General features: G+C 47.5%; 7 protein-coding genes and 1 pseudogene across 9 annotated transcripts; 5 read left to right on the forward strand and 3 right to left on the reverse strand.

Annotated features, from left to right (window-relative positions):
• Window positions 1–1,892: 1,892 nt before the first annotated feature.
• Window positions 1,893–95,883, reverse strand: TOMM22 (translocase of outer mitochondrial membrane 22). The gene is made up of 5 exons (XM_061364646.1): window positions 95,879–95,883; window positions 3,412–3,543; window positions 3,190–3,308; window positions 2,857–2,974; window positions 1,893–2,422 (listed from the first exon to the last, which is right to left on the reverse strand). Exons 2-5 carry the CDS (start codon window positions 3,517–3,519, stop codon window positions 2,348–2,350), a joined length of 420 nt encoding a protein of 139 aa, XP_061220630.1. The 5' UTR covers window positions 3,520–3,543; window positions 95,879–95,883; the 3' UTR covers window positions 1,893–2,347.
• CBY1 (chibby 1, beta catenin antagonist) lies at window positions 3,694–6,431 on the reverse strand. Its single transcript, XM_061364679.1, has 4 exons — window positions 6,136–6,431; window positions 5,558–5,663; window positions 4,902–5,017; window positions 3,694–4,145 (listed from the first exon to the last, which is right to left on the reverse strand). Exons 1-4 carry the CDS (start codon window positions 6,211–6,213, stop codon window positions 4,065–4,067), a joined length of 381 nt encoding a protein of 126 aa, XP_061220663.1. The 5' UTR covers window positions 6,214–6,431; the 3' UTR covers window positions 3,694–4,064.
• On the forward strand, window positions 26,402–41,525 carry DMC1 (DNA meiotic recombinase 1). 3 transcript variants are annotated; one of them, XM_061364487.1, is made up of 15 exons: window positions 26,402–26,492; window positions 27,289–27,396; window positions 29,096–29,186; window positions 29,824–29,868; window positions 33,495–33,641; window positions 33,940–34,022; window positions 34,605–34,657; window positions 35,666–35,707; window positions 36,938–37,010; window positions 37,628–37,719; window positions 38,837–38,910; window positions 39,008–39,122; window positions 39,968–40,028; window positions 40,550–40,666; window positions 41,362–41,525. In XM_061364487.1, the coding sequence occupies exons 3-15, from the start codon at window positions 29,127–29,129 to the stop codon at window positions 41,429–41,431; spliced, it is 1,032 nt and encodes a 343-aa protein (XP_061220471.1). In that variant the 5' UTR covers window positions 26,402–26,492; window positions 27,289–27,396; window positions 29,096–29,126; the 3' UTR covers window positions 41,432–41,525. The 3 variants fall into 3 exon arrangements, with proteins under 3 accessions (XP_061220471.1, XP_061220454.1, XP_061220462.1); XM_061364470.1 differs by lacking the exon at window positions 36,938–37,010 and having other exon boundaries at window positions 37,549–37,719; XM_061364478.1 differs by lacking the exon at window positions 36,938–37,010 and having other exon boundaries at window positions 29,099–29,186; window positions 37,549–37,719.
• Window positions 43,839–64,204, forward strand: DDX17 (DEAD-box helicase 17). Its single transcript, XM_061363551.1, has 13 exons — window positions 43,839–44,305; window positions 48,366–48,516; window positions 50,562–50,661; window positions 50,796–50,929; window positions 51,624–51,689; window positions 52,350–52,491; window positions 53,727–53,887; window positions 53,984–54,156; window positions 54,679–54,789; window positions 55,284–55,345; window positions 55,726–55,785; window positions 59,916–60,152; window positions 61,014–64,204. Exons 1-13 carry the CDS (start codon window positions 44,262–44,264, stop codon window positions 61,535–61,537), a joined length of 1,965 nt encoding a protein of 654 aa, XP_061219535.1. The 5' UTR covers window positions 43,839–44,261; the 3' UTR covers window positions 61,538–64,204.
• KDELR3 (KDEL endoplasmic reticulum protein retention receptor 3) lies at window positions 64,205–71,528 on the reverse strand. Its single transcript, XM_061363564.1, has 5 exons — window positions 70,790–71,528; window positions 69,791–69,891; window positions 68,622–68,780; window positions 68,040–68,292; window positions 64,205–65,032 (listed from the first exon to the last, which is right to left on the reverse strand). The coding sequence occupies exons 1-5, from the start codon at window positions 70,878–70,880 to the stop codon at window positions 64,992–64,994; spliced, it is 645 nt and encodes a 214-aa protein (XP_061219548.1). The 5' UTR covers window positions 70,881–71,528; the 3' UTR covers window positions 64,205–64,991.
• KCNJ4 (potassium inwardly rectifying channel subfamily J member 4) lies at window positions 75,795–91,728 on the forward strand. Its single transcript, XM_061363590.1, has 3 exons — window positions 75,795–76,498; window positions 87,996–88,168; window positions 89,387–91,728. Exons 2-3 carry the CDS (start codon window positions 88,131–88,133, stop codon window positions 90,714–90,716), a joined length of 1,368 nt encoding a protein of 455 aa, XP_061219574.1. The 5' UTR covers window positions 75,795–76,498; window positions 87,996–88,130; the 3' UTR covers window positions 90,717–91,728.
• Window positions 81,316–85,540, forward strand: LOC133217799 (endosome-associated-trafficking regulator 1-like; annotated as a pseudogene).
• An 11,359-nt stretch (window positions 95,884–107,242) lies between the features above and the next one.
• Window positions 107,243–131,154, forward strand: CSNK1E (casein kinase 1 epsilon). The gene is made up of 11 exons (XM_061363600.1): window positions 107,243–107,530; window positions 111,642–111,729; window positions 117,676–117,786; window positions 117,940–118,088; window positions 118,782–119,010; window positions 125,220–125,390; window positions 127,486–127,634; window positions 128,147–128,339; window positions 128,432–128,571; window positions 128,951–129,016; window positions 129,569–131,154. Exons 2-10 carry the CDS (start codon window positions 111,654–111,656, stop codon window positions 128,981–128,983), a joined length of 1,251 nt encoding a protein of 416 aa, XP_061219584.1. The 5' UTR covers window positions 107,243–107,530; window positions 111,642–111,653; the 3' UTR covers window positions 128,984–129,016; window positions 129,569–131,154.
• The last annotated feature ends 7,997 nt before the right edge of the window (window positions 131,155–139,151 follow it).

The raw sequence follows: 139,151 nt of genomic DNA on the forward strand, positions 1-139,151 counted from the left end.
ATTTTTTTTAACATCTGTTTTGCTTTTCTGCATGGTCACCCAGCAGTTTAGGGGCTGCTCGGAGAGAGGAAGAAAACTAACTGAAAAGGTTTTGAGAGGAACTGATTCCCTTTTATTTTCCTCTTTCCAGAAGTCTAACCTGCAGTCATGGAGATGTTCTGAGAATGTCCTAGAAAGATGTGAAGTTAAAGCTCAGCTGAGGAGGTGAGCTTTCATAGTAGCCAGGTTGTGCCTCTGTTATAGTTACTAGCCAATAATGTGGGGGATGCAGAGGGCCCACCAGAACCTGCGGGCAGTTGAGAGACCCTGACCCAATGTTGAACCAACCTCTCCTTCAGTGTTGGCCAACAAACATTCCGGTAACGGACAAACAGCTTTTTCCTTCCCCCATTTCCACGGGGAAGAGTGACCAGGCATGGAGACAGCAAGAGGATCCCCACAGGCTGTTCCCCATCGTTTTGGGTGAGCTGCAGCTCAGTCATGCCTTCCACAGCAAGAGGAGGAAACACCAAAATTGGAAGACTGTTGCATTCAGTGCTTCCTAGTTCAGCTGTTGTTCGCTTCCCTCCTTGACACATGGGATAACAGCAAATGCTGGGACACAACACAGCTCCAAGGAAGCCATTCCATCCTGCAGGAAAGTCTCATTTCTCCTGCTGGAGTTTGCAGGAGGGGTTGTAACTACCTTGTCTAAGTTCTTTTTCTCCCGAGCTCTGCAAACGCAGGAGCAGGTGCTCAAAGCTGAGAGACCACCAAAACCTGCACCTTCCTAATTCAGAACAGAGGCCACATAGTGAGGGGATGCCACTGTTCGGGACGTCTGGAAGCAGCGTTTTGCAGTCACAGCCTCCCACAGCTGAGAGCAAAACACCTCTCGCACGTTTTAAAGACCCGACGTTTCTATGAGAAGTCCTATTTCGTAACACATTCCAATGACCAATACCAGCTGGCAGAGGTTTTTAAACACTTTCCTACTGGCAGGATGTGCAGCCTGCAACATTCTGCTCGTGACTTGAAGCCATTTCTTCAAGAGGGGGGAAAACATAAACTAAACATACCTAGACAGCAATGTTTTCTATGCTAGTCGCACTTTGGAGAAACCCCATTTGCATGGAAGCTGCGAGCCAATGGCTCAGTGCACAATATGCAAAGATGTTTTCAACTACTTTGGGGCTAATTTCCTTTCCTTGTTTAGTCCCTTCCTTTCCCATGAAGGGGAATGGGTTAGATCCAGCTACTCAGGTAAAGGGAAGGTGGGATCACACACCCCACAGGAGGGGAGGGAGCTGTGCAGGCCCGAGGGGCTATCACTTCTGTATGTTCAATTGAATTGTTCTGTAAAGGATGTAAAGGCAAAATAAATTTTTTTGTTCTTTGGTTATAAAACTGCGCCCTTTCTACACAAACCTTTCTGTGAGTAGAATTATAGCATGGTTTGAGTTGGAAAGGACCTTAAGATCATCCAGTTCCAACCCTCTGCCATGGGCAGGGACCCTTACAGTAAAGAACTTCCTTATATCTAACCTGAACTTCCCCTGTTTAAACCCATTCTCCCTTGTCCTATTGCTCCCCTATGGGAACTCCCTTAAGCGACGCAAAGCTTGTTGCTCTGTCACCTTCGGGTACCAATGCAGTGTCCATCCCTTCCCATGGCTCCAGAAGAACTGAACCTCCCTAAAGGACATTTATTAAAACCACACTGCTCGGGTTGGATTTATTTAATACTCAATACAAAAAAATACGCAGCTGATTGCTAAAGTTCTACTGATGAGACAGAGGATCAGCATGATGGTCTTGAGCCTGCCACTCCCTCAGTTCTCACATACATACACATATGAAGCCGCCGTGACAGTATTTCTGCAGGTGCATCTTCCTGGAGAGAGTTTTCCACCTTCCTTTTGCTTTGCCTGCTGTGGAAGTTATTTCTCTTCCTCCTTCTCTCACCAGTGTCCTTCAACTCCACGTCAGCCAGCAAAGGATTCAGGACTCATTTTGCTTGACTTCTGAAGCCCAGCCTGAGCCCTGGGGTGGTTTTATGGGAGTACGAGGGGCCTGGAAGAGGAACTGAATTCCCCCAGTTCAAGTCTGACTGGTTATGGTGCATTGATTGAATAAAAGGAAAAACGACTTCTGTACAGGGGGAGGATGCAGCCAGGAGCTGTCAGCCGGTCCAGAGGGGGACAGGCTTCCCCCCTCTTTGTGAACAGGTCAGTGTCCCAAAGGAGAACCAAAAATAAAAACAAAGGGGAAAAGCAAAAAAATGCCCTGACCCAACAACTCAACAGTTCAATAGATCATAATCTCAAGGTCTTCCCACATGATACAAATCCAACGCAGCTTCCACAAATTAGATCTTCCCAGACAATGGTGGCAGGGCCCCCGGCATCCCCCCTGAGAGCCCCGTGTTGGGTCCCAGGAGGATCTGGAAGGAAAAGGGTCAGTTGAGGGGCTGCAAGAACACAGGACAGGGGCTGCGTGCTGCCTTCCCTCCCACAGCCTCCCAGTCGGGCACTGAGGCTGTGGCACCAGCTCCTCCCCTGCCATGAGAGCCCAGCCACACTGAATGCAAGTGGGGTGGATCTGGACATCGCTGCCTTCAGCCCATGTGCAGCCCTCACTGACTATTTTGGCCTGGTGAAAGCTAGGTTGTGTTTGCTGGAGTTTGCCATCAACTTGTTACTAGGAATCGGCAGGATCATCCCATTGGGAGCATCCAACCAAGGCACCCGGTGGGATGCAAACCGTACCACAAACCGCTCCCTAAGCTCCTTCAACAGGAGGTACCTGGGAGGAGGTGCAATGCCCTGAGCCAAACCTGCAGGGCCAGGGGAGAGGGCTGGGGTGCTCTTGCCTCACCTGTCGCTGCTGCAGCTGCTGCTGCTGCTCCATCTGCAGCTTTTCAGTTTCAAACACAACAGGAAGAACCAGAATCATGAAGGAAGTGGTCCCAATCCACAGAGCTGCCCTGGAGAATCTATGGAAGAGAAAGCACATTAGGAATAAGAACCGGTTCTTTCCCTGCTTCCCACAGGCCCCAGGCTTCCCCCTTGTACCTCCCTTTCCCCCCGTCTGTGCCTCACACAAAAGCCACCCGTGGTTCTGCCCCGAGGTGCCCCCTTTGCCCAATGCCGCCTAGAAACAACGGCCGCGGCCCCGCCACTCCACGCACCGCAGGACCCGCTCCCTCACCTGTACATCTTCTGCGCTACCGACAGCGACAGGTCGAACGTGGCTCCTGCCGCCGAGCGGACGCACTCGGGGAACATCTCCGTGAGCCCCCACAGCCGCTCCGCCAGCGTCTCGTCCAGCTGCGGGCGGCAACAACAGCGTCAGGCCCGATCCGGCCCTGCGCGACCGACGGGGTCACAGCTGCCCCGGCCCGCCCCGCCGCGCCGCCCGCTGCCCCGCTACCTCCTCGTCGTCGTCCTCCTCCTCCAGCTCGTCCTCCAGCTCTTCGGCCCTGCTCGAGCCGCCCTTGGGCAGCAGCTCCTCCGGGGACAGGGACGCCGCGGCAGCCATCACCACCAGGCACGGACGGAGGGGGCGGCGAGACAGCGGAAGCGGAAGGGCGGTCCTCCCGCGGCCCGGCCGTGAGGGAGGCAGCGGCACCTGGCGGACGGGAGGAGCCCACCCCTGTTCCCCCCCTCCCCGATTCTCCCCATCTCGTAGCTCATAGCAAACACCCGCAGACTCTGGGTTTAAATGTGTTTATGTAAACGATGCATGAGCCTCAACAGCAAGCACCCTGCAGGCTCCCAGAGGGGGCAGGTTTTGGGGAGGTCAGGGGGTGTCCTGCGTTTTTTAAGGTACCCGGAGATGGTTCTTCTTGAGGAAACGTAGTGAGGTAAAGTGCGCTGAGAAAATCTGTGTTAGCTGACAGCATCACGGTGTGACTTGTGGGGGTGCCACTCAGCTGTTATGTGGCACCCATGGCACCAGAGGCACCTCGTTACTTGCAGTCCCATGGAATGAAGCACCTACACACACAGTACCAAGGTACTGAGGAGGCACTGAAGGTCAGAGCTGGCCTCTTTGCTCCCCTGCCTATGGCAATCTCCTCTTCTTCACTTCCTCCTCTGGCTGTGGCTCTTTAGTTCCTCCAGCTCCTTCTCCATCAGGTGGGACTCGGCTGTGGTCTCGGAGAGCTGCAATGACAAGGGTGAGCTACTCCTCCGCCCTGCACCCTGCGCTACAACCAGAAGCTTTTCCCCATTCCATGGCACCACCTTCCCCCGAGGCATTACCAAGAGTAACGGTCCTGAGGCAGCACCTGAGTTTGCTCCCATTTGGGCAAGAGGGAAGAGAAAGGAAATTTCACACTTCATTGCCATTGCTGGGGAAAGCTGGAGAGCAGCTTGGGCTTCAGCTCAGCACCCCAGCCACAGAAGCTGCTTGCCAGTTTTAAAACACAGGAAGAGTGCAAGAGAGGAATGGGATGAGGAGGTATATGCTCAGAGTGACATAAAGGGTAAATCGCTTAGTGGTCTAAGCACAGGCATTCCATTTCACTGAAAGCATCTCCAGATTTTGAGCATTATCGCTAGGTAAGGTTGAATTTTGGTTTATTTAGGGCTTGCGGATTCTTTCGCCCCATGGTTTGCACACAGAAATGATGTCACGCCACTCGTCATAGCAGCTGGAAGCTTTAACCTTAACCACCAGAGAAGGTGGCTATTGCTTTGTTTCACTGTTAGGGCACAGGGCAAGAGTAACAAGAAAAATGCCGTAACACTGTGCAGGAAGGGACAACGGAGCCATGGCACTTGTAGGGGCTCCTCTTGTATCAGCCATGGTGCTCACAGCAGGGGCCAGACTTTGCTCCTGCCCTCACTTCACCATCACAGCTGTCCTGTGTAGCAGGCAAAAGCCAGAAGAGAAGGGCACAGACCCCAGTGCCTCACCATATCCAGTAGAATGTCCACTTTCAGCCGAAGAAGGTTGTTTTCTTCCTCCAGCTGCTGGTTTCGCTTGCGCAAGCGCTGCATTTCTCTGCGATCCCCTGTGAAGCTTCCTGATTCTGGAAGGAAGGAAAGAAGGAGGTTAAAATGCAGATTAAAATCATAGAATCCCAGACTGGTTTGGGTTGGAAGGGACCTTAAAGCTCATCCAGTTCCAACTCCCTGCCACGGGCAAGGACACCTTCCACTAGAGCAGGTTGCTCTAAGCCCTGTCCAGCCTGGCCTTGAACACTGCCAGGGATGGGGCAGCCACAGCTCCTCTAGACAGCCTGTGCCAGGGCCTCACCACCCTCATAGTAAAGAATTTCTTCCTTATATCTAATCTAAATTTACCCTCTTTCAGTTCAAATCCATTCCCCCTAGTCCTGTCACTCCAGGCCCTTGTAAAAAGCCCCTCTCCAGATTTCTTGTAGGCCCCTTTTAGGTATTGGAAGGCTGTTATAAGGTTTCCCTGTAGCCTGCTCTTCTCCAGGCTGAACAAACCCAGCTCTCTCAGCCTGTCCTCACAGGAGATGAGCTCCAGCTCTCTGAGCATCAAAACGCGGGGTGTCAGCCAGCCATGGCTACTCCAGATCAGAACCAGCAGAGCAGCATTCTACCTGCCACCCACTGGCCATTCTCAAACTTGAGGCTCTGGCCGGCGAGGTTCATGGTGGGCATGCTGTACTCCAGCCCCAGCTCGATCTCACGGGTCGATCTGTCCAGCTGCAAGGAGAAGATCACACTCAGCATTTTATGGAACTCCAAAGCCACCCCCTGCTCTGCCCCAGAATTTCTCAGCGGCCGGCATTCCAACAGAACCTGATGGTGCTGAAGCATGAAATCCTACTTTGCTCGTGTTCTGCCGCAGCACAGGACCAAGGCAGTCCTCTCCCTGCACATCTGCACGTTCTCCCACTCAAACACACACACACACCTCCCTGCGCTTAGAGACCATTGGTGAGAAGTTTTAGGTGAAACAGTTCTGCACTCGGATGATGATCATCTTTGCCTGCTCTAGTCATAGAACCACAGAATGGTTTGGGTTTGAAGGGATCTTAAAACTCATCCAATCCCAACCCCCTGCCATGACAGGGACACTGTGCCATTTCTACCTTCACATACTATCACCAGTGACCATAAGTGGTGCCAGGAAAGAGGCACAGCCAGGAGGTTATGGTGGCTGGGGGGCACTCACCAGATTCAGGTTGGAGAGAGAGGCAAATTTCCTTGGGGGGGTCTTCTTTGGGCTGAAGGTGTTCCCGAAGAGAGGCATCCCAGCACGGCTCCCCGAGCGGGGTGGACGTCAACAGCGCCCTGAAGACGGAGGCTGCGAGCGTCGATGTGATGAGACGGCGGTGTTGCGGTTCCCGCTGGTGGCCCCTTTCCCAGCACCTCCAACAACGTTGCCTGGTGCTCACCTACAATCAGACCCCGCACCCGTGGTCCTCACGCTGTGCGCCAGCCCTCCGAAGGGGTTAAATGGAGGCGGGGGGGGGTGGGAACCGCAGAGCGTTGAGGATGGTCCCGCTCTGTTTCCCCTCCCGGCATCTCACTGTTGAGAACAGCGGGATGAGGGAGCGCAGATGAGGAACACCCGATCACACCCCCCCCCCCCCCCCTCGCCCCGCAGTGGTAGGGTCAGCCTCGCGGTGCAGGGGCGACCGGGCCGGGCTGGGCTGTTCCATCAACCTTCGCCCGAGGGGGGGGGGGGGGGGAGGGGGGGGGGGGGGGGGGGGAAAGCACCTCTCCGCCGCGTGCTCCCGGCGCCCCGCGTCCGCGCCGCCGCGCTCAGCCGCCGTTGCTGCCGCGTGCCTCAGGAACGGTTTGCGGCCGTTACGTTGCCATGGCGACGGCGGGGTGCTCCGCCGCTCCTCCCCACGGTGCGGGGCCCGCAGGAGGAGGAAAATGGCGGCCGTGGGGGGTTCCTCACTCCGGGCCCTGAGACCCGCCTCGGAACCGCCGGGTTGCTGCTGTGGAGATGGGGCCTTCAGTGCCGTGGGTTAGCGGCGGACGTGGCAGCGCTGGGGTAACGGTTGGACTTGATGATCTTAAAGGTCTCTTCCAGCCTGGTTGATCCTATGATTCTGTATGACCGATATTTTTTATGTTGCAGAGGCAAAATCCCACTTCTTTTCTAAATTTTAAAGTCATTCCCTGTTAGAATTCAGCGGACTCAAATGACTTGCTTCATTGTTAGAAAAGCTTCTGTTAAGAAGCTTAATTTTAATGACATATTAATGTGTTGACTTTAGTTAAAAGGGGACAATAAAGGAGTGGGGGAAAGGATGGGGGGGAGAGCAAGAAGTGCCAGGAAAGGAAGGAGGAAAAAAAGGGGAGTTGCCACCTTTTTAATTTCCCTTCTACATATACTGATACTCCACAGAAAAGTTACTTAACATTTTTTCATTCGCGGTAGGGTGCTTAACTGGCACCCTTCCTGAAGTGAGCCAGAGAACTGCTCACTTGGAATGAGAACTGGAAAGATACCAGAGTGCCAACCTGGTGACTATTGACAAGAGAACAATCTGGTGCTGCAGTATCTTCTCATAGTTCAGTTAAACGATGACCTGGCAGTGTGTGTTTGCAGCCCAGAAAGCCAGCCATATGCTGGGCTGCATCAAAAGGAGCTTGGCCAGCAGACTGAGGGAGGTGAACTTCCCCTCTACTCCCATCAGACTCCACCTGCAGAACTGCGTCCAGCTCTGGGGCCACCAACACAAGAGGGACATAGACTCACTTGTGTGAGTCCAGAGAAGGCCAAGAAGGTGCTCAGAGGGGTGGAGCACCTCTCCTGTGGAGACAGGCAGAGAGAGTTGGGACTGTTCAGCCTGGAGAAGAGAAGGCTCCAGGGAGACCTCATAGCACCCTTCCAGCACCTAAAGGGGCCTACGGGAAATTTGGAGAGGGACATTTTACAAGTGCCTGTAGTGACAGGACAAGGGGGAATGGCTTTAAACTGAAAGAGGGGAGATTTAGAATAGATACAAGGAAGAGATTCTTCCCTGTGAGGGTGGTGAGGCACTGGCACAGGTTGCCCAGAGGAGCTGTGGCTGCCCCATCCCTGGCAGTGTTCAAGGCCAGGTTGGACGGGGCTTGGAGCAACCTGCTCTAGTGGAAGGTGTCCCTACCTGTGGCAGGGGGTTGGAACTGGTTGAGCTTTAGGATCCTCTCCAACCCAAACCATTTGGTGATTCTGTGATTTTATGCAAAAGCAAAGAGCTGGAAGTGAAGTGAAGGCAAGAACCTTGGAAGAAAAGCTGGGAGAATGCAGAATTACAATTTTGAGCTGAAAAAGCCTGTAGCTAAGTCAAAGACCATACTGCCCAATCAGGATAGTGAGGGACTGAACTGTTAACACTCGCATTTTTATTGCTGAATGCACTGGAAAATTCTGAGTTTCCAAACAAGTACTCAGACCTGCAGAGCTCCAGGTGAGAAAAGCATCTCCCTGAGCTGCTCAAAGACAAAGCCACATCCCATTCTTTTATGAACTTGGAGTTTGTTGTTGACGGGGGGAAGCTAGATATCAAGAAGTGCTGGTCAGGTGGTGCTCCACCAGTAACACAGGCGTAATAATGTTCACCTTTCTAGAATAAACCTGTCTGTTTCGGCATAGTTGTGTGCTCCAAGTGGGATGAGTATTGTGGTAACACATTATAATTATTGTAAAACTAACTAACTGCTTTTCCCAGGCTCTCACAGTGATTCTCTGACAGCCTTTCTCCAAGGTAGAGGCTCAGAAAAAGCCAGGCAGCCTGTCCCCACCACCCTGGCATGTGAGGTGACTGCTCACTTCTGTCTGCCTGGCTGCTTGTGCATGGATGCGTGTGAATAGTTTCAGAGTTGGTAGGGCTTGTGAATGAGAGTTCAGAAAGCTTCCCCCGAAGTTGTGAGAGCAAGAGGAAGACATTTCGGTGCCTGGTTTCTGGTGTGATTTGCTTCAGGAATTTTGCTTCTTTTGCATAGTTTTACTAAATTTCATTTCTTGCCAGATTCCATTTCCTCAAAAAAAGCTGTGGAATTTCCTTGCTACACCCAACCTCCCAGGCTATTCTAACAGCAGCTTCTCATCATTATTTCTCCACTTAGGTAGATACTGAGAAAAGAGCATCATCATTTCTATCTTTGCCTCTCAATACATTGCATTGTTCCCCTACCAGCAGGTAGTTTGACATATGATTTTAAGCGATTGGCCTGGTTTTCGCTGTGCCTGTCACTTGGTGGGGAGGTGAACACCTAGCACACTCTCTCTCTCCCAGTGCAATAAACTAGAAACATCACTCAAGATCTGCAAAAGCTTATTAAACAGTGAAGAACCTTGCTATTGCAGTCATCGTGTAAGGAGGCCACGTAGCTTTTTATAACAAAGTCTTTGGGAGCGCTGGTGGAAGGCTGAGAGCATGACAGGATGAAGATAGGGCTGTAGCACATGACAGTGTGGAAATTTTGGAATAGACCCAGGCTGGTTTTGGTAGCCTAATTTGGAGCTGCTTCTTCAGCTTTTTTGGATCGCAAGCAATACAGAATCTATAGCTTAGATTGTGTCAGAGCTGCTTTTAACTCAGTAGTGTTTCTCTTGCCTTGGTTTTTTTTTTTTCAGACACAGTGCAGGATTGTTATTTTTTCCTGTTATATCAATAATTATAGGGAAACCGCACTGACTGTTGAATTCAATAGACGTACTCTAGGCTTACTCTGACGTCAAAGAGAATGTTTATTGTAATTATTGCCGTTTGAAAGTTGCTACATTGACTGGTGGGCTAAAGAAGCCTGAGTTAAAAACCTGTAAAATCAGGGTTTTTTTGGTATATTGAAATTAATTCCACGCCCAGTTAATTTCTTGAGGAGTGAGAAAATTCCTGTTGCCTTAATGCTCTGCAGTTAATTTCACCTCCTCTAGCGGCACAAAATTAATGATGTTCCTTCTTTTAGTATACTAGATAGTAAATACCTCGGCTATATTTTATTGACAAAGCAGACACTTTTTTTTCTCACTGTGTTTCTTTTTTTCATTACAGCCAACTCAAGAGATGAAAGAACAGCAGCTTCACCTCTGCAAAGTTATGCTCTCCTCCTTCTTAACTGTCGCGGATTCCACCACCAGGAGGCCCTCATTAAAGTGTTTGTAGCTAGGCGAAGAGAACACAAGGACGGAGAAATGAGATGAAGAAACCCATTCCCATAGAAGTAATCTGAAACTAATACCTATCCTATAGAGATTTATTTTTTTGGAGCGTTGTGCAGGCATCAGTTCTTGCAGGAATCCTAATATCCAAACCATCGGTTGTACTGTAACTTTTTAGGATAAGGGGGTGTCACAGGTAGTATTCCTGCATTGTATCACCAAGTTATAGCCAGGGAAGTTCATGCCTTTGTCTTCTGGATAGTAAAGCTTTTAATAATGTAATGAAAATAATAAAACAGGATAAAGCGCGGTTTGAATTTCTAGTCACTCACGACTGCCCTCTATCTTTCACCCACCGAATATGCCCTCATCTGATTCGTCTCTGCATTCTCTCTCCTAGCTATTTCCATATTCCCCAATTTTTAATTTCCTTTCACTTTTCACTGCAGGTTTTTATTGTCTCCTTAAAATTATAAATATCTGTACTGACAGCCTGATTGCTCTGGTTTGCTACCATCACCTGCTTTAAAGAAAGGGGGAAAGAGAAATGTTTCCATTCTTTTTATTGCCAAGTTGTCCACTTATTTCCTCAGTTACTGTCTCTTCAAAGCTGCAGTCATTGCTTTGTCTGAAATACGTTCAAAAGAACAGTGTGTCTATGATCTCTCAACTAAAAAGTATGAAGGTGTCATTTTTCTCTCCTTAAACCCCATTTTTTTCACTACTGAGTCAAGCCTCCTGTTTACACTTCTGGTTTCCCAAGATCACATTTCAGTACTGATGAGTCCAAGACACAGCTTTGCAATGTAATTTCAGAAAGGATGATAGGTGAGAGTAATATTTTGCCTGTCAGGAAATGTGGCTCATGCAAACTGTCAGCTGCAAATTGAGTTATCCTTTGTCTTTCAAACTCAATTTCTGCCCTTCTTCCTTAAATTCACATATATACATTCTACATGTTTACATTTGTTTACTTGGGCCTTTCTTATGTGTACTAATATGCAAAACATGTATCCTCTGCTCTAAGAAGCAGAAAAGGTGTGTATGAATCCATGGTGGTGTATCCAAAGTTCCCAGGCCTCTGAAGAGGTTTTCCAATCACTGTTCACCTTAGAGTTTAAACAAATATGCAGGTAATTCAGCTGCTCACAGGCTCTGGATAGCATCCATCACTTCCTGACAGAGTTTGCCATGAAGCTGTCCTTGGTGGCCAAGAGACCAAGGGTTCAGAGGATATGTGTAGCCCACGCAACAGTAAAAGTTTGTGTTAAGCTCTACTGCATCCTAAGGTTCCTATTGTCTGGGATCTACTTTGCTGGTGAATAGCTCTGTGGAAAGGGACCTGGGGGTCCTGGTGAACAGCAAGCTCAATAGGAGTGGACAGTGTGCAGCTACAGAAAAGAAAGACAGCAGGATGCTGGGTTACGTCAACAAGGGCATCACCATTATCCCACTCTGCTCCTTGCTTGTGAGGCCACACCTGTAATATTGTGTTCAGTTTTGGTCTCCGCTAAGCAAAAAAGATGTGCTCAGGCTGAAGAGGGTCCAGAGAAGGGCCACAAAGATAATCAAAGGACTAGGAAGCAGTATGAGAAAAGGCTGAGAGAGCTGGGGTTGTTCACCCTTGGGAAAAGAAGGCCTGGGGGAGACCTTATTGCCATGTTCTGGTATTAAAAGGGTGGCTACAAAGAAGATGGAGACTCCCTTTTTACAAGGAGTCACAAAGAAAAGATGTGGGGTAATGGATAGAGGTTACTCCTGGGGAGATTCCAGCTGGATGCAAGAGGAAATTTTTTTGCGATAAGAATAATCAGCCATTGGAATAATCTCTCCAGGGAAGTGGTGGATTCTGCAACACTGAACACTTCTAAGGTTCAGCTGGAGAGGGTGCTGGGCCATCTAGTCCTGGTCATGCTTGCCTAGAAAGGTTGGAACAGCTGATCCTTGAGGTCTGTTCCAATCTGGTATTCTATGATACCTGGCTACTTGTTGCTTGCTTCCATGCCTGTCTTCTCTTTGTTTCTTACTTTCACATTCATCTGTTTCTGTGGATCGCTTAAGATGTCCTTTTCAGGAAATGATGAAACATTAAACCCCCAGTCTGTAGATTCCTGATTAGCAGATGGAGGGAAAGGGAATACCAGGGACAGAATCTCTCAGTATGGGTCAGTTTCTTATACTCTATTGTAACCTTCCACAGCTGGCAGCTGTTGGAGACAAGATGTTAGGCCTTTGGCCCAAGCTGCCATATTGTTTATAAGGGAGAGCAAGCAGGGTCTGCATTCTAAATCCCCTTCTAAGGTTATTGTATCTCATGCTTTAGATAAACATAAGCTGTGCTTTGTTCATACAAACAAGTGAACCACACCATGGGATACTGTGAAGCTCAGTGTGTATAGCACACAATAAAGATGGGAGGAAAGTGCCAAGTATTCTTTTCCTTTTCTTTCCCTGTCCCTTCTTTCTCTCCACTGAGGCATGCTACCAACACAAAGAAGCTACCCTAACTGGGACTATGGTCAGTTGGAACCAGAAATATTCAAGATGAACAATCTGCTGGCCCCAAAGGATGAGGAGAGTTGTAAGAACAATGATGTAAGCAGTTCTCCCTACTCCTTGCTCACCCAAATAGGAGTTTCGTATTCAAACCAGGTAGTGATTTTTCTCCCCCAGATGCCTTGAGCTATAGTTCTCTTACTCTGTACTGATTCTTTGTGCTCAAAAGGTATGCCTACGGGTGGCTTTTATCAAAGGCCAAAACTGGAAGTAAATCAAAGGCCAAAACTGGAAGTAACATGGGCTTTAGATGATGTGGTGTCTGCAGCCACATGAGAATGGGCTGTATGGCCCAGAAAGTCCTCTCCAATCTTGGTTGTCTGCTGCAAGCAAGATGAGTTAGCTTGTCAGGCTTTCGTGGAATGCAGGTGACTGCTCACCATATCCTGAACTAGCCTGCGGTAAAAGTTACTCAGGGACACCAGGATATTTATAACCCCTTCCTATGAGACCTGCAAAGGCCAGGTGTAGTACTTAGTATTTACAGCAGTTTTGGTTTTTTGGATTCTTTTTTGGTCTGGGTTCCTGACTTAATTCTGTGTATTTCCCTGGGGTAGCTAGGAAGGCAAATGTGAGACATACTAGGGCCAGGTGGAAGGTGGTCTTGATAGCAGAACAGTTGTCATATATAAATAGCTGGATAGCGTCAGTGTGTTCAGCAGCAGTAAAGCAGTATCTTCATTGATTCACAAGGGAAAGAAAGCCCTGAAAATAAAAAGCTGGGGTTTCATTGAAAGCCCAAGTAAAATGAGCCTTATGGAAGGTGCTCTTTCCGCATAAACTTGGTTCAAAGTCTTGGATTCTAAAATTGGAAGCTGTGTTTTTCATTCTGCCTCCTTTCCCGAGATTCCTTTGAGATGACAAGCAGTCCAAAGAAAACTGGTAAGCACTCTGTACAAGAATGTAGGGTAAAACTATGTTCACTAGCATGTGTGGCCAGCTAGTGGATGTGTCACAGAACCTAAGGCTTTCATTAGAAGTATCCATTGCTGACCTCTCCATGTTCTTGGTACTGACAAGTTTGTTGGTTTGCGTATGGTTCTTTTGATCAGTTTGTCAGATGACATGAAAAGGAGATGTTCCTTAACCATTCAGAGATAAAATCTTCAGCAGTCTTCATATTTTCTAAGTTTGGTCTTACATGAGCACCTTTTACACTTCCCTTGCTGTTTAGGGATGCTCGCTCATTGCAGGTCATCGTTCCACAGGCAGCACTCACTATCTATGTTGTACTCTCCAGACAAGACACACCACATATTTCATTTAGAAAAGAAGCAGCAAAGAATGCGTCACAGGGAGAATGATACTTTGACTTATGCACCAAGTGCTTAAATATTGGGAAGAATCTAGTATTTTTAATGTTACCAGGAAAGAAGGTGTATCATACTTAGAAACTGGTTCCCAGCTCACACATCTATGTAATCCAATTCGTTTTGGAAGTAAAAGCAGATGAAAATCTGAGTCTCTGAAGATTTAAATCTTGCCAGTCTGAAAGAAAGCTAAATTGTTTTCACGGGTCAGTAGACAGGCTGTTCTCACAATTCACTCATTCATTTACTGCTGAAGTAATGTGCTGCTTCAGTTCCAAGATTAAACAACTAGTAGTGATAACTTGTTGTCAGAGATCATGTCAGTATGTTGAGCCTTGTGTAGAACACAGGAAAGCTTGTAATCGAAATTGAGAAGGGTGAACGGTGTCCAACAGGCTGCAAGTAATGATAATCAAGCCAGTAAAAAATGGGGATTGTGGTTTCCAAAACAAATGTCTTAATTTTGTATTCAGTCACTGAGACAAATACTGACACTTTCCAAAATGCTCCAGAATAAGCATTTATTTTGCAGTAGATGGGAACTGCAGGTGCCTGGCACTTAAGCATTTGCTGTTTAATTATGAGTCTGCTTTAATTCCTGTTTGAAATCCTGGGACATGAATGACCTTGGATGATGGATGTAGGCAAGAGCATTACTACTGTACTTGGATGAAAAGTAGCAAATTACTTTGAAACGTCTAACAGAAATTGTTTTTCCTCTATGTTTTTCATTAATAGTTTAGGAGAAAGGAAAAGATGGTTATTTGTCACGCAAAGAAGGGGAAAGTTCTTAGCACAGACAGCAAAGAAAGATAAAAGAAAAAAAGATACTTGGGCAAAGTAGCATGGAAAAAAGTATAAATGTTGGAAGGAATGGTAATGGTAAATGTACACAGAGGCTGCATTGAATTGGAGGTTGGCAGTGGTGAACCTGATGGAGAAAACAGTGAGAACATTCAAAGTCAGCACTGATAAGAGTCAGTCATAGCATACTTCCAGTATCTGAAGGGGACCTATAAGGATGCTGGGAAGGGACTCTTCATTAGGGACTGTAGTGATAGGACAAGGGGTAACGGGTTAAAACTTAAACAGGGGAAGTTTAGATTGGATATAAGAAGGAAGTTCTTTAATGTAAGGGTGGTGAGGCACTGGAACAGGCTGCCCAAATAAGTGGTAAATGCTCCATCCCTGGCAGTGTTAAAGGCCAGGTTGGACAGAGCCTTGAGTGGCATGGTTTAGTGTGAGGTGTCCCTGCCCATGGCAGGGGGGTTGGAACTAGATGATCTTAAGGTCCTTTCCAACTCTAACTATTCTATGATTTTATGATTCTGTGATTTCCCTGCAAATACTTTGGGAGTAAATTGAATCATATTTCTCTCAAACTGAAGAGCAATGTCTGTATCATTGCGCACTTTGTGATTTTTCTTGTATCACACGTTGAAGAGGGGAAAAGAAATTGATCAGTCATAAGGTCTGCCCGTTCCACAAAAACTTAATGCCCAGAAGACAAGCTAGCAGGAGAGCAAGTTATTCTCCTTAAATCTGAAATCAGGTATATCAAGCATTTTATTTCATATTTACTCATATTGCAGAGGACTGCTCTCAGCATAACACACAATTTACTCAGCTTGCATCTTGCTGATTTCTACACATTTTTGTAATGAAAGTTTGTGCTGTAACATGTCTGTCAACAAGTGAAAGCAACAACTTCTGTTTCTCTTGACTGAGCTAAATTGAGTTTGGTGTATTTTTTTTCTTTTAATATATGCTATTAGAGCAATCCTGCCAGGCTCCAGATCACTTTTATTCTTTGGAATTCCTGTCCCTGCTGGCTTGTATTGGTATGGTATTTAAACACCATCGAAGTGATACTGCCATGCTGACAGCCTATCAATTTCTCTCACCATAGCCAGTGTCTTGCCATTAATGTTAGAAAGAAAAATCCCCCTTACCCGTGCTGCTTTGTCACTGTGGATCAGCAAGGGGGAAACGTATTTCACTGAGTTGAAACTGCACGTTGAAACACACAAGTATGTTGTGCTTTATTAATTTTGTTAAAGCAATTTATCAAGTCAATAAATCTTTAGGGTAGAAATCTTCCAGACTTGCTTCTGTTGGAGACAGTTGACTTGGCTGGGCAGTTTATGGAACAGTTCCCTCAGTTACTTTTTGCTAGACAAGGACATTACCCTGGAGTCACAGCTATTTTGCAAGCCTATAATTGCCTTCTGTGACCCCAAAATTTCTGCTGCCATTTCAGTAGGAAAGGATGGGTTTTTTTCCTTTTCCCACGACTGCAATGTGGTGCTGCTGGCACTAGTGGCTGCTGCTGTATTTTGCCCTAGAAACAGTTATGTCTCATTTGTGGATAGGCTAGACTTTTGAAAAAGAAAACATGAGAATTAAGGCATTAATCCTACCAACACCGTACATCGCTTAAAGTTTTTCTGCCTTTCATTTTTCTTGCAGGAACTGAGACACGGACAAGCTTGTAACAAGTACCAAGCTCATCGAAAAAGTAAAGTCTTCCAAGTCCAAACGGGTAAAATATACAACAGTGATTTTTCCAGGTATAGAATGGGGAAGAAGAGGTAAAATATTATTTTACTAAGAATTCACAGGTTTGTCATTCTGAAGGCCTTTGCTATGATGATATAATATGTGCACCCCATTGTCATGGTTTAAACCCAGACAGGAACTAAGTCCCACGCAGCTGCTCACTCATTCTCCCTCCAGGGCAAGATGGAGAACTGGAAGAAGGTAAAACCTGTGGATTGAGATAAGAACAGTTTAGTAATTGAAATAAAGTAAAATAGAATTATAATAAAAATAATATCAACAATAACAATAATTATAACAGGGAACAACAAAAACAGAGAAATGAAAGCTCAGAAAACAGAAGTGATGCAAAATACAACTGCTCACCACCCACTGCCAGATACACAGGCCAATCCTTAGCAGTGACCGGTCCCTCCTGGACAACTGCCCCGGTTTCTATGCTGAGCATGATGCTCTATGGTATGGAACACCCCTTTGTCTAGTTCAGGTCAGCTGCCCTGTCTGTACTCCTTCCCAGCTTCCTGTGCACCTCCTCACTGGCAGAGCATGAGAGTCCTTGAAAAGTCCTTGACCAGGGTAAGCAACTACTCAGCAACAACTAAAACATTGGTGTATAATCAACACTGTTCTCAGACTAAAGCAAAAACACAGCACTGTACAGCCATTAGGAAGAAAAATAACTCTATCTCAGTTGAAACCAGGACAGCCATACAAGAAGCAGGAGAGTATGTATATATATACATATACGTGTATATATTTGCCAATCCTAGGCAGCTGCAACCCATCAAAGCTTCTTATGTGTGTCTTCTCTTGTGCGTGCCTAATTAGTGCAAATGCTTTCTTAGGTATTGGATTTACTGACATGTGCTAGGTGATGGGAATCCAGACTGCTAATAGTTAACATTTTAGACCTCCACACCCAAAAGCAAAGCTTGGAAATGAGAAGAAGGGAAGTGTTTGGAAGCGGTCTTAGCATATGTTAAAACTAGAAGACTAAAAATAGCACCTCATCCTAGAGAGGTGGTGTGGTGTTTGGAGAAGGATGGGAGATGATTTGATAGCTTGAGTGAATTTTTCTCTCTCCTGCTGACAGAGATGATCTTGTTGGCATGCACATATGCCCCGCAAGACAGGAAAGATTCTTAAGGGCAGTTGCTCATGTAAAGGGAGCATGGAAAGGGGACTGCATTGTACACCTTAGTGTTGCTATTTTGTCAGTTTTTCTGTACAGATTCTGTCCCTAAGCCAGTAATGTCCCTTCCCTGTGCCCCATTCAAACTTTCTGCCTTCCCAAGAAGAATGAGTGAGAAGATTTTGCTCCTTTCTCTGGAAGCAGGTCATCTAAGAGAGTTGAAGCTTCTGTTGTGTTAAGCTATTGACAAGTACAGCCTCCAAACCATAGTGCTTTGGATATATTTTTAGTCTTGTAATGACGACAGTTCTGAAATCTGTAGCATTGTGCATTTCTCAACAGTCTTCCTTCAGCAGTTGCTTTTAAGAACATTAATATAGTGCTAGAGACAACCCTTCTACTGCATACTTGTTCTAGCTCTGTCTAGAATTTCCTGCCCTGCCTTTTTTCCCTATCAAATATACTTGAATACCTCCTGAAGCAACACCCACATGAGTCCTCCACCCAGGTAGACTCCTGAGCTAATTGGCAGATGATTTTGTTTTAGAGAGAGTTCCTTCGAGGCCATTCAGTTGTTTCTTACAAATGCCTGGGATGAAAGATCGTTGTTATTCTCATCAGTTTCTTATAGGTAGTTTGCTTTTGCTGCATTAGCACTGTGATAGCTGAGGGTGGGGAAGAGTGGCTGGATAGTTAGAAACATCTCATGGCTGCAGTTCAATGCTGAAAACTATTTTGAAATCAAAGATTTGAGCATCATGTGATTTCCTGCTTGTGTGCTACTCACTGCCATAAGACCAGAGGTCATGTGTGAAATTTGGTCTCAGAAACTCTGACCTCCTCCTCTCTCATGGCTTGCCTGGCCATTAAAGCAGGAAGAGCTGCCTCAATAGTCCAGTTGGAAAATAACAATGGGGACAGACAAAACAGACTGCAGTAGGAAGTACTAGGGTATGTTGAACTGAGTGTGAGCTGTGCACCTGCACTGAGTCTCAGAGACACCTACATGTCATTTATAATCACCAATTCAGCAAAAACATGAGGAGGAGAGATTAAAAGCTTTCTTTAGATAGGGACAAAAGAAATGTTTAAGAAATAGACATGCTTCCAGGAAGGCTGGTAAAGAAACCATGATAATCCAAGGAAAGGGCAACAAGGGATAAACCAAGAATAATCAGGCTACTGAAGCTCTGAAGTTTAAAGGTGCAAGGCTGAAAAAAATACAAATTAGCTGGACCATTACTGTAAATTTCCCCCACATGTTGCAAAATGAAGGAAATACAGTATTTTAAAGCCAACTGAAACTCCTGAGAGCTCTAAGTATTATTCTGAACTAAAAATAACTGTGTGACCATGCACTCAATGCCTATCCAAGTTTCAGGGTTTGAAAAACAAACTGCTTATGGTCTCTTCTGGCCACTAGCCTGGCAAACATATGGACTAGAAATGGAGCAAGACGGGGCTTTTTCCTGTGGTTTACATACAAACTCACTTACAGAAACAGCAGGCAAAGCCAAGGACAGAAAACTGGCCAAAATGACATGTTTAATTTTGCAGCATGGCAGGTTTAAAAGAAAAGCTATTACCAACCAAGAGCCTGAGCTAAAAAGTCTTAACATTTCCAAACTCATAACTGTGAAAAGGATTATTTTTTCCAAGCAGAGGCTCTTCAGAGTTTGCAGTGAGTTTTTATTTTAATGAAGAAATGTCTCAAATCCCAGTGCTGAACCTCTTCCAAGTGTGAATTTTAAAATGTTTTTCTTGTAAAATGCCATCTTTGATGTGACCAGTGAATTCCGCTGTGAGCTGGGAAATAAGAAATTTCTGTTCACTTTAAATACATTCTTCTTCCTGAAGCATGCCAAAGAAAATGCTGCCCTGAGCACAAAACAGAGCAGTGTGCTCAGAGTCATTATTCAGCCTACTTGACAACAGAAGCACTCAGCTTCTGGGAGCTGGAATGTATTGGAGGGGCAGAAAAGAAAAAACATTCCATGAATTATGCTTTTTTTAGCTGTAACTCTGAAAACTCTGCTCTCCTGTGTTCTGTGCATAAAGCTGCTTTGCTCTGTGTCTTTTTCAGATTAATTTTCAGGGCTGGCGTGTGAGTAAATTAGAGAAGCATTGCCTCTTTTGGCCCTAACAGTTAAGAAAATATTTGCAGTACTTCCAGCTTGTTTGTGTTAGGACTCAGAATTTCTTTGGTGTGAAGAATACACACACAGTCCTGTGTTCTGCAGCACGGCAAATGCATCCATGAGCAATTTTCTTGTTGAAACTCCCTTTCTGATGAGTTATTGTGGTTAAATTAAATTTTCTGCCTCAGCTTCCTCCTAAAGCAATTATCCCTTTGTTGCTTCACTCTTCCTGTCTCGTGCACCAACGTGTAGAGCTGCTGCCCAGCAAATTCTACCTCCTATATTTGCATTCAGTCCTAGAGGAGTCTTTTTGTCTACAGAAATGTTGAGGGTCTACCAAATGGCAAAACTGATCTAACACTTTGCTGAGACAGTCTTTCTCTGTCTCCCCTATCCCACAGCTGTCTAATCCCATCTTTTCTTTTTTACTCTTAGGATGAGCACTGGAGTGAATACAAATAAGAGGAAATGCAAAGCCACTTAGAAAAGAGAGAACATAATGCCCTGCTGGCTCAAACCAAAGCCCTGGCTACCTCTGAAAGCTGCAATAGGAGGCATTAGTTAGAGGGAGCTTGGGAGCCTGGCAGTGCTCTGGAGTTGGCTCAGCCCTAGTAGTGCCTGTCTGGCTGTATGAAGCACTTCATTCCCTTGGGTGATGGCTTCCTATTTCATCTGTGATCAGAGGAACATTTAGTAAATTCTTCTGGTTTGCTTAGTGAAATGAAGATAATTCACCCATGGACTTTAACCAGGCCTGTGACTGAGCTTTAATTCAAATACATGCTTGGCAGTGCTACTGTCACAGACTTTGAAGACTGATAACAGTTTCATAGCAAATAAATTTTACTGTTGCTTTCTTTATCTTACTTTTATCTGACCTTGGAGGTCAATTCAAATGGATAAAGATATCTGTAACTGTAGTTAATATCCTCACTTTGCCACATGTGTGGGGCAGTCTTATTTCATCAGTAGTCTGTTATTCCTGTTTATGATAAAGTTGATAAAGCTAAAGTAGAACAAGGTGCATATATTCCAAACCAAAAATCTATATACGTGGAGTTAGTCAAGAGCACTTATTCTGGAATTTGCAACAGCTATTTAGAAAGCTCTCTCAGTTTAAAAAGACCTGTGTCTCCCAAAGTATACATTTCATGATTCAGAGTAATGTATTTATCCAACTGCACTTCTTTTCGTGCAACAGAGATTTTTGTGCAGAGATTTATAAATTGTGGAAGGTCACAGCACCAGCCTCCCAAGTAGGAAGAATTATTTTGTTAAAAACTGAAAAGCTGCTTTAAACCAGATTTTATTTTTTTTTTTTAGTGCCAGCATAGGTTAGAAATGTGCTCAGTAATAGGTTTTCAAAGGACTGAATTTTAGCTGCAACCAGGATATGCACTTAATCCATGTCTATCCATTTTGCTACTGGTCTGCATGTTAGCTCAGGCAATCCTTGAGTTTATTCTAATTTATCAGCTGCCAATAAAATTAAGAAGGTAAGTCAGCCACTAGTTAGTGGCATGCTGCTACATTCAAAAGCTTGTTTATGGACAGAGGAAGTGTATAATTATTGTGTATAATTAAAGCCAAGAATGTATTGCTGGTATAATTGAAATCTTCAGAGTCTAATGATTATTGATCCAGATGTATCTTACAGAAAGATTAATAATGAAGTTAGAGTATTTCTGTAGAATGGTAACACAAACACTTCTTGGCTTCTACCCCTTTTCCTTGTATTTCACTCACCCACTGCTCCTGTGGGTCATAATGTTGGTGGTTTCATTCTGGCACGTGTGTGTGTGACATGGAGAGTTATCAGAATTTGTAGTCCTGTTGTGGGAGAATACAATCTCCATATTGATGGTTTCTCCTCCCTTGCTCTAGGATCCACTTGGGGTCATGTTTACATGTTTGCTATTGGTCTGCAGTGCCACGCTACATCTGATTTTACGGTATGTGGTGACTATTACATATATTAGTTACTATGGTTTTGTTCTCCTTGTTACCCCTAAAACTATTTTTTATTCAGCTGCAGGTCAGCATTTCTTTGTCTGATCACCAGTGAATTGCTTAAGGCCGTTAGGTCTCCAGTGCCAAGCCTGTGCCTTGCCTGTTACCTTTACGTGTCTGTACTCCTCTGCACATCTTGTGTCCCCACTTCTCAAGGCCTCTGCTATTGCACCAGGCCTGAACGTCTCCACACTGTATCCTTGTGCTAGTTGTAAATCTCTCATTCTATGTAGAATAACTGTTACTGCTATTTATACAGAATGATGGCTGTACCACACACAGATAAACTGAAGTAAAACACGTTAGCCATAAACCTGGTCAATCATGGAAACTGCTGTCACAGCTTACAAAGTAAGGTACAGAAGGACTGAGAGAAGTTCAAACAAAGCAAGCCTGACAAGTCGAGTCCTGAGGCTTTGCAAATTTGGCACAAAGCTGACAGCAAATTACCACAAATGGCAATACTGTGTTGCAGGGCTATATGGTTACTGTGTTTTAGCCCCAAAAGCCATAAGCAGATAAGAGCAAGCTGTACACACTACCAGATAACCCATCAGGTTTAAGCAATTTTTTTAGAATTGGAATTTTTTATGTTTTGAAGTAGAAAGCACAAGAATGCAAGAATTAGTCTCGGTTATCTGACCTTTTAAAACTAGAAGTTAGCTCAAAGCATATTGCCTCTTTTTATAAACAAAATTGCATTATCCAGTGAATGGTGGAAAACGAGGGTAATGGCAATGATAGTCAAGCACTGAAACTGGCTGGTTCTTTCTCAGAAACCTTTGACAAAAAACAATCCACAGCCTCCCCAGGCAAACAAACATGCACCAGTTTATCTGATTCCGCTTTGCACTAGATAATCTCATGTCCCTTTCCATCCTCTTGTTCTCTATCAGTAGGTTGCTTTTTTACCTTAAATAAAATATTCCTTGTGCATTCTCAAACAGGACCACTTTTCTTATCTCCTTTGTCTTTTTTATAGTCTCCTCATATGATATGCTGATGTGTCACCTAAAAGCCTCTGACTGGATTTGGGTTTTGCAAAGCTTAAAATGCCCTTGTTTATTGCAGTCTGTGGGGTTTTCTTGGTTTGTTGGTTTGGGTTTTATTGCTTGTTTGGTTGGTTGTTTTTTGTTTGTTTGTTCGTTTTTTTAACCATGCCATCCTTTATTATATCTAAAGAATTACTTATTTCACAATCACCTATTAAAATGATCACAAAGAAAGTGAAACTCATGTTGATGGGCCTGCTATCACTTAAAGCATTTGTATAGTTGATGTTGCGGATTCTTTGGTTTTCAATTAGAAAAAATACCCATGCCTGAATTCTCTAGGCAGTCAGAGTTTTGGTATTAATAAGGTATCTTTGGCATCTTCTCCACTCACATCCAAACTGTTGCGCATGTGAATGGAGACCTGTGACCTGGCACCTTTTTAATACCACTGATTACAGCATTCTTATCCATAGTTTCCTCTAGAGCTGCAATGCTGTACCATGGTCTGGCAAGGACATCTTGATACCCAGAAGGGAAATCTCCAATCCTGTAATGTGTTCTTAAAGATTAACTCAAGGTAAAAAAACCCCAAATCTGTCTTTTTAATGCAGGATCATTCGCAAAAGTGTAGTATTGAGTATTTTTGTCAAGGCTTTGCCTAAGGATCTCAGGACCGGGTCAGAGACATCACTCAGTCTCATAATAGTATTTCTATTCTCTCCAGTAATTCCATTTTAACAACAGAGCCCTCTTATTACTCTAATCTGATGAAGCTTGGGTGGGATGATATTTTGTCAGTCCTGTTGAGACCTGCTGTAGGCATACAGCTTTTGCAGTTCATCTTAGTTCTGATCAAAGAGAAGGAAAACATAGGCAAGGTTGTTTCCTTTATGTAAAACTTAAGACTCTACCCCAAAATACGCAGAATTCATGCCTATTCACAACATGGACACAGCATTCAAGGAAGTGTACCAGGGGCATGGTAGATAAATAAGGGATTTGGACCAGAAGCAGCAGGAAGATAAGCAAGAATTCCTTAAGTACAAAAAAATTTCTGTAGACTCATCCTACTGAGTTCTGATAACCTGAATTAGGTTGTTCTGATATTTTCTTTTGATAGAGGTATAACCCATTAGCTATCAGGGTTTTTCAGAAGAGCTTCAGAGAAAGCATGGAGAAAGAGGAGTGAGCTGTGATGTGTGCAGCGAGTTAGAATAAATTCCATAAGGTGCATTAAAGCAGCATGATCTTCCCCTGACACTGACTGAGGTGGAATCTGTTTGCCTGGCACTTCCTTGCAGAAAGGTTTTTGGCAGATTTTGTTTCAGAAGCAGTGATTGTTAATTCTGGTGTGAGTAGCTAAATTCTGAGTAGCTAAATTTTGAGGGAGTAGCTAAGCCAAGGCTATCATGATGTGTGGGTTTTGGTAATTTTGGGGATATAATAGCTAACATTCAAAGTGGTGCTGGACTTTTACTCTGTATATTCCTTTGCCATAGGAGAGATACGAAGGGTTTTACCACGTTAATACTTGTTAATGCCTTGGAAGTATTCAGTATTCTTTCTCTGTCTCTCCCCACGCCTGCCCATTCTCCCCCAAATGTATTTTTAACTTAACAGGGAAACCAAACAAATAAACAATTACTGCTGGAGAAGGGAGAGCTGAAGAATATGAAGAAACTGATGCATCTTTGCCCAGAAGCATTCTGCAGTTCTGGGGAGATTTCAGGTATGTCACAGTTTTAGTCTGGGACCAACTGCAAGTGAAATGCATTCCTGTGGAAACCAATAGGCACAGTTCTTCTAAAACAATTCAGACATAAATGTACACTCATGTACCAGGCGGAATCTTCATTGGTTATATTCTGGAAGGTCAAATATCAGATTATTCTGTCCTGGTTCAGAACAGGCAAATGGCCAACTTGAAAGTTCAGAGAAGGCATGTATATTTTACTCTAGTCCCTTTAAGACACATACATCTGAATTAAAACCAGCCAATCCCCAAAACCCCATATGATTTCCCTACTGCAACCATGGATTAAAATGATTTGTGAGGAATAAAAAATCAGTTGTATATTTAGTGTTGTTATGGCAATGGTCTGGCTTGGGTCTCGTCCGAACTGGTATAAGGTTTCAAGGGAGAGGAAGATCACAGTGGTGCATCTCATTGCCTGCACCTGGAGGTGCACTTGCCAGCAGCAGAACCTGTAAGAGGAAAGGCGCAGTCTTGGGGATGCCTTGAATCACTTGGCTGGTGGGTGATATGATATGGGTATATGGGGTGATGGCACAACACCAGCTGGAAGCCAAATAAATAATTAATGATCACAGAAAATTTTGAAGGTACAGAATGTAATTTATTGCCCAAAGTAGCATTTTGAAGTGGGAAGTGATCTTCAGTTTCTCTGCATTCACTGACCCTGCTGAGAACTATGTTACGAACTTGAAGGACGATGAAGGGTAGGTTGTTTAGAGAGGCATTAGCTAGCGCAGAGCCATTCAGCAGCACGAGGAGGATCACTCTGTGTGTGCATTCTGTTCTGGAATGAAAGCATGCTTTGTGAAGGAATTCATCTTTAAAGGGCTGTCTGCCTAAGTGCTCGTCTGGAATAACTCTTGTGGAATAATGCAGTTTGCAAAAGTAGTGCCAGCCAGTTCCTCTGGGAACAAAGACAAAGCCTGGGGCACCCAGGATTAGACTTTAGGTACGTCGATAAATGACTCAATATCTCAAATGGGGGCCCTGAGAGCACTCCTGTGGTGTGCTGATGGTGGCTAGGGGCCATGGGGTTTGTTGGTTGGTTTCCCCACTTGGCCGGCACTGATGACACCTGTGAATGCTCTTAGCCTCTCACCGGCAGAGGAGGGGAAGGTTTTCACATGCACTTTGAAAGAGGCTGGGATGCTGTTCCCATCCCTTCTGCCACGTGAAACCCTCTCACCTACCCAGGCAGTGACCCTGAGGGGCTGTCAGCAACTCCTCCTGCTCACTGGAGTCCTCTGGCACCTCCTTCACACGCAGTCCTGTACCCACTGGGGAGTGCTAAAAAGGATGCTTCCCAAACACTGCCTCCAAGAAGCCTGCAGAAGTCTCGCAGAAAAAGCAAGTCCTGCTAAAAGCACCTTTCCCATCCATCTAAAATGGCAGATTAAGTCATGTGTATGACTCAGCCTCATTTTCTTGTCCTGTGACTTCAGGCAAATCACTTCTCTTCCAGCTTTCTGACAGGTTTTGGCCATCTGATTAAAAAAAAAACCAAACAAACCAAAAAACCAAGGTCTCATGCCTTGTTTAGGAAAATGCGTGTGTGGCACCCGGGAAAAAAATAAGGCTGAGCTGCGTTGAACTGAATGCCCTCCAAAGCAACGCCACTCCGAGTTTTTCATCATGCCTGTCTTTACCAGCTGTAAAACGAGGGTGGCACAATAGTCCTTAAAGATTGCAAATACGCTAGCTGATAAATTTTAGGAGATGAAGTCATTGAAGGCAATAATTAAACTGTATTTCGGGTGGTGGGGGTGAGCAAGGACAGGAGCAGGCCGCATTCCTCTCACCCTCCCCCACGGCGGTCCCCGAGGCAAGCGGCTCGTTTTGGCGGGCGGCCCCCTCAGCCCCTATGGCCCCGCCCCTCCGCTCCGGCGGGAAAGGTGCCGGGTTTGTCCCCTCAGGAGGCGGAAGGGGGACGGGAGCCGCAGCCTGCGCCGGTCTGTGGAGCTCAGGTCCCGGGTACTGTAACCACTCGCAGCCCCGCGCTCTCCGAGGGTCCCGGGGATGAGCTGTGTGTTTATGGGCGCTGTAATTCTGGTGCCTTACCCTTTGGGAGGGACATTTATATCCCGTGAAGAGGCAGCTGGCAAGCAAAAGCCAAATAAATCTGCGTGTTGATATATGATTAATCATTTATTTTCCTCTGAGTCAATAGATGTGAAAGTCTGCCGTGGTGTGCCTCGGTGCAGGTCAGATCACCTCCTGTCCCCAGCGCAGGGGCCTGGACCCTGCTCCTGTCACATCAGCTGCCAGGTTCTGTCAGTTCAAAAGCAGCTCATCAGGCACAGCACGAGGTGCCGTGACCAGGACCCCCTCGCAACGACAGGCTGAGTCTGCTGGAAGAAGGGCAGGTCTCACATACCACAGAGTCACAGGCTGGTTTGGGTTGGAAGCGACCTTAAAGCTCATCCCAGTTCCAGCCCCCTGCCACCAGCAGGGACACCTTCCACTAGACCAGGTTGCTTCAAGCCCCATCCAACCTGGCCTTGAACACTGCCAGGGATGGGGCAGCCACAGCTTCTCTGGGCAACCTGTGCCAGTGCCTCAGCACCCTCACAGGGAAGAATTTCTTCCTTCTATCTAATCTAAATCTTCCCTAATGAACACTCATAATGTATCCTAACAAACAGCTCCCAAGGTGGTAACAGGAGGGTTAGGGCACCTGAGGTGGCACAGAAGTGTTTGTGTTTCCTCACCAAAGTGGATGGATTCACCGTTGTCTCAGACTTTCACCCTTTTATCTGCTTCATTGCAGGCGCTGGTAACTGGAATCCTCTGTGTCTTTGACGCATTAACACACCAGCAACGGGCGGCCCCTCTGCTTGACAGGCAGATTTTGTTCATACCTAAAGATTTTAGTAGGGTGCGGTATAATTCTTCCATTTTCCCTCGTAGCCTGCAGGAAGGCACAGTTCTGGGTCTGCCTCATTTTTCTGCTGTGAGATGCCAGTTGCCTGAGCATGGGGAGCAGGAGAGCGATCCCATCAACCGCTCAGCTGTGTTTGTAGTGCAGGATTATGTGCATTTCAGGAACATACTTTTAATTGAGAAGGGGATTGTAATACAGATGTAATGGCTTTTGTATTACTTCTCCCTTCAATATTTGAAGCTAAGAGGTTTTCAAAATCTCTTTAAGTACTTTTTATTTCATGTTTTACTGTAATCATTTTTCTGAATTGTATTAGGCATAATGTGAAGGCATGATTTTCTCATTCCATAATTGTCAGGGTTCTGAAATAGAAATGAAATATATCCTGACACTATCAGAAACACTGATTTCATAGGAATATTTCTATTAAATGGTAACAGAAGTGTCTCTATCATATTTTCACTTGAAACCCAAATAAGATCATTCTAAAATTACATTTTCTTTCTCACTTCTCCGAGCGTCTGAATGCACAAGATTCTTGCAAGCAAATTCATCATACCTTAAGTATCCATTTAGAAGCTGAAAAAAGCTATTTGCAGATATTTAGTATAAATTACCCTATCCTCTGTTGGATGTAGCCCATCTTGTAGTTTCATAATAAACCTGTCTTACCTTTCATAAATTTTATTAACAAGGATGAGCAAGCAAACTTACACACACATCTGATGGCGTAGTTCGCAAAGCTTTTGATCAGCCATTGCTAGAACAGTGAAAACAAACTCGTAAGTAAGACAGAAGCAACCTATCCGTTTACAAAACTACAAAAAATATAAGGCAGGTTATAAGATCACATTTCTAAGGAACTACTTTGTGTCCATTTTTCTTACATTCAGAAAATTAAAGGAAGTAATATTTTGCTTTTGATTTAATCATTGTATCAGTAACTGTCTTTACTGGTTCTTGGCCTTGCTTATAGAAGTCACATGAGAGGGCAGTGACATGGCAAGTTAACCATGAAAAAACATGAAATAAGCTCTCTGTATATGGTTTTGCACAATAAAAGCCTCATATTTTTATATCCCTGTTTTATTCTCTTCATGCAAGCATACTTCGTACAGGTGTTACTTCTATGTCTTCAATACTTATTAAGTATTCTGAACCCCAGCAAGAACTCAAAAACAAATGCAGCTTTATAGTCTATTCTGAAGACACATGGCTAAGGAGTTGTAACCTTCTCAACAGCACTGTTTTGTGGGCTTTCTGTCACATAAAGATGGAGGAGCTGAGAGGTTGCATAGCCTTTCCACTACCCATTCTGTCTGCAAGTAGGCTGACTTCTGTCATAAAAACACAAACTTAACTTTCTTACCAGAATAAATTCCACTAATGTTAAATCATTTAAAATGTTCCCACATCCAAACTCATCTCTGACCCAAGATGGGAGTAAGATTTCTTTTTCCTAACACCTGTTAAGCCTTTTCTAGTCAAACTGCTTCATCTGAGAGTAATGCAGTATACTTTATCCTTTTGGTCTGGTTGGTCAGATAACAAAGATTTGGAAGCAGAATATGAGTTTAAATCCATATATGATGAACTGAGAAGTTTCTGTGGTTCAAGGACTTCTTAAAAATCCTTTTACAGTTATTAATTCATTTATTGCCACCTCAATACTATGTTTGTTTGCATTTCCCAGTAGTGATCAGTACTTTATAGCCTGTTCTTCCATGATGAAGGCCTTCGAGGATCAAGTAGTCCAAGAAGAACCAGGATACCAGGATGATGAGGTAAATTTATGGTTGGTTGACAAATATTAGCAGCAAATGTTGTTTGAAGATATTTTGATAATGTTATGGAATCCACAGAGAGACAGGAGTTCCCCAAAGACCATCATTGAGCTCAGTGCATTTGAAAACTCCTTCAAGTCTAATACCAAGAAAAACTCAATTCTCCTGGTCCTGGTACAGCCTTGCTCTTCAAGTACCTTTAATCTTTCAAAAGCTATGCAGAGTTTTTAATAGGATTATCATTATTTCTTTATATTTTACACTTCTATATTAAATGCAAGGGGACTATCAATTAATCTTATGCTTCCAATGAATGGTCATCAGCCTGAAAAGACTGAGGAACTGTGGCAGAAAAAGATCAAGATGATGATCATAACACAAGTTCTATTAGCACAGCAGAGGACTGTTTGCCTGTGAAGATCCACTTTATTAAGAGGGCGATAGGAAATGTGTAGGCCTTCTTGGCTCACTGTGGCTTTGCATATTTGGGTAGTCCAACAAGCTCTGTATGGTAAGGGAAAATCATTGAAATGTTTACAAATTTGAAACAGTCACATAGTGAGATAGATGTAATTACAAGAAAGAGCAAAATCTGTTTTGTTTTTGTTTGTTTTTTTTTCTGCTGTTTTCTTTTTAGGAATCCTTTTTCCAGGATATTGACCTGCTACAGAAGCATGGAATTGTAAGTATTAGCAATGAATTTACATTGCCCCTGCAAAGTTATTTTAAGGTTGTTTCCAACAGTGCAAACACATCAATGCAGATGACTGAAATCCCTCCTTGCAATAAATTCTAAATCAGTCATATGGAGACAATTTTTGCCTTTGGTGATAAGACAGGTTTTCAGAAACTCTCATTCCCATCAGATTCCTAAATAAAGTGGCAAGATATTCAAAGTATTTAGCACCCAGCACTCTTGAAAAACCAACTACTTGCTAATTTATTTGAAAACTGTGTGATAGATTACTTCCTGTTCCTGCCAATCTTTGTAATTACTCCTGCATTTTTGGTGCCTGTGAAATTACACTGTGACAATTGTTGCTATACTATTTTCAGCATGCTGGTGAAGGGGGTAGAGTGGGAGTGAGGAAAATATTAGTAGCTAGAGAAAGAAATGGTTAGTTTTCTTCATTAAATATGAATTCCTAACGTCGTTATCACCATCATAATTATTATTACCACATAAATGTCACTTATTTATTTGAATTACTATTATTAGATGCTTAGCCAGGAGACTGGCTCTCAGATGGGAACCCTGTTACATTCAGTGTTACAGAAACAGAGTAAAAATTTGGGCTGGCCCAAAGTAGTATAAGATTAAACATATAAACAACTACAGGCAGATACAGATGGGGAGGCCACAGGCACAGTAAGACAGCAATAGTCAGCACTGTAATTCCGGGCTTGGCATGTCAGCAGTATAATTGTTGTCAACTTTTTTTTACTGGTAAGTCATTGACAATTTTAAAGAGAGTTCTGAATGAGCATCATGAGGATGAGAACTCAAACTATAGGGGACATAAGAAAAATACACAAATTCTTGTGTTAAAAATGTAACAAGTTGACCAAAGAGGCTGCCCTCAAGAGCTGGAAGGGAGTTGTACTAGCCTGTCAGTATTAAATGAGGCATGCTATGCAGAGAACGATACGAAGGTATGGAAGATCTTGAAAACAAAGAATAATGACTTAGGCTGTTCTTCTGCCTTAATAAGGGTTTCCTGCTCCTTTTCATTTTAATTTTTCTTCTTTCCAAATGATTATTTCCACAAGCCAGGGGAAGTTTTTTGTTCTCATCTCTGCCAGTTAAAATCTTTGTGTGAACGTATGACCCACATCACTTAAATTCATTTGCTTAAAGAAATAGTTTTTGTGAGTTTGATTTTTTTTTTTCCCCTGGAGTAGAGAGATTGACTAGATCTGAGAGTATGGCCACAAAACCAGCCAGATTAGCACCACCAAGGCTGTCATTTGATGTTCCAAAGCATTTGGTAAGGGGTTCAGGTTATGTGAGCTTTTGCTAAGCCTTTCTGCCCCTAGAAAATACCAGTTCTTCTGGCGACTCTGCTTTCGTAACCACACTGTGAACTGGATTTGTGAATCAAAAAAAAAAAAAAAATCACAACAAATAATGTCATAGAATCATAGAATAGTTTGGGTTGGAAAGGACCTTAAGATCATCAAGTTCCAACCCCCCTGCCGTGGGCAGGGACACCTCGCTCTAAACCGTATCACCCAAGGCCTTGTCCAACCTGGACGTGAACACTGCCAGGGATGGAGCATTCACAACCTCCCTGGACAACCTATTCCAGTGCCTCACCACCCTCACAGGAAAGAATTTCCTCCTTATATCCAATCTAAACTTACCCTATTCAAGTTTTAACGCATTACCCCTTGTCCTATCACTACAGTCCCTAACGAAGAGTCCATCCCCAGCATCCCTGTAGGCCCCCTTCAGACACTGGAAGGCTGCTATGAGGTCTCCACGCAGCCTTCTCTTCTCCAGGCTGAACAGCCCCAACTTTCTCAGCCTATCTTCATAGAGGAGGTGCTCCAGTCTCCTGATCATCCTCGTGGCCCTCCTCTGGACTTGCTCCAACAGTTCCATGTCCTTTTTATGTTGAGGACACCAGAACTGCACACAGTACTCCCAAGTGAGGTCTCATGAGAGCAGAGTAAAGGGGCAGGATCACCTCCTTTGACCTGCTGGTCACACTCCTTTTGATGCAGCCCAGGATACGGTTGGCTTTCTAGCCTGCAGGCGCACACTGCTGGCTCACGTTCATTTTCTCATCGACCAGCACCCCCACGTCCTTCTCCGCAGGGCTGCTCTGAATCTCTTCTCTGCCCAGCCTGTAGCTGTGCCTGGGATTGCTCCGACCCAGGTGTAGGACCTTGCACTTGTTAGGTTTTGTTATTTGTAAATCCTTGGTCTACCCTTTTCCATCTCAGAGGCCAGGACTGGCACAGGGCAGCAACATAAGGCAGAGGATCAGGACAAGCAGCTGGTGCAAGGCATATCAGTGTGTTAAAATGATTGCCCAATGCTTTGTAGCACTGAACTCTTGCCTAAGGAGGTATAGATCTTGGCTGAACCCTGGCTGGTGCACAAGCTGTTGGTGAAAAGGGTATCTGTGCAGGACTGAACAGCAACTTCTACAACCAGGTCTACCACATGGAGACTTGCAATGCAGAACAGCCTTGAGTCTGACATGACCAGAAAGACAGAGACACTGAGGAAATGCAGATGCAGAAGAACGTCTTTTAAGTTTTGGCCTTGAAAAATTATCTTTGCAGCAGTAGTCTGTTTGTCTTAATAGAAAAACACTATCCTTATTATACTGCTGATTGTCATATTCTTTTGGGTGGAAGAGTCATTTTTATTCATGACTTAGTTTAACTCAACCATCCCTATGAATGTAATAATCAAAAAACATATAACAGCATGAGAAATAAGCTTCCAAATGAACATGACTAATTTCTTGCATAACCCCCCTCTCTTCTTATGTCCTATGCACCCACACTCTCTAGATAAATAGATGATGCATCCAGTTCAAAGGGTTTTTTTTTCCAAAGAAAAATCTTGGCTGAAAATGGTAAATTGAAGTGTTATCCCACACCTTTCACATAATTTGTTTTCTTGTGAGTAATCTGTTGTTTGCGTTTAAGTTTTCAGTGATGTCAGAATCATCAAATGAGGTGAGAGGAGGCCAAATGTGTCAGTAGGGCGCTGACTGAAGTGATGCTGTACTCAATTTACAAAGAACTCTATTAGTCCATCGCAGCCCAGAGTGTCAGTCAGATGTGGAGGATATGTGTGCTTTAAACTGGATGTACTGGGAACATGTAGAAACAGCAAATCCGTTAGTGTCAGCTTCCAATAATCCTTGTGATTCAGCTCCCAGTTACCCATGATCAGATTATCTGGTTTACAGATTACCTGTGCTAAGGGACCAAGGACAGATTGAGTGTTACTGAGTTTACTAGGTTGGGCTCCATGATACCTGAAATAATCTGTACTGATTCTTTACTACCAGCTTGGATCTAGAAAGACTGAAACTGAACAGGGGTTAAGTAAATACAACTTGAGCCAGACACCTTTCTCACCATGATCCCTCACACCAGCATTATTCAAAATTTTCTGTTGCTGGTGGCACAAACTACATAATGAAGAGTTTACTGTAAATCTGTTTCTTCCTTGGTGAAAATACACATGCATATTAATGTATAATAAAATATGTTTCCAAGGTTTACTCTGCCTGCTAGTTGTTAACCATCCCGAGCACTCACAGAAGGGAACTTTCTTCACAGAACGTAGCAGATATTAAGAAACTGAAGTCAGTTGGGATCTGCACAATCAAAGGAATCCAGATGACCACAAGACGGGCACTGTGCAATGTAAAAGGGCTTTCGGAGGCCAAAGTGGACAAGATTAAAGAAGCTGCAAACAAGCTTATTGTAAGCCATTCATTTTGCTGATGGTTTAAACTTATGCTGGACTCTCCAAAATGCTGGGCAACATTTCTTTGAGCAGATTTTTCCAGCACATCGTCAAGATAAGTTGTGAAAATTATTCTGCTTGTTACTCTAAAGGGATAATACTTTACAACAATCAGACAAATGCTGTTGTGCTTTTCATACCCATCCTATGTAAATGAGGCTAGGGTGGAGAGAAGATATTTATGTGGGATTACGGCACTTTACCTTTGGGTTAAAGCTAAAATAAGCCTTTCATGTTCTCGTTGGTCTTCCTTAGGAACCAGGCTTCCTGACTGCCTCTGAGTACAGTGAAAAACGGAAGATGGTATTTCATATTACTACTGGCAGCCAGGAATTTGAGTAAGCTTATCTCTGCTTAAATCCTGCCTTAATCCAAATTGTTCCAATAATCCTACTTATTGTCTTTAATGTGACACAAGAATATAAATGAATAAATATTCAGCTAGGACACGTAGGTTACCTTGCATTTGGAGCTGTGGCTAGCTCAAAGGTGCCTGCACCAGTAAGCAATAAAACCAACTCCTTTTCTGAAGGGAAACTGGACTTTGTACAGTCACTGTAAATAAACAGGGTTTGCATCTGGAAATCCCAAATGTATCATCATTTTCCACCTAATCAAAACAATCTGCAGGTCCAGGGTCAAAATTAATTCAAGACCTCCCTTGAGATAATTTTTATGGAGTGTTTTCTTTTCAAAGGTATTTTCTCTCTTCTTTCGAGTAGTAATTTCGATAGATCTTTCTCTTGCACACATAAAGGGAGGTTAATACAGAGTTAATTCATTATGAATCAGTGATCATTTAGTGCCCTGCAGGAATTAGGGCAGAAATAAATTTCTTAAAGTAGCAGAACTTTCTGGTTTTGACTTTCCTCTTGTGATTTGTGGGTCTAACTATTTCGTAATCCTCTCCCTTTCTCCAGTAAACTCCTGGGTGGTGGGATTGAAAGTATGGCAATCACCGAAGCCTTTGGAGGTGAGAAATAAGTATTATGGGACAACAAATTGCAACTTAGTTTAGCTTTTAAATTAAGATGGATTACTTTTATCAAACTTAGCCCATTGTAGTCATAAAGATGAGCACCCGCATGAGTGTAAGAAGAAAGAAACTGCTTCTCTTTTCCCATTATTCCTCTTCATTTGCTTGCAGGATTTGAGCTGAGTAATCATTAGACTTGGGGCATGCTGATTCAATAAACCACAACATTATTAATGCTGTTAGTAATGTGTCATATAGAAAAGATTTCCCCAACGCAATCTGTGTTCCTTTCCAGTAACAAAACTGCCACAGAAGGTATTTTATTTATGCACACTTAAGATACATTGCATTTCAAGTAAGATTTTGAAATTACAGTTAAACTACTATTACAGTAAATTTGATCAGTTAGTGGCAAACACTTCAAAACCAATAAGAGTTTATAAAACACAGTACTCTTCCCCTTAGAAAAGATAAACTGGGGACTTAACATGACTGGATATAATGAGATTAAATGCTCCATCGCTGGCAATATTCAAGGCCAGGCTGGACAGAGCCTTGGGTGACATGGTCTAGGCTGAGGTGTCCCCGCCTGTGGGAGGAGGGTTGGAACTAGATGATCTCAAGGTCCTTTCCAACCCAAACCATTCTATGATTCTATGATCATTTTACCAAAAATGAAACTAGGCCAGGTCATTGGAATCAGCCATTCCTTCACCCCTCCCTCAGTTAATGATTTTCCATAGGTGCCACATGGTTTTAACTTCTACACAGAAAAGAATAAATGATGTTAGCAGTCAAGCATGATTAAATTAAAGCAGTTCAGATTTTGCTTTTCATGTTACACACTTCTACTGCACAGAATATGATTTATAAATTGGGGTTAAATGATTGTAAAAGATAGGGATAGAGGTGAATTTTGTAAATAAGAGTGTTGCTAACTGCAGTAACTACTGAAAAAGAAACCCTGACATTTTTTATTTTCTTTTTCTTTTTCTGTTTCAACAGAGTTCCGGACAGGCAAAACCCAGCTAGCTCACACCCTTTGTGGTAGGTGTAATCCCTTAAAAAAGAGCGCTGTTTCTGTTCAGTGAATCCATTCTTTACAACTACATCAGAATTAAACACATAAGAGACAAGTTGGAATCCTTTATCTCTAGAAATACTGTGAAACAGACCCTGGTGACTCTGACAACCATTAATTGTGTCTGGGTAGAGAACTCACAGAAATGATTACTTTTTAATACTGCTCACATCACTGTAAGTTTTGCAATAAGCAGAGAGAAACTAACAGAATGTCCTATAGGAGCCAGTGAACCAGGCCATCTGGAAATAATGCACAAAGAAGGGTTACAGGTGGACAAAGCCATTGCTCAGAAAAGGGCAAAGGCAAGAGTCTCAGCAACTCCTCATTTTCTGGTTTCAAGAGGTTTTGCTGAATGTGACATTCTGAAAGGGCACTGAAGGGATACTTCTGGTGACAGGAGCTGGATAATCAAAATCTCTGGTAGTCACCATATTCAGGCAGTACCAGCTGATACAGCAGGACTCTGATTTCCAGCAACAGCTCTCAAGCTGTAAATAGTAGTAAATAATAACTAATGTAACTATTAATGCCTCTGGAATACATTTACCAGACATTGGGTAGGCAAACATTCCTTTAAATGAACCCTGTATTATACAGGAAATTATAGCACCTTCTGGAAAAATAAGCCCTCTTCTGTTGAGTGCAGTCTAATGGTCAGTGGAATCATACCCTTTTGATTGATTACAACAATCATACCCTAATGAATGATTACAACTGAATCAAGTATTTTAGCTTACTCACTCCAAAGAGACTAAACCCATAACCAGGAACTATTGGTGTATCAGGAAAAGTTCAAATTCAAATAATTTTTGATCGTATGAGTTACAGCTGGGAAAAAGTCCTACTAAATCAATATCATTAGTTCAGGCAGTGGAGTAAGAGGATGCTTTGAGCGTAAGAACTTACTAATAATATCCTTACCTATTTTCAATATAAAATACACAGATTTAGTGATGGTACTGAGTAAAACACAATTTTGACTATTATGTCTTATCTGATCTTCGTTTGAGAAAAAGGACTCGAGATTCTTCTCAAGATTACAGTTAAGAATTGAGATACTCCTGATTTCCAGGCTGATCACCAGGGTGGTGATATGGATAAGCAGTTGTATTTTATTATAAAATAATAATAGAGGGAGTAAGAAAATATTTTCTCTGCTTTTTCCTTTTTTATCTTGTATGAATTCACTGTAGTGACTGCTCAGCTTCCAGGACCAAATGGTTACACAGGTGGAAAGATTATCTTCATTGATACAGAAAACACTTTGTATCTTTTGGACTATTAAAGCTACAGGTAGGATGAACTGGAAAGACTGTTTTGTTATAAGCAAGTAGGAGGCTCCAGATAGCTTCACACTTGTAAAACATGGCTGACAGGAGAGAGCCTGGAGAGCACCGTGTGTAGAGACCCACAAGGCAGTGGCTTTTGTCTCAATGGAATCTGACTGGAAAACTTGGTTAGGATACAGATTTTATTTTAACTGGGAGTTTTTTCTGAGATCTAATATGCCTTCTACAGGTGATAGAAGCTTTTTTATATACTTCAAAAGAAATTCATGTAAGTACTAAACGCTATTTTTAACACTTCATATCTGTGGTAGACTGCATATAAATAGGTTTAGCTCACAGCTGAATTCCTAGAGCACAGATATCCATATGTCACACCCCCCCCTCAAACCCTGAACACAAAACAATTATCATCATGAGACCTAAGCTATCTTTAGGGTATGTGGAACAGTGTGAAGAGAAAAAGTCAATCTTCTCATGGATCAAAATAAATAATCTTTTTTTCTTTTCCCCCATAGTTCTATTTTGGAATGGAGGTTTATTATTTTCAGAACATGGTTTGTATAAAGAGAAATCCTTAACTTTGACTAACACCAGCAGACCAGACCGTCTCCGTGACATTGCTGATCGCTTCAGTCTTGACCATGACGCAGTACTGGACAATGTGTTGTATGCACGTGCATACACTAGTAAGACCATTCCTGCAACTGGCATCAGAGCTGTTTTTTCTTTGAGACTCCTGTTTTAATATTTCTCAGTTTATTAACTAAAGCTCCCCACTGAGGATCATAAAAAGTGTTTTTCTGCCAACAAAAGTTGTAAGCTTGCTTCCATTTTCTGTTTCTGGTGTTGTAAACTGGGGCCTACAAGAATGCCAGAGAGGGACTCTTCATCACGGACTGTAGCAGTAGGACAACGGGGAATGGGTTTAAACTTAAACATGGGAAGTTCAGGTTAGATATAAGGAAGAAGTTCTTTACTGTGAGGGTGGTAAGGCACTGGAACAGGCTGCCCAAAGAAATGGTAAATGCTCTGTTCCTGGCAGCATTCAAGGCCAGGCTGGACAGAGCCTTTGAGTAACATGGTCAAGTGGAAGGTGACTCTGCCTGTTGCAGGGGGGCTGAAACTAGATGATCCTAAGGTTGTTTCCAACCCAAACCATTCTATGATTCTATTTCAGCTCAGCAGCACTATATAAAGTTTTGCAGTTTGCCACAACAAGGAGTGAACTCTGCTGGTTGCATGACAAGTGGCAGTGTAGGATCTTAGTAAGAGAAGCATCGACCAATGTAACCATAATTGCCTGGATGAAAGCTAATTCTATAAACACTGTTGAGAAATTCTCCATGGTCTTGTGAATGGGACTTCACAGGAACAAATCCAGCACACTCTGTCACAAGATACTGCCTTAAAACTTCAAGGAAGTTTTAAATGGGACTTTCACTTTGCAAGTACAATGTGTATATGAATAATACGATTAATACTATTTCTGTGTGTCATTGAACTCCACATTAGATTCAAATGTTTATACTGCTTTTCAGTTCTTAACATAAATACAATGTCTTCATGCAGAGTTTTCTTGTAAAGCTTTTCACAAGGAGGTTTTGCTAGAAACTGGTACCTGCAGAAGCACAGGCACTGTGGGATATTGTAGAGGCAGCTTGGTTTTGGGTGCTGGATTTAACACTGTTGGCAGTGAAAATACAAACAGTGCAGACATTTAAAGTGGAATTTTAAAATTCAGGCTTTTGTGTCTTCAGAGCTCTTTTGGCCCTAATTTCACTTGGCAACTGTACTTCCCACCAGGTGAACATCAGATGGAATTGCTTGACTATGTAGCAGCCAAGTTCCATGAGGAAGCTGATATTTTCAAGCTATTGGTACAAGATTAATTTTATTATCATTATTACTGCTTTTAGTATAGGTTCTGTTATTTTCTTTCGCTGTATTTACTTACTGAATATAATTACAATGCAGATCATTGACTCCATAATGGCACTTTTCCGTGTGGATTTCAGTGGTCGTGGGGAGTTGGCTGAACGACAACAGAAACTCGCTCAGATGCTGTCAAGGCTCCAAAAAATATCAGAAGGTGAGAGAAACATGATAAAATTCAGAAAACATGGACTAGAGTTACTGCAACAGTAACTGTTAGTAGCACAACCACCTCATAGTCCAAGTGTGTTATTGATCAGGCATTGGCATTTCTTCACTTTACACCTCTGTCAGTTACCAAAAAGAACAAATTGATAGTGCAGTATTTCAAGATGACAGATTAAGGAATCTTTAGAACTATTCAACATTTAGAGTTTTTCTAGAAATACGGTTAAGACAAGTCTTAAATGAGAGAACAGGTTGTAGAACTGGAGAAATACCCGCCATGAGAAACCATGCTCCCCAAGTCTCGACAGTCTAAGTACACAAGCAACATGAGGAATACACAAAAGGATGAAGGCTCAGAGCCATAAAAAACTGTACCCATCACCACCTTCCCAGTACTTTGAAATGCTCTGAGGGATGAAGACAGGATGAATAGTGTTCTCCCTCTTTAGAATGTCTCAGGAATGTTGAGGAGGAATGAGTAAATGACTTTTTTTCATGTGGTAAATTAAAAAAACCCCAGCAAAACAACAAAGGGAGGGAGAGGGGGCTGCAGGCAGGGAGCCAGCCGAGTAGATGGGAACTGAGAAAGACTTGTTCAGTGCAACTCTGAAAAGTGCTCATTTTTGGCATAAGTATTACAGCTGACATCACACAGCAGCAAATTTAGGCTGTCTCCTGATTAACTCCAACCATCAGATGTAAAGAATATTTGCTTCTCTTGCACTTGAAAACTGAGGAGTTTCAGCAGCAGCCTGGCTTTTCCCATGGGTGGGAGAATATTTTGGAATTAGAATTGGATTTGGTCAACCCTCTTTGCGTTGTTTTCTATTGCAGAATATAATGTGGCCGTGTTTGTGACCAACCAGATGACTGCTGATCCAGGAGCAACGATGACGTAAGATACTTCTCTCTTTACCAAAACTTCCTGTCCTCTGTATTACCTATTTAATAGAAAGGAGAGATGAGATTGTATGGAGCAAGAGGCACCAAAATTAAGGTTCAGATTGCTCACTGGTCCCTTTAGTACAATGAATCATTCATGGATGACAACTATAGGTTTCTCTCAGTCTTTGTTATGAGATTTTTTATGTTTACCTGCTGCCTGGTATGATGGCCTCTTTCATTGTGACTTGAACAAAGAGAACAAGCCATATAAAGTACTGAAAAGGCACTCCATTTTCTTTTGGAACAATTATATATGGAGCTTAAGATGTGTATTTCTTGAGCCTCTTGAATTTAGTGAGAGAAAAATTACGCCAGCATTGAACATTTGAACATCCTATTCTGAGGCAAGTGTGTTAAAGTCCTTTTTTGAGATATTTAACTGATTATTTACTACTTAGTTCAACATGCCTTGTCTGTCAGTTAATCACAGTATTGACCTATGGAGTTTTCACAATTTTCTTGCTAATTTAGCTTTCAGGCAGACCCAAAAAAGCCCATTGGGGGCCATATCCTTGCTCATGCTTCAACCACCAGGATTAGCTTGAGAAAAGGGAGAGGGGAGCTGCGTATTGCAAAGATATATGACAGGTAAATCACCCTTCCTTCATAGGAAGGAAGTTGTGTTATGAGCAACTGCAAGGTGACAAAGTTCATGGGACTGAAACTTAATGGTTTGACAGAGATTTAGAGTTTCAAACTAACCACATTTCTGGATGGTAAATTGAGAGAAAATCTGACAGGACAAAGTAATTAACAGACTTACAGTTGTCTTGTGTATTGCCTGCATTAAACTATATTTTTCATCATAAATCCTACTAGATGCTTATCTCTTAAAGAAGACCATCAAATAGTTTGGCAACTCTAGTGGTCCCTTGGCAGGAAAATTTCAGAGATGTTAAATTACCAAGTTTTGCTGACTCCATTAGTATCAGTTTACATGGTAAGCTGTGGCAGGCATAAGTCACTAAAAATCACACCAGAACTACACAGACAGATCAGTGTTTCTGGTTAGGAACTAAGAAACCGAAATGAGAGTTTACACAGAGAAAACCTTTCCTTGTCCTGCACCTTCTCCATTTCATAGAATCATAGAATTTCCCTCCATTGTGTTGGATTTCACATTTGCTGATCTTGGTAATATTTATCACGTTCTACAGCTTACATACAGGCATAAAGACAATGTATATGTAACCAATCTGGAATACTTCAACAATTTGGGGACCATTTCACAACTGCATTTAGCATGGGGAAACCCACATCTTTGTTGTTTCCTTTTTTCCTAGCCCTGAGATGCCTGAAAATGAAGCCACGTTTGCAATAACTGCTGGAGGGATTGGGGATGCCAAAGAATAGGCAGAAAAAAATGATGTAAGTGTACAGCTGAAAACAACATGGGTAACTGTGGTGAACATCCGTGTGAGGTCACCAACTGCCTGGCTGCATTTCGAGAACACTGGGATGAATTTTATACAGTTCAGTTTTATTGATCCTAGTAAGATTTGGTTCAGTTCGGGTCTTTGTTTTACAACTGAACTCAGCAGACAAAGTTCTAAGAAATAAGCTTGTGAATTGTTCAAAGAAGCCTTTTCTTACATTTTGTGAAAATCAAAGCTGTCCTTTCACATAAAATCAAAATACACTTTTTTAGTTTCTTTCAAAGAAAGTGGTTATGTGGTAAAATTTAATAGTGTGAAATGGAACGGAATTGGAACAAACTCAGTTATAAAACTGATATAAATAGATGAAAAAAGCAGTGGCAGGAGCAACAGCCCAAGAACTTGGTGGACCCTCACGTACCATACAAGAACATGTTGCTTAAAAAATGTGTTTTCAAGCATATTTATCTTGATTAGATAATTTTGTATTTTTATTTAGCATTCTCTACTTTTTGGAAAGAATGTTTTCAAACTGTTCATCTTAAAGTTAAAAATAAAGATTACGAACCACACTCTGCTTCTGTTTGGGTGCTTTAAATCAAACCCTGCTCTCAATAATCTCACTGATCTTTCAGAATGCAATCCCACATTTTAACACCTTTTGTCTGGTTCTCTAAAGAAACAACCTTTATAGAATTTGCCTTGTCAGTCTCCTAACATAAGTAAGAATATTAACATTATTAAATAATATTATTATTAAAAAGCAGATGAAAGCAAAACCAGTGGCTAGATAGTGTAGATAGGCTGACACCAATACTTACATTGCTAACGCATGTAAGAGGACACGAAGTAAAAACACAGTGATGACCAGAAATTCATGCAAGAAAAGCCTGACCCTGTGACAGACCTAGAATTTGCCTTCTTCAAGTGGTTTCCTAACAGATCTCTGTTAGGAGGTAAAGACGTTCCTGAGGTAAAGCACAATTTTTAACAGTGGAGAGGACTCTAGAAAGAGAGGCAGGGAGGTCAGCTGATCTCTGAAGCTGGATGGAAGGCATCAGCCATTGTCAGTCCAGTTCTCTATATGCCAGTCCTTCCCACACCAGGCATTTGTATGTAACGGCCGCATACTGAAAGTTGGTGAGAGCATATGGTGTCACTTGACTCCCTCCCACCCACTTAAAAGGCCCAAGTTTCTTCCAACATTTTATTTCAAGCACCAAGACTGCTTTTTGCTTTCCTACATATGCCATACGTACACGCACGCAGTAAGTACAACCAGAACAGTAAACAGCTTGTGTTCTCATTCCAGGCCAAGTTATTTGTTTCAAGTCTGTGAAAGTGAAGGGGACACACTTTCCCTTCTGCCATCCTGCCTGACTTGTGATCATGTGACAGCCCAGAAAGCTCTGCCGATGGTGCAGCAGCAGTTGGGGCGTGGGTTTGGCCAGGCTGGTGAGCACAGACCACCGCACCAGACATGGCTTCTTGTGCAGGGACAGACCACTTGGCTACTTGTTGGTAGGTACCAAAACCCTGAGCACAGCACAAAAGACCTTGCAACCTATGCCATGCAGTTGCTCCTGGCTTATTTTATCTTATAGATGGGAGTGTCTGGTTGATCTAGGCAGTGAGACACTAGCAGCCCATAAATACAGTGTCAATGCCATGCCCGGTGTCCTTCGAGTACTTAAATAATTTCTCTGACCGCCTGCAATTAACACCGCAGTGGCCAAAGAGGGGGAATTCGTTTACGTTCCGGAAAGGCTGCTGTGACCCGCCTGCAGCTCCGGAGGGGGTCCATGACCGAAGGCTGCTGGCATGCCACTTCCTCCCGGTATCTTGGCACTTGGGTGAAAGCAGACATCACGGCTGCTATCTCCCAGATACCCTTCGTACTCCAGATACCCTTCGTACTCTGCCAGGGATAAAAACAGAGGGAAACATCCAGCGCACCAGCCCCACGCGGCCCCGCCGCCCTCCGCTCCCGTTATTGTTTTCTCAGCTCCGCTGCCATCTTCCCGGGGGCCAACGACTGCCTAGGCAAAAAGCCGTATTCTCCAAACCCGACTACGCAGCATAATTAACGTAATAGGCCGGACCCCCTGCCAACCCTTCCTGCACAATCCGCGGGAGAATTTTACGCAAAACGCACGGCCTCTTCCTGCCCTACGCCGGTCTGAGTTACGCAACTCGCGTACGCCCGGTACTTACGTGACGTACGCCTCAGCCTAGCTTTTCCTTACCATCCTGAAGGGGTTACGGCATTGACTCTTTACGTAACAGACTTTGAGGAATAGGGAGAGCGTTACTCATCTCCCTCCCTTCATCACGCGGGGCTCGACTTAAGTCAAGAACGCTACGCACCTTTCGTACCCTGCCTGCCGCGCGGACCAGCGTTTTTCCAAGCGAGCTTAGAGTGTAGTTGGTTTCTGGGAATAGGCGTAGATATTTTCGAGGGCCGCAGTTTGCGCAGCGCCGGGCCGCCCGTAACGTAACCGAAGCGGGCTGGGGCGGCGGCAGCCATTTTGTGCCGGGAACCCGGAGGAAGAAGACGCTGGTGTCTCCACACTTCACGGGCCCTGGAGCCGACCGAGAACCCCGGCGTTCCCTCCGCCGACGTCCAGCGGGTCTCTGACCCACTGACCACCTCTTCTCCTTTTGTATCCCACCAAAGAAGCGAGGTGGCGCAAAGCGATTCCTCCGAGACACAGCCGCCTCTGGCTGGCCCGTCTCCTCGAACCCCCAGTCCCTCGCCGTCCCCACGGCCGGCATTCCGCTGCCTCTCTCCCACCCCTCCGGGTGCGATGAGAGGCTTCGGGGACCGGGGCCGCGACCGTGACCGCGGCGGGTAAGGGGAGGGGGCAGGCCGGGCCGGGGGGAGGTGACGGGGCTGTGGAGGGAGCCGTTTCCCTCGCGTTGGGGGCCTGGTGAGGGGGAAGGCCGGGGAGTCGCCGTGGGAACGAGGGGGGTGCGTTCTGCTGGTGGTACTGGGGGAGCTTTTGCTCCAGAAATCCTCGGGGGGAGGGGGGAAGGGGGTTGGAGACTTTATTAGTAGTGCTCTGGCAGCAAGGCGGGGGGTGGGCTGAGGGGGTTTATTTGGCTTTACTATCGTTCGTGTGTAACCGTGTGTCCCTGCTTGAAGTTTTAGGGCCTGCATTCCGCTCCCCCCCCCCCCCCCCATTTATTTTCTGCCACCTTTCGTTATCCTGCTTCCTCCCCCCAAGCCACCAAGGTCTTGGTGGCCCGGGCAAGGGTGTTTGGACGGGCTGCCCTTCCGATTGTCATTGCTCCTTCTGGACTGGCTAGAAAGATGGCATTTGGTGAAGGATATTTCTCAGTTGTGCTCCCGAGCTTTATCGTGAGAGGAAATGAGATCGAAAGGTGCTGCCGTGCAGGGGATTTGGATCCTCGGGAGGGTGATCTCGGTAAACCTGGCTCTGGACCAGACTTCAGGAGCATGACCACGCTTACGTAGCAGTCAGACAGGACTTGTATGTGTGACACTGCAGAGGCCTAGTCCTTGATACTCTTGAATCTGCTGTTTACAGGAAGTGTGGCTTGCAGAAGGGTTCTGCAGGTTTGATTATTATTTTTTTCCTCTTCCGAGTGTGGCAGCAGTAAACACAATGACATTATAGTATATGACTGGTTTAGGACTTGAGTTTTTTTAAGGGTTGAAAGTACTTAGACATTGATTCCAGGCCTTTTTAAAGAGGAAAATTTAGGAGAGCAGCTTTTTCTGTCCTCCAGATGAGTAGTTAGGCCTTCATTCCCAAGGACTGACAATAAATGTGGGTACTGTTGTTCTTACCATGAAGGCTAGGTCAGTTGGTAAGTCTCCCCCACCCACTTCTTTCCTTTATTGTTTTCCCTCCACACTGGGAGATTTGTGTATATTTTGTTATATATTGCAGGGCATTTTAACATGTAGTTTCCTGTTGCCTGTGGCGAGAGATTAGTTGTATCCTTGCGTTATCTTACACCCACATTTCACACTCTGAAATTAAAAGATACTTTTTTTTTTTCTCAGGGGAGAGTTCTGGTGTTTTTCCACTAGCAGAGTTCCAGCGTAGTTTTTAACCCAAGAACACTGGAGTAAATGCATTGGCAAGTGTGAGATAGTTCAAACCCCAGCTGTTTTGGGAGTTTAGTGAGTGAGTTTGAGTATGCGGCTTTACATACAGTTGCTTAACACAGGCCAAAGTGTTGTCACAATGCTTGGCGTGCCTTAACATTTTTGTAATCTCATCTTGCATAAAGACTTTGATTATAGGTGAGTGTTTCACTCTTAGGGGTTTTGCATGAGTGAAAGGAGTGCCTACATTTTGCAATTTTTGGACATTTGCATGGAAAATCTTTTTCTTGGCATGTTATCCTGGAAGCTTTAATGCATAGGGATTCAGTTTATTAGTTATGTTTAATGGTTACAAATATTTTCATACCTTAACATCATACATCATAAATAACTTCTATAAATTTTTGGGCCATTTTAAAGTTTATCACCTTTTCATTGCTGATTCTTTCATAGGCCAACCAAATGAAATACAGGCTTTCTGGTTTCCTCCTGTCAGGTGCGAGTTGTAGGTGATTTCTTAGAATTGAAAGTTGTACTATTTTGCTCTGGAATATAACAAATTTAATCAGTTCTGCCCCAGAAATTATGGCACCAGTAACACTAGAGAATGTTTTGAGTTGATCCGAATTTAACACTTGAAAACTGTTGGCAAATCAGTGGAATAATCTTAGATTCAAATCAGTTAACTGGAATTTGAATCTTTTTTGACTTGTATTCAGAATGTAAAGTGCCAGTTACTGCCAGTTTAGCTGATAAATTTAAGCAGAGTCAGTGTTCAAGGACTGCTGCAGGGCTCACTTCTGTCAGGTCAGTACACAGGCAAAAATGGAGACCTGAAACTATTTGCCTTCTGTATAAAACACATCAGTTCTTCCCTCTGGATAGCTATGGAGCAAGTATTTGTAGTACTCAGCAGTTTTCAGTGTCCAGTTTTGCAATCAATTCTTTATGTGTTTCATAATGAAACTTGACTGAAACTTTGACCCTCCAGTTGATTTCAGTGAGACGATAGGTTTTGTTAGCACTACTTGGATATAGAAATAGTTGTCATTTTGACCTCAAGTGAGCATGAGCAACAGGAAACACCTCCAGTATAGGTGAATGTGCCTGTAAATTAAAATCTATGCTTTTATTCTTTTTTTCCACTTTGATCTGAAATAAAATGTAGTGGTTAAATGAATTTTTGAAGTTGCCTTCCACAGGCGTGTTACAAAAGTTGCTGAGCATGCAGCTTGTCTGGGACATCCCATAGGCATACCAAGGAGAAAATAAAGTATATTTGTAAGAGGGGAATGAGACTGAACGCACAGTTGCAACAAAGCAAACATTAAAAAAATTACTTAGCAGGTTTTAAGTTAAATTATCAACCATACTTAGCTTTTCCAACAATGCAGCCTCTTCTTTTTGTTAATGTGTTGATTTAAGTTCTTTTTTTCTGGTCTGTCAATCACTATAATTTGTAGTTTTCACTGGAAGCAATTTGAAGACTAAATGTAGTTAATGGCTGAACAGAGTCTTGTGCTTCAGATAATTCAGAAATTTATTTCAGCTCTTCCTTTTTTAGCACCCCTCTCCTCCCAGGTTGTTCATGTCAAAAGACTGCTTTAGGTTTTCTGTTGCTTTTTGTTTGTTTCATTAATAGTTGTTTTTTTTTTTTTTTTTTTTTTTCTTTTTACTAGCTGATTGCCTGGGTTTGGTGCAGCCACTTTGGATTTGCTGTCTAAATAGAAGTCTTGTTTTACATGGGCATTTCTCATGAATCCGTATTTTGGAGAAGGCTGTAGCTTTCTTAAGCAAAATCTGAATTAGAACAAAATTTGATAGCATTGGGAAAAATACCTTCTGCTGTGTTTGTAGAGTACTGATGAGAGTGCTGTGACTTTTTCTGGTGGAATTTTAAAATACATACTTTTATATTATTCACAATAAATAGTCATTATGTGCCACTCAGTTTTCAGTTATTATTCCAGATTATTGGCAGAAGCTCATGCTGTGTCTAATGCCTTAACGAGTGATTACAGTCAGTTCTTAACCTTCTAAAGAGTATTACATTGACTGTGTGAAAACTTAATGTGAGCAAGAAGACTTGCATGAGAGAGTAAAAGCAGTAGCTCCTGAGTTGTTCTGCTGCTTAGGATTTTTTTAGTAAACATTAGCTTTTTACTTTCTTGAGTCTTCCTCCAAAGCATTTGAGAGGTGGTATGATTTTTCCCACATACCTTTTTTGTTTTGGGCTTGTTGTTTTTTTTTTTCCCTGTTAGGCTCTTGTTTAAAGAAAAAATACACATTTTTTTAATTGCTTTGGTTTCAGATCCACAGATGGACTTCAGGCTTGGCTGGGCTTATGTCCTTTCTGTTCCTCACTCTTGGTTTGCTTGATAAAAGAAAAGACATAGAGGGGGAGACAGTGAAGTAGCTATTTTTGGTGCAAGACTAACCTTGGGAGATGTACAAGGAACTTATCATTAGAGATTTTTGTCATCCCTTTCATCTAACTGTGTTTTAAGTGTACTGTCAGTTTCAAGAAGAGGTAAGTGCTGTAGCTGTACCCACAGAGTTGTCCTGAGGGAGGACAGAAACCAAGAGACAGGAGCTTTAAGGCAGTGATTTACAAATGGCTGTACTGGATGATGATTTGGGGTTTAAAACTGACTAAAGCAGTTATGTTATTTCAGGAAGTTGCTTGCCATCATAGTGATAGGCAGGGGGTGACTTAGCTAGGTTACTGTGCTCATGTGTCAGCTTGGGGAAAAAAGAGTGGAAATGCTTAAGAAAACTCTGTAAATTCCAGAGGAATTAAGTACTGTCTTACAACTAACAATGACATTTGCAGGTTTGGAGCAAGTCGTGGAGGTCCTCTTCCTCCAAAGAAATTTGGTAATCCGGGGGAACGTTTACGGAAGAAAAAATGGGATTTAAGTGAGCTGCCCAAGTTTGAGAAGAATTTTTACGTGGAGCATCCAGAAGTGGCCAGGCTTACTCCGGTAGGTTTTCACAGCCTGTCTGTTCCATTTTGCCTACAACAGAAAATGTCACAAGTGGAAAAACTTGGAAGCATGGGGAAGTGTGTCATAGAACTGTCTCTTCCTTAAGCTGTGTTGGTACAGATGCTGTTTCTAGTTGCCTTCAGTAACTTTGCATTCAGTAAAGGTGGCATTTCTGCTGTTAGCTGATTTTATATGAGAATATTTTACATTTGATCTTTTGTAATTTATCGTCATAATGCTTGTCTGGTCTAGCTATTTGTCAGTGTAGATAAGACTTGGAGAATTTCAGAATTGTAGTACTGGGAATGCCCTGGAGGAACCTAAACTAGTAAATTAAGAGTTGCAGAAATGCACGAGAAAGGTTCAAAAGTAATATTATATCATAATAATAATTGAGGCTGAAAGAGGCCATGGGAGATCTCTATTCTAACTCTCTACTCAGAGCAGGGCTAATTACAAAACCAGAGCAGGTTGCTTAGCACCTTGTCCTTTTGAGTTTGAATATCCCCAGGGATGGGGAGTTTTTTATATCCTTTCTGGGTGGTTGTCCCATGGCTTAATGTTTCTCATGGTATTTCACTCCCCCCAGAAAACAGATTTGCAGCATTTTCTCTATAGTGACCCATTGGGTAGTTGAAAGTTTGAGCTAAATTGCCTTGTTAGACCTCTTTTTCCCAAGCTAAACAAACCCAGCGCTCGTTTTTTATCATACAGTCTGAATTCCAGCCTCTGGATTTCTCCCCATAATCGGACATGCCCTGGTAAAACAATGTCCTTATACTGGGGGCACAAAACTAGGTACAGTACCTTGTGTTTACTCTGTAGATATAGTAATCCCCCCCTTCCTACTCAACTTGAGTCTAGTCCTTTTTTCCCCCTCTTTAATGTCTTTGGTATTTAGAAATTAAGAGATTTCATCCTTAACATGAGGACACAAACAAATGTTCTTACCCAGTTCCATAGTCTTAGAAATCTTAACATGAAGTATTCATGAGATACAGATGTGGCATGAAGGAATTGAAGGAGACACTGGCTTTTTAAAGATAAAACAGCTGGAACTACTGAACCACAGTCAGCGTTCGCAGCTGTAGCTGTCTTTGCCGTGGCAAACTCAAAGGATTTTCACATTTTTCCCAAAAGTTTCTTTTTTACCATTTCATTCAAGCTCAAGAGATTCTGACAAATAATTTACTGCTTTGGATAAAGTGCTCGTTTGGTGTTTGATGCGTATCTTTCTGTTGATATTTAATGAGCATTAGAATAAGTTCATGAATTGTGGAAGCATGTTGCAAAATCCAGTTGGACTTGCAAGGTAGGCTAGACAAAGATGAAACACTACTTCTAAGCCTAAAATTATGCTTATGTGGATACACATTTCAGAAATATTTTAAGAAGTTCCATTATTATAAAAACTTGGGAGGTCTTAGGGTCTCATTATTATGTTGCCTGGGCTCTTTTTTATTCAGGAAAGAAGTGCTGGTTCTGAAAAGATTCCAGGCAACATTGCTGAGTTGCAAGTTGACCAGCAAGAGCTCTGTGTTTAATCACCTCTGCAATGTCTTAATTGAAGGAGAGGACTGCCCTGCCTTCAGCTTGGTCAGAGTATATTGGGGTTGATTTATTTTATTTAGTTAGTAGCACTGTCACATGAAATATGTTTCTTATTAGAAATGGAGGATCAGATAACTTTTGAAGCTTTTTGTCATTTCTGGCTTCTGGAAAAAAAAAAGTCTTTTAATTCCTACGAATACTATATTGATAACACTTTTCATTAAAAAGGGCTGGTTGGAAGGAGAGACGTTAGTCTTTCTAAGCTACGTAGAGAGCTTTTACCTCTGAATATTGGAGAAGCTGTGTGATAGCTCAGTCCTAAAAACAAAATCCTTAGGAAAGCTGTCATCTTAGATGTCTGTTTCAACTCGGTTCTCTAACAAAGTGGTTACCCAGAGGTGTGAAGGCCATTAGTAGTTAGAAACATGCGTTTTAAGTCCCTGCTGACATTCAGCATTCATCTTTGTGTTTTTTATTTCCCACATAAATAGTATGAAGTTGAAGAATTGCGCAGAAAGAAAGAGATAACAATCCGAGGGATGGAAGGCTGCCCTAAGCCTGTGTTTGCCTTCCACCAGTGCAGCTTTCCACGTAAGTATTTTGCCATTCTTTAAGATCACGAGGATTACTGGGAAACAGTAACAGGCCTGTTCTGTTTTCTAAAAGGTTTTCTGAAGCTTCAGTTATCCTTTTAAGAATTCTTTTTCTTTTCTTAAATTCTTAAGAGTATGTGATGGATGCTTTGATGGACCAGAATTTTACAGAACCCACTCCAATTCAGTGCCAAGGCTTTCCACTAGCCCTCAGTGGTCGTGATATGGTGGGCATTGCGCAGACTGGCTCTGGGAAGACGCTGGCAGTATGTATTCTTCCCTTTTATTTATTTAGCTTCCTAGTTGCTTTACAGAAACTACCCTTTGCTACTTGTTAGTAGTGGGGCTTTTCAGTATTACAGGTATCAAGTGAGATGATGACGTGTTTTTAAAACTTGTTTTACAGCGTCATGGTTGAAACTTCAGTTTCAACTCAGCAAGTCTGTCTTATTCACAGGCAATGTTTTGCCTCTCTTTTGGGATGCTTAGTCACTTCCCTTTGGTCTAGGCTTACACTGTGGTTTAAAAACCAGTACATGCTGTTATGCAAGTTAAATGTTTGAGTCTTCAAGGTATATGTTAATTTTATTTGCAGTGATTAGGAAGGAATTTTATTCTTCATGAAAAGCTAGGGCTCAGTTCTGCTAACTTGGACTCCAAATTTAAGTGAGCTTTCCTTTTACAGGTACTGAGCAGCTATATTTTGCGCTCATACCAAAGCAGATACAGTTGATCAGCAGCTCTGAAAATCTTCTGTTCTGTCAGATAAATGCAAGTATTTGTTTTTGCAGAAGTATTTTTATATAGCCAAGGATTCTTGCTGTGTCTCGCATCAGGTGTTAGTTTCTTGAAAGAATGTTAGGCTAAAGGGGCTCTGCTGTAATCCATTTGTCATGGCAGGAGGTTGTTGGCATTAAATATCGAAGTCCTGTGTCTTGACTTAAAATTCTTCTGTTTTAGTACTTGTTGCCTGCAATTGTTCACATCAACCACCAGCCATATTTGGAGAGAGGGGATGGCCCAATTGTAAGTGCTTGTTGATTCTCTTCCTTCTTGTGTATATGGCACGGCATTGTTAATGTGTACTTTAATTGGTACATCAGAACAGGAAGTAGAGAAATGTTTACTATCACAATGTGAACATCCCACTCAGTTGAGATTCTGTGCATTTGCTGACATAGTCTAAAGATATTTAAATGTTTTAGATAATAAAGACCATATGGTCCAACTTCGCTTATGGTATCTATTCGGAGCCCTTAAGTTAGGGATATGTATGCAGCTTGGTTATCCTGAATTGATTCTGGAGCTGTTCAGCCTGGAGAAGACAAGCTGCGTGGAGACCTCAGAGCAGCCATCCAGGTATCTGGAGGGGGCCTGCAGAGATTCTGGAGAGGGACTCTTCTTCAGGGACTGTAGCGATAGAACAAGGGGCAGTAGGTTCAAACTCAAATGGGTGGGACTTAGATTAGAAACGAGGAAGAAATTCTTTATAGTGAGAATGGTGAAGGCTGCCAGGGAAACTGTGGTTGCCCCATCCCTGGCAGTGTTCAAGGCCAGGCTGGACACAGACTTGGAAAAACCAGGTCTAGTGTGAGGTGTCCCTGCTCATGGCAGGGGGGTTGGAACTAGATGATCTTAAGGACCTTTCCAATCCTAAACATTCTGTGATTCTGATTCCTTTTGCAGTGTCTGGTTCTAGCACCTACTAGAGAGTTGGCCCAGCAAGTACAGCAGGTGGCTGATGATTATGGCAAGTGTTCAAGGCTGAAGAGTACCTGCATATATGGAGGGGCACCCAAAGGTCCCCAGATCAGGGATCTGGAAAGAGGTAATTTTAAAATGAGTGTTTGCAGTTTCTGGAGGAGGGGCTATTGTAGAATCTCTGTAAAATCACCTTCTTAAAACCTTTTTGGAAGGGGGTGTGTATGAATGAATCTCCAGTTGCAGTGATACTTTATGAGGTAGGTTCTCTGTTGTGTAGTGACTTACTTGAATATTAGGTTTCATTTTTATTTTCTCTTTGAACTTGTGAAGATCATCAGGACATCAGAAGGGGGAAAAGAAAGCTTAGTAGAAAGATGTTATTTTGAGGAAATGCAGTAGCAGCAGGACTATGTTCAGATCCATGTGGGAAACACCCCAGCTGTGATCTTTGGGGTATTTAGTGAATTTACTTCAGAGAAGTACATCACTGACAACAGAGATTGCAGTTTATTCAATCTCCCTGCAGGCCACTGCCTCCATTAGGAATCTAATTCTTGTATGAGTTTTACAGAAACTGGAAGAACACCCAGCTTTGTGGTCTGAAGGGTCCAGGTTGACACAAAGATCTGCAAAAATACTCTGCATCTCTAAGTACAGTATCAAGAAAGCTGCTAGGGTTTTGCTCTTCCCCATCTCCTTGCTTCCCTAAATTTACCTTATGTGAACATTTCAGTGACACTGAAGGACTTGCCTGTAAGATTTGGAAATTGGTGGAAACCAGTCCCTGTTAAGTAATGTATAAATTACGAATTGTCATACCCAGTATTGGTTTATGACTGTTTGAAGTTTGTTTTTACGCTAACATATGCAGGCAGGATGGTTATCTGTCACTATTGGTTCATAATTGCTCAGTATTAAAGCCAAAAGGTGGAAGTAACTTGACCTGCATAGCAAGAGAAGCACTTCGTGTTTGATTAACATGGGCAGTTTAGCTGGAGTTTGCTCTTTTTCTAGAGAGCTGTCTAGACTAAATAGTTCTGGATGAAGGTGGGTCAGGCTTGAGGAGAAGTGTATTGTACTCTTGATTTTTGGACAGCTCTTCACTGGTGTTTTCTGACAGTAAGCTTTTAGCTTCTATACTGCATTTATTATTTTAATGGCACTGTAACAGTAATTTCAGAATGAAAAAAAAAATGAGGGCTTCTACTGAAATGACTCAGTCTTGGGTAGGAATGAGGGTGGTGCTTTTTTTTTTTCCCCTGAAACAATTTTGCTCTGGAAGGTGATTCATTCTGACTAAAAATACTGATTGACATTCAAATGAAGAGCCTTAATCTTTTTCCTTACTCTTTTTTGAAGGTGTGGAGATCTGCATTGCTACACCAGGTCGCTTGATTGACTTCCTTGAAGCAGGAAAGACCAACCTTCGTCGGTGTACATACCTGGTGCTGGATGAAGCAGACAGAATGTTGGACATGGGATTTGAACCCCAAATTCGTAAAATTGTTGACCAGATAAGGGTGTGTGAACCTTGTAAAAAGGATGGATCCTCTGGTTTCCCATTCAGTGTTCAGTACCTTAAATCATTAAATGAATCTGTATTCCCTTTTTCTTAGCCTGACAGACAGACCCTGATGTGGAGTGCGACCTGGCCAAAAGAAGTGCGCCAGCTTGCTGAGGACTTTCTGCAGGACTACGTTCAGATCAATGTGGGAAACTTGGAGCTGAGTGCCAACCACAATATCCTGCAGATAGTGGATGTATGCATGGAAAGCGAGAAAGACCATAAGTAAGCTGATTTTCCTACCATTTCACTTGGGTTTTTTTGGCTGTACTTGAAGAACCAACACTATTTTGTGAGCCAGATACAAATTCTGAATAGTGAAGTTATTTGTAGTATTATTTAATCTTGGACTGTTACAAAATAAGTCAATCCTGTAATTGACTTACCTTTTGTGTATGTTCTAACTGTACCGTTGTACAACAGACCTACGTAGAATCATAGAATGGTAAAGGTTGGAAAGGACCTTAAGATCATCTAGTTCCAACCCCCCTGCCATGGGCAGGGACACCTCACCCTAGATTGTGTTGCTTAAGGCTCTGTCCAGTCTGGCATTGAACGCTGCCAGGGATGGAGCATTTACCGCTTCTTTTTGGCACCCTGTTCCAGTGGCTCACCACCCTCACAGTTAAGAGCATTAGGTGTGATACCTACTTATTTTTGGGGATGTGTGTTGTGCATGTATCCAAAAGGGTGCTCCTATATTCTTGTATATGTGGATATACATCTTAGCTGTCATGTCTGTTTTAGACTGATACAACTGATGGAAGAAATCATGGCAGAGAAAGAAAACAAGACTATCATCTTTGTGGAGACAAAGAGGCGTTGTGATGATCTCACTCGAAGGATGCGCAGAGATGGGTGATTAGCTTTTCCTCTCCTTCCCCTTCTTTTTAGTGGGAAATAGAATCTGTGATCAAAAGCTGTAAGGTTTTGTCGTGGCTCATGATGCTGTTTTGGGGAACAACATGTCCATTATTTTCTTGGCTGAGTTCAGCTTTGGTTTCTCAGAAGCTTCCAGCCCATCAAAGCATTAGTGCAAGGTTAGTGCAAGAGAGCATTTGTAAGCTGTGGAGCTTTTAGTGTATCAGAATACTGATAGACTGATTGGGACTGTTATCAGTACAGCAAATGTAATTTGGCTTAGATGGTTGTGTATGTAGGTAATGGGATTAATATGGAAGAAACAAACCACTATATGTGCTGGATAGATACAGGCCAGAGTAGGAGGGCAGGGATAGTGTATTTCTCAAGTCTCTTTTTTTTTGCCCTTTTACCAAAATGCCAATAAAGCCTCCTTTTGTCTTTAATGTATGTACTTTCTGCCTCTACTAATGTGCATCTCTGTTTGGCAGTTGGCCAGCTATGTGTATCCATGGAGACAAGAGTCAGCCAGAAAGAGATTGGGTGCTTAATGGTGAGTCCATCACTGAGGGGAGAATAGCTTGGGCCACTGTACTTAATTTACTGAGGCATGATTTCTCTGGTCATCTGTTGATGTTTTGTCTCTATACCGAAGAGATCTATTTCAAAAGAACTTCCTTTACTTTTGTACTGTTAATTTCAGTACTTGTATTTGCTGGGGTTTTTTCCGTGACAAAAACACAGTGGAAGAATTGCTTAACCCACAGAGCTGGATTTTGAGGAATAGTTGACACCTTATATCCTGATTTTTCTGGGATTTCTGACATTGAACTGTCTTACCTAGAGTCTGCAAAATGAGCATTTAATGTAAATCAAGTGCAGGCAACTTGGTTGTTTGAAAAAGCTTACTTCATAGCATACTTTGTTTTACAGAGTTTCGTTCTGGAAAGGCTCCTATCCTCATTGCTACCGACGTTGCATCCCGTGGGCTAGGTTTGTACACATAGACCACTCTTGCCTACTGCCGAGTATTTTTCTTCTTTGGACTGAAATATGCTTTCTTAAAGAAAAAAAATTCAAAGCGTGATTTTCCCCCACATGTGAAATACGTTTTTTAACTTTAATCTTTTTTTTGTCTTTCATATTCAAAGTCTCTTCCTGCTCCTAATGAACAGGCTTTGGTCTGCAGCAAGGCCTAGGCATGACCAATCGATCGCCAAGAGGGAGAAGAGACGTCCAATTATGCAACCCAACCCTTCCACCACACTCCTTTCCCAAATCCAGCTTTTGTTGCTGGATGATAGGGATGGATTGCTCTCAGTTCAGACCGTGTCAGATAAAGTCCCAAGCAGGAAGCTCTGGGAGAGCATTTCAAGAACCAATAGCTAATATTCTCCCCATATGACACACCACAGATTTGAGCATACCAGCCCCAGTGTACATGCATGTTTACCCCACAGATGCATCCACATCTGAGAAAGCACTGCTCCAGATCTTTGACACGTAACCTTCCCTCCTCTGTGTTCCTTCTAGGCAGGACCACTGAGATTATACATGGCCTTTAAACATCATGTTACGCAGATGTGTAACTGAATCAAAATTGCACAGCTCTGTTCTGGTGGTACAGAAATGATCTGTCTGGATGCATCAGTTGTGCCCCCTTTTTTAATAAGCATATTTGTATTGTGAAATGCTATGTGCTAAACACAGTCCTTGTGCATCTGCCCACTCTAGGAGGATGGTGTCTCAAATGCTCAGAGTTTAATAACAGACATTGAATACCCTCCCTGAGTTTGGTAGCAGATAAACTACTTGTGGGTCAGTGTCTCACTGTAATAAGTTTTAGACAAAATTACTGCAGATCAGTGCAGATAAGCTCAGAGAAATCTCTAGTTTGTTAAAAAAATCTCAGCTATCTGCAGTCTCTAGTTGTCATGTGCTGAAAGGGTGGCTGTGTTGTGCATCGTATGGTCACTTAATACAAGCAGACCATTACTAGACTTGGCAGCGTTTGTTCACACAACCTGCACCCCTCCTTCCCCTCCCCCTCAAAAATTGTCCAACACTTCCTCAGAGAAGCGATTCTATGGACTTCAGTCTCTGCCCTCTAGGGTCATGTCTGGACCTGTGCAGTTAGAACTTGGGCCTGTTGGGAGAAGGGACTGAGGCCTGAAACCACTTTATATGAAAGAGAGCTGCTTTCTCTAGCAGCGTTTTTTAAACAGGCTTGCTATGTGCTGGTAGCTTCTTTGTGCATCTTGCCTAGACATTTAAAACAGCCTCCTCCCCCTCAAAAAAACAAACCACTCTCCCAAAAACTACTCAATTGGATAACACTTCGGAAAACATTCTTCCCACTTCCCATCCTCCACTTCACTTGAGCTGAGGGGAAAAGGTACCAGTCTGTTTCTTGTTACTGAACAACATCTCAGCTTGTTTTGGGGCCCTGAGTTTGCTGCTGCTTAAAATTAAGTCCCTTAACTGGCAAACTTCTGGACGACTTCCTCCAAGATCCTGGAAAGTGAAGGCTTCTACCTAAATAACATAAAACAGGGGCGCGCGCCTTTTGGCTGAGTCACCAGGGCTTTCCCTCTTCCTAATGGAACATTGGTTTCAAAAAAGCTTCTTCCAGGTAAGTTCGGAGTCCCATAATGACTGCTTTGTGGTAATTCCCTGGAGTGAGGTCCTCTCTCTGCACTGATTTATTTTTTATTTTTTACTTTACTTTTTGTTCAGTTTATTAAACTAAAAACATTGAATTTGTTTTGTTTTGTTTTCTTTAACAGAAGCTTTGATATCAGCTGCAGGTCATTCTCAGTGCAGGGGTGGGGGCACATCTACATGGATGGTCTGAACAGCTTTCGAGACTAGCGTAATTGCTAGGTTATGTCTCTCTTGATTAATAATTGGAGACTGCCTGTGCCACAGGGTACTCTGGTGGTCTGACAAAGCGAATGTTTCCCAGGTAGCTGTCAAAAATGATTCACAGTTGCAATTCTTGATCCTGCTACATTATCTTCTAAAGGTGCAGGAAGATTGCAGGTGTGCGCAGACACTTTGGAGCATGCTAGACTGGAGAAGTCGAGTCTTGTACTTGCTCTGGTGTTTTCTTCAGTGAGCTACGTGCTCTACCCAGGACCACTTTCTAATCTGGAAAACACCCTTGCATTTTCCTCTTCCTGCCTTCCCATTCTTCCCACTCCTCCCCAGTCAAGTCAGTTCTGTCTACCTTGATAGCTACAATTACCTGTGCTTTCTGCCGGGAAAGCATGTCCTTGTGGTAATCCATACCTCTGTGGTAATTCAAGTCACTTGGCTACTGGTGGATGTGCAAAATGGGACTGACTGAGGATCATGTAGCCTGCAGCTTGTCAGACTAGTTCCACCATGGCTGTGAAGATGCAATCTGTCATACGTACTCCTCTCTTTACTTCACTATTCCTTATAAAAAAACCCTGTTGCAACAAGGACCCTAGCTGGAGACTCGCGCAGCCCCCTGTGAAACCTGCCTTCTCACTCCCTTTTTTTGGTGTGATTCAGGACTTTGGAGTCAGCAAAGACTGAGGAGCCCCCCCTTTGCTGTAATAAGAAACAGACATCAAGTCCCCCTCTTTGTCCCTACAACCCTCTTGTTTTTATTTTTCCTACAACCCCTTTGAAATTGATGCAGTCTGGGCAATAGATGCAGTCTGACCCTTTGGATGTAATTTTTGTATCTTCATTTTTTTGACAATTGCCCCCAAGAACCCCGAATAGGGGACAAAAAGCGTTGGAGGACCTGAAACTTTTACCTGAAGCCAGGTTCTCTGGCGCTTCACAACCAAATGGGGCTACAGAGAAGCGTCTAAGCCAGTTCACAGAGCGAGCGTGTGTGGGGACTTCTCGCTGCCATGGACCCTTGATGCATGCTCCCCGCGCTCCAGTGGTCCCGTGTCAGAGGGCGGAGTTTTCGAAAGGAGGCCGCCAAAAATAAAAGGCAAAGAGACGGGATCGGCTGCAGCGGTTTCCCACAGGAGGAGGGAGTGTGCATCGGTCTGGTAACAAACAGAGAATGTTTCTCTCTTTAAAACAAACAAAACACAAAACCAAAAAAAATCACAAAAATCTGTGTTTTATCTTGGATATTTTCAGAATATTCTTCTTAAAATGCAGATTTTAAATTTTTTTTTATGAGCTGTTAGGGTACTTACTGTAATAGAACGCTTTTAAAAGATACTGTAAGAGTAGGTGCTTTTGGTACTTGAGGTGCTTCCACTGAAGCGTTGCACTAACATTTACTCTGTTCCTGTCCCATGAGTTTACAAAGTCTCTTCCCATAAGGCACACAGTTCTCATCTCCTAGATCTTAATAATACTTTGCAGACAGGGCAATTTGGATAATTTAATTTCCTGCTTCCCTCTGACACTGGAAGAAGGGAATTGCTAACGAAATTCACAGTTGTCCAAATTACAGAATCCTGCAAGAACTGGATGGAACATCACAGTAAAATGTTAGTGCAATGCATTCTGGTGATAACTACAAAGCTGAGTTAAGATACTGTAGGTCTGAATAATTTTTAATGAGTTGGCTGAATAATGCTAATGTAATTGGAGTATCTTAAGCTTTAGGCAAGGAAAAGTAGTCACTGTGTTTTATTAGGACTGTAAAAGTGAATGTTTTTAAGACTGCCTTTTATTTCATGTTACTGAGTGGAAGGTAAGTGATCTTACTACTGTTATTGTTAGACTTCTCCCAACAGAGTAAAAGCTTTACCATGGCAGTTCTGCCCTTCCTCCACCCCAGTTTGCTCTGTCTCATGGTGGCATTTTCACTTTCCAGATTGCATTTTTAAAAGTAATAATAAAAAAATAGTACAGAATTCAGTTGGCTTATTGACATACACTGGTGTCTTGGACACCAGAAGATAGAGAAATGCATTCCGGGGAGGATAAATTTAAGTCTTCTGCTCTTTTGGGATGAGTCTGTCTTGTTTTTATTCCATGCAATTACTAACTTTGTATTTTTTTTTCTTATTACTGTCACCTGCATTCGTGCTCCCCACCTTTCGTTGGCACGTCCTCTTCTTCTCCCCTTTCCTCAACCCTCCCCCTTCACTGTGCTTCGCACATGGGCGCTTCACAAGACGTGGAAGATGTTAAATTTGTGATAAACTACGACTATCCGAACAGCTCTGAAGATTACGTGCACCGCATTGGCCGTACCGCACGTAGTACCAACAAAGGTACTGCCTACACCTTCTTCACACCAGGAAACCTGAAACAAGCCAGGGAGCTTATCAAAGTTTTGGAAGAAGCCAATCAAGCCATCAATCCAAAACTGATGCAGCTTGTGGACCACAGAGGAGGAGGAGGTGGCGGAGGTAAAGGCACATGGTAAAAGGGATACACAGGGAATAGGTTCCCCATCTTGAGGGAGGGAAGATTAAAAGAGGGTAGGAAAGTAGGAAGTGCAGTTCTAAGGTGACAAACAGTAACAGAATCGTAGAATTGTAAAGTCAGCTAGGTTGGAAAAGACCTTTAAGATCATCAAGTCCAACCTTCACCCCAGGGCACTGCCAAGTCCATCACTAAGCCATGTCACTGAGGGCCTCATCTGCACAGCTTCTGAACACTTCCAGAGATGGTGGTTCCACCATTTCCCTGGGAAGCCTGATAAAGCTGATTTGTACCCAAGTTTTCAGCATGTTTTGTAGGTGTAGTTTTACTTGTTCAACAGAGAGGTACTCTACTGTTTTACTATAGCTGTCGAAATTCTTTTTTCTCTGGATAACATCCTCACAGAGCTAATTTTGTTTGAATTAATGAATTCCTGCAGCTCCTACCTAAGCACAGGCAACAAGATGTGTATGCACACGTGCAATATTGGAATAAGTAAAGGGATACACTGACTTTGCCTTCAGGGACTGAGGCTGTTTTCCTTCCATTCCCTGAAGGAATAATAAGTTTACCTATATTTCCAAATTAATAGTGAATTTCTTCTGTTTCCTTGACTCCAAGCACATGCATTAAGAACCCTTTTCAAAATTCATATTTACACCTTGAACAAAGTGAAGAGGTGTATTATGCACAGCTGTGCAGGGAAGTTATAGTCAGTCAAAAGAACTTGTTCCTTGGTGGCTAAATTGTGGCTGCAGAAGGGGGAAAAAGGGTGGCATAATTGTACCAGAGTTCATTGTTTAAGCCTTGTTCACAGTACTAAATCTTAATATATCCATCGCCAGGAGGTCGTTCTCGTTACCGAACGAGCAGTTCAGTAAACAACCCTAACCTGATGTACCAGGAAGAGTGTGACAGGAGGCTCCGGGGAGTGAAAGAGGGCCGGAGAGACTCAGGTGGCTTCAGAGATCGTGAGCGTGGTGAGAGTTTTGCCAACGGAGCCAACAAGACCTATGGCAGTGCCTACGGGAGCCCAAATTCTGCTTTTGGGGCAGCACAGAGCCAGTATGGTTACACTCAAGGGAGCTATGGAGCAGCTGCCTATGGCACGAGTGGCTATGGCACTGCAGAGTACAGTGCTAGTGGCTATGGTGCCAGCACCACAGCTGCCACTGCTGGGAGAACCTCACAGAGCACTACCCAACAGCAGTATGCAGGGATGGTGGGGCGCTCGGGCCAGCAGCCACAGCCGCTCATGTCACAACAGTTTCCGCAGCCCCCTGCCACTAACGTGATGGGCTATATGGGACAGACTGCCACCTACCAGTATCCCCCCCCTCCACCTCCTCCACCCCCCTCCCGCAAATGAGATCACTCACCGCTGGGGACCAGTGTAGACCTTTTGCATTTAAAGGAACCTTTTATTTCTCTTCTTTCCCATTGTGATGTCTCTCTTATGCAGGTTAGACTTAGAATTCACCATTCACATCCCTTGAGCCCATCAGAAGTGGCCCCCAGTCCACATTACTGACCCTGTCCTCCTTTTTTTTTTTCCTTTTTTTTTTTTTTTAATTAAGAGATATATATAGCTGACTGGAAAATTTATTATTTTTTGTCTTGCATGTTGAGGAAATTGGAAGTTTTATTTTCTCTAAAAGAAATGGGTATAAAGCAGATAGGTTCCAGCTTGATCATCTTGGTGTCTTAGGGTTTGTGTGAAAACTTTCTTTGGAGGGGAAGAAGTTGCTATTCCGTAACACATTCACTTAAATTCAGGAAATATCAAAGAGGGATAGGAAACTTTGGGAAGCCAAAAAGCACTTGATTTAAAATGATAAATGCAAGGGAGCAGTGCTCACTTCTCCTAATCTTCTTTTGTTTTTTTAATAGCTCACTCACTGCTTGTAATCCGTCGTAGGTGACTTTCTATAGGAAAACTCTGCTCATTTGTCTGAGCTGAGCGGTGTTCAGAGTAATGTCCCAGGTACGTTGCTGAGAGTTTTCTACAGCTCTGGAAGCAGTGGCCCCATCTTCTGGTACCTGTAGCAGCCTGCAATAGGGAAGCTGGGATTAAAACCCCCATGCCAGAAACCAAACCTTTCTTGGATTCAGTACCTGAAAGCCATACAGTTGCTCTAGGTACCACAGGGTATGTTAGCCAAAGAAGTTCTTTCCCTATAATTGTTAAATTGCAGCATGGAAAACGCGTGGAGCTTGGTTATCCTCAAGTTGGTTTCTGCTCTCATATTCTCGTTACTGGGTTTATGGAGAGAAGTCTTATTTGAGAGCCCAGAAACTAAACAGAACTGAGATGATAAATGGCATTTCTTGTTTGTCCATCCTTCATGAACAAACATACCTTGGGGAATGTTCCGAATGCTGCTGCGCCAGATAAAATGTGACAGAGTTTTCCACACTTAAATTTTAGAGGTTTGAATAAGGTGGGCTGGGAATGGGAGGGCAAGGGGAGGAAGGGAGGAGGAGGAGATTGCCTGGGAATCTTTTCATGAGGTAAGCGGTGAGCTGGTTAGTGCATCTGGATTCTGAAGCTTGATTTCTTTTGTACCTTGCTCTGACTATTGCTTTTTCTGGCTTTTGAGTGCATTTCCCTGCTCCATTGGTCCCTTTGGGCTGAGCTCTTGCAGGTAGGTAGCATTTTAGAAAATGTTAGAGAAGAGTGAAATTTTAGTAAATACGTAAATAAAACTTGTTTATTTTACAGGCTAAGGTGGGTGTGAGGGGGTTTCCCCTTTAGTAAAGCATGTTGTTGACTTGTTATTTCTAATACCAGACGGTTCAGAGACAGTAGATGATAACAGGAGTTGGCTGCTCTTGATCTGATAATACGACAAAAGAATGGGTACATCTTCTGCTTTGTGAAGCATAACCTTTGCATTACGAGAGTGCAGAGGTTTAGGGTTTTCTTCTGTTGGCGTTCTTGCATATGTATGAACAAGGCAGCCTGCTCCTGTAGTAGAGTGGAACTTCTTATAGCCCAGGAAGAGACCTTGCTTATACAGAACTGATTTCTTTTTTAATTTAATTTCTTCCCAGAGTAAAATTTGGGGGGGGGGGGGTGAATGCGCTTTTTTTTATTTCTTTTGTTTTGTGCAGTACACAGGTAGGTTCTTGACACAGAAGGAAAAGACAGAGATCTGCCAGACCCTTGTTTCCCACTTCTAATTCCAGTATTTGGGCAGGAAGTTTCTTTGCTTGTGTTAAGTGAAAGCCAGAAGCATTTAGTTTATCCAGGCCTGACTGATTTGTCTTTGGCCTCCCTCACAAGCAACTGTAGAGGTTTGGGGGTTTTGGTTTGGGGTTTTTTTTCTTTATTTTTTAAATCTGTGCATTCAGTGCAGAAATGTGTTCAAGGGTCGGAGGAGTAGGACATCTCACTGACTGGCTTTAAAAAGGGTCTCTGGACCACCAAAGCTGCCTTATAGTCTGCTTTCACTTCTTTTGGGCGGACTTGTGCAGATGTAAACATCTATGCCAAGTCTTGCAGTGCTTCATTGCCATCGAAGGTCAGCTGTCCTCCAGGGTCTCAGTTCCATTCAGAGTGTTAACCAGACTGTTGAATGCTTAAATGCACCGTGGCATGTGCTGCCCCTGTCCCACCTGGTGCTCTCTGCTCTGTTCCATATACCAGCTGGAGGGCCCTTGCTGATAAAGGCATTAGCATCTAGTATTGTTTCAGTCTGCTTGTTTTCAATCTGTAGAAGTTTGTGGGAGTGTCAAATGAGTTGGGTGTCTCCCCCCCTCCCACTTCCTGAAGCAATTTACTGTTTGGACTTCTCTGAACAATTGGAAGGGTTAGTGGCTTTGTGTGGGATCAGCATCTTGTTTCACACACCTGCTGGTCTCTGAACACATTCCTGTTGTATTAACGAAGACTTGAATTGAGAGATTCATAGATCTGTGGTGTTCAGACACAGGATACTAAGACCTATGTTACTATTCTTAGTTTGTAAATTGTCCTTTTGATACCATCTTGTTTTCTTTTGTAGGTATAAATAAAAACACTGTTGACAATAAATTGTGAACTTTGTCTTTATTTTTGGAGTGTAAAGCCATCTTTGCCCCTGTTCTTCCCAGTACTTAAAAGTCAAATTCAAGCAGTTGGAAACACCTCTTGGTAACCCACTGGATTTTAATCACCGTGGTCCCCATTTGTAGAACACAAGGAACTGTCACTGAGAGTGAGTGAGTGAGGAGGATGTTTGAATACTTGGGGAATCAGAATATTCGTGTCATTCAAAGTGGATGTGTTTAGCCTGAATGTTACGGGACCTGAGCAGAATGAGGGTCAGGCAGAGTTAGCTTTCAGGAGGATGTTAGTCTTCATAGAGTTAAAGTAACAGCTTGTGGCCACATCTGACACAGGAAATACTACGTGTGACATGCACCAGTGGCCTTTGTATACATTATCAGACTTAATAGTACCATGTTCCCTTTAGGTGCTTGGTAAAGGACTGAAGGACTAAAGGTAGCAATAGCTCCTTTCTGCTCCATGTGCTGCCTCAGGGTGAAGGTAGGGGTGTGGGTTTTGGAGGTAGATGCTGGGAAGAGCTGGGAGAGAATAATTTGCACTACCTCAGTATTGGCCAGCACAAATTATTAGCACCAAATTCAAGTAAGAAGAAACTAAAAGGGGTAAAGTCTTGTATGGATGAAAAGCGCCTCAGCTTCTCAGGCTTCGTTGTCTTCCTGGCACTGGTTGAACCTCAGCTGAGCTCAATTGGTCAAAAAGAGCCAGGGAAGGAAAGCTGTGATCTTGACAGCTTCATCTCCAGGTTTTCTTTGTGTTGTCCATGGAAGTGTTTTCAAACAGGCATGGGAAGACTTAGCTTCTTTCCCTTTAGGACTGTGCAAAGAGAAAGAAGGTAATGGAGAAACTCAGGAAATTCAACTGATTGTTTCAGTTATACGTTGTTTTACTTGCTATTTAGAGTGTTAGGTAGTGGGTTGACAGGTTTGCAAACAGCAATGAGATTATGGCTCTTGAATTAACCTTGGGCACCCTCCATGCGCTGCTGTAGGCCATGAGGGCCTCAGTCAGGACTCTGTGCTAACAGCTTCAGAGAATCCTGTTCATTGTGGAAGGAGCATCTAGGAGACTTTAATGAGAAGGGTAAAAATAGGGAATCCTTAGAATGGGAGAATTTGCAAACTGGTAGGAGATGCACATTGCAAATTTGCTTCTACAGTGGGGAATTCACAACCTATTTATGTTAAAGAAAAAGCTTTCCTCTTCAATGGTTACTCCTCATGCCTCTTGATTTCCTGATATTTTTCTTGATGAGTATGGAGTCACTTTTCTACCCCCAGTGCTTCCCCCTCCTTTTTAATGGAGAATAGGTCTGAATAAATGGTCTGTGGCTGGACCCCTCCCTGAGCTTGCCCTATGTATCTGAGCTGGAAATTGGGATGGGAGGGAGGCCTTTTGGAAATACCAGGGCTTGTAGGCCTGGGTGAGGTGGATGCAGAAGTGGTGGCTGTGGGCTGCATGGTGGTCAGCCTCACAGGCTGTTGGTGACCTGGTGGTGTACCCCAGGGGTGGGCACTGGAGCTAGTACTGCTCAAGGGCTTATTTGTGTGCCAGAGGGAAGGGCAGAATACACCTTCAGTGATCTGCCGAGGGTGCATAGTGGAGGGGAGTGGCTGAGGCACCAGGTGGGATGAAGAACCCTGCCAGGCTGGAGAAGTGGGTTGGTGGGGAACCTCATGAAGGTCAATGAAGGGGAATGCCACATCCTGCCCCTGCGGTGGAATAACCCTTGCGCTTCAGTAGCATGTGATGGGGCTGTCCAACTGGAGAGCTGCTTGGGCAGAAACGGCCTTGGGTGTACTGGTGCACACCAACTGGAACACAAGCCAGCAGTGGAGCAAGGAATGCAGACAGTCTCCTGAGCTGCATCCCTGGCAGTTCAGGGGAGGTGATCATTCCTCAGCCATGGTAAGGCCACACCTGTAGTGATGGGTCCAACTCTGGGTTCCCAGAAGAAGAAACACAGGCATACTGGGACAAGTCCAGAAAGACCATGAGAGTGGTTAAGGGACTAGAGCATCCGATCCAAGAGCATGGGCTGAGATGGCTCAGCCTGAAGAAGGCTGAGGGGGATCTTACCTGTGTGAATAAATGCCTTGATGGGAGGAGTAAAGGAGGTCCAGACTTAGTGCTTAGTGGTACCCATTGACAGGGCAAAGGGCAATGGGACCTTGAACGACCTGCTGTGAGCAGTAGGGTGGATGAGATGATCCCCCCCCCCATCGCTCCCAACCTCAGCCGTTGTGTGGAATAACAGGCTTTTGGGAGCTGAAAGCTTTCTCGGAGTATCTTTCAGATCTTTGTGTTAAACAGAAAGGAGCTCATTCAGTTTTGAAAACAAGATAAAGACAAGTCATATTCTATAAAAATCCCTTTGCAATGCTTTGGTATAGGCTGTGAAGTCTTTAAACACATTTATATAACATACCTTTGCTTTTTTTTTCTTGCAGCAACGCTGCCCTTTTGTCTGAGCTCTTCAGTACTAGAAATGTTTTGAAAAGATGGGTTTTTTTTTATGAGTGTTAAGAGAGATGCAACCTGCTATAATATTGCTGGTTTTCATAAATGACTGCAAAGCATTTGCGTGTCTTCAGACACCTTTTCTCTCTCATGAGCCAGAACATTTGTGTAAAAGACAAAAAAAAACCCCAATTCTCTTCCTGCTGTGATATCCCAGCGACAAATGTTTCTTTTTCTGCCTCCTGTATCATCTAAATTTTGCAGCTCTATCACCAGCAATGTGAGACTGAAAGCCAGCAGTTGTTTTTCCCCCCTTTTTGTTCCACCACCCTCAGCTACAAAGGATATGGATTTCTCACAGAATACAGAAGCGCGCGGGATACATGAATTGAATGAAGCTAAAATGGGAATTAGTTTAAGGACAAAGAAAAACAACTGACACGGAGCACCTTGATGATGGTTTTACAAAGTAGTTTTCTGGCTATAAAAATGTTTTAATGATAGAAGGAAGTCCTAATGTACCAAAGCTGGCTACCTCCTCGGTGATTCTGTCACCTTTCTATCAGTAGGTATATTGCATGAGCTACCAAAGATCCATCCCTCGATGGGTGTCACTACTGCTTTGAGCAGACTAGTTTGGGAATATGAAGAAAGAAGAAAATGTTTGTTCTTTCAGATAGATTTCATTGTATTCCATCCTCCTCAACAGAAAAGTGGTTTAAAGCATGCTTAAGCCTCAGCAAACTATAGCATGTTCCACCAGGCTGATAGATGCCCTAGGTAGCCTTTTAGCTCTGGTACTTAGCCATTCACCAAAGTGCAGTGCTGAAGTGGAAGGGGCATCTGATTTTGGGAAACAGAATGGGAAGTCTTCTCCGTGCAGATGCCTGTCTTCCTACAGAATCAGTTCTAGAGAATGTTATGTCTTTTCCATCAAAAGAAAAAGCAGGCTTAATAATATCTCCATATGTCTGCAGTTGCTTTCTCAGGTACATTGTCTGCCTACAGCTATTTTTTCTTCGCCCTCAGAGTTCTTCTTGCCTGATTCATAATCTCAAAATGAGCGTAGAATTCAATATACCTCAATGGTGAATTTCCCAAGGTGGGGTTAAACCAGGCTTAGCTCTGGTTTGATTTCTGCTTTGTTTCACAGGCACGTCTAGAGCCTTGTGAGCAGAGATGCCCATTTGCATTCAACAGATAATTTATTTCTTTCTTAACTTGATTTTAGGTGGAAAATATGCATCACAAATACATCCAAGAACAGTCATGCAAGGATTAATGCAAAGCAAGCAGCAGCTCCACTGCGTGTTGCAAGAGTGCCAAGTGAACGTTTCAGCTTTATACCAACCTATTTACCTACCTTTGGTAACGTAGAGATAGAAGAAGTCACAGTAGAAGATGGTTTGTACCACCCCGGAAACTACAGCGATCTGGTCATAGAAATTCTCCGTGTAGTAGCGCCAGACCCAGTTAGCAATGTAGAGAGCCCGGTAGAGGCCCAGGAAGAAAAGGTAGTGTGTCGTGATGGTCTCTGCTTCCCCTGTCTTGCTGATCATGAAGAGCTGAGGGAGGATAGCCACAGACTCCAAGTAGATGGAGAAGGTCCAGAGTATCTGTGAGGTGCATAATGAAGGCAATGGAGAGACTTGGTACTGGTTAATATACATGAAGACCCTAAGCTTTCCATTTGGCAGAGCAACGATGTGTGAGCAGGATGAGTAGCGCTGCTGGAGTTGGGGGAAAATGAGCTTGCTGTGCTGAGACGGAGAGGAGACAGCACTGAGCTGTGCTGTAGACGGTGCAGTCCTCGAGGCATGCCAACTTTGCCTTTCCTGCCTGCTTTTGCTGTTAAAACTCTCAACCATTCAACATGCTGCTCACTCTGCTGTCTGGCAGCAGGCTGCTGCTTCCCCTCCCCTTTCCTGCCTCAGGTTTGCCTTACCTCCAAGGGCGTGAAGCTGTGGTTCTCCAGAAATGACAAGCCGGTGACCGGGACCAGCAGGAACTCCAGGCGAAAGGAGTCATTCTCACTGTCAAATGTTTTCCGGAATTTCACGTAGATCATGTACACGGTGACGTAGGCACATATCAAGAAAATGACCTGGGGAGTCACATGAAGGGAGGTGGCAAAACCTCACCTGCAATCGCACCTCTGGGCTTGAGTAGGGGATGGGTTTGCCCAAGTCAAGATTTGTTAACCCTGTCCTGCTGGGGCCATTCCTGGGTGAGATAGTGGTGAATGCTTTTAGAATCATAGAATGGTTTGGGTTGGAAAGGACCTTAAGATCATCCACTTCCAATCCCCCTGCCATGGGCAGGGACACCTCGCACTAAACCATGTCACCCAAGGCTCTGTTCTACCTGGCCTTGAACACTGCCAGGGATGGAGCATTCACAACCTCCCTGGGCAACCCATTCCAGTGCCTCACCACCCTCACAGCAAAGAATTTCCTCCTTATATCCACTCTAAACTTCCCCTGTTTAAGTTTGAACCCATTACCCCTTGTGCTGTCACTACAGTCCCTAATGAAGAGTCCCTCCCCAGCACCCTTATAGGCCCCCTTCAGACACTGGAAGGCTGCTATGAGGTCTCCACGCAGCCTTCTCTTCTCCAGGCTGAACAGCCCCAACTTTCTCAGCCTATCTTCATACAGGAGGTGCTCCAGTCTCCTGATCATCCTCGTGGCCCTCCTCTGGACTTGTTCCAACAGTTCCATGTCCTTTTTATGTTGAGGACATACTATGTTTTCCTGCACTGGACTGTGGATTGACATCTGTTGAAGATGCCCCAGTGGTCAGCTAAAGATTGCTCCACCACAGGGATCACACTTGCTTGAGTGAGGAGGTTTCACTTGGTGGTAGCCACCAGATAATGCACCAGGTGGTGCATGGTGTCTTGTCCTGGTTTTGGCTGTACTAAGGTTGGTGGTCTCAGCTCACTCACTGACTGTAGGGGGGGGGTTCTTGGTCAGTGGGGGGATAGTGACACAGAAGGAGGTATCTTTACCCTTCCTGGCTGAAAAACTGATGTAGTGACTATGCACCCTCACCTTCCTGAGCAACCATGGTGAGCTGGGGGGAACCTCTGCTTGTGCACTGCCCTTTCCTTACCTTCATCACAGTGTTGTAGACAGAGATGAAGGTCGTGAACAGATCCAGATAGCGGGTTGTGAAGACGAGTGCAAAAAGAATCTGACTCTTCCCAGAGATACCTGCGTGGCAGGGAGAAGAAGGGAAAGTAAAGCACATGAGAGGAAGGATGCTTTAGGGTAGGCCTTCTTTGGAGGCAGATGGATACACGCATGTTGCTTTGTGAGCTAGGTCTGGTATGCTTGTACTGCGGTGGCTCTAGACTCAACCCAGGACTAGCTGGAGTCTCCCAAGTAACAGTGCAGGCTCCTGCTGATGGCCCTGAGCCCTGCCTTGGGTTGTCGGTAGAGGCACTTGGTGGGCACATTCACTGCTTTGGCCAGTTCAGTTCACCTCGCCAGGGGCTGTGTGATGTGACATCTGCCACACGAGGGAAGAGCTGCGGCACCAGGGACCGGTACAGGGATGCTAATGGAATTTAGTCTCTGCTGGCAGAGAGATGCAGCCAGACCCACCCATTTCCCTACCTGTGGTAGCGGTGGCAGTGCTGCAGCCACTTGCAGAAGAAAACATGAACACTGAGCAAAATCTTCCCGTGGAAAGCTGCAGCCCTCATTTCCCCACCCAGGCACAGGGCAGCCCCTGCCCACCCGCTGCCAGGTCCTCCAGCCTAAAGCAGCTTTCTCTCCATGTTGTTGGGTTTGGTGCTACCACGACTTCTTGTGCTCATTTTCCACCTTTGGCCTCGCTGCCCTCTCCTTCGCTTCACCCTCCCGGGACCAACACCTGCCCGAGGCTGTGTGCCTTGCCACATCACATCCTTCCAACATCACCAGGGCAGGGAGGCCTCCCAGAGGAAGAGGAGGACAAGAATTACTTCCCTTAAAGAGCCCACCAGGGAGGGCTGCCGGTTTGTGTGGACTGTCACTGGCCTTTTTGGCACCCATTTCACTTGCACTCCTCACAGAGCTGCCCTCCAGGAAGAGCCCCCCTCCTTCCCTGGGGTGTGGGAGCACTCACCAGCACAGGACTTGGACTTCAGGATCTTCATCAGGAGGATGATGATGGCCAACAAGTGGGAGACATCCCCCAGGATGCGGAAGACGTTCATGGTGCCGGAGGGGGGGCTCCTCTAGGGTGAAGGGAGCAGGGCCCTTTCTGCAGGCAGGGAAGGTGAGGGCAGGGAGTTCTTCCGTCCCAAGCCTCAACCGAGTGACCGCTTCCCTGCAGCTCAGCTTTCCTTTCCCCCGAGTAAGGAGCTCTCTCTTCTGGCAGGGGGAAGTCCAGGCTCCCCTGTGCCCTGGTTGCATGCGCCCTCCCCGTGCCAGGCGCTCAAGCTGGATGCCCCCCTTGCCTCTTGCTTACTTTCTCCCCCAGGTGGGTTTTCTCTCTCCCGGTTCCAGAGCTTCCTCGCCCTGCCCCGGGCCCAAAGCCGGGCTTTGTCCCGTGGAGAGCCCCGGGCTGTGCTGGCCCAGCAGCCCTGAAACCAGGCTGGGTGTCGGTGACGTGGCTCCCGGCTGGCCAGGGAGGAGAGGGAGGAGGCGGCGGAGGCGGGAATAACCGCGCTAGTTTTCCTCTTTTCCTTTTTTTTCCCTTCCTCTTTTTCCCTTCCCCAACTTGTCTCAAGTTACACGGGGAAGTCCCGTTAAAAGGGAAAAGGCAGAGGGAAAGGGATCCCCATCTCTGTCTTTGGGGATGCACCCTCACAGAAGGGCCAGCTTTCCAGGGACATTCCTTGTGGGTGCGTTAACCTCTGTCCTGCTCCCTGCCAGCAGCCTCCTGCCCTTTGCCTTTCCCAGCCCCGTCCCACCTCCAGCACCTTCTCCCCAGCGCTCCCCGTTGTCTCCAGGAGCAAATGAAGCAACAGGGGGAGATGTGAATTATTACAGATGCAGCTGTATGTCACCCCCACTTCCACAAGGCATCACGGACACCCATTCCCTGATGCCCCCCCCCCCAAGGCGACCCTGCCTTCGGGTACCCTGCCTAGGGCAGTGTAGATCCCAGAGCCCAACCCTGAAGGAAAGAAAAGATCCCTCCAAGGGCTGGTTTGAAGCAAACTTTGCTGTAAATATGAATCCTGGATGCCTGCAAGTGGACTGCAAACAGCCCCATGCATGTGTGGAGTGCAGGAAGCACATGGGTGCTGCTGGGTTTATAGGTGGAACGGGAGAGGAGCCTAGTAGTGATGGCCATCAAGTTTCAGTGCATCCAGGAACAGCCCTGGCTGGGATAAACCTTGTCCTTGCAGCAGTGGGCACACAGGGAGGTCTCACGGCAGCAGCAAGGGAATCTCCGTGTCAAGACAGGGCCGTTGGATCTTTTATTATCTAATTGCTCATATAAATGTGCTTTAGTACAACCAAATGGAGGGTTTAATTTGTCACCTCATTCCCAAGCAACTCACATTTGGCTGTGGGTCTAATTTGGTTGCGTGACCCTGCCTGCTTGTGCCCCTGCTGCCTTCCCTGTCCCCAGTGTCACCCGTGACCGTCTCCTCCACATCTCCCTCCATCCTTATGGGCTCGCTTGGAGTAAAATCCCTAATGATTAAAGTGTAAAAATATTATTCCTGGTGCTCACTGAGAGGACTAACAAGTCTATTAGCATCACCGGCTTCCTTTCTGAATTCATTTGCATATATTTCCTCCCTGCCCATTAGGCTGGCTGCCGTGTTTCCCCTCTCTGCTGTTCCAGCACCTGCCACACTGGGCTTTTCCAGACGCATTCCCAGGCTGGGCTGGAAAACACCCGCTCAGCCCTGGGAAACTGGGGAGGGCCTGGTCAGGGCACCAAGTTAGGGGCTGGTGTGGGAGGAGGGGAGCAGGTTAGACCAAAGGAGAGCGTCAGCAACGGGGCAGTAGGGTAGGGACCAGCTAAAAGTGTGTCTCCAGCTATGGGGGCCGCCTGGGGTTTCAGCAAGCTTCTCCAAAGCCATACGGGTGCTGGTGAAAGCCAAGCCCCAGCCCTGGTGGCCCAGCGGGTCCCTTCCCAGGTGGGCAGAGATCAGTCTGAGTGGTGGAACAGGCATGGGGGACTTCATGGGAAGGAAGAGATGTGGAGTTCACTCTTCCGACGGCTCCTCTGCCAAGCTCCTTGGGTGCAACATCTGAGAGCCCTCAGCATCCTCTGGACCCTCCACTGCTCTTCACAGCTTCTGTTCCCATGCAGGGGATGAAGCTTCCTGTGGATGGGTAGAACTGTTGCGGGTGGCAAAGGTTCCTTCTCTTCATCTTGCGCCTTCCCAAGGAGAGCCGAGGGGCCCCAAGGCAGGTTGTTACAAGCTGCTGTAGCACCAGGAGGTGACCACCAGAAGGACTCCATGGGAGCAGCCGAACCGATCTCACCCAGCTGCGACAGGGCGGTGGGGTTAGGGTCTCCCATGGGACATCTTCATGCGGCCCTTGGGAGGATGATGGGAAAGCTGCTGAGAGGGCGGGGGGCAGCCGGGTGCTTAGAGGAGGGGAAAGCTGGCACATGATGTGGGAGCAAGTAAAAATAAACCTCCCTTCCTCCCTCCCTGCCACAACACGAAGCGCCTTGCACCGGGTGTCTCCCTGCCTCCCGAAATAATGCCGGGTGCTGCCACCGCTCCGCACGGTGATGCTCTCTCCATGCCTCCTGTTTCCATGGCGACCGCAAGGAATATCGCTAGGGTGACAGGGAGGCGATGGAGCTGGGATTTGGCATTAAAAACGAGAATTTGGGGTTCTTCGGTTTCTTTTTTTCCCCTTTAGTTCTATTTTGGTGTTTCCCTCTCTGCCTCTGCTGATCTGGGAGGCGCCTTCTGCTGCAGAGCCCCGGGGCCAGGTGGCAGCAGATCCATTGAGCACATTCCTTCTCCACCTCTGCCTGTCCTGCAAGGCAAAAAGAGGGGCAAAGGGGGTTTCCTTCTCCCTAAGGCGTTTGTTTCCTGCCACCAGGAAGGGCTCTGTACTTTCACTCTGGAGGTGCTTGGCCAGGACCCCTCCTCCATCTCTGCTGCAGGCTGTGGTTCAGGCTGCATCCAGAGCCCCCAGGAGGGTGGGCAGCCCCCGGGATTCATCCCAGCGTGGTCCCAGAGAGAGATACAACTCGGCATTCCTCGAGGGGCTGGGAAACATGGTGGGGTTGAGCACCATGACCCACCTCTGCCTCTCAACACCTCTGCCCCTGCGACCAGGATAGGGCAATTGTGGAGTGGGACAGAGATGGGACGATCGGAGGAGGACAAAAAGGCAGCCTGGCAAGTGCCCAAGCTGGGGCTGCTGGCATGGGAGTTGCTCTTGTCTTCATCCCCAGGCAGGAGAGGGGTCAGGCAGTGCTCATTCACCTTCCCAGATGCTCCTGCTCCCCTCTATCCATCTCTCCTTCCATCCATCCATCCATCCATCCACCCCTTTCCATCCACCCTTGTCTCTCTCCATCCCTCCATCCCTCCTTCTCCACCCAGCCCTCCATCCATCCCTCCTTTCCTCCATCCTTCCACCTTTCCATCCCTCCATTCTTCTGCCTCCCTCATCCCCACAGCAGCATCAGGAAAGGTTGGCGGAGTGGGGCTATTTTTGGGAGCGTCTCCCTGGCAACGGCTGCCACCACCGTCTGTGGTGGCTTTTCCATAGGTGCTAAAATATTCCACGCTTCTTATTAAAGATGGTGCCGGTGGAGACGGGCGGGGGTGGTGAGTGTGAGCCACCCCGCTGCTGGGGCCGGCGGGCCTGGGGTGACCAGGGCACTGCACCCCAGTGGCACTAGGACCACAGCGGGCCGATGGCATCCTCGAAGCAATGTCCCCATGTCCCTTCCTGATGGTGCTGGCCGTGGTGGCTGCCTATTGGCACAAGGTGCAACTATTCATCCCCTTGATGCTCAGGTGGAGGGAAACATGGTGAAGTCTTGGGGAAGATGGAGATGAGAAGCGAAAGGCAGATATGGCGAAGCACAGCCTGAAGGTGAGGTGGGTGCAGGGGTACGTGGTGGCTTTGCCCAACCTGGGAAGGAGCAAGATGTCTCAGCAGCATTTCCATCCCTTTCCACACAAAGGGGGAAGACCTGTCGAGGTGCCAGAGAGCTGGTATGCTTTGCCATGGGGCGGCTTTACAGCTCCCAGCCTTGTGGGAAGCAGCCCCACAGGTCCTGGAGATGGGGGTTTGGGAAAGCAAGCCCCCCCCCCATGAACCTGGACAAGGTCCCCATAGGGAAGGCTGTAGAGGGGATAGAGGGAGTGAGTTGGCCCTGCTCCATCCTGGTGCTGTGGCTTCCAGGGATCCCCCATTTGAGCAATGGGGAGCAGCCATGGCTGAGGTAAGCTGGACAGCGCAGGAGGCTGACGCCCTCTCCATTTGCAGCTGCTCATCTGCATGGGCAGCTACTAAAAACACCCTCTGCTTGCCCTGGGTGAGAGTGGGCTGCACTCACCATGGTGGTGCTCATCAGCTGTGTGAGGAGGCATCCCATGTGCCAGCGGACCTTGGGCTGATTTTGCAGGATTGGAACCCAGGGGACAGTCAAAAAGTGAGGGGTTTTTAATCTCTTTTGGCTTTCCAGCACAGGCCTTAATGCTGGGGGACAGCAGCTGAGACACCGAGATGGAAACCATGTCCGCAGACCCTGCTGGCCTGGTGCAGGGCATCCCAGGGAGCTGCTGCCCACAGCCACCGCCTGCAGGGACAGGGTGCACTTCAGCATCTGGCTTTGCTGCCACAGAGTCCCCTGGCCTCTTGCCTTGTCACCAAGAAGCGACCTTTTCAAAGCCCCTGAGATGCTGCTGGCCATGGAGACCCAGGGGAGGAGGTTTCTGGGACCAGTTTCCCATCCGAGAGGCCATGCACCATCCTGGAGCCCCGAGGGCTGTCCCTTCTCGCCTGCATCACCCATCCTAGCAGGACAGCCGCAGCACTGCAGGGTGTGGAGGCCAGGCTGTGGATGCAGGGAGGTGATGCTCTGCACCAGCTGGGAGAGTCTGATCCTGCCTTAGGGTGAGGTGTCAGCCCAGCATCCCAATCCCAGGTAGGAACCCCCCCCCCCCCGACAGTGGATGTTTCATCCTAGCAGGAGGATTCACCTCCCTGGGGGCATCCTGTGGCCGTGCTGTCCCCTTCCCGTTGCCGATGGTTGCGCTCTGGTCTCCCCCACGGTGGCTCCGCAGCTCTGAGCTCACACGCGAGGATGGGCTAAAGTAGCGGAAAGCTGTTGGATCCTACCACAGAGTTACTGACTTCTCAGCTACAGACTGCATAGCAATCAGCGAGGGGGAGAGGCAGCCAGGGAAAGGGAGCGGAGCGCACAGGGAGGAAGAGTGGAAAGGAGAGGGGCGATTTGGGGACCAGAGCAGGGGGGCAGCGGGGGGCACAAGCGAATAACGCCAGGGGAGGAGGGAGTCAGGCAGGAGGGGGAGATCCAAACCCATCGCGGAGCCAGGAAGGCACAGCAGCGCTCCGTGGGATGGATGCTCCGGGGAGTGAAACATTCTGAGGAGAGGCAGAGGCAGAGGCAGGAGGAGAGCGCTGGCGTGGGCAGGGCAGAGTTAGGAGAGGCGAAGGTCGCGGTAGAGAAGTATATCTCCGAGGGGGGGGGGAGCGTGGAAAGCCCAAGCCAGAGGCAAGTGCAGGCTGCAGAGAGAGCTCCCTGATTCCTCCCGTCCGGCTGAGATGCTTCATGGTGAGATGGAGACACCGGCCGCTCTCCCCTTCCTCTGATGTTGGCTCTGCACCACGGCTGGAGCCGGCGGCAGCCCTCGGCAGGACCCGGGTAAGAGGCAGCGCTGGAGCGCGCTGCTCCCCTCACCGGCATGAGACTGGGAAGGGCTTTTTTTTTCCCCCGTAGGAAAATGATGTGTTGTTAGCTCTGCGCCCGCTCTGAGGAACAGCCATAAATATAACTTAGGGGACATGCCCGGCTTCGTGTGAGCGTGCCAGCGGATAATAAAGTTGCCTGTGGTGCACAGCGTACGCACATACGGCTACCGGGGCAGCCGTGGGCCACGGAGCAGGGGTGGGCACCTGCCTGTGGACCTTCCCAACTTCCCTCCCCATCCCTCACCGCCCTGGCTTCAGCTGCTTTGCAGGTAACTTCCTCATTGCTGTTGCCTGCCCCCATTTCCTCCTCACCTGGGGCTGGGGCTGGGTCTCGCTCACCGTTTGTTTCTCCTGCTCCGTGCAGGTGATGGTTGTGTTGGGCTGTGGGAGATGAATGGAGCTGGAGACCCGTTCTCTACACACTTGGGTGCACCCAGGGCTCAACCGGCTGTGTTGTCTCTCCCACTGCCCATGGAGCTTTTTGGGCTCCAGACCTGCCCCCCTTTTCCTTTGCATTCCAGCTCTTCTAGTCCCAGTGTGGCTGATCCTATCAGTGCTGATCCAGTGTCCCACAGAAAGGCACGGTGCAAAGGATGCCCTGGATACTGGGTTTGGGTGAAGGAGCTCAGGAGGAAGCCGTGAGCAAAATGCCAGAGACGCTCTGCCTTTGCTCCCTGTCGGCAGGGCCGGCATCCTCACTGTTTGCATGGTGCAGGCAGGTCACCTCAGACATCCCTGAGGCCACCTCCAGCCTGCCGTGTTCCCACTCCTGGGCAAAGCACCCAGAGACACCCAAATCTCTCTACTGAGAGCCAGGTCTCCCATCCCCACTGCTGATCCCCCGCTCCATCCATGGCAAAGTGAATGGCTCCAGGGCCTCTCCCTTCTCCCCTTCTCCCTTTGAGGGGTGTGCTGCAGAGGGCAGACAGTGACAGCACACACAGGGGACGTGTGGTGGAGGTGACATGGCTCCAAGACTCCCCTCAACCCCTGCTCTGTGCCCTCCTTGGCTTCTCAGGAGGAGGCGGCCATGGGAAGTGGGAGGTGTGGAGAGGGGTCTGAGGCTTAGGGTGACCCAGAGCTCTGGAGGGGACAACATGGTGTGTGGGGAGCATGTTTTTCTGAAGGAGTAGGGATGTGCCCCTTCTCTATTCAGCATTGGAAGTGGCACCCACAGATGCCTGAGTCACCCCGGCATGTGGCCATCACTGTTTGTAGCCACTGACAATAGTAAGCACAGGAGCACGTTTGCCTTAGGAGGGAAATGTGAGCCTGGTGGGGACAAGAGGTGGTAGGGAAGAGGAAGGATGGTGAGGATGGATCAACTGGAGAGGGCTGATCCAGAGGGAAGTGGGGCTCCCTTTCCTTCACCTTTCTCCTTTTCCCTGTCTCTCCTTCCTCTGGTGCCAAGGCTGAGCACCACAATGTATGACTGACAGAGGGCTGGCAGCATTCCTTGACTCCTGAGGTCACCCTCCATGGTTTGCAAGGAAAGCCAGGAAGTGAGGAGGTGGCTGGGGAAGGATGGAGTTCCCTGGCAGGCCGGATCCCTCTGGCCCCTCTGGACACCCCAGCCTTGGCCACAGGCCCCTACCCCGTGCTCCTGTGCTGCTGTCACCAGCGGGAGGGTGCCAGCAAGGGGGAGGAGGACACGGTGCTGGGTACCTGCGCCCGCCGCGTGCTGACATCAGTGCAGACGCAGAGCGGAGCAATTAACGGCAATCTGCCCTCAGCAAGTTCCCGTTGTCCGGCCTCGTTACTGCGCTGGGCTGCCTCAACCCGACAGCGCGGCCGGGATCAATGGATGGATGCTCGCGTCTCAGCGATCGATCCCTCCCCTCCCTCAGCCGCGCGGCTCCCCGGCCTCCCGCTGGCGTTTCTGTGAATGGCGAGCACGGAGCGCAGCGCCTGCGCCCGCCTCGCAGCGCTGTGAAACCGCGACGGGCTGAGCCCGTGTTCCTCGACAGTGCTGCTCCGGCGCCCCTCACCAGGGCTGGGGGGGCTTCGCAGGGAGCCCATGGGGCACCAGCAGTGCTTTTCCTCACAGACAAGCTGGCTCTAGCGGGGATGGTCGCTCTTGAAGCGCCTCCTCGGGAGGGATGCTGATCCTCTGGCAGTGGGGGGTCGGGGTTGGGTAGAGGCCACCTTTGAGCTGGTTCTCACCCTCAGGTCCCTCAGGCTTGTTCTCCATCACTGAAGGTGGTGCTGTGGCTCAGGCAGGTGAGGGATAGTAGCTGGCTCCAGGGCGACCCTGTCGTTACTGCCCCAGAGACCCATCACCTCCATTCCTCTCCTCTTGGGAGCCTGATGGCAGGGAACTCACCTGCAGGGGCAGTGTCAGCATTCACCCACCGGTGCATTTGGGAAGGAGGTGCCACTCAGGGCTGGCACCGGCCACACAGGCACGGCAGCACCACCGCCGCTCTCACTGGAGATGAGGGAGCAGGGGATGGAGGAGACGATACCCTCCAGCCCTACGCTGCTGGCCAGGGCCTCCTGTCACCGCTGTGCCCATGTCTGTGCCAGCCCTTGCCACCACGGTGGGCCTGCCCCTCACAATCTGGACGGCTGGTTTATTTCTATGGCAACATTTCTCCTGAAACACTTGAAAGGAAGCCTGGTGCCATGTGAAAACGCGGGAGGCAGCGTCCCCCACTCGGTCCCCTGCAATGGGCTCGGAGGAAAGACCTTGGCACCTCTCCTGCCTCCTTCCTCACCTTCTCTCTCTCCCTGCTTGGTGAGTGGTGCCAGCACTGGTGCAATGAGCTGCCATCCCATCTGCCTCTCCACTGCTTGTTCTCCCTTCCCCTATCTTCATCTTTGCTCTTCCCTCTCCTCTTGCCCTCTTCCTTTCCGTGCTGGGTCATGGTATTTGCTGGCAGCCTGCTTAGGCACCAGCACAGAGGGGCAAGCCGGAAAGAGGCGTATAGGAAGAGGATGTCAAAAGCTACTCCTCTATAGGAAAAGGTAAAGCAGCCCAGTAGCCTGATAAGAGCCATATAGGTTGGCCCTGCCAGCAGCATAGTGAGCACAGGGGCTGAAGGGCGCCAGGGTCTCAGAGGCAGGCACTTCATGTCTCCAAAAGCTTGATGGCATTAGGGAGAGGTGGTGCCTGCCATGGGACTAGACACAGTGGCCCCAGATGTCATCACATCTCCTGTCCCCATTGCTCCCACCACCAAGAAAAAGCCTCGTGTCTGGGTGCAGGGGACCAGGCAGAAGTTGCAGGCAACACCAGCGGGTGAGAGGCAAGGGAGCACACAGGACACCAACGAGAGCAAGCAGGGGTATGACAGCAACCCACAAGGATGGCAGGGGGGAAATTGAAGGAGTATTAGCGTGCAGATGCAGTTGCCATGTCCCACTTCACACTACTTTCCTCTGTACCCAAGAACATCTGTGTTGGCAGCCCCGGCCATGCTGTGGATCTGAGGAGCAGGGGAAGGATCGGGGAGGCAGTCCTCCATGCTATGGGCATCGGGTGGCATGTAGGCTTGGTGTCTTTTGTGTGAGTTTGTTTAACCTGAGTGAGCAAGCTGCAGCAATACAGGCCAACAGACCTGCAGTGGAATAGCCTATCCACTCCCTGTGGGAGTGTGGTTCTGCAGCTTACCTGGGACACTCCCTCATCTCTGTCCCTGGTGCCCCTTAGGCATGACTGAAAGCGGATAGCTGGGACCCCTCAGAGGCTGGTGCCTCCACTGGGATACGTGTTAGAGCAGTGACAAGGGTTTGGGGGGTTCATTCCTTTTTCCCTGTGGCTGATGGGTTAGTGCTGAGCAGCCAGGCCAGGCTGAGCACTCAGCCCTTGCACAGCAGCCGTGTGTGGAGCAGTGGCTGCAGCCTCTGTCAGCTGGGGGCTTGGTAAAGAGCAGGCTTTGCCCTGGGTAGCAGCTCACCCTTTGCTGCTGTCACTGTTGTTGACATCATTCATAACCAATTTGCAGGTGCCTGCCTTGCTGGGTGCCTTGCAGAGGCGCTGGCAGGCTGCCCCTGCCCTGTCAGGAGTGCAGCCACATTGGGCAGGCAGATGATATCCCTGATGAGCTGAAAGCCATGGAAATGCCCCACTTGGGCAGTCCTCCCGGCCAGGCCAGAGCAGGGTCAGGAGGGGCTCTGTGCTGGAGAGACCCTGAGGTGCAGGGACACTGCTGGGGGCAGCCTTTTGACAAGGCTCCTGCAGGGCAGGATGCTCAGTCAGGGAGCTCTTGGGGTGGGTGTTAGGGGAAATGCCCTTTTTGCTGGTGTAGCTGCAGGAGGTGACCTGAGTGCGCTGCAGCCACCCAGGGCATAGGGACCTCAGAGACACCCCAGCGCCTTCAGTTTTACAGCTCTTGCAGATTTTGCGCCAACCCTTTAGGGTCAGGTCCATGGCTTTGGTAGGATGGCTGCTGGGGTGTACCTCAGCCCCAGGGCTTCCTCGGGAGCAGCCAGGACGTGGTCTGCACCCTGGCTATCACAGAAGGCAGGCTCCTTTTTGTCCCAGAGCAGCTCGAGGGAAGGCCAGGGGCCTTGTGAGCGTTTTGTTTTCCCTGTGCTGCCAGCCTACCCACCTCACTCGACAAGACAAAGTGGGGACTCCTCCCCAGCCATGGCCCCAGCAGCATCCTCTCCTTACCTCCCTGCTCTCCTGCTCCCCTGCCTCTTGTGCCCCCAGCCCAATGTCAGCCAGAGGAGAGTGGATGAGTGCCCCTGCAGTCCCACCAGCCCTCTCTGCTAGGATCCCAGGGAGCCCAGGCGGTGTGGCCGGAGCAGGGACTGCCAGGGTGGTGTGGGAGCAGGCAGGAGCTGGTGCTGTCACCTTTCTGTGCCTCTTCCCGACTGTGTCATCCCGAAGACCTTTGTGTGGATCCCATTTTTATCTGTTTTTAATCCCTCTCTCCCTTTCTCTCCTTCTCTCTTTGCTTTCTTCTCTCCCCCTCCCGTCAGTATGTGGGTTGATCACTGCTCAAACTTTTAATTCAGATGGTAATTGGAATAATAATACGGGCAGAATCCTTCTGGCTCCGTTGCTGCAGCTGGCTTCAGGGAGCTATGAATAGCTCTGAGTCACACACTGAGATGGTTTAACTTCAAATCATTTTGTTTTGTTTTCATATTACCCATCCCCGAGCTCCAGAGCTTCACAGGGAGGGGGGAAAAAAAACCCCCCCTTTCTCACTCCACCCCAAAATCTAAACCGGGCAGAGGCAGGTGAATAAAACCCTCTGTCAGAGAGACAAGCCGGTCAGCAGATCATGCCTCGCGGGCAGATGGGGACTGTTGGCACTTACTCGATCTATTTATAATTATTGAACGAAAAGGCAGCAGTGTGTATGTAAAAATGGTAAAGAGTTGATTACAGTTTCCTCCCCTCACCTTCCATATGTCACTTGCCTTTTTAATATGGTAAAACTCTCCCGCACGGTGACTGTGCCTTCGCGTGTGCTCGCACAGCGCCTAGCACCCAGCCCCGTCGGCGCTCAGGAGTGGCAGCGCGGCCGCTGCCTCCCATAGCGAGGCGGCCCCGTGGCCCTACGAGCCTCAGCAAGGAGGATTTGTGAGGAAGAGGAGAAGAGATGGAGTCACTGAGAGGACAAACTGAATGCTGTGGGTCTGCAAAGGGCCAAAGGGGTCCCCTCTCTGCCGCGGGTGTTCCCACCCTGCGTCCCCAAGAGCCAAGAAGGGGTCTGCCGTGTTGTAACCATGCCTGAGCTGGTGGGATGGGTCTGTGGACGCTGCTCTCAGAACCAGGTGATGCCACGCAGCTGGTAAGAGGAATAAAGGTACGAAGCACAGCGCACCGAGGCTGCGGTATTGACCACAGACAGGAGGGAAGCATTTGCCAGACAACTCTACATAAAGCAAAGACTAAGAGTGTAAAAATACCCTGGGATTTTTCCATCGTCGTCGTTCATGGTGTACATCCCAGAGCACCAGATATGGGTGTTATAAAAAGAGAAGTGGGGGAGTGCTTCAGCGTGGACTTTTCTGTTCTGTTTCATGAGACTCTTCCATCGCAGATGTAAGGAAGGATTGACAATATATGATCTGCTCTGGCAGGGGCTGAAGAAAGCCTGAGACGTGCGAGGCACTGCACCGTGTACCGGAGGTAGAGCAATGGACACATTACACCGGCACCACGTGCCATGGCATTATCAGCCTGCAGAGCCCTCGGGAAACAATGGCAGCGGCCCAGCCCCACACATCTGCTTGGAGCAGCGTGGGGCTGGTGCAATGGCTTGTGCTGCTGGAGCACGGTGTCACCTGGGAAGGCGGGATGACTGCAGCATCGCCCTGGAGTCCTTGGCATTGCTCAATGTAGGGTGCGGGAAGGGGAAAGCAATTGGGAAGGAGGGAAGGCCAGCCCAGGTTGCAGGGCTGGAGGTGGCTCTTGGTCCCCAGAGGCTCATGTGGCTGCCAGCTTCAGTGTGGCAAGACAGCACTTACAGTGCCCATGTTGCAGTGGCTTCCCAAAGTGATAGGGGGCTTCCTCAGGCCATGAAATAGGTGGGTGTTGATGTATGCCAGGGACAGGGCAGCAGAGGGATGCAGGGGCATCCTGCCTAGCATCTCCCAGGGCACCCATGCTACAACCACCAGTGTGGTTTCATCCAGCTCCCCAGGAGTCAGTGCTGACCCCCTGGCTCCCTTCCACATGTGGGTCCCAGGAGGCAGAGCAAGCTCCAAGGTCCTCAGCCATACTGCAGGATTTGCATCTCTATCCTCATCCAAGCTTTCTTCCCCCTCATCCATGTGATAGGCAGCTTCCTGTCCTGGGTCTGAAACCCCCCTTTTGCTGGAGGCATCTCTGAGCCTTCCACCTTCATCCCATTTGTGTTTCAGGTTTCCAAGGAGCAACAGGACCATTGCACAGCCATTTGAACCGAGTTTTCTTAGGGTTTGGCCTCTTGGTACAACCTCTGGCCTAACCAAGCTGCCAGCATCCACTGTGCAGGCTGGGATGTCAGCAGTGGCCCTGGGCCACCAGCTGCTGAAGGGGGCTACATCACCTCCTGGTGTGGCACCTCTGAATGCAAGCCCAATGCGATGGCAGTCCCCAGCCCAGGGCTTCTCTCCTGCCTGTCTGCCTCACCCGTGGAGGCACCGCGCTCAGTGGGGGTGTGCTGGGGTGGAAGTGGTAAGCAGGTTTATTTCTGGTCGTCTCCTGGCTCGTGCCGCTCCGAGTTTGTGGCTCCCGGCATTACTAACGCTTCCCTGAGCCAGCTGGCAGCAGGGGATGAATCAGATCGGCAGCGCCATGGTGCGGACCCCTCACTGGGCACGGGGCTTGGGGTGATGCCCCTGGACAAAGCACTGGCAATGTCTTCTTTTAGTGAGCCCTGGCACCAAAATGCCCTTGGCTTGATCTTGCAGCTTGAGATGCCCCAGCAGCCTGCAGGGCAGGGTTATCCCCTCTGCCCTATGCTGCCTGCTAGGGCCGGCTGGTCCCTGTCCCCCCTGCACACTGGAGGTCTCGGGTAGCTTCATGAGCTATTCTCTACCCACTTGCAGCATCCCCTAGGTGGAGTCTGGTCCGGACCATGAGGGTCCAGTTTATCATCCCACTGCCCAAAGAGGCACTTCTGCAGTTGTTTGGTTCCTCTCTCCCCTGGTCATGACCTGACAGCAGTCACACGGTGCCATCACATACCTGGTGATTACTGTTCTCTCCACAGCACACACACAGAGATGCATGGACCCTCTCTTCACTCCTTCCCAAACACATTGGTAGGGGGTAGGGGGGGATTTAGGTGTCTGTTTCTTCCCCCACGAGTGTCACTAAGGCTGCAGAGGTTGGCACACTGATTGTCAGTGTCACTTGCCTGGGTGGCCAAGGTCCAAGAGGGTAATCTGGATCCTCCTGCTTGCTGCAGCCCAAAGCATCCTGAAAATGTCATGGCTGCTTGACACCTCGGGGACAGCGGAGAGGGTCTGCCCGGAATCTCAAGATTTGGAAGATGATGATGATGCTGATGATGAATTGAGCTGCTCCTGCCACTCTGTGTGACCTCCACTGCAGTCCAAGAGCTATGACAATCTGAGTGATAATCAGGTGGAGCATCTGGGAGAAGCCATCCCATTTTCCTTAAATTCTAAGCACTCTCACATGGTGAAAGACGAAGCTGAGGAAAACATAATCTATGCTGGGAAGTTGGCTGAGTATGCACAGGAGCTTGAGGACGAAGCTCAGGAGTTTCAGACACCCTTTTACAAAGACATGAAAAGGGTTGGCAGCTGGTCCGAAGATGAGGAACACAGCTGGGCCTCTCGCTTCCCTGTGCGTCAAAGGTCACACATCCTCCGAACAGCAAGTATGGAACCATGCGGCTCCTATGACTCTTTCCAGTGTAGCATGGGCAATCACTTGGGGATTGATGCCTTTTCCCTGAGGGCCCATGCCAGTGACCCTTACCTGGGGTACCCAGAACCCATCAAGGGAGCAGGACCCCACATGCTGTATGAGGAGGCCACCAGGGACAGGCAGTTCCAATCGCTGCAGCTGACCAAGGACATGCTCAGAGAGGAGAACGCCACGCTCAGGACAGGGAAAGCATGCAGAGCTTCACGAAGAGCCAGGTGTGCATGATGCAGAAGCTCCAGAGGCAGCTGAAGGCCAGCCTGGCCAAAGAGGAGAGGGACGCCCAAGAGCCGCAGTCCTTTGCCCAGCAGAGTGAGTGGGACCTCCAGCTAATGACCCAGCAGGATCTGGAGGCAGAAAGCAGTGTGGGAAAGCTGAAGCAGGAGATCTTTATTCTCCAGGGAGAGCTGGAGAGCTCCAAGGCAGAGAATGGAAACCCGAAAGCGGGCCAAACGCCCGACCTGGGCTCACTGAAACACAACACAGATTTTGCCTTGTGGAACCTCCACAAGATAATAATGCATGCAAACCGGTCCATCAAACAGCTCACCTCTGGAGCAGAGTTGCTGCATTTTTGTTTCTGAGGTCCTCGGATCTATGGGCAAGATTCATAAGATTGAAGCAGAAGAAGACCCGTGAACTCATGCTGTGTGGGTCCTACAGAAAAGTGTATGGATCGAGACCATGGATCTCGCACTACTGCCTATATTAAAACCATTTGCTCCCATGTGCTTGAATGTATGTTCAGATTTGTAGCCTTTATTCCTCATGAAAATAATTTCTTGTGATGAAGTACAAACTGCAGGTAGGGATGCAGTTTTAGCTTTGTTCTGGCGCTGTGGACCCAGCGGCAAACGTTTCCCAGGCTCTGCACTGGAAGGTCTAGCAACATACTGCAAGACTGGGCCCCAGCTCTGGCTGCCCTGGGCTCCCATGTGCGAGCCAGGAGGAAGCACAGCAGCACGGGATGCAGCACCCTTAAACAGTGTGCCCATCTTTTCCTGCAGCTGTACCAGCCAGAACTGGAGATGAGCAAGTCCCTTGCATTTCGCCTGCTTCCTTTGCCCCTCCTCGGTGAGGTGAGGAAGGTGAGAAGCAGACTGCTGCACAGGGTTGCAGTGAGCAGATGCTCCTTAGGTCCTCCTTCTACTTCTTTTGTAGCCACCTCCTGGGGCAGATATCCAGAATCTCTAGAAATTGCACGTCTGTTCCTGCAGTAGGGGAAAGGGTCGTAGTGGTGAGGTGGTGACAAAGGTGGTGAGAAACCTTTAGGCAGTTGTGAAGTATCCACACTTGTGAGCTGTGACAGTGCCTTTCCTCTGGTGTCAGTGTCAGTGCTGGCTAAGGATGAGCTTGGATTATCCAGGCTGGCTAAGGAAGGCATCAGTTGCAGAAGATGCCCTTCCTCTCCTGGCTGGGGCTGTCTTAGTGGGGTATACCTAAATTGTCTGCCTTTGTCACCCCCTAAAGACCTGCAGGACCCTGATGTATAAACTCACCACATAATGACTGAGAATATGCCTTAGCTATATCCTAGCGGAAACATCTGTGAGCATGAAGTCACCTTTCCTCATCACCTGGTCATCCCTCTACATTTCTGATGCATTTCTGCTACCAACCCCAGTTTCTGCTGTAGGTTTACCCAGCTGCATAACCAAATTTCCTGTATCTGTCCAAACCAACCCTCCTTTAAGACTTGGATGCTGTAGAGCAGTGTGGGGGTGGGTGCTGGCAAAGTTCAGTGCCAAAGTGTTTTTTCCTGATGGGAATTTTTGGGAAGCTGTTCACTTCTACCTCTATATGGTGAGCTGCGGACTACAAGGTAGCTGTCTTCTCCCGGTCCCATAATATCCTTGGTCTGGACCACCATGTTTATATTGCCACAGAGATTAAAGTGCCTCAGTAACCTTGGTCTCTGGAGGAGAGACTGCTGGTTAATCTTCATCCCAGACATGACAACAGCAGTGCTTGCATATCGCTTGCTGCTTTCTTGTCTGTGCTCCTAACTGGGGGAAGGTGGTGGTTACCCTTAACCACATGAAACCCCAATCTGCAATAATGATGATAAGGCAAGGATGGTTCTCACCAGCTTTTCCATCCCAGGCATCACTGGCTGTTTTTTTCTCCTGTCCATGCATGACTACTCGCAAGCAGCTCTAAACCTTGGATTTGCCATCCAGGTCCTCGGATTTGTCCCATATAGGGCAGCCATTGGTTGCTCATCACTGAGGCTGGGAGGAAGCAAGCTAACTGGCTCTGTCTGTGTCTCGCACTCTACACTGACTGCTGTAATCCAAAGGTTACAGTGCAGGATTAGCATGGGTGTACAAAGCCCTTCCTAATCTGTGAGTCATTACCCCCTCACTGCATTTCACTTCCCAGCAGCTCTGGGCAGGCAGAATAGGTCGGCTCCTAAGTCTTCGTTTTCCCCATTCTTCTGTCTGGGGAGAACTGGGTCAGGACATAACATCTGCTGGACGTCCTCTGCAGGGCTCTGCTGCTGAGCTGCTCCTTGGATGCTGTACACAGGGCACATCACAAGGTTTGTTTGCTCTAACCAGTTTCTCCTTGGCTACCCCTAAGCCCTTACTTTCCATCAGTTCTCCTTTTTGGCTCTACCCGTTGCTTTTCTTCTCTTTGAAACAGGAGGGATGCTCTGCACCCCCTGGAAATAAATTCCCTCTGGGTCAGGCTGGGCTGATGGGGATACTTGAGGGCTGCCGTGCATGTCCATGCTTCATTAGTCCTTCTGTGTGAGGTATTTAGCCTGGCTGAGCTCTCGTCCTGCTGTAAGCTATGATATTAATATAATGGCTCAGAGCAAGGGCCGCACAAGCTGCTCGACCACTGTGCCCTTGATCTGGAGAGTGGTGACCGTCCGGCCTTGCCCTTCTCCTGGCAGTAGATGTTGGCAAGCATGGGGGGCTGTGGACCATTGATCCATCAGCTCCTAACCTGCTCCAGCCAGACTGCAGTGGACCCCTCCATGGACACCTCCAGGACCCTCCTGAGCAAAAAGGCTGGGAGCTGTGTGCCCCCTGCTCTGAGACTGGGAAGGGTGCTGTCAAGGGATGCTCTGACTGGGTTTTGCTTCATCCTCCCCTGCAAGGCACGTGCCCAAGAGCAATCACAATGGCAGCGCCGGTCCCAGCTCGCCAGAGGTGAAACCTGGAGCCACTGGGTCCCATGTGAGTGCTGCTGCATGAGATCCTGCACCCTCCCAGCTGCAGCCCCCTGACACTTGATGATACAGCGAGCCATGGGCAGCGTCCGAGTCAACCGGTGAGTAACTCTCCTCTCCAGGATGCTGCTGCCCTGGGTGGCCTTCTCCTCCTCTGGCCCCTCAGCTCCTATCTTCACCCTGTCTTTCAGTATATTCTTCTCAAATCATCTGCCAGGGTCTATTCCTGCTCCAAGGTATGGCTCCTCTCTCCTTCTCCAATCCAAAACATTCTGTACAGGGGGACAGTGATCAAAGAAGTGGTATGGAGAAGCAAAGCAGTGCATGATGCTGGAGCAGAAACTACAGATTCCAGCATTGCTGCAGAAGCCCATGTCCCCAGGAAGCCCAGCTGCAGCCTCCAGCGCTTCCCTCACCATGAGATGAGGATGAGGGTCACAAAACCCACGAAGGAGGGCTCTAGCTGATGTGTTCCCATTATGGATGGGAGGGAGACACTGCCAGCCTGAGGGGTCCTTGGAGGCTGTGGCTTAGTGCTTGGGAGGGCAGAGTGGTCTTGGTGCGTCTACGCACTTGCTTGATTTCCTCAGTGTTCAGAGCATCGTCTGCCATCACATCTTTAAGGAGTATCTGCAACTATCCCAGCAGCATGTGAGGGGGAGCAGCAGTGCTGCCTGCGAGGGAGGGGAGCTGGAGGGGCAAATGCCTCCCAGAAAATGTGTGTGGAGCTTCTGTCAGGGAAACTGCCAGCACTTGGGCTGTTGATCTCCAAATTACACCTTTGGCTTCGGATGCAGGATGCTGGGAGCCACGCATGTTGCTGTGGCAACAGAATTGTCCTGAGCTCGGGAAGTGTATAAACATTGTCACCAATGCACCATGAAATCAGAGAGGAGAAAATAGAAACTCCAGGCCTTATGTAATGTCAGGGCCAAAGCGTGGCCATGCTGTGGGTGCTTGCTCCCGGGGCTCCTGGCTGTCCCAGCTGCTGCCAGGTTTTGAAGCCTTGGATCCTTCCTCACTGCAAAGGCTGGAAGGCAGCACAGTGCTACAAGCTTCTGCTGCTCTGCTGCCCTGTCAGGACTTCCATAGATACAACCTCCTGGCAGCAAGGCTTGGCAAATATTGCAGCTGAGCTCCACCAGTTTGGTCAGGGTGGCACCGCGGTACAATAACCAGGGAAACGTGCTGTTGTGATATTCAACACAGCGGTACCGTAGCCATGTGAGCCACCCACACGTCTCCCGCCCTCGCTGTCTCAGTGGTTGCTGTTATTCTTCATGTATTCCTGCTGGCAATGCCTGTTTCTTCTCTTCCAGGTACAGCATCGTCTCGACTGAAGAGGATGGACACAAGGTCTCTGCGCTGGGCAGCATGAACGGGCACAGCCGGAACGGGAAGGGCCATGCCCCCCGGCGGAAGCACCGCAACCGTTTTGTGAAGAAGAACGGGCAGTGCAATGTTTACTTTGCCAACCTGAGCAACAAGTCTCAGCGCTACATGGCTGACATCTTCACCACCTGTGTGGACACGCGCTGGCGCTACATGCTTATGATCTTCTCTGCTGCCTTCCTGGTCTCCTGGCTCTTCTTTGGCTTCCTCTTCTGGTGCATCGCTTTCTTCCATGGTGACCTCAACGCACCGGCAGTGGGAGGCAGTCCGTCTCTCCTCAAGCCCTGCATCATGCACGTGAACAGCTTCCTAGGGGCTTTTCTTTTCTCAGTGGAGACACAGACAACCATTGGGTATGGCTTCCGCTGCGTGACTGAGGAGTGCCCGCTGGCTATCATGGCAGTTGTGGTCCAGTCCATCGTGGGCTGCGTTATTGACTCCTTCATGATTGGCACTATCATGGCCAAGATGGCAAGGCCCAAGAAGAGGGCCCAGACTCTCCTCTTCAGTCACCACGCAGTCATCTCCGTGCGGGATGGCAAACTGTGCCTCATGTGGCGGGTGGGCAACCTGAGGAGGAGCCACATTGTGGAGGCCCATGTCCGAGCCCAGCTCATCAAGCCCTACATGACAGAGGAAGGGGAATATCTCCCACTGGACCAGAGGGACCTAAATGTGGGCTACGATGTGGGCCTTGATCGTATATTTTTGGTCTCACCCATTATTATCGTTCATGAGATTGACGAGGAGAGTCCACTTTATGGGATTGGCAAGGAGGAGCTGGAGACGGAGAACTTTGAGATTGTTGTTATCCTTGAGGGGATGGTGGAAGCCACAGCCATGACCACACAGGCACGAAGCTCTTACCTTGCTAGTGAAATCCTTTGGGGTCATCGCTTTGAACCGGTTGTGTTTGAGGAGAAGAACCACTACAAAGTGGATTATTCACGCTTTCACAAGACCTATGAGGTAGCAGGCACACCTTGCTGCTCAGCCCGGGAGCTGCAAGAAAGCAAGATGACTATCCTACCTTCTCCCCCACCTCCCAGTGCCTTCTGCTATGAGAATGAGCTGGCTCTTGTCAGTCAAGACGAAGATGAAGATGATGATGAAGTGGGTGTGGTGTTAGGAGGCAGCACTAAGGAGGAGGGAGGCGTCATCCAGATGATGGATTTTGGAAGCCACCTGGACCTGGAGCGGCTCCAGGCAACTCTGCCCCTAGATACAATCTCATACCGCAGGGAATCAGCCATTTAACTCCTCCAGCCTCCCCATTCTACACCTGTTGCCCACAGTCTCCTCTGTTCTGCGCCCGTACATAGCTGGATAAGTCCCTTGCCCACCAAAAAATGCCTCCCACGACTGTGTCTCAGCCCCTGAGTACATCAAGGCCTGGAGCTGCTCTGATATACTCCCTTTCCCGTGAAGTCATACTACCTGGAAGAGGAGTGAGGATACACGACTCTTCCCATGTGTGCAGTTTGTGCTAGGACCCCTTTCCTGCCCAGAGACAGGAGAGCAGCAGGCCTGTTTTCTCATCTCTGGAGAGGCGACAGGAGTCCCTGCTCTCAATAGACAGACTGGGACCTACAGCAAGTGTTTCTGCTGCTGAGAGAACAGCAGACTGTCTCAACAGATACCCTCTCAACATGGGTAGGCACCATGGCTGTCAAGAATCGACTGCCACTAGGAAGGAGAGAAGCGATACCTAAGCACTGACCAGATAAGGATGGATGGGAGAGTTTCGGACTCTTGGAGGAAGTGGGGAAGGATCTCAAGGGAGGGGTTTACTTGCATGTTTATTGCTTGTTGAACATGACCGTGTATAAAACAGAATGAGAACTAAAATCCGTATTCTTCCACTGCAAATGCCAAGCTAGGAGACAAGGACGCTCTTTGTAGCCTACTCTGCACTCTCCTTGGCTTTCGGCATCTGTCACCTCCAGAAGCAGCTCGGCTCCACAGACTCAGACCCAGTTCTCCCACTCCTCTTGCAAAACACATCCTGCTCCTCTCTGGAGACGCTTGTCAGAGGAGGCAGGGCCCTGTGTTTGCACACTCAGACTGCTCCCTGGCACAGTGCAGCTGGGATGACAGACAAGTGACCTGACTGGACAGCAGACCCTCAACTTCCTCCTTTGACCTCCTCCGTTCTTGTCCCTGCTGCCATCGGCTGTAAAACTGAATTTGTAACTATTTATTTTTAATAAAGTCTAATATCCCAGGGGAGGTTTGGAAGTAAAGGAGAGACCCCAAGGCTGAAGCCAGGTGTAGAGACTGGTGGGAGTGCTGGTGTTTGCTGTTTGTATGGTATCGGTGCCTGGAAGCTCCACCACAAGGGCTCCCCTGTTCCGGGCCTCTCTAGTAAAGACTTACAATAGGAGACTCAGAGAATTTGCTCAGGGAGAAGATCATACAAAATGAATGTATGGAGGGAAGCACTTGCATTAAAAGTACCAGTAGGACGGGTCAAACAATCCTGCTTGCTTTGGAGGTGGGAGTTTTGCCCAGGGAAGGTTTATAGACAGACGTGCTTGACAAAAAGGCAGAGATGTGTCAGATGCTGTTCTAGATGTAAGGATCAAAAAAACCCATGAAGGACCCCAAAGACTCTTTTTTTGTTTGTTTTCTTTTAATTTGGTAGAGGCAAGTGAGAACCAGGGGGAGTGAGGGAGGACATTGACCAGAGCTGGAGCTGTAACATCACTTTGCTCTCATTCAACAAAAGATGCAAAAACCTGAGGAGCCTTTTCCTTTAGGAGCAGCAGAATCACTCAGTATGCTAGAGATTGGAAGGGACCTCAAAAGATCATCTAGTCCTTCTGAACTGTAGATGATATGAGGGCAAACAGACAAACAGGTAGCTCAGGAAGATGGTCCAGGAATCCATCAGTTGTGTTATGGGAAGAAATGGCTGAAGAAATATGTCCCACCCAACCCCTGATCCACACAGCATAAAACCAGCATCTCGATATCAATTTGGAATTAGTTCAAAAAGCAAGAGGAAGGAGGGAAGAAGCAGAAGGGGAAGGAAGGAAACAGTAGGAGTGAGAGGAAGAAGGAGGCACAGCAGGCAAGTGGAGGAGGAGGAAGGGAAAAAGAAGAAGAGAAAGTAAGGTAATATGGAAGTGCATGTGACAAAGAGTGGAGATAGGCTAAGAAGACAGGTGTAGACCCAGATGTGGCCATTTCTCATCCAGGATGTCGGTTCTGTGGGAAACAGCTGCCAACCCAAGCAGTGATCTGACACCTTTGGGAATCCTAGCCAAGAAGGGAAGAGGAGCTGGCAGAAGGATAAAAAGAGAGCAGACAGATGACAAACAAAGAGCAAGGCATCAGGACAGGAGTGGAGAAAGGAAAGGCATCACTCTTAGTGCCTTTCTAATGCCTTCCTCTCCTCCCACTTGGCACAGAGCAGGAACAGGAGATCTTAGATTGTGGTGCCTCCTGACTCGATAGACAGCCTCATTGTTCCACGTGTGTCCCTATCCCACCTCTCCTCCCCAGTGCTAATTAATGAAGTCCCTCCCTCCCTTTATTACTTATTTATTGTCCCCAGAGGGAATAAGCAGGGGCTGGTATTGACCTGGCTTTTAATACAGCTTTCAGAGCTCAGTGCCTGCCACTGGCCATGGCAGCAGGAACAAATTAATGGACCGAGAGAGAAGGACTCTGTGTGTGAGGACACGGGCATCCAGGACACGGGCTGGGGTGGTGGCCTCTAGGAGAGGGGGAATCCATGTGGCTGGGCAGCCTCCCCTCTTGTTGAGGTACAGCATCCTTCAGAGGCAGATGGCAAAGCTTGGTGGGTTCAAGTGCCCACAGCATGGTCATTTTTGTGAGGTGCATCTCAAAGGAGTGAGGGTTCAGGGGAGCCAAGCGAGAATGGGGCAGTTGAGGTGCACCAGGGCCATGGGCTTGCACAGCTGGCGTGGTTGAAGGAGGACATAGGCCAGCATTGCCACTTGCTTCAGCTGGTGGGGCCTTTATGGGAGAAATGGGAAAAGGAGCAATCAGGCTAAAGGAACAAACATCATGTGGTCATGCTGGTATCCCAGTTCCTTCCATCTGTTTGAACCTTCTGGTGGCCCTTTTCATGTCGTGTTTGGCATCACGATGGAGAAGCCACTGAGGAAAATCAGCTAAAATCCTGTCATTCACAATAAAACTGGGAGCAAGCTGTCAACACTGTCAAGTTATTAGAGAGGGGAGAGAGCTGGGGAGGACCCAAGGGACACAAGAGGGCTAAGGGGAGGGGATAGAAGGAAGGGAAGGAAAGGAACAGCCAGAGGGCTGGAGAACAGGGGTGATGCTTAAGTCTCTGCCCACCAGGCACTCCTCCTGCAGCTGTGTTCATGTTGTCAAACAGCACATTCCTCGGGCACACAGAGCCCATACTACGGCATGGGCAAACCACTCCTCCCACTAACAAGTGCTCTTCAGCCTCTGCAAGCTGCACACATGCCCACAGACCTTGCTCCTACACAGCAGTACATATGTACATCCTCTGAACAGGTACTGCGTGTCTGTATGCTTGAGGCACAGAGTACTCGCGCCCAGGTACACGCTACACGTGAATGCCACACATGGGGGTGTAAGCCATCCTATGCCACAGCTTCATCCCAACGGCACCCAACAGCACACACACAAACACCATGTGACAGCAGCATCTATTTCAGCAAGTGACCCTCTGGCTGTGTGTTGGGGACTCCTTTATGCAGCCTGTGAAAGGCCACCGGGAGAACCCATCCTGGAACGCTGTTTGCTCTAAAGAAGGTTGGACATTGTTAAGGGGCCTGCAGATCAGCTCTCCAAGCTATTCACAACCATAAGCACACTGGTACTTTGGCTTTTGCATACAATATCTGGAGCATTGCTTTTCAGGTAGTCGACACACTCTTGTCCTGTGCTCTTCAGAGAAGGTACCTCTACTGCACTCCAGGGCATGAAATCCCCAGGCTCCCTCCCTCCTCCAGGATCTGATGGAGAGGCTGCTTCCCCAGGAAGACTGTCCCTAATCCCAAGGGGCTGGCAGCTGGCTTCTCAGGAAGAAGACACTGCTGCTTTGTTTATCTGCCCGCAACCTCTATTTCCTTTCCTGCCTGACTTCTGAGCTTCTTACTTGGCTTGTTATTAAAAGCTATTCAAATATCAGGAAGATAATGGGAAGAGGAAGGACTTTCTCCCTATGAATAAAATCCAGGCACTGGTTCAGATCCTCCAACCCATGACAGCTAGCTACGCTGCTGTCGGTCTTGCCAGCTTCCAAATGAATGTTGTTGTTGTTTTAAATGACACTTGAGAAACTCGTTTCATGCTCTATTTTTGGTGACACTTTTGGACAGCCCTTTTGAAAGCTAATCGTCATTGGCACCTTTCAACTCACCCAAAACTTGCTCAGCAAAACATTCTGATGCACGCTGCGACTAAAAATATTTTCAAGAACCACAACAATGATCTCAAAAGCAGAGAAAATGGGTTTGGATTTCCATGATCAGGAAATGCTGTTGAAAATGTCCGTGCTCCTTTTCAGCCATCTCGGCTTCACCCAGGTTTTGCCCAGGAGCAGGGCGCATCGCACTGCTCCAGCAGCTACATGCAGGCTTGTGACCTCTGTGTGGCAAAATGCCTCTGCTCCCTTCTTTGAGCTTTAGCAGCCCTTCTTTGCCTTTGCAGGAGGGCCTGAGGTCTCTGCCAGATTTTGGACAGGCAATATGAAGAGGCCATGGGTTTAAATGTAAAAAAAAAGAAAAGAAAAAAAAAAAAGAAAGAGAGAAAAAAATAGCTTTACTTTCCCAGGCCATTAAGGGCTTGCTCTTGCCCCTGCGAAGTCAATGGGACTTTTGCCATTGCCCGTGGTAAGAGCAGAGCTGGACCCTAATGGAGTGCCTCTATTGGAAAACCCCGCCAGCATCAGCCCTGTGCTAAATCCACTGAGCCAGGACAGACTATTGCAGGCTGCACAGGAGGGGGAGAGGGGCAGTCTGCCGAGATGCCGAAAGCATGGGGCGCTGTAGGGCCAGGGGGGTGGCCTCGCTGGGGCTGGGGAAGGGGGACAGCAGAGGGATGGGGAAAGCAGCGGGGGCAGTCTGTCGACTACCATGGCACGGTATCCCATGGCCCGGGATGGATGTCACCGCAGGAGGAGCTGAGACGGTAGTCAGTTTTTGGAAGGGTTAAACAGGCTTCTCCTCCTGCTATGGTTGGCAGGGGGGGTCCTGTCCTCCCCAGTCCCGGTGTGCTCCCGGCGGCAGGACACAGCTCTGGGAGCCTGAGTGGCACTGAGCAAACCGGAGGAGCCCGGCCATTGCCCGGCCTCAGAGCACCATCTAGAGATGAAAGCAAGGCTGGCACCTCTGAAGGTCCTGGCATCTCTGCGGGTCCCGGTATCCCCGCACTTCCCGGCTCCCCTGGATCAAGCGCCGACGCGACACCGCGGTGATAGGCTGGGGCTGGCTGCCCGGGCAGTGCCGTGGGTCAGAGCTGCGAGTGTGGGGTGGAAACCTTTGATCCGGAGGGAAGGCAGGTTCTGAGAGGACTGGTACCTGCCACCAACTCTGAACCCATAACCTGCAGTATGAAAGTCAGCCCACCTAACAGTCAGGCCATGGCTTTCACAGCATGGCCACTGACTCTGAAAGCAGTTCAGATACATACTAACACTTTAATTTCTTCTTGGGGAGAAGCCTGCAAAGCCATGCCAGCTATGGGAGGTGAGGCAGAGATGATCTTGGTTCAGAGTCAGACCCTTCTGATGGAAGGATGTCACATTGCTGCCTGCTTGTCTTTCAGCTGTCTCATAGCTCTTCCTGGTTGCATGTTCCCAGTGTACGAGATTTGCTCCCCTTTTTCCTGGTATCCAGTCCCTTGCTGAGTCACAAACAGCTCGTGGGTGTAGCAGGGTGCTGCTGCCTCTCCCCTGCCACAGGCAGGCCAGCATGCTCCCCTGGCAAGAGAGGGGCAGCGAAACCGCATGGACGTGGAGAAACCCCTCCCTTGAACCTGCCCTTGCCAATGTGAGGAGTGCTCTCAGGTAGAGGGGTTGCAATGCCCCAAGAGCTTTTCTGGCAACCAATCTTTTCATGCCCCCTTGGGACATAAAGTAATGACAGCCTGGCATGCAAACTGCACAGAGCCTTGGCTCCTGGGCTTCTGCCAGCTCCCTGGGAAAACAACACCAGCAGAGCAGTCAGAGGGCTGTCAGTGTATTGCTTACCTTTGACCACATCCCCTCTAGATGGAAGCGGTTAGTGAGGGCAATGACTCTGCTCTCTGGGCAGCCTGGGCACACAGACCCTAAGCAACTCGCTATCAAAGGCAGGTTAGTGTGGAAAGAGGAAAAGTGGAATGATGTGATTTCACTGCCCTGATGCCTGCAAAGAAATTCAGGATGGACACAAACACCATCCTGAAATAGTCTGTGAGACATGGGATATTTGAGCTTTGAAAGTTTGGGGGGTTTTGCCTCTGAAATTAGCAGGACTATTTTCATGCTGGCCCCATATTTGAAATAGCATGTCCTGAAAACTGGGACCTGGTAATGTTTGGGTCCCTGGCTAAAGTGCATTGATAGAGTTGTTTGAATGTCCCAGCGCTACAGTCACTGAGAGTCAACTGAAGGCCTGTATGATACAAAGCCTTGTTATAGAAGCCATGCAACTGAGAGAAAAAGGAGCTTGAAAATGCTTCTGACAGGTGATTAGATGCTCACCCAGCAACAGTCTCTGTGTGTCCATCAGGGACCCGACAGAGGCCTGTGCACCACTCCTGGGGTATCAAACAGGGGAGGACGGGCTGATGCAGAAACTTCAGAGGAGACTTTGAAGATATATATAACACGGCCTGCAGCCTGCACGTGCTTCTCTCAGGGGTAAAATAATGAATCAGTTGGAGAGTGGGTGTGAGCACATGATGGGTGACGCAGACCTATAGCAGAACACTTGGTACGACCCAGAAGGAGCTGATTAAATGTAAGCAGAGAGGAGCCATCATTTAGCTCCAGGCTGCTGGGTTACACCACGTGCCTTTTGCTCTCCAGGATACAGTGTTGTGCTCACTGGCAACTGGGCTGCCTCGAACAGAGAAACTTATGTGACCCGTCCAGTGCTGCTGTGGGGAAGCGGGGAAGAGCTGAGATGAAAGCCAGCTCTGGAATAGGGAGCTGCAGACATGGTGTGACTGGCTGCACCCTGGGTGCCAGGGTTAAGTAATTGTGCCCAAGGAGCCAGCAGTGCTCAGCAAACTGGTAGGTGCCTGTAGCACAGAGGTCTGAGGGGGACAGAGGGGTCTGAATTCAGCAGAGAAGGGAAGTCAGGGTCACAACAGCTGGTGGTGGCTGCTGCAGAGGCGGTACAAGGTGGGGTTGTAGTGGCTGGATAAAGCTGCATGCTCCCTGCTGCTCCGCTTGAGACACAGCTCTCCTGCAGTGGTCAGATGGTCTCATGAGCCCAAAATGCATTGTCAGCTGTTCAAATGCAAGAGCAATTTGTGTATAACATGGGATTTTCTGGGTCCTTGTAATTATTTGATGATTTGTCCTGTGAAGAAGCCTGCAGAGCCCTCAGGTCTTCAATGGCCTCATTGTGTTTGCTACTGCAGTCACAAGACAAGGGGCAGTTCTCAGCTAGGAAGAAAGCAAAGGGGTACAGAAGTGGCTGACAACAAGGCAAAGTGACTTGCCCAAGATCACAGAGCAGTCAGTGGCAGAAGGAGGAATTTAACCTGCCACTGTGGGTTTGAGCTGTCACCTCTGCACAGCTGAGGACATTGCAAGTGATAAATGAACCAGGAGGGGTTCCTAGAATAGCCCTCTGCCCATCAGGCATCTGCAGCTGCACTGAAGCCATGGCCAGGACATTGTACTTCCCTGGGTACGTACACAGCACCTTTGTACCACTGCCTACAACTTTCAACAGCAGCTCTGACAGGTGAAGTGCAGTGCATATTACCAACTCAGATACCCCCGGCCTCCAGATAGCCAGCTGTAGGAACTGGGAACTGTCGGGCCAGAGCGCTTCCCCTAAAATAGCCTACATGGGTCCTTGCAGATACAAATCAGCACTTTCAAATCACACATGGAAGTGAGCAGGAGGCCACAGCGGGCTCAGACGAGCACGTCTTGCAGTCCCTCATGAGCGACAGCATGTCGCAAAGCAGAAACAAACCCCACAACCTCAGTCGTTGCAGGGAGCGAGTGCCCAGCTGCCTCTTGCCCTTCGCTGCGTGGGACAAGTGGTGAGATGGCCTTTTGTTATGCAGTGCCCTGTGCCTGTTGTTCAGCTGGCGAGGACAGACTGTCCCTTCCAGAGAAACCCCTTGCATAAGAATTAAAGAGGAGCCGGGCTGAGATGCTGAACTAATCCACCAGGGCATGCCGGGAAGCTGCATTTTAAGCCATTCTCCCTGCGCTCCCATCTCCCTGCGCGTTGTTTATCTCTCCTGTCCCTCCCACAGCAGTACGTGAGTTATCCTGACTGGGCAAGCTGGTTTCATAACCGCCTGCGCTGCGTCTCGTCCCGCCACCCCTCAAGTCGCATGGGAGATGCTCGTACATAGGAGGCTTTTTAGCTTTGCCCAGTTTGCGCTGCTGTGAAGAGCAAGCCCACACAAACACCTCTCTCCCCTCCACCATGCACGCAGTATCTGCACGCTGTGCATGCATATGGCTACTATGGCCACATGTGCTCTCCCCTGGCACAAGCACACACACTGTCACCACACAGAACCATCGCTGGCTCCTTACGCATGTATGTGACTTTGCAGGTATGTGACTCTTAGTGAGCTCACTTGTACATGCAAAACTGGCACACTTGTCACACTGTCCCAGCTGCTCCTCTGCCATGGTGTGGCCCTTGGGTGTGTGTGATACCTTGTCCCCCTTCAGCTACACCCTTCACCTGGGACACAGGCTTGAAGCTCACCCTCCCCATGGACACGTATGTACATGGCACATGTCAAATGCGCACCGTACACAGATGTGGCACTATGCATCATAGGATCATAGGATGAATTATGTTGAAAGAGACTTCAGGACAGCTTTGGTTCAGTCTCCTGCTCAAAGTGGGGTTAGCAAAGAGGTCAAATGAGGTCACTCAGACCTTTCTCTGGCCACGTAAACCTCTAAGGATGAAGGCTACACAGCCTCTCTGTGCAACTTTTCCCCATGCCTGGCTCTCTCTGGGGATAGATCTCCACGGTATTCAAGCTAGACCTCTCCTGTTTCAACATGTGCTTGTTGCCTCTTATTCTCCTACCATGCACCACTATGAAGAACTTGGCTCTGTTTTCTACCAAGACTCCCAGGTCCTTTCTCACAGAGCTGTTCTCCACCTGACAGGTCCCCAGCCCATACTGGGGCAAGGGTTTCTTCCTTCCCAGGTGCAGGGTTGTGGGTTTGCCCTTGCTGAACTCACAATGTTCCTGCAGGCCCATCCCTCTGATGACAGCCCTGCTCTCAGACATGTTGACTTGTTCCCCCTCCAACTCTGTGTCATCTGCAAGCTTGGTGGAAGTGCACCCCATCACCTCCTCCAGGTCATCAATAACACGAAAGGTCCCAGGACAACCCCCTGAGGCACCCCACTTGGTACCAGCCTCTATGTAGAGCATAACCCATTAACAACTACTCCCCAAGCCTGACCAGCCAACCAGGTTCTTGCTCATCTGCTTGTCCACCTGTTGAGACCACAACAACTTTTTACTTGGGTGTTAGAACACCGTGTGAGATGTTACCAAAAGCCTGGCTGAATTTGAGGTAAATAACTTCCACTACTCTCTCCTTTGCCACAGCTGCAGTCATTTTGTTGAAGAAGGTGATCAGGTTGTTCAGGCACGATTTACCCTTGGTAAATCCACACTGATGGTTACCAGTCACCTTCTTCTCCTTCATGTGCCAAGAAACGTGCTCCAAGAGGACCAGCTTCAGGGTCCAAATGAATCTGACCAGCCTGTAGTTCCCAGGATTAAACTTTTAGCCTTTTCTTTCTGAAGAATAATGAATTATTTGCCTTTCTCCAGTCATGTGTGACCTCTTCTCACCTGTACTGCTGTACCCAGCCTCCCCTCCAACCAGTCTCCCAAGCAAAAGTCATCTCACAGCTGAATTGCCTTCTGCCTAACCAGTCCTATATTTTATTTGGCCTGACCTGCAAATCTTCCTACAGGGTGAATGTGGCTTCTTAGCTGTCTGTTCTTTGCTCCTGCTGTTCCTAAGAGAGAAAGGGAGAGAGCTGTGTCTCTGAGCCCCGGGGTTGCTTCTCTTCTTTGTGGGCTGCACATCCTCTCACTAGAGGCTTTGATAAGTTTACACGGCTGTCAAAAGCCATCCCCAGTGCCATGCAGAAAGGCAGACAGGAGTAGAGCAGCCTCACCTCACCCTTCCAGGAGGATGGGACAGGGTTGTCCCACCTCATGGCTCTGCCACAGGATGTGGCCATGGGGCAAAAGCCCAAACAGAGGGAAGGGCCAGTTCACCTCCTTTTTTCCCAAAAATATGGGGGTTGGAGTTTCTTAGAGGGAGATGTGCTGCTTTCGAGGGGATGAGGAATTCACAAGACTTGGCAAGGCAGAGGTGGTGCCTCCCCTGCATCCCTGCATCTTGCCCAGGCAGCTGGGCCGGGTTCTCCCACCACCCCTTAGGTACTCAGATACCTTGGTGCCCAGGGAGCACCGGGTATGCAGGTGAGGAGGACGAGGTTACACGTCTTCAAGCAAGATCCTGCTGATGCAGTCCTGAGTCCAGCTCCTCCCAGGGAACCTTGGCCCTGTCCTGTGGTCCTCTGCTACGTCTGCCCTGGCCTGACACAGCTCTGAGGGTGCACCTGAATATTCCTGTTTGTTTGTTTTCTATTAGGTCTTATTTTTTTCACCCAAGCAAACCAGCGTGGGTGTAATAAGGAGTTAGCTGCACACTGACAGAAGCTGGGAATACCACAAGGATAAAAAAGGCGAGGTATATGGAAAAAAGCAATAAAGGCCCTTAATTACAGGTGTGGCCAGGAGCAGCTCCTATTATTAAGCTTGCCGACACTTCCCCTTTTAAGACCCTGTTTTCACTTGCTTATAACTTTGTCAAAGTTTCACCACAGTAGAAATTTTCCATAGAAAGTGATTGCATCAGCTTGAATTGGGCACACTGATTTAGTTCTTTTGGAAAATGTTAACCTACCACTAGGTCCCCTGGCCTGGAAGAAGTGTATGTATGGCCCAGGGGAGGAAAGCTGTGGGCTTTCAAGCAAGAGCTTGGCCTTGGGCAGGATGTCAGTTTTTGCCAGCTCCATGAAACACCACTGTTCTGCCACACTGGCATGGACAAATTACACGGTTCTATTAAATGCAGGAGGAAGATGTGTCACAGCTTCACAGCTACAAAGAGTTCAGCCTCTGCTAACCTGCCCAACCCTCCCTTAGCTGGCATGACACATATGGGCTTTCCCACAGAGGAGCAAGGCTGAAGGAAACTAGGAGGGCTTTCCCTGCTAGGGCCGCAACCTGCTGCTCTGCGTCATGCACTGGGCTGAATCCCTCGATGCTTCCCTCAGCCCTGTGCTCCTGGCCACTTCCCTCATGCCTTGTGGGAACCCTGGTGGAGGAAAGACCCTGATTTGAATAGGGAAGGGCTGAAACTCAAAATGAAAGGACTAAAAATCTGTGGAAAGGCAAATGAGACTGGGAGGCAGATGATACTAGGAGATGGCGGGGCTGGATGGGCAAGGGGCTGCTGTGTGCGAGCTGCTGAAGTGACGTGGGCAGCAGGGGAACTGGGAGCAGAAAGCAGAGCTGGCCAGAACAGTGAGACAGGGAATGGGAAGACCAGGGGCATGGTGATGAGAAATGGGGAATGGGAAGAGCAGAAGAGAGGTGACGAGCAGTGAGGTCGGCTGGGGTGGCGGGAGGAAGGCAGGCAGCACTGAGACCATTTGCCTGGGGAATGGGGAATTCTGGTGGCAGATGGGGACTGGGGATGGGGGGGGAGCTACTACTGACCGACTGCCCAGGAAGGCTTGGACTAGTGACAGGGAGCAGCTTGTGTGGCGGGCGACAGCATGTGGTGGGAAGGCTGGGATTGACTGGCCAAGGACACGCACCTGAGCCAGACTGATACTGTCTGGGCAGGGACTGGGCCTGGGCGTGCAGTGAGGAAGAGGCAGGGAAGGACAAGTGAAGTGGACCTGGGAGGGGGCAGTGGCTGAACGCAGATCCCAGGGATTCATGACAAGCCTGAAGAAGGGAAGCCAGAAGCGGGAAAGTTTGGAGGTGACAAGGAAAGCAGCAAGGACAGCCTTATCAGCCTGTGTTTCTGGGATCACAGACTGCTCCAGTGTGCAAACAAGAGCATCTTCCCAAGTCTTCCTCCCAAGCCTTACTGCTGCCATGTTACCCCTAAAGCCAGCGCGTCTCACTTCTCGCCAGCTCTGCTGCTCACTGAGGACAACAGGCCATTACTGCTACCTGTTATAGCAGAATACACATTTCTCATCACTGAGAAATGGCAGCACCAAGGCTGGCTGTACAGCTGCCCTTCAATGTCCTCATGCATATGAATTATGGCTGAGTCTTTAATTATGTGGCCGCAGGTTTATTTTCCACAAGACACCTGCAGCACACAGGTTGGATGGTGCTCTGGGTGAGTCTGGGCTGTGCCATAAAGAAGACAATTTGCAGGGACTCAGCATCACCTTTTTTTCTCCTTATTTTTCTTTTCCTGAAATGTGTGAAGGAAAAGGAGTGACTCATTGCTGAGACAGTTGTGTGCTGGTCTGGATCCCTGCCCCTGCCGCGGATTTCCTACCTGATGCTGAGGGAGTCACTCACAGCAACCTTTTCAGAGGTAGCTATTAGCTGTGCTTTATTTGTTTTGGCATTTTGCTTTGTTTTTAGCCTTTTGCTATCCCGGGATACTGATGTCTCATTTGCAGCAGTATTTATTGTTCCCTGGTGCATGTGAATGGGGACTTGTGCTTGACTGTAGGAAAAGCTTTAAAATGCAGAGCGTTCCCACAAAACGCTCAGATCAGCATCCCCACCTTGCAGGCTGCATTTGACCACCCCTCCAGGAATGCTAGATCTTCTCTAAAACACTACTCTCTTGCTTGGTGTGAGTATTGAAAAGGCAAATCTATTATTACTTGGGAAGTACCAAGAAATGAGACTGTGTGTCCCGTAAAAAAGACCCTGTGGATATTAACCACTGTTTTCTGAGTGGGAGCTGTGTGTTCTGAATAAACTGTGAGTTAATGTGTTGAACAACTTTGTTCTGCTCTGCTGGATGTGTCAAGCCAGAGGCACCCGCCTCCTTGTGAACCTCCGCTCTTGATTTGCAGGTAGAAATGCGTTTGTTCTTGAGTCTCATCTTTTCTTGCTTTCACTGGCCTTGTAGAAGTGAAACTTCAGCACAGAGCTGAAGTTTCCTCTGCTCTTTCCCTGATTCCTCCCGCTTTCCTAGCACAGGCAAGTCTCTCTGTGAAGATGTGGCTTTCGTCTTCAAGGCAGCATAACCCTCTCCAGACAGTGGGTGAAATGGGAATCTGTTCCCTGCAGATCGGGCAGAGGTGCCAAACACAACCTGGCAGTTCTCTGAGGTCTGCTAGGTCAGTGGAGCTCAGCTTTCCCATAAGTTTTATGAGGTGCTATGAATATCGTATATGGTGACTCTGAAAGGCCACCCCTCCAGCAGTGACACTGAATAAACAGGGCAATTCTAGTCCTTCTTTTCCTTTCCTACCCAACGAATGATGCGTGGGGCAGCAGTGAGGGTGGCTGGGTGTCCAATGAGACACAGCCCCCTTGGATATACCAGCACACAAGGCTCAGCTGAAGACACATTGCCGCAGGTTCCCTCTACAGGGCTGCAACATGAGCTCTGCCCAAGGACCTTCCACATAAACAGCAGTCAAAGGGCCTGCAGGCAGAGTCGCTCCATGTAACCCATCTTCTGCTTGCCTGGCTTCAGCAGCAGCACTCAATGGATAATCTAGAGATGCCTTGGCCACGTCTGAACTGCATGAAAGGTAAACATGAGGTGTTCCAGCTGCAGGTCCCCCAGTTGTTGAGCTAAAGGGCTTGGCTGGAACCTCGACTCCCTTCCATGCTCTACACCCAGAGATCCTTCCCAGGCAAAACAGGGCAAAGCGATGAGGTGAGGCCTCCTGAGGTTTCAATCTGGCATGGGGTTTGGAGTGCGGCTGTGGCTCAGTGCTGGGTCTGGGAGGTTAGACAGCCTTCTAGGTGTTTTAACAAAATTTTAGTGTTCTCTGGCACCTAATACAGGGCTAGACCTGAAGGGATGCTCATTTTTGAAGGTACACAGAAAGGAAAAGAAACTTGTGGCTACTGTTGCACACCAGTTTGGTAAGTGGAGAGGAACGGAGATGACCCAGACTGTGAGCATGTATTGCGCCTATCCTTCACGCATCTTCCCTTTCCAACCTAACCCCAAACGCTCTCTAGCTGGGGTCCTGCTGCTTGTGTAACATGTAGCACTTAGCTTTTTTAGACACTGCAGCAGGAGTTACTTGTTTACCACTGGAGCACAGACAGGGCTGACGGAGATGGGGTGCGTGCAGTACTGGCTGCTACACATGTTGCCAAAACCAGCAGCCACTGGGTCAGGTTCCCTAATACAAATCACTCCATCAGAAAGAGGTGTAACTAGGCAGTGCTTGGAGAGAAGAAGGTGGGTGTTACTGGATCACATGGTTAGCCAGGCTAACAGCACTAAAAGCTTGATTACAATTCAATTAAGGGAATGTTTCTAATTAAAGAGTTCTTATTTTAAGTCCTAAATGATTAAAATAAAGGTAGCTGAAGTGTCCGTACGCACATTCCGATTTCATCCCCAAGGGCTGTGTCTACGTTCGGGATTTCTTCAGTTCCCTCCCGCTGCCTTAGCCAGCATCATGGGGAGAGCTGATGTGGCCACCATCCCCACAGACCCTGCACCCACCTGCCATGCAGCATCACCCCCAACCCTCTCCCATCAGCCAGGCCAGGAGCTGCCTCTCCTGGTCCATTCTTCCAGGAGCACTCTCTGCCAGATCTGCCCTGCTCAGTGCTTGTACAGGCCTGCTGCTCGCAGCCAAGTCGTGAGCTGTGTTGCGCTCTAGCAAACTCCCTCTTGGCTGATGTGCATCCTGCACCCAGGGCAGGGGGGCAAGCCCTCGACTAGATTCAACTGCGGCTGCGTACTGCATTACCTGCCTTCCCATCTGTTCACCTTTACATAAGCTGTGGAATGAGAGAGGTTCAATGGAGCACGTGTAAGGAAATGTCATTACTACGAAAAATTCAATTAAAATTTAACTTCTCAAAACAGAGACAAAGTCCTGTGATGAAACTGGCCCAGTAGTGAGAAAGGGAAACAGTGCTGGTTCCCAAAGGCTTGCATAAAACAGGAACTATTCCCAGGTCTCAGTGGCCCATCAGCTCAGTGTGGGTGCTGACTGGCAGTACTGTGGCCCACCATCTTGGTACAACCTTATCGTGGTTTAAACCCAGCCAGACAGCTTGTACACTCACTCCCCCCCTTCTTGCCCTCCCCCTACTCCTGGAGGGATGGAGAGGAGAATCAGAAAGAATGCAACTCCCATGGGCTGAGATAAGAGCAGTTTAGTAACTAAGGTATAACACAAATCACTACTGCTGCCACCAATAATAGTAATGATAAAGGAAATAACAAGGGGAGAGAATACAACACCTCAGCACCAGCTGACTGATAACTCGCCCCCCCCAGCCCAACCAAGCACTGACCCATACCTCCTCCAACCCTGCAGTCCCAGCCCTTCCGGGTAACTCTCCGTTACCTCCTGGGCATGACGTGCTGTGGTATGGAATACCTCTTTGGTCAGTTTGGGTCAGGTGTCCTGTCTCTGCTTCCTCCCAGCTTCCCCTCCTCCCTGGCAGAGCATGAGGCTCACCAAGTCCTTGGCCAAACCAAAACATCATTGTTATCAGCTCTGTTCCCAGGCCGACAGTCAAAACACAGCATTGCACCGGCTACCAAGAAGGAGAAAAATGACTGCTACTGCTGAACCCAGGACAAACCTGAAGCAATGATGGCTTTCTGCACTGCACAGTGCCGGCAGGGCCGCAGCTTGAGCCTCTTGGTGCCAACAGTCTGTACTTATGTTGTGTATTTGCAAGTTGGCATAGGGGTCCCAGGCTAGATGCACTCTGCGACTGGCCTGGTATGGGGGCTCTTGAGCTCGCCCCCATCACGCTTACCTCCTCTGCCCTCAGCCCAACTGCAGCTCTGCTGGTGGGTACCCCATGGACCTCTGTCAGTCCACATTACGGTTCACGTGTGCATGATGATGCTCAATCTGATTTATAGCTGCTTCACTGAAGGGGTCCCCCTGCACCCAAGGGATGCAGGATGGGGAGCCCTGTGAGGGGTTGAAGCAGCTACGATGCCTCATGGACCTTCCTGCTTGGCATCTGCCACCATCACGATGAGACCCATTGCCCTTGTGTGAGCATCCCCATGGAGGACTTGGGCCCATGACCCTGCTGTGGTGGCAATGGCACCATACTGGGGCCACCCCCACCACAGTAGGGTGCCATGTGTGGGTTGCTGCCCCACTCTCCCCCTCAGTGCCCTGCTGAGGAGAAACCTTCAGTGGGGCGCCCATAGGCCGCTGTGTAGAAGCGTCCCCCCAAACACACCTCGTGTATAGGGTAAGCCTCCCCCTCGCCGGCGCTGAGGGAGGGCAGCGGGAACGACGGCGGGCTGCGGCGCCTTTAACGGCGGGCGGAGGTGGAGGAGGAGGAGGGTCGGGGCTGCGCTGCGCTGGGTGACATCAGTGGGTTTGGCTCCGGGGCTCAATGGAAACTGGGTGAGCGCCGGGCTGTGCCGAGCACACGCCGGCTGGAGAGACGGCGAGCGGGCGGGAGGCGGCAGGCAGCGCCGCGCCGCTCTGAGCCAGCCGAGCTGAGCCGAGCTGAGCGAAGGAGGGACGCGCCGGGCACGGCCGCCACCAGCCCTCCCCAATCCTCCGTCATCCTCCCCGCCGCGGCCGCCTGGCCCCCTGACAGCCGGCGGAGCAGCATCCCCACACGGCCCCCTTCCCGTCAGGGTGGGTATGGGGGGCGCCCGCCTCCATCTTGGGGCGCAAACCCCGGGGGAAAGGCGGCCCCTCCGGCTCTTTGTGTGCGCGGAGGGAGGGGGAGGGGGCGGGGAGCGGAGGGCAGGGCGCGATGCGCTGGGCTCGGGGGGGGGGCAGCGGGGGACAAAAGCCCCTTTGTGGGAACGTGGGGAGGGGGTAGCCTCCTCCGGTAGCGGCGAATTTGGGGAGGGGGTGCCCCCCTTCTCCCCTTTCTTCCTGTTCTTCCCCCTGCCGGGCCCTGCCGGCAGGCCCGGGGTGAGCGGGGAGGGGGGTCGGTGCCGTTCTCTGCGAGGGGCAGCGGGGGTCCCTGTGGGGGTCCGCCCCATGGGTGCTTTAACCCCCCCCACCCTCCTGCTCACTGATGCTCGTTGTCTCCGTCCCCAGCGCCTCTCAACGCCTGTTTCGGGGGGTGGGGTGGTGCGTTTAGAGGGGGCTCGGTGTTCCTTTTGTGCGGGGTGTGCCGGGGGTCGGGGGTCGGGGGCCGCAGGGGGGGTGGGGGGATGCGGAACGGCGAGAAGTTCAGCGCCGTTCCCGGGGGTGGCTGCTTTTTGTTACCTACCCGGAAAAATAACAGCCCTGGTAAGGCTGCCTTCGCGTAGTGTTTTGCCTGTAGGGGGTGGGGGTGTAAGGGATATATTTATTATTATGATCATTTTTTTGTCCCCTTTTTCTGTTTTCCTGTTGTGGCTCTTTCACCCTCGGATGTAGTCCAAATGCCCTGTACATGGGGTTTGTACCCCCCTCTCCCTTTCTCCTCCCCATCTAATTTGCTGCTTTTTTGTAAGTGGGAAAGGGTCTGGAGGGGTTTGGTGTTTTGCCTTGCAATCAAAACGTATTTTTTCTTCTTCCCGTTTTTATTTTGGCCAGTTAAAATTACTGCTTTGCCAGCCTCTTCCTTTATTCCCTTCACACATACACACACACAAAAAGCCATGTAAAGTCTTTATGGTCTACGAGCAAAGCAGCCCCCACTTGCCACACTTCCACTGAACGCTGGAGAGGTGCTGGGCTCGGCAACCTCCATTATGGAGCTGTGGGATTGGTTTTGTGTGGCTTTTGGTAGCCAAGGCATCTTCTCACTCCCGACCCCCTCAGATGGCACTGAGGTGGCCCTCCTGTCCTGTGTGTGCCCCCTGTACCCCCACCACCTCCAGTGGTCTCTGTGTCTTCGGTTGCCATCGGCGCTGGCACAGCAGTGCGAGATCAACTCTTATCGTGTGTTTATATAATGGCCTTTGTGCCTGTACGTGGGTATTTTATGTTATATAAAAGGGGATTGGTGCAAAATGGTGTGTGTGTGGAAGCAGTGCTGGTGGCTGGATAGTAGGGTTGGTTTTTTTGTGGGTTTTTTTGAGGCTGTGTAGTATATTGTAGGTGTCTGTGTAATGTTGGCTATTCACGTATGCAAACGCTCCTGCAGAGCACACACTCGCTTTGAGGTTGTATGTGTGTTAATCCCATATGGAAAACTAAATGGTTTAACTAAATGATTGCCCTGAAGCCCCTGGGAATGCTGCTTTGGCTGGAGAGAGCAGGAAGGGTGACAGGTCGGGGGGGGGGGGGGGGTGTTAAACCTGCTGGGGGGGAGGGCTTGAGGGAGGGATGACTATTGTACAAGTATAAATAATATAGGAAGACTACCGTAAATTCTATATATAATAATACGAATTTTAGATGTAAATTTCTTTCTTCTCGTAATAGTAGACCTGAAGATCAGATGATAAGGGTGGAAGCTGTAGCTGGTGGGTGTATCTGTGTGAAGTAAAAGCAAATGTGATCGATGTTCGAACTCCTGGAGCAGTTGTGGGGGGGGGTGAGATGTGTGCCCTGCCCCCTTACCATAAATCCAGGCTGTTGCTCTCTGTCTGTCCTGCTCCACCCTGGTTTTCTAAGCACACTTGTGTGTGTGTGTTGGGGGGGAGATAAGGCAAAATGACAGCTGTTGGAGACCATGATTTTTCACTCCATTATCCTGCTTCCCGCTTCCACCACCTCACCCTGGAGCATTTTTTAGATTCCCCTTTGGAGCCTGTTGCTTAATCAGCTAGAAGGGCTGCTGCCTCCTTGGGCGAGTAACCCTTCCTAACCTGGCTCCTGCCTGTCCCAGAAGGGTGGGACCACAGTTAGGCTTGGGACTGTGGTGTTGTACAGCAGTAACTGCTGCTCCATGGTGCACAGAAGACCCCGCGCCAGGGCTTGCTACCTACTGTCGTGGGTCTGTGCAGCTTGTAGAGACTCACCCGGCTGGGAGTTGGACTGGAGTGGAAGTGCTCAGGGTTCGCAGGCCATGACGGAAGGAGGTTGGAGAGCTGTCTTCCTGACAGTGGTGTGACGGGTTCCTGGGGACACAGACCTTTGATCGTTTATTGGAGTAGGAGTGTAAGCAAGTCAGATGGATGTTAATGTGGTTATACAGAACAGCAGGCAGCGGATAAAAATCATGTCTGTTTGCTGCACCCTCACCCAGGTACGCCTGCCTCCTGCTTTGGTTCCCAAGGCTCTGCCTACATTCCTTGTAGTAAGAAAGTCAGAAATAACCACAGGGGTTTGTAGACTTTAGGCGCACAGAAACCCACATGCATAAGTAAATACTAGGTGAAGGGACTCCACCTCGTTAAGTGTTTTGTGTGTGGTTTCTGGTGACTGAAGCTCTGCTTTCAGGGTTCACAATGTCCCCTGAATGCCTTGATAGGATTATTTCCCTGTATGTCTCTGCAGCCCGTCCATTCCTCTTTCTGTAATCTCATCTCCTGGGGCAGGAGAAGCAGCTCTGGGTTTATAGTGTGCTCAGAATCCTATAGCTGGGATTATTTTTTTGTGCTTGTGTCTCAGAAGGCTATTCCTCTCTCCCTCCCTTCTTTCTTTCTTTCCTCCCTTCCTTCCTTCCCACCAGCTTCAGCAAGGGAAAGTTCCTCTCACCTACTTGAGAAAACATGAATCATTCCTCACCTTTCCTGTCCCCAGCAGGCTCTGTGTCTGCATTTTGTACGCTAATAATGTGGCATTGCATAAATTAGGAGTGTAGCAAATCCCTCCAAGAGGAGATGTGTTTGCTATCTTGGGAAGAGCTGCGGTTCCTAGAACAAGTTGATGGCCATGGAAGGCGTGAGGGAATGGGCGCTGTTATGGGGGAAACTGTTGGAACTGTTTGGCTGAGGTGCTGCAGCAGAAGTTGAGGTTGGCAGGGAGAACTCCGTGGCTGTGGTCCTTCCTCCTAGTTGGTTTTATGTGGAAAGGGAGTAAGCTAAGCCTGGGCATGTTGATGGGGTGTAGCAGGTCAAAGGGTTAGCTAATCACCTTGGGTGAAGGGACGAGGAAAGGCCCGAGCTGCTAAAACCAAACTGCTGGCACACCTAGGTAGGCAACAGAGATGGAGCAGCTCAGGTAGACCGAAGGAGGCAGTGATCCCATCAGCAGAAGTGTTTGGAGATAAGCAAGTGGCATTCTTAGTCAGTGCGTGCCTCGAAGGGTGCAGTTCAGCGAGATGTCTCCTCCCAGTCCCATGTGCTGGCCCCCACCTAGAAGCAATGGAGTCGCTTGCTCCTGGCAGTCTGTCTTGCAGCCCTTGGGTCCTGTGCTTCACCACCACTGAGGTGCTGATCTGGGGCTGGGCCAGAGAGCACTCCTTCTCATAGGGTTTATTATGCCTGTTCCTTTTGGTGTCTCAGAAAGTTACCACTGTCGTGGTGCCAGGTACTGTAGATTACAAGGAGCGTCTCTCTTCACAGTAGTATCACCTGCTGAAACCTTCTTAGGAGGGATTTCCTGGGCCCTCCCTTTCCCCTTCCCCCAAGTGTCTGAACAAAATGGTGGGGAAGAGATTCAACCCTCCTTTATTGCCATAATGAGAACATGGAAAACACGCTTGAATGGAGCATGTTCCTGTAGCATTTCTAGCTCATGCTGTCCCTGGACATACAGGAGGTCAGGAGAGGTGATAGGCTGGGTAGAAGGTGAAGTATTTCAAGATTAAAAAGTGTACCCAGCCTCTGGGTGAAGTGGGGAAGTCTCTTCTCTAGTTTTACATGATTCACTTCCTGTTTCTGCTCTGACGCCGCAATTTCTGTGCTTCTTTTCTCAGCACGACCGAACCATGGAGCTTCGAGTGGGGAACAAATACCGGCTGGGCAGAAAGATTGGCAGTGGCTCCTTTGGGGACATTTACCTAGGTGAGTGTGAGTGAGTCTGTCCGTCCACCTGAAAGGTTGTTTTTCTCAATTACATCATTGTTTTGGGGTTGTTTTTCTTGCCTGTTGGTATTTGTGGGCACCATGTAAGGTTGGAGGTGGTGCAGAGACAAAGAGCTTCCAGGAATACATGCTAGTTGCTGCCGGTTCCTGGTTCCTGGTGGCAAAGAAAGTGGGATGAGCTCAGCTTTGCCTTGCAAGTATTGGATACACTGTGTTATTTGGTCAGACTGATTTAGATTTGAACTATTCAGGGCATATTTGTCATACACCCAATTCCAGCTCTCTTCCTTTTCTTGAGCTTCGGTGTGTGCGAATATAAACTCTGTAAAGAGTGGGTGGTGGAAAGGGAGGAGATGGCTGTTCTGTCAGGGTAAAAGGAGTAAAGTTTTGGGAAGATTGGTAGTGGAAGAGGTGGTCCAGCAACTGTGAGAAAATGGTGTGAGACCAGGAGGTACAAAACAGGTCAGAGAGGCTGGCCTGGTTAAAGTGCTGAGGCCCAGATCAGTTGTGTCTGTAATGGGATTTAGTTAATGTCTAGAATGACCTGAGCTGGGAGCTCAATGGACAGAGCCCATGAGGCGCTGGGTTTCCTGTTATAATGGCAGGTCACTTGGGGAGAAGTTCTCCCAAGCCAGCATGCTGACATGTAGATATGTGCCCTGATGCTTTGCCTACTGGTGTTTTTATTGGCTCAGACCATGTGGGGCCAGATTGGAGAGACTACCCAGTAGCCTGATCAATCACTTCATGAGAGCTGGTGTGGCTCTATCTGTCATCTATTTCTCACCACTACCTGTTTAGCTGTAGTCCTGCAGGCCAGCAGAGTGATGGCCCTCTCCTTTCTTGGTGTTTGTGCCCTTTGGGTCCTTACAGGTGGTCATTGTGTGCTCCTTGACTATTAATTTCTCAGTTAAGTTGAATTTTGCTTCCCAGTACCTCCACTGCTCCTCACTCTTGCTGGTCCTTCAGTTTTTCCCTGTTTGTCCATCTGGTGAGCAGCTTGGAGCCTACACAGCATTCGAGATGTGGCATTCCCAGTGCCTGGCACTGAAGGGCTACCCTTGGGTGATCTGTAATGTGATGCTTCTGTATAGACTGCTTTGGGTCTCCTTGGCTTCCCCCATTACCAACACTGTATCAGATTGCAGAATTGGCCTTAGTGCACAGTCAGCTGTATTGTAGGACATCTCTTCCAGGATCTGCAACATTTTTCCAACCGTCTCCAAGTTCCTTTCACTGAATACCTCTAGTTCATATTACTTTTCCCTGTGTTTGTAGATCACTTTCTGTTTTCTACCTCTGGCTTTTATCTCCAGTTCCCTCTTGTTTTATTATTCTCTCTTGATTGGTGTTGGCAGCCTCTCTTGATTAAGTATCCTGTGGGAATCATCAGTAATAGGCTTTGTTGCCACCTTTATCCAGAGTGTGAACGAAGATGATAAATAATGGATCTGAGATCCCAGTTCCACTGTGTGCTGCCTTTGCTGCAGCCTACTCCTGTATGCCACTCTTCTGTGGCCCTCCAGCCAGTTAGTGACTTGGGTGACAGTGATTTTAATCTCCAGGTGCTAGGGATTGAGGAATGATAGCCCAGACACAGCATTTTCTACCTATGCTAATGCTTGAAGCCTTCCAGACCCTGTACTGTCTTATACTAGGACATTGGATCTTGCCAAAACATCTGGGGTACATGTGGAGAAAGAAGGGAGGTATTAAATGATGAGGCCTGAGACTGTATTCCTCTATCATGTAACAGATCTTCCACCTGTGCGGGGGGGGGGCATGGAAATGAAGTGGAAGGGGTTGTGCCTGCATTGCCTGTAACCAAACAGCATGAGAGGCAGAGGAAGCCCCAGTGCTTTCCTGGCTTGGTGAGCACAGTGGGATGCCTCCAACTGCCAAGTTAAACCAAGTTACTTGAATGCAGTATCAAAGCCCTTGTGATGTTCATTGAGGTGCAAGCCAGTGTGTTTTGAAGCAGTGATAGCGAGACTTGTTGGAGCCTGGGTGACTCCCCAGCCTGGAGGGATCGGGCATGGAGTCTCTGGTGTGTCTGGAGGACGCTTGTGCTCATGGTATCCTCTCACGGCCTGTTCTGAGACAGAGGGACTCATTCATGAGGACTTCTCTCCCACACCAGATTCACCTCACGGTTGCCTCAGTATTAGTGCAGAGATAGAGCAGGGACAGACAAGCCTTGTCCCTGTAGATAAGCATGGGCTGCACAGTTAATCTCTAGCTTCTTTCTTTCAGGATGTTAGTAGCTTCACCTCTGTGACCAGTGAGTACTGTTTGCTATGTTCTTTGGGATTTGTTTTGGGGTTTTCCTGACAGAAGAAAATGTGAAATTGTACATGGGCAGACACAAAGGATGGACTCCTGCTAATTCTCATCTTGGGTTTAAAGCACAGTGCTTTACTTCCATGCCCTACCTTGTGGGGATGGATGTGCTGGGGGGGTATCCTCCCCATGTTGGCGTGGGAAGGTAGGAAATGAGATTGAGCCTTGGCTAGCCCATTTGTCTCTAAAAATGCTCATTCAGAAGAGCAAAACCCGAATTGCAGAGGAATTGCTGAGACCTTTGTGCCATCAGAGAGGTGCTTTGTTGGAGGTATAGGCCATGAGGCAGGGCAGGGTTGCTGGACACGGTGAAAATTGTCAGGCCAGGATGCACATTGGTGGTGGAGAAAAGCTGGGCAGACAAAGCATGCTGGGACCTGCGCTGACTGGGGACAGTTCCTGGTGGCAGGCTCCTCCTTTGCTGGGAGGGGAGTGCCTTCCCTTTGTTTCCTGGCTTGTTAACTCTCTCTCGCCCTATCTGACTTCTTCCATCTGTTCCCAGCCCTCCATTCTTCCTTCTCGGAGCTGTAGGGAGGAGAGTGAGCAATGGGGAGAGCGGGAGGGCTGTGCCTTTTGGCTCGCCGGATGTGCAGGGAGGGCGGTGTTTATTGTATCAGACATGCAGCAAGGCTTCCACGCTGAAAAGATCCTGTTTAGCCAGTGACATCTTCTGTCCCCGGGGCTCCGTTTCAAACAGCTTGTGATGAATGAGTTGAATTTGTGCAGCCCCCACAGCGGAGCGAGACTGGGGGTGGATGTAAGGAATTATCCCCAATCCTACATGCGTCTCTCGAGTGGCTGAAGCTAGGCAGGCTCTGCTGCATTTGTCTGAAACGTGATGCTTGCCACTCTGGAAAGGGAACAGAGAACTGTTGCTTTTGTACTTGTATCTTTAAAAAAGATGGTGGTTAAAGCATGGAACAAAGGATCTGAGGGACTCCTTCCCTTGAATTCCTTCCTCGCTTGTGGCAGCCTCAGTCTGGGTAGATCTCTAGCCAAGAAATGATAGAGGGAGCAACCTGAAGCCACAGTGGGGCTTGGGAAGCTTTGTGAGTGTTCAGTTGGTGACCCCCTGAGCAAAGAGTATCTCCTCGTTGGTCCTGTTTTCGCCATTCGAGGTCATGGGGTTGTTGTTTTTTTCCCCTAGGAGACTAACACCTGTGTTTGGGCTATGGGAAGTGTGGGGCTGAAGTCCATGTTGGTCATTTGAATAGTATATTCACATTTTGCAGAATCTTAAGGTGATGCTTACCCCTCCTGTCCCTTTTCCTGCCTTACATGCTCACAGATAACATGGCCCACCTGCAAACAGCCTAGTAGTTGAATGTATCATCATCTTCCTAAACACACAGGGTAATGTGGAGATGAGAACTCATTCATCTTTCTACTGTTCAACTTCTGGGGGGAGTAGGTTTCATTCAAAGTGCTAATGCTACTGCTGTTGAAAGTCAGCAAGACTCATCATTGCTTGTGTGTCAGCAGATGGATTAGGAGAGGGAAAAATCCCCTCAGGGACTGGACAAGTGAGCTGCTGCAGGGGATTTGGAGGAAAGTCTTCACAAAGGCAGGGGAAAAAGATGTGAAGGAAGTGCTATTATTTTTTGGATGTCCTGGCTGTTGCCATGTTGAATGAGGGCTAGTGACTGAACACTAATTTTAAAGGTAGATACTAGTGCAGGTAACATTCTTACTGTGATCAGAGACCCTTGTCCTGCTCTTTTCCTTCTTGCACTCCTGATGCTTGTAAGAAGGGTCCTGTGACGGAGTGAAGCGAATGTACAGACTTGTTTTGCTGGCCACCAGTTTCTAAGTGAAAAATGCCAGCATCTTTCGTAAAGTTATCATTGGAAAAGTGGCTCTAGCTCTCAGGATGGCCTTTTCCCTTTCCCTGCTCATGGATCTTGAGTAAAAACCTGTATTAAATTCATCCCATTGCTTCTTCTTCCCTCCCTCAGAGCACCCTAAATAATTCCTCTCCCTCCTTAGTGTTTACAGCCTTCAAATACTTGCAGACTGTTGTCATGTCCCATTCTTCCTCCCCACCCTTCTTAGTTGTATGTCTTGTCTATGTTACATATTTAGCTCTTTTAATCTTTCTTAGTAAATCAATCCCTCTAGGCCCTGATGGTTTTTGTTCCTCTCTTACAAATTCCTAACAGCTTGTCTGTCTCGACCCGGCGCTGTAGTATCTAGATGACGTCTTTTTTGCTAGCAGGCAGCTCTTGGCTAACTTTGTTTACAAGCCAGAACAGTTCAACAGGCGATGGATCTCCTTAGGATCCAGAGGGGAAAATGGATCCAGTTGTGTCAACATTCCCTTTTTCTCTTTAGTCCCTGGCTCGAGGTGATGGGTGGAGAGATCTATCTGCAGCTGTCCTTGTGTACTCTGAAAGTCTTATCACAGGGATCAGGAGCACAAATTAACCCGACCCACTAAACTAGCAATGGTTTATCTGCAAAACATCACCTTTAACTCCAGCTCATGTTTGCCACGTATGTTCTGGAGTAGTTTATTTCATGACAGTGTTCATAAGCTCCTCATGATCAGAGATGCTCTCCAATTTGTGTTTGAGTGCAACTTTCACTAGTTTCAGGTATGAGGAAGGGCTTCTCTGTGTGTATGAGGCAAGCATGGAGGGGGAGAGAGAAGCAAGTCCTGAGTGTCATTCCCATGACCTGTGTACAGATCTTCATTCTTTCCATTTTAGGATGGTGTGAAACATCTGGAATACTCTCAGCTAGTACAAGAGAAAGACCAGCTTGTTCCTCCTTTGACAGTGCACTTTGGGACTAGAGTGCTAGCTTTCATGGCTGACAGCTCAGCTTTCTTTTCAGAAAGACAGCGTGTCAGGTGGTTTTGTGTCATTGCAAACTATTTAGCACTACCTTCAACAAAGGTGTCTGAGTAGCTTGATTTGGTATCGGATTCAGTTTACTTTTCATGCTTCTAACTTGAGGTGTAGCAAATGTGTCTGCGTTGGCAAAGCATAAAGGTAATATTAAAGCCCTCGGGAGAGGGGAGAAGCTGGAGAGATGGGATTTGTCTGTATTGATCAAGTCAGGGCTGTGGCGGAAAAAAGGAGGTAGCTGAGAATGTTAGCAATGTCTCCTCCTGAACTAATTGGCTCTGTCGACATGATGTACCTGAGGAAACCAGTAATTTTGCTGGGCAAAAGGTATTCCATATCATTGCTTGGTGGCTTGCTTGGGTTCAGGCGATAGGTACATGATCATGGACAGCTAAAACTTCCACTCAGTTCAGGTACTGCTGATATGTTGAGACTGACCTCCCAAAGCCTGGCACTTTTTGAGAAAACGAGGCAGTTAACACATTGTAGGACATTGTTCTAACCTGGCTGCAGGATCAGGGTTGGTTTTTCATTCATATGCCATCCTCTGGGCTTGCCTTTGCAAATGGCAGTGCTGAAAACACTGTGAAGCTGAAGAGGCTGATTCTCATTTCTGTCACAGAATAAATTTCAGGGCAAGTCTTAAGATTTTTTGGCATCTGTACAGGCCTTGTTAAAAGTGTTTAGCTTCAGTGGAAGCTTGCACAATCTTTATTTTACCCTCATTTCTATGCAGGAGCCAATATTGCAACTGGTGAAGAGGTGGCCATCAAACTGGAATGTGTCAAAACCAAGCATCCCCAGCTCCACATTGAAAGCAAGTTCTACAAGATGATGCAGGGAGGAGGTGAGATGGGGAGAAAAGGATGGAGCTGGGGGAGTGGTTGAAGAAGGAAATTATTCTGGAGGGTCTTGGAAAGGAAATGATTTGCTGTTACATACAATCTTCTTAGCAGGGGATGCAGCAGTTCTGTGGGCTTAATATTTCTCTTTTCCCCAGTGGGTATCCCCTCCATTAAGTGGTGTGGAGCAGAGGGGGACTATAATGTGATGGTGATGGAGCTCTTGGGGCCCAGCCTGGAAGATCTCTTCAACTTCTGTTCCCGCAAATTTAGTCTCAAGACAGTTCTGCTCCTGGCAGACCAGATGGTGAGTTTCCTCTGAAGCATTTGTGCCTACTCTCCTTTTCCATGCCTTTTTGTTTTTTTTCTCCTCCCATCCCCTCTGCTCAAGAGCTGCTATATCCCAGGCTTTTTCCATTTAGCAGTAACCAGCTGCCGGGTTTTTATTTCTTGATGAAGCCAGGGGCATGGGACCTAGACACTGCTGGCTTTTCCTGATCTCCATCCCTCCTTCCGTCCCCTGCTGCTCACCCTGTGTTAGCGTTGAATGCATAGGTGCTTTTCCCTCAGTGAGGAATGATTGGCATTGCTACCTACCTCAACTCAACTGCCTATGGCCTGAGTTTAAGACCCGTAGCTGTTTGGACCCTCTTCCTTTCCTGTTGTTTGAAAGTTGACTGGTGTCAATGTTGAAGCTCAGAGTTTTAGTCTGTACAGACCTGCTTCCCATCCTTCCTTGTGGTGCTAATGGTGGCCTCCCCAGATTGAGGACTGGTGTGTGGGGTTGAATTCTCTCTCCATCTCCAGATGCTTCTGCCCCAGAGGGTGTCTTTTCCTTGGCTGTCATCTCTGATACTCTCTGCAAAGTATCCCTTTCCCTGCTCTATCAGGCCAGTGTCCTGGACCTGGACAAGGTGCTGCTTTTAACAGACACAGTTACGATATAAGTTTCCTTCTTGCTTGTCTCATTATTTACTTATTTCTTTATTCTCCCCTCCAGATCAGCCGTATTGAGTACATTCATTCCAAGAACTTCATCCATCGGGATGTAAAGCCAGACAACTTCCTTATGGGCCTCGGCAAAAAAGGCAACCTAGTATACATCATTGATTTTGGTTTGGCCAAGAAGTACCGAGACGCCCGGACCCACCAGCACATCCCTTACCGGGAAAACAAGAATCTGACTGGCACAGCCCGTTATGCCTCTATCAACACCCACCTGGGAATTGGTGAGCCTGCTGTTGCCCCACGTGGGGCTTTCCATGGGAAGTAGTGTGTCCCTAGAAGGAGGGGATTGAGTTCTGTGCCTGGCTGTGCTGCTGACCTGATTTGAGATGGTGGCCAAATAACTTGGCTCTCAGGCCTGTGTTACCTCTCCTGCCTTTTGTGGCACTCTGAGCTCCTGAAGGCAGAAATTGTCTCCTGGTATGTGTCTGTACACAGGTTAGTACAGTGTGGCCCTATTTAGAATCAAGGCTCTGGCCTCCCCAGCAATATTGCTCCTAACTCTGCCTTGCACAAGTCTTGCAGGCTTATTAGTTATGTAAAGGAGACATTCACAGGCATGGAGCCTTCAGGGATATTTGAAACCTTTCTTGTTGACTCCAAAGTGCCTTCATCAGTGATTGTTCTGTAGCTGTCAGCTGGAAGAATGCAGGCCCACTGTAATACCCTGCTCCCCACCACTGAGTGTGGGGGTAGTAGCCATGTGCTGGAAATGTACAAGAAGCTGAAATAGGGAAGGGCTTCCTGCCACCTGGACATGCAGGTTTTGTGATTGAGGAATGATTGTCACAGGCCTTCAAAATACAGATGTGTCTGTGAACCACACTGATCTGTTCACCACAAGAATGAGTGAGGCAGCTTTAGGGAGGTAGGGCTCTGCTTTTAGTGTCTATGATTAGTACTGAGGAGATAAAACTAGGCAGTGGCTGTTGTCTCAGGTGCAGGTTAGTACCTGCTGCCCTTATATTTCCTGAAGTTGTCCAAACTCTTGACTTGTGAATGAGCTCTTGATGCATAACACTTGGTAGCTGCAAGGAACAGAGGTGAGAATCTGATGCAGTTTTCTCTTCTGTTCCCTGGCCAGAAACTTCTCTCTGGTGTGTGATGTCTTCCTTCTGCTGAACTTTATCCACAGTGTGAGACTTTCATAGTTAACTGTAGGGCCTGTTCTGAGCAGGCTGACTTGGTTCTGCTACTGATTGGCAAATCCGAAGAGCAGAAACATGGAAGCTGCCCTGTCTATGGACCCAGGAAAGTAGCTACTGTGGTTGCAGCTCATTTTGCATCTCTGGGAGACCTTCTGAGATGAATAAGCTGAGAATTTGAAAAACAGAGCAAGGAACTCAACTTTTAAGCTATCAGCTTCCACAAGATTCCATGTCCTCATTCTTCCTAGGGAAAACTCCCCTCGTGCAGATGGTTTCTCAGAAATCTGGAGTCAAGACTTGCCCTGCAGAAAATAAAGTGGTTTCCCAATCCCTTCCTTTCTTCATACTGTATAACTTTACACTGAAAATGCTTTATTTATATCGAAATGAGGAGTGTTGTGCATTGAGAATGGGCTGTGATCCTGACCTCTTCCACATGGTAAAAATAGTTCTTGTAGAGCTTTTCGAGTTGGTCTTCTGTATTCTGGCTTGACCTGCTTATATATAACTGACTCTCCATTGAATTCTCAGTCAAAATTTCCACAGCCGTAGTAACTGCCAAAGGAGACATGCACAAAATAAGTCTCACTACTATGTCTGTCCATTCTTTTGTGTGTGCCTGCTCTGTCTGAACTGATCACAGGAGGCTCCATGTCTGGTTGTGGGGTTGGTTGGGTTTTTTGGTTGTTGTTTTTTTGTTTTCTAAGGACTTTATTATTCATCCGACCCCGACTTAGCCCTTTGCTACTGGCGCTTGGCTTGAACAAACAATGTCTGAACACTAAACCAAGGGCAGGTTGCATACACCACCAGTCTGAGCACAGGTGTTGCTCTCTTCATGGCCTTTGCTTCAGGAAGGTCTGGGTGTGAGCTACTCTATGCAACAGGTCTCAGGTGTATTATCTCCATGATGTAGGTAGTTCCCCTGAATGGCATAAAGGTTACATGGCTTGCCTGGAGGAAAGGGGATGGGGGTGTTGGGGTTGCAGCTGGAGTTCCTGTTTCTCAAGACCTTGGCACAGGGTGTGTGACAAGCACGTTTGTGAGTTAGCAGCATTGCCATGGAAACCATCGCTGTGAATTTTTGACTTTTCAGAGACTAAATTCTCTGTCTTAATGCTACATTAATGTGGTTTAGGCAGAAGGAAGGAACCAGGTGCCAGGGTATTCATGTGACTGGAATAGCAAATGAATAAATGCCTTTATTTGAATGTGCAAGCTAAGGGTTGGGCATTCCGATGTCTGGAGGAAACGCATTCTTTTCCCAGTGACCAGGGGGAGAAGTAGGAGGCGAGATTGGGGAGGGCTTCCACAGCTGGAGACTTGCTGTGGGGGGGAGTCATTAGACTGTACAGGCTTTGGTTCACGCATTCCAGTCAATTTTCACATGCTCTGGGGATGAGAGTCCCTTGCACCCTCTGGAGCTTGTAAAGTCTGAAATAGATGCCCAGGGGTACCCATGAGACAGTTTTGAAAGAAGCCTGGTGGGCTCTGTCTGGATAGCAGGAGACTGGGGGTGGGAAGTTCCTGCCCAAATTCAGTCCTGCATGGTTTCAGTGTAGGCTGTGCGGATCATCAAGTTCTGCTCATCTTGCCCTCTGTCTCCCATTTTGGATTCTTGTGTGTTCTTCAAGGCTGTTGCTATGCCTAGGGAGAGAAAAGGGAAGTGTAGTTCCAGCCAGCATTTGCAAAATCAGATCTAAGTATATAGTCAGGAAAACATTGCTTGGTTAAGATGGCTTGCATTGGGCTGGCTCCAGCAAAGACAGCTAATTTCTAGGGAATCCTGCATGGGTGGAACAGCATCCCTTTGGGTAGGATCAGAGTGGAGGGAAGCACTGCCCTGGGGGACCAGGAGGCTGCAAAGAAACAAGTTTTGTCATGAACCTTCTGTCTATGGCAGCCAGTCCTCAGTCTTCTGTCTTTGCCCAACCGTGCCTTCCTCAGGTATCTTGCTGTCTTGCTATTCACCCCTGATTCAGCTCTTTCTGAGGACCCTGCTTTGGGAAGGGAGTGAGGGTGTGGGCTGGTTGGGAACCTCCCTGGGAGTGGGAGGGAACTGACAGGAGATGGCTTGCAGAGTGGGTTGGGTTTGAGGTTATGCTGGGTTGTGTGGGGAGGCAACCTCCTGGTTTTTATTGGAAGAGGTTTTGTGAGGGAGGGAGGAAAGCGTCTTATGAATGTAGCAGTTCCTCATGTACTGCAGGAGAGCCAAGAAACTGAACTAAAACGGAGAGAAGTGTGATGTGGAGACACAGGTCAGGATGGTCATCATGCATCTGGACTGACTTGCTCTGGGCAGGCATTCATGTCACTTGTGTTTTGCTTTCTCTTTTCAAACTGTAAAGTGAGATAGATAACTTCCCCCACCCCACCGTGTCCCAGGGATGCCGTGAGAGTTAGTCAATGATTGTCAAGCTTCTAAAAGTGGAAAGCAGTGATCTTAAATAATATTTCTTTGGTGTGTAAAGGTGAACTTTTTTTTTGCTAACTCTAATTACTCCACTTTAATTACTCCACTTTTGCTGTCTAGTGTTACCTAGTGTCTTGAGGATGTTCCTATATGAGGCCAAGCCTATAAAATATAAAAATGGAGATGTGTAATAGTAACTGAAGATGAAACAAAAAAAAAAGGATGTAATTCAGGATGTGGTAGTGTGGGTTACAGGTGAAAGACAGCTACAATGTTTTGAGGTAGCTTGACAACTGTAACCCATGAGCCTGATGCTTCAGGTTCCTCCTAGGTTTAGTCTCACTGAAATTGTTTAAGTGGGCTACGGTGACCACATATACCTGAGGCAATGGACACTGGGGATGTGATTCAGTCAGGCATTTATCATTCAGTGTTTTAAAAATGAGGTGTTGTGCTTGCAGTTGTTTCTTCTCTATCGTATTGCTGTGTTAAGGCACAGGTGGGGTGTGTTTGCATGCATGTAATAGATACTAGTAAGCTACCCAGTTTGGTTTTGTAACCCCTTTTGTTGCCTCTGATAAGAGCTTGTAGTATCCCCCACTGACTTCAGGCTATGTAACCTCAGGTGTCTCATTCTGGCATTCTCCAAATCACTAGGACTGTGCCTGGGTGTATGTTTGCAGAGCATATCCTGTTCTGGATGGGTTGGCAGCTGTGCTCAAAGCTGCTGTGCTCCACGCAAGTGGAGGTGTGTGGTCCAGCCTGCCCTAAGCAGTGGGGAGTTCAAGCAAGATTTTGGAGGCAAGATCCTGTTTTATTCCTAAAGAGTTGATTTGTTTGTTCAGTCCCTGCCTTTCCCTACTCCTCTGAGGAGCACAACCATGCTGTAGACAGGGAACCCATAGTTGCAGGCTTTAAAGGTACAGCATATATAAGTCAGGGGATGGCAAATGGCAAGACTGAGGTTACCTTCATCTCCTCTGCTTTCAGGCCCTGGATGTGCGTTCTGACTCCATTTCCACGTGCCTTCTGTCTCAGGATGTAGGTCATTATCAAATGTTGTCTAGTTTTATTTATTTGATATATATGGTGTGTAATTGCAGCTCTCTGAGACTACACATATCCCAGCCTTTGGCCAAATGCAGACCTGGGTTTCTTTTTCCCTGCTCCATCCATAGCATCTAAGCATCTTCCAGCCAGTCATGTAGTTATCTTTGGCAGCAGCCTGATAAGATTAGGAAGTATTAGCCCCTTTAAAGTGGGTAACTTGAGGCAGTAAGGTCAAAAAATGCTGTTAGTTTGAGCATGAAGAAATAAGGCACTTCTTGGGCATCTGCAAGGCTGCTTTCTCCTCTACACCTGTCTTGGAACATGGCATTTTTATGGCATTTCGTGTGCTTTGACCCAAAGCACCTCTCCTCTCAGTAACAGTGATAAGCCCAGTTCTCAAAACTACTAGGAGATTGAGAGGTGCAGGAGGAAGAAAGGCCCACAGCTTGTGTTGGTACACCTGGACATCTAGATCTGCGACATGGTACAGCTACTCCTTCATTAGGGTTCAGCTCAGCTAGCAGAGTAAGGGGTAGCTGGAATAATCCACTGGCCTTAGGATGGGGCAGGTGGTGGCATGTAACTAATACTGACAGTTAACCCACAGACTAACACATAATCTGCAGCATCTTCCAGGACATGGCACTGAATCCAGCAAAATGGGCTGCAGTAGCAAATTAATATAATAGATGAATCTCTCTAGTCTTTCCTCTGCCCCTGTACTCTCCCTCAAGCCATATTTCACCTCTCTGTTACCTATGGAAGTTGTTGTTCTCCTCAAGATGTAAATAGTGGGTTTTCTTTTGGGGGTGGGTGTGAGGAGAGAGGGGAGGAAGGGTAAAGAGCTTCTTGCTCCTTTTTATAGATGAATTTGTAAGCATGTTGGTGTTGCTGGGAGGAGTTTCACAAGTTAACCAGTCAGCATTTCCAGTTGCTGAGGTTCTGCACCAACTCCATCTTGAAACTTAAAATGGCTTGGTCATTCCAGAGAATTAAGTTCAGTGTGGAATGTTTTTGTTTATGAAATAAAACAATTGTTTCCCAAATAAGTGTCTAAAAATGGGCCCATAAAATGGCATATTAAGGGCAACCCTTGCTCTAAGTAGAGTTGGCAGTGAAGCCAGTTAAACAGTCATTCCTCATTTGGAGGGGAACCTTTGAAAATATACCTCTGTATTCATACCTGTTTCTTCCACAGCTTGAAAAGTGCCACCTCTCTGGAAAGATCATTGCACAGCATTGCATGTTAGGCTTCTCTAAACTATCGGCAGTTACTTACCACAAGAAGGGGTCATTAGTTCCCTATTTCTTCCCAGTGTAAAGAGTATCAGCAGGTTAATTAGAAGATGTGTTTGACAGGGTTTGTTGGGCTTACCTCTATTAGCTTTGGCTTTCTGTGACTACTTCAGTTGTGACTAATCCCCAGGGTGAAGTGGTGTAGTATCATTCTGGGTGGAGAAGTGTAGGTGCCCTTCCTCTGGGACTGGGAAGAGCAAAGTAGGCAGTGTCGCTGCAGTACTTGTTAAGCTGTTGAATTCTTGTGTGAATTAAGACTTGTCTAAGGAGGTAGTCAGAGTAATTATTTATTTATGAAGTGGGTTGGGCTCTGTGGGGAGAGAAGCTCTTTAACTCTTGCAGGATGAACGTCCTCACAGGAATTTGTACTGGAATGTCTTCTACAAATTTGTCTATCCGTAGGAACCTACCAGAGAAAAGAAAGAGGTTGTTTCTTTTGTTCTGTGCTCGCCTCCAAAGCTGTGTGATTGCCAAAGGAGTTTTGGTTGCTGCTCACTCTTTGCGCCTTTGTAACTTTTTCTTGCAGAACAAAGTCGCCGCGATGACCTGGAGAGCCTGGGCTATGTGCTCATGTATTTCAACCTGGGCTCCCTGCCCTGGCAGGGCCTCAAGGCTGCCACCAAGCGCCAAAAGTATGAGAGGATCAGTGAGAAAAAGATGTCAACGCCCATCGAGGTGCTCTGCAAAGGGTACCCTTGTAAGTGCTCTGATCTTGATGGTTGTCTTGTCTGATGTATGGCTTGCTCTCCTGCTGAAACCCCTTAGAGTCTTGTACCTAGTAGAGCCTAGTACCCCAAGACCAGGATGTGCTGCTTAGACCAGTGATGGGAAGAAGAGATCAGTAGTGATACAGTTCTGTTTCAGAAGTGGGAAACATATTTTTGTGGAGAGTCAAGACTGTGATATTAAGTGCAGAGAGTGATGAGAGAGATCTTTAGGACCTTATGAAAGGTTTGGAAGGCAGTGGATAGTTAGGTGAGAAGGTGTGCTAATGGTCCTCAGTTTTTACTGGGTAACGAGAACGAGGGCCAACTGATGAACTCCAGAAATAATCGGGCAATGAAGTGGCAAATGAAGTTCTTTGTAATTAAAAGTGGAGTGATACCTTAAGAGGCGAGAGAAGGCTTGGTCCTCATATGCAAAACAGTAGGCTCTGAGCTGACCAGTGCCGCTCACCAGTGAGCTGTTGAAGTTAAAATAGGTGGTTCTGTGAAAGTGGTGACTCTGTACTTTGTGGCTGCTGGGTGCTAGGAATTACTTGGGAAGAGAAGAGACCTGAGCAGTGTGTGTAAACCCATGGTCCACTTGCACCTTGAGTGCACTATGCAGCTCTGGTCCGTTCCACTGTTTCTGAAAGGGTGCAATAGAACACATTTGGGGAAGAGTGGCTGGAAAGCTGCCTGGCAGAAAACACTTGTATGAGAAATAGCGTAGCCAGCAGAGCCAGGACAGTGATCATCCCTCCCGTCCTCTGCATTGGTGAGGCTGCCCCTCGAATCTTGTGTTCCGTTCTGGGCACCTCACTACAAGAGGGGCATTGAGGTTCTGGAGCGGATCCAGAGAAGGGCAATGGAGCTGGTGAAGGGCCTGGAGCACAAGTGTGATGGGGAATGGCTGAGGGAACTGGGGTGTTTAGTCTGGAGAAGAGAAGGCTCAGGAGGACCTTATTGCTCTCTGCAGCTACCTGAAAGGAGGATGGAGCCAGGAGGTGGCTGATCTCTTCTCCCAAATAACAATCAATATGACAAGAGATAACAGCCTCAAGCTGCACAAGGGCAGGTTTAGACTGGATACTGGAGAAAATTTCTTCCCCAAAAGGGTGGTCAGGCATTGGAACAGGCTGCCCAGGGCAGTGGTGGAATCACTGTCCCTGGAAGTGTTCAGAAACTATAGATAAGGCCTTCAGTGATGCAGTTTAGTGGTGGCAGTCCTGGGGTAAAGGTTGGACTTGATGGTCTTAAAGGTCTTTTCCAGCCTGGTTGATTCTATAGTTCTAAGGTCCAGGAAAGGGCCAAAAGGGTGATCAGAAGTGAGGTGATTTTTTGTACAAGCAGTGAGTTAGCTCGAACCTGAAGAGGAGGTGATTAGAGAGATGATAAAGTCTACATTCCTGCTATGCCTCCAGAAGTTTGGATGAGAGCTGATTATTTGGGGTGCCTGAGTTTTTGTATTGGACGAGAAATGGAGACCCTGCTAGCTTCAAAACAAAATAGTGTGGTTCTTCATACAGCCAGTAATAGACCTGTGGAACTCTTTCCCAGAACATATTGTGGATACTTAAACTTTACAGGAATTCAGGGAGAGATTGGACAACCATCTGGAAGAGGGATCCACTGAGGGTTAGTAAATCATTAATTAGAAACTACATCCAGATGAGGAAGTTCCGTCATCTGAAAGTAGGTGGAAATTGGGCTAATGTCAATGGAAGTGTCAGATGTGCTTGCCCATCCTAGCTGTCTGCTGCTGGCCACTGCTTCAGACAAGCTACTGAACTAGGAGCTTTCCAAGGACACCTCCAACTATTCTTCAGACCTGCATTCTTATTCTTCAGCAGAGAGCAAGACTTGCTACCTCTCACTTGCAGAAGCAGCCAGAAAAAGAGAAGTGTGAGCATTTCTTCTGGTAAAAATAGGAGTGGGGTCTTCTCAGTGGCCAAAGCACTGCAATAAGCAGGCTCTGTGTTTATGCCATCCTGGGCCAGCACATCACTGCTGAAAGGCTGCAGCAGCTCTGCAGTGGTACAAGGGGGGCTGGGTGGCATTCAACAACCAACTGTTCTCTGCTCCCTCCAGCTGAGTTCTCGACATACCTCAACTTCTGCCGTTCACTGAGGTTTGATGATAAACCTGACTACTCGTACCTGCGGCAGCTCTTCCGCAACCTCTTCCACCGCCAAGGCTTCTCCTATGACTATGTCTTTGACTGGAACATGCTTAAATTTGTAAGTGTGTGTGCTGAAAGGGCTGGAGGGACAGGGGTTGGTTTCTGTATCATGAAGATAAGGGGGGAAGGTTGGAAACTACCTGCCATTTATACTTTACCCCTGGCGAGCACCTTGAGAAAGGGGACCAGGTAGAGTGAGAAAAGGCAGAGCTGTTTGGTGGTGCCAACTAAAGGGATACTGCTACTGTTGTGTTAGTAAGTGTGTCTGATGGAGCACATGTATCAGTGGATCTGTAGCTGTAGGTAGGTAGAGATGATTTTTCAGGAGAGAACTGTAGTTGGAGGTGGGACACAGGCGGATTGCAATAACAGCTGAAGTACTATATGCTGTCTTCCCTGTTTCTTCATGGAAGAGAATGAGTCCCTCTCTTGGTGGACTGGAAGATGTGTTTTGGGGTTGGAGCTCTGCTTGCTTGGTGTGATGGAGCACCATGTGTGTTCTGTCTGGGGCTGCTGCTGTCTCTCCCACCTGATAGCCCTGTGTGATGTGGGGGTTTCCCCTCTCCTCAGGGAGCAGCCCGGAACCCTGAGGACATGGATCGGGAGCGGCGAGAACACGAGCGCGAAGAGAGGATGGGGCAGCTCCGGGGGTCAGCCACACGAGCACTGCCTCCTGGCCCGCCTGCTGGAGCCACTGCCAACCGTCTTCGTAATGTCACTGAGCCCATGGCCTCCACCCCCACCTCCCGAATCCAGCAGTCTGGTGAGTGGGGAGGGAGAGCTGGGAGGAGGTTGTTGGTTGGAAACCAAAACAATTGACCAGTAATCTTGTCTCACATCTCTTTGCCCCAACAGGAAACACATCCCCCAGAGCGATCTCAAGAGTGGACAGGGAGCGGAAGGTCAGCATGAGGTTACACCGAGGAGCTCCTGCCAATGTCTCTTCATCTGACCTCACAGGGCGGCAAGAAGTGTCACGGATTTCAGCGTCACAGGTGAGTCCCTGCTGTGAGGTTCGTGGCTTTGGCCTGCGTGTCCCAGAAAGACTGTGAGCCCCACGGTGGTTTTTACCTGATCTGATAGAACTGACATGAGCCTGAAGCTTCTAGTGAAGGGGACTGGTACCAAGTTATGCCTTCACTCTTCAGTTAGGTATTATCTGGAGGCCATGCTCATTACTGTCATCTTAGGTCTGCATGGCTTGGAGTAAACCTTCATCTGGTTGTCTTCCAGCCTGCAGTGGTTTGGAGAACTGGAATCATAAACTCCTGGGAGGGAGGATCTCCTGAAGGATGTGTTCAGCCTCTGTTTTGGTGTCTTTGGTGCCTTTTCTTTCTCTTCATCCCTTCACTTGCTTTTCCTTTTCTCTTGTAGACGAGTGTGCCATTTGATCACCTTGGGAAGTGAAAAGCAATTGCCACTGGACCAGTGTTTGCTTAGGTGAGCCTGTCCTTGTGCCTGGGGACCCCCAAGGATGGAATTGATGGCATAAAAGATGAGATTAAGGCTGTAATATTGATGTGGGAGGGTTGGTACATTTCCTCTGCCTTAGTTTGAGATCTCTCTTGGCTTCAGAGGGAAGAGTAAGGTTGGCTGCCAAAACCTTGAGGGGCTGGATTATCTTTGGGTGTAAAAATCATTTATGTTTCTCCAGGGAGGGTAAAGGGGGGTGAAGAAGGTGCTGGGCCAGGAAGTGATTTCATTAGTTCCTAATGAAGGCTTTTCTAAGCAGCGTGATAGTGTTGGGGAGGAGGGTGCTGAGCATGTAATCAAGTGTGTGAGGCTTTGCATGGCTGGGAAGTGCATCTTGTAGAGGAAACAGCAGTAGCTGGGCTATGTAACTCTGAGGGGTGGCAGGAGTGTAGAAGAAGGGGCTGATTTGATTAGTTACACTCCAGCTGGCACTGGAAGTGCTGAGAAGAGCCTTTTCATCTAATATCCCTTCCCTTTTTCTCTTCTATTTTTTTTTTTTTAATTTTATTCCCTTTCTAGTGTCTTCACTGTATTTTTCTTTTAAAAAACAAAAAACCCCAAAAACAACAACAACAAAAAACAAACAAAAAAAATGAACCCCAAACCACCTGACAGAATATCTTTTTTGCCAACGAGGAGGAGTCGAGCTGTGCCCCCTGCACTGGTGTTAGCCGCTTCTGAGGGGGCTGCCTCTGTCCCCCCAGCACCAGCGCCTCGAGGAGCTGACGACGTGGGAGCCATGCAGGAATACCTCCGCTTCCCCCTACCCCAGCCCTGCAGGGCCCTATCCCCAGTCCTTTCTCTTGACCCTCTGCTCCTGGGTGTTTGGTTTCTCTCTTTTGTTTTATTATTTGTTTTGTCCTTCTTCTTGGGATATCTTCTCATCATTTTTTATTATCATTATTTTAAAATCATATGGTTTCTAGCCATACAAATTTTAACTTTGCTCTCCTGTTTTTCTGAGGGCAGGGGCTGGTGGGGGTGTGGGATTTTTTTGTTTTGTTGTTCTGTTTTGGGTTGTTTTTCTTTCCAGGAGCTTTGTGGGCCAGGAGGGAATCAGACTCCAGCCACACTTGATGGTAAAAGTCTGATTTTATTATTATTTTTTTTAATTATTATTATAACAGAATTTATTTTCTCAAGCATTAAATGAATTTTAAGCTGTGAGGGGAATTGTGGCAACAGCCTAATCATTGACTCGGGCTTCCTTACCTTGGGTGGCTTCTCTGCGTCTTTGTTTCTTCGTCTGTTGGGAGAAGTGCCGGACTTCCCTGATCCGAGCGGTCCTCATGCGCCGAGGGATCTCGATGGAGAGGCATCTGGTCCCATGGAGGATGGGAAGGCTGGAGCTGAAATACAGGGACAAATACACTTCCCATCCCTGCAGCGGGGTCTCTTTATTTTTTCTTCTTTTTTTCTCGTCTGGCTGTGTGTGGTTTTTCTATTTTATTTTTTATTTTTAATTAAAACCTGGTTTAATTCCTGCGGAGAGAGCGCGGGACTTGAGGAGAAGAGAGGGGCGCACAGAAACTGGAGTTGGGTGTTTTTCCAGAGCGATGGCTCTTGCTCTCTCCTTCCCTCTTGCGACCCCAAGTAAGATCCACCGTACATGCACAATCCCTACCTGCCCTCTCCCACCTGTCTCCCTTTCCCTCTTCCCCCCCCCACTTTAGTTGGTTTTTAAATATAATTTAGGAATACTCAAGCTGCTTCGTGGCACTTGGGGCTTTGAAACACAATGATCACCACTGCGACCTATGGCCTGTAGCAGACACACTGTCACTGTAGTGTGGAGCCGATGGGTTGTTGGCAGGGAGGGGAGGGAGGGGTTAGTCTTTGTTTTGTTTGTTTTTATCCTTTCTATTTAACACTTTATTTTTCCTCCCTATTTTTTTTCCTAATTTATTTACCCCTCTTACTGTCTTTTTTTTTTTTTTAATTAAAGAGCAAAACTTTTTATTACTTTGTAATTTAAAAAAACAAAAAAAAAAACCTGAAGAACTTTGGGGGGGATTTTGTACTTTTTTCCTGTGTAAATATTGGACTTTTTTGAGCTTTATCGTGGTTGTTAATTTGAAGTAATAAAGTAGAAAATGATAAAGTGATGCCAGCATCTGTCATTTCTTCCTTCCCTGGGCTCCTTGCTGGGAGTGACATCTTACACGCAGGAAGTGCTGGCTTGGAGCTGAACCTGAGTTCCTGATTTCCAGGAACAACTTTGATCATAATTACTGGAAAAAAGACACATGGCTGGAAGTGCCTAAAAATAAACCCAGGCAGATCTCTGTGGCTGCAGCCTTGGAACAGTGAGAGCGATGTGAAACCTGATTCAGGATCTCTTGGTTCCTGGATTTGAGCCTCCGCCGTCCCATGCGTCTGGCCTTCCAGAGGAGAGAGATGGGACCTTTCCATGCTGTTGACTTTCCATGTGCACTGAGTTTGACAGAGGTGGTTCCTGCGTTTTGTGTTTCCTTGCTTTCTGCTGTCCCCAGACTTAAATCATGGAGGAAGGGGAAAGGAGAACAGTTGGAGCAGCAGCCCCAAGCACCAGATGACAACAATGTAAAGTGGCAGGTGCTGCTTTGATGTCTGCAGTGGTGTGCTTTGGGTTTCTCTTTGGTTGCTTGACCTGTATGGTAGTAAATTACTATGTTTTAATTCTGATTTATTTCTAAAGTGCTGCCCCTATTGTTATGCTTCCCTGGGGTACTGAGACAAGAGGCCTGTTTCTTGTAGGCTGTGTAATGCTTGAATTGAGTTTTGGTGTTTTGTTTTTTCTCCATTAACAGCTGCTGGGAATAAATGATTGGATCTTGGTGACTCTGCAAGCTCTTCCAAGTCAGCTTGAGCAGGAAGAGCTGCTCCTTCAGTTGCAGGCTGCAGATGACAGAAGGAGGGTAGTTCAGGGCAACACGGGGTCTTGTCCTGTCACCTCTAGTCCTGCTTCCATTTTGAGGGATCAAAAGTAAATGGGACTGGTTTGGGAGAGGAGGGATATGGGGTAGGAGCTGCATGGGTGCATCTCTTTGAAAAGAAGGGCCGCAGAAAGTCTGATCCTGTATGCTTTGGGTGGGCTATTGCCTCCTCTCACTACCACAGTCCTCCATGCAAGCAGTTTGCTTGTGTACTAAAGGTTTTAGAGCTTGTGTTTGGGGTTCTGTTATTCATTTATGTTGAAACTCCCCTGTTCGGTCTTGAGCAAAGGTACACCTTCGGTTTCCAGCACCTACATGCATGTTTTTCCTTGGAACTCTGGGAAAACCGGTTCTGAGGTAGAGGTGGAAATGTCCTGAGGGCTGTTCCTGAGGGCTGCGCTGCTCGTAGCCGGCCTGGAGGGGGACAGAGCTGCTGGAGCGCTGGACATCCCGAGGGAAGCGCAACCTTCCTCGGGTCCGTTGAGCATCAGCTACTCCCGTTCCCGGGCTGCGCGGAGCTGCCCCTTTAAGAGCCGGGAGGTTACGTCACCCTGTTCGGGGAGTGGGCGTGGCGCGCCGTGCGCAGGCGCGAAGGGCCGGGGTGGGCCCGGCGTCGCCATGGGCTCCTGAGGCCCGCAGCGCCCCCGCGCCGGTGCCGGCGCCCGCCCGCCGGGCAGCGGGGCAGGGCCCGACCTGACCCGACCGTTCTTCACCCCAGCGGGCTGGGACCAGCAGAGCCGAGCCCCGCCCCGCCCGCCGGCAGGTAAGACGTGGCGGGGGGCTGAGGGGCCGCGATGGTGGGGAGGGGTAAGGTGCCCACAAACTTACCTTCCGCCCCGCATCGCCCGCTGCGGTCGTGACCTCCGCTCCCCCCCACCCCACAGTCCTTCCTCCTTTTCCCTGGCGTGGCCCGCACGGTCCCCCCGATGCGGTCTCGCAGCCCCGTGCCCTCCCGGTGCGGCCCCCCCTCAACTCTTCTCCCCATTCCCCCGGGCAGCCCGCGCACGTTCCCCCGGTGAGTGTGCCCCGTCCCCTCCTCTTCCCCATGTGCGGCCCCCGATGTTCCCTTTCCACGTACGCGGCCCCCACGGCCTGCCCCCGCCACGCACATTCCCTCTGTGTGGCCTTCATACATACACACGTATCCCCCGTGCCTCCCCACAACCCCCCAGCCCCTCATGTAGCCCACACAGTTCCCCCTTCTCCCCGCTATGTCCCTGCTGCAGCACATCCCGTCTCCCCATGCACACACACACACATGTACGGTGCTGACATGCTAAGCAGCGGCATTAAGCGGGTGTCACTGTCTGCAAGGGTCGGCTTGGCTCCAGTAGGGTGCTGGGCACCAGGTTTGTGTTTGCTGTGCCTCTGCTGGTTCAGGCTGTATGGGCTGATGGACTCCACGGGTAGGTGTGTGAGGAGGCTGTTACCGTGCTCCTGTGTCGTGAGTGAATTCCAATGGGTCTTGTTTGGATAATCATGGTGGCTTGAAACGTCAGTGGCTCCGAGAGGACTAATTCAGTCTTGGCAACTGCAGCACGTTAGTGGAAGGAGGGCTTTGGGAGAACATGTGTGTGCCTGGGCTCTGGTGAACTGGGATCCAGGAAAGGGACTGGAGTGGTTTCAGGCTATGAAAGCTGCCTGAAACACCGTGAAGCTGTCAAGAGGAGGAGGAGGAGTGGGAGATCTAGAGGAAATAGTGAAGATGGTTCCTGCTTACAGAAAGTTTGAAACTGTTCTTGCCACATATGGAGCTTGAATAGGAGTAATTATTGAAGACCTAGACAGGCTTCCCCAGAGAGAAGGCTGTTTACCTTCACTGAAGAAAGAAATAGAAGGCATTGATCTATACTAGAGCAAAGGGTAATAGGATGAATAGAAAAACCTATTTCCTGTCTTGTGAGACAAAGACAACAATCGATGAAAATGTAATAAAGCATATCCCACTAATAAATCCTTGCCTTTTTTCAACACAAGACTTAGCTGTTCCTTTGAACTTGTGCTGCTGGAAGTTACCCTTGAGTCAAACAGCTTAGCAACCTCCCTAAAAGGGACCAGAGATTTCTCTAGAAACGATCGTGTTATTCAGGTTTCTAATACTGAAGGTTTGTATTTGGGTGTTACTTTGGGGGGAAAAAAGTAAGCTCTCAGGCTTTTAGGATATTGGCTAAGTACTAAACAATAGGGCTTCAGGGACAGCTTTTCTTATGGTGAAGGTGTTCCACAAAGGCCTCCTTCTGGCTCGTTTTTTCACCATTGTCCACAAGAAAATGCACTTTGAATGTGCTCTGGTCTAGTGGAGCAGTTTAAAATACCATCGTTTTTATGGTTGTGCTGTAAACCTGAAGTGGCACTTGTGCAGCAGGTGACTCCTCCTGCATGTGGAGCAGGAGTGACTGCTGTAAAACGTTCTACTTGGGTCTCTACAGTCATCTCAGAGTGCTGAACGGGTTGTTTTGGAAACGTGGGGCAAGGGGAAGGACGCCTCCCAGTCACTCGGGCACCTTTTGTGCTATTAGTTGCCTGTCTCCTTGGGACACGTGGCAGTTAGAAGGGGAAGGTTCTTAAACACACACAAGCTGGTCAGAAAGTAAAGTTCAGTGTGATTAGGTGATGTAATGAAAGCGTTCTGAGCTGCCTGGTTTCTAATGGTGTGACAGAATCCAGCCAGAAGGTCGCCTTGTTCTCTGCCAGCTTGTTTGCCCCTTTGCTGATAGCAGGCTGGGAGATGAGCATTTGCAGCTGTGGGATTAGGTTCTGTTCTTGTGAATAAAGGATGGGTGGGTTCGATTTTTTTCTTGATTTATAATTAAAATAACTTTTAAAACACCTACCCCCCCCACCCCCACATGTCAGTCCCTTTCTCTACCCAGTTCGACTGCTGAGTTAACTAAAACATCTAATAATCATATATGACTTAAGACAGCAACCTTTTAATTTCCATGTGATGGAACTTACATTTCATCCTTCTTTCCCCTCATGTTTTGGGTCTGTATTTAATTGGCTTATGTTTGCAGTGATGGAGATGAACTCTTGCCTCTTCCTCATAGCAAAAGTGCCTCTTTCATTTTCCAGCAGCTCAAAGGGTATCTTTGAGCTCTTGCAGCTATGGCTGGTGGAGCAGTGAATTCCTCAGGAGATGTTTGTTATTTGGACCTAGCTGCTTCAAGAGCTCAGTCTTGCATTGTTCAAAGTATTGAAGGTAAAATATGGAAGTTGCAAATCATGGAATCACAGAATGGCTTGGGTTAGAAGGGACTTTCAAGGTCATCCAGTTCCAACCGCTTTGCCATGGGCAGGGACACCTTCCAGTAGACCAATCTGAGCCCCATCCAACCTGGCTTTGACACTTCCAGGGATGGGGACTCCCTGACTTGTTGATTCTGAAGGGCCAGTGCTATGAGTAGTTTTCATGGGGTTTTCTGGCTAAAATTGAAGAACCCAAGGTTATAAAGGAGTGGTGAATGTACAGCTCGGACTACCTGCAGTATCAAGAGAATAGTACAGGCTCAGAGAGAAACTGCACTTAACCTTTGTACAGTAGAGCTTTCCCAGTGCATACTGCTGCTTGCTATCCCCATAACAAAGCTGCTGCTGTTATTGAGCAGCCAGAGCTGTGGGCAGAAGCTTGTCTCTGTTTTAGAGCTTGTGATTGATTGTGCTTGCCGAGGCCCTGGAAAATTGAGGTGTTGTGGAGAACAGCATTGGGTTTGAGTTTTGTGTGCTGACTTGCCCATCTGTTGGCTCGAAGCGGTGTGTGTGTTGTGTGCTGTTCTCACTTCTTCCCAAACTCTATGGGCTTTGCTTTCTTGTGGTGGAAGGGTTGTTTCCTTTCAAGACATTACACCCTATCAGAACACTTGGGGCTCTGAAAGCGGTTTGAAACCATGATAAGATGGATTAAAACACGTAGCTAAAGTGACTGTAAAACATGATAGTGCTTGGACTGGAAGCACCCTTTTGAAAATGCTGTTGGTGTTGGTGGGGTTTTTTTATTTCCTTCCCTCCCTCTCCCTTTTCATTTTCCTCCCTTATGGACTACTCTGGGAGAGGGCAAGTGGGCGTGTTGTCAGAGCAGCAGTTCCCCAGGAAGGTTTTGGAGGTGAAATCCTGCCAGCTGAAGCAGTGAGTTGCTGCCATCCTCCAGGAATCTTGCCTTGGAGTCTTCCTCCTCTAGGAAGCGGCAGGTGACTGGAGTACTTGCTGATAACCAGATTCTATCTAGTCTTTAAAAACCAGCTCAGCCTCCATGGGGTTTTTGTTTGTGATGGGGTAAGTACCATATCTGGGATGGCAACACGAACAAGCCATGTCTAGGGAAAATGCAGTGTATAGGTAGGATACCCAGGAGCTGTGCTGTATCTGGTTGTGACCAGGTCTTACAGCCCTCAAGAGGCATAATTTACATGAAATCTGAAAAGGGAAATAACTTACATGCTCTACCTGTAGCATTTAATATCTTTTAACCCATGAAGTATGTGGATGTTTGCCTCCCCACTCTCAAGTATGTCTCTGAATTGAAAGGATGGGAATACTGCTATTATTATCTTACAGTCATAGTGCCTGGGAATCTGATGATACTGAAAGGATCAGCTATTTCAGGGTGTTGTATAATGGAGAGTGACCAAGAGCATAGAGAGATGGTGTCACAGCCTCATTTTTTTTTTTGTGTGTAACCCAAAAACATTCCTCTCTGCCTGGGTATGTTGTACATCTGGCCCGCGATCAACTCTGTAGCAATAAGGTAAAAAATGGTCTCTCTGGTTAAGCAAAGAAAATGACTGCAACATGTTGTCTAGTGCAGCTGTGAGGTTTATGAGAAGGAGAGGAGATGAAGTCATACCTTAAAAGCTGACCTTGCTGGCCCATTGTTCCTTCTGCAGGCTGTGAAACATGACATGGATGCTACTAGAGGCTGCTGAGCTGATTTCTTGAGAGCCTGCAGTTGCGTGGCTCTCTCTAGCACAGACACAGCCCAGGCAGCACGAGTGTAAGTAGATGTGCCTCTCTCTATCCAGGTTACTTAAAATGAATCTGGCCAAGCCAATCACCTGAGGAGGCAGATTAGAGGAGAGTCAGTTTCTCTTCGTGGCCCACCACATCTTGTCTCCTTCATGCCATTTGTGCCAGGAAAGGTTGATTAGTGGTGGGTGTAGCTATTTGCAGCTGATTGTCCCATGGGAGCTGGGGGTGACCTCTCTCCTCCAAACTCTCCTGACTTTAAGGCTTGCTTTCCCCTGTCCCAGTGGCTTTATGATGGCACGGATTTCACAGCAGAGTTTACAGCTAGAAGTTACTCATATACATTCCCATTTAGGCAACTTCATCCACCTGAGCAGTTTAAGGATACAGTGTCTGGAAAAACTGGGTTGAAGTTTTCTCTTTTTTTTTTTAAGCACACCCCCTCTCAGGTGAATGTTTGGCGTGCCCCTGTCTGTGTAGAGAAAAGGCATTGCTGTTGCTGACTTCTGGGAAAAAGAAAGGAGATTCAGAATTGCCGCAGCGTTGAGTTAGTAGCTGTTGGCATCTGTCAGCTTCTGACAGTATTGGTGACTTCTCTGCAAACCTCTGTGGTCAGCTTCAGTATCGGGTCGGGAAAAGGGGAGCAACTTCCAGCCACTGCTGTGGTGTAAGTAGCCTTCAGAAGAGCATGCTGGGTAATGTCTTTCCCTCTGATGCTGTGCTTTAGCCAGCAAGTGTGAGAATGGTTTCCTCCCCCAGGCATTGCTCTCTGCCTGTGAGCTTCCAGAGGCAGCTTTTCTGTAAGGGAAGTGATGTGTTTGGGCTCGCTCTTTAACTAGCAAAGCTGAAATGTTGATGTATCTAGGGTCTGGCATTACAAAGCCATCAAACATAACATAACATTACTTAAAACTGATTCTAAAGGTTTATATATTCCATTTTGTAATTTTGTCCTCCCCCTTGTCTCAGTGTGGGAGGAGCTCTCCCAGCAGTACAAGGCCGGGTTGGATGGGGCTTTGAGCAACCTGATCTAGTGGAAAGTGTCCCCTGGCAGGGGAGTTGGAACTGGATGAGCTTTAAGGTCCCTTCCAACTCAAGCTATGATTCTGTGAGTCCAGGAAATGCAACAACTCACAAACAAAATCCCAGATCAGATGTTATTTTAGCAATTACAGAATGGCGTCATAGTGAGTGGCTTTGGGTGCTTTGTTGAGAATCACCATTTTTATTTCTGCAGTGCTCATCACTGCTACATATTTACATCAGAGAATGATTGCTGGGGAAGTCAGATGTGCTATCTTCCTCATATGCATTGCTGCACAGTTCCCTAGGCTTATAATAAGATGTCTGGCTTCTTCCAGCACATTTACTTGCTAAATTTACGTCTGGATCTGATCAGATAGGTACTCCATGTTACATTCTGTGTGGAAAAGTATATTCTGATATTAAAAAGAACAACTCCCTTCAAGTGTGATGGCTGCAAGTTCAGTGGCTTTCAATCCTGCTATAGAGTTTGACTTCTGATTATTCTCGGAGTAACTATACCCTGTGGCAACTTTAAAACTGTTGCTTCCACTTGGAGGAGGGGAAGGATCTATGAGGCGGTACTGGAGTAAGTCCTGATTTGACTTTGTTCTTGAGAATTTGGAAAATGAAATCGAGCTTCCTCCATCCTGCCAGACACAAGTGTTTGCAACACATCCTTTTTTCTTGAGTCTTGTTCCCCTCTGCCAGTTGCAGAATGTCTTTGTAGTCCTTCTGTGTTTCTCCCCTGGGAGCAGAGGGCTTGACTGGTTCATGTGGAGTGGGGCTGCTGGGAATATGGGAAAGGGACACAGCGCATAACCCAAATGTGCTTGATCCTGCTCTCAAAGGAGCAGTTGGAAGGTTGGGGAAGATCCCTTTTCCTCCTCTTCTCCCTCCCTCTGTCTTTTTCCTGTCCCCTTCCAAAAAAGGGACTGGATTTTGTATGTTGACCTATCACAGTGTGAGTCAGAGGAGGATGAGGAGGGCTCTGTGAGTACAGCAAGACAACAGAAATTAATAGAGCAGAAAAACACTTTGGAAAGAAGATTGCATGGCTCAGGGTAAAAAGGTTTTATTGTTGATTCGGAGTTTTTAAATGGGTGCCTGGGGAGGGTAAGCTGCTCTCTCTTTGGATCACTGTGTGTGCATTAGCAAAACGAGTGGGGGCTCTGTGAACTGGAAGTGGAGATGATTGTTTT

This window comes from Neopsephotus bourkii, unplaced genomic scaffold (genome assembly GCF_033783945.1).
Source record: "Neopsephotus bourkii isolate Nb327-2 ecotype Australia unplaced genomic scaffold, CSIRO-AGI_Nbou_v1 NB_107, whole genome shotgun sequence".
NCBI lineage: Eukaryota > Metazoa > Chordata > Aves > Psittaciformes > Psittacidae > Neopsephotus > Neopsephotus bourkii.

Coding starts and splice junctions, on each gene's coding strand:
- TOMM22 (XM_061364646.1), bottom strand. CDS start 3,519: ATGGCTGCCGCGGCGTCCCTGTCCCCGGAGGAGCTGCTGCCCAAGGGC. Junction 3,309..3,411: donor AGGAGGACGACGACGAGGAG/GTAGCGGGGCAG, acceptor TGCCGCCCGCAG/CTGGACGAGACGCTGGCGGA. Junction 2,423..2,856: donor AGCAGCTGCAGCAGCGACAG/GTGAGGCAAGAG, acceptor TTTTCCTTCCAG/ATCCTCCTGGGACCCAACAC.
- CBY1 (XM_061364679.1), bottom strand. CDS start 6,213: ATGCCTCTCTTCGGGAACACCTTCAGCCCAAAGAAGACCCCCCCAAGG. Junction 5,018..5,557: donor GAATGGCCAGTGGGTGGCAG/GTAGAATGCTGC, acceptor CCTTCCTTCCAG/AATCAGGAAGCTTCACAGGG. Junction 4,146..4,901: donor TGGACATTCTACTGGATATG/GTGAGGCACTGG, acceptor TTGTCATTGCAG/CTCTCCGAGACCACAGCCGA.
- DMC1 (XM_061364470.1), top strand. CDS start 29,127: ATGATGAAGGCCTTCGAGGATCAAGTAGTCCAAGAAGAACCAGGATAC. Junction 29,869..33,494: donor TGCTACAGAAGCATGGAATT/GTAAGTATTAGC, acceptor CTTTCTTCACAG/AACGTAGCAGATATTAAGAA. Junction 34,658..35,665: donor AATCACCGAAGCCTTTGGAG/GTGAGAAATAAG, acceptor CTGTTTCAACAG/AGTTCCGGACAGGCAAAACC.
- DDX17 (XM_061363551.1), top strand. CDS start 44,262: ATGAGAGGCTTCGGGGACCGGGGCCGCGACCGTGACCGCGGCGG. Junction 48,517..50,561: donor AAGTGGCCAGGCTTACTCCG/GTAGGTTTTCAC, acceptor CCACATAAATAG/TATGAAGTTGAAGAATTGCG. Junction 55,786..59,915: donor CGTTGCATCCCGTGGGCTAG/GTTTGTACACAT, acceptor GCGCTTCACAAG/ACGTGGAAGATGTTAAATTT.
- KDELR3 (XM_061363564.1), bottom strand. CDS start 70,880: ATGAACGTCTTCCGCATCCTGGGGGATGTCTCCCACTTGTTGGCCATC. Junction 68,781..69,790: donor TCTACAACACTGTGATGAAG/GTAAGGAAAGGG, acceptor GTGACTCCCCAG/GTCATTTTCTTGATATGTGC. Junction 65,033..68,039: donor CTATCTCTACGTTACCAAAG/GTAGGTAAATAG, acceptor CTCTTTGCACAG/TCCTAAAGGGAAAGAAGCTA.
- KCNJ4 (XM_061363590.1), top strand. CDS start 88,131: ATGATACAGCGAGCCATGGGCAGCGTCCGAGTCAACCG. Junction 88,169..89,386: donor GGCAGCGTCCGAGTCAACCG/GTGAGTAACTCT, acceptor CTTCTCTTCCAG/GTACAGCATCGTCTCGACTG.
- CSNK1E (XM_061363600.1), top strand. CDS start 111,654: ATGGAGCTTCGAGTGGGGAACAAATACCGGCTGGGCAGAAAGATTGGC. Junction 117,787..117,939: donor CAAGATGATGCAGGGAGGAG/GTGAGATGGGGA, acceptor TCTTTTCCCCAG/TGGGTATCCCCTCCATTAAG. Junction 125,391..127,485: donor GCTCTGCAAAGGGTACCCTT/GTAAGTGCTCTG, acceptor TGCTCCCTCCAG/CTGAGTTCTCGACATACCTC.